Here is a 144179-nt window from a genome sequence, read left to right as displayed (position 1 = left end):
CTTTTGACCAATGAAACGCGAAATAATGTCCATGTTAGTGATATTTTGCTAAGTATCGCGTTTCACCGACGAGATATTGGAATAATTTTGTCTTCAAGGTAGTGTTCGGTGAAACGCGATTTCTTCACAGACATTTGCCTTGGACACTTGAATTTTTGCGTTTCACCGGTCAACTTAAAAAATTTCTCATTTTTTGATTTTTTTTGTCTTGGAAAATCAATTTTGGGGCCTCTTTCCATGGTTCCATCTTGTTTTATTGGATATTGGTTCTATTCTGCTTTTTTTTCAAGGATAAATATTTTCCTGGTCAAGATGACAAAGAGGAAGGTATCTCTGGAAGGAATGGATGAGGAGGAGATAATTGAGACATCTGATGATAGGCTCTTTGATTTCTTACACACCACTGGAAATTCTTCCAAGTTTGGCTATATCAGGGAAATTTTCAATGTTTATTTTGATTTGAAGGAGTTATCGGAGGATCTTGAAGATAAACTTAAGGAGTACATATGTTTTTATGATAGACATGTGCAAGGTTTGGAAGTCAATGGATTTGTTCATTATAGTGATGTCATGGGAGCCACCAATACATCCAGGTCAACTTTGCTAGGCAAGTTCAACCTCATTGAAGAGGAATTCAGAAAGAAAGAAACGTGTTGCCCTTTCCACAGGTACCAACACCAATGCCTTCTGATCCACAAGGATGTTGGATTTATTGTGTATCTTCAGTACATGGAAAATTCTTCTCCAGATATAGACCAACAGAGAAAGCTAGAGGATATTGCAAGTATGGATAAGGAGGTCGAAGAGAAGGAGGAGATGTTCCAAGAAGATGTTGAGAATCAACTTGTCCAAGGTTTTGATGTAGGTTTATTCAAGAGTGACAATATCACAATGGTGGAAGAAAAGGAGATCGAGCCAAGTGCACAAGTTGATGAAGAAGGTCCTCTTGCCTGTGTTCCAACATTTCCCACTTATCTTATCAACAAGAAGAGATATGTGTTGCTAAATGATATTCAATATCTTTTTGATCTTAGAGAAGATTATTGCTTAGCAGTCCTTGCAAGTTGGGGCAAAAATGACATGAATTTTATAGGTTATGAACAAGAACCACTAGCAAGTCTTGATGTTGAGGGAGAGAATTTCCAAGATAGCTCTATAGCCTTACATACATGTATTAATCAGATCATAGAATACGAAAAGGGGGGGCTACCTATAGAAGAAGAGTTCTTGCAGGTCCAGAAGAAACTTCATATTGATGATGTAGGGTATGAAGAGATATTGAAGTCTCCATCAAATGAGAAGCCCAAGAGTTCAATAAATCTTTATGATGATAGTCTTCTTGAAGAAGATGAACACCCTAAGGTATGAAATATAATTCGAAGTTACCCATTGAGTTTATGTTAGACTTTATTATGCATTATAGATAAATATCATATATCTTGTACTGTTGTGGTTTGTTCTATAGATTGAGATTGAAGATTTGGACAACTTTATTGGAAGAGCCAAGGGCTCTAGGCCAATGAAGCTTGGAAAAAATCAAAGCCTTGGCCATTATATTGGAAACTTAAACAATCAAACAATTGTAATATATCATAGTAGATTGCCAAGCTCTCCAAGTCTACTAATGATGGCTTTGAGAGCTATCTCAAAGGTAATTGGATCTCAAGTTTTCAGCAGAGGTTTGGACAAGATCATTTTGGTGGAGAAGGAAGAAGCCATAAGAGTTTTTGGCTTCATGCCTGGATACAATGGATCTAGAGCTGGATATTTTGGAGTTCTTGGCTCCTATTTGCTCTCTTACGTAGGAGATAGTAAGAATTTGAAGCTTCTTCCAGGCTATCGGAAACAAGAGTTTTTGAAATACAGAGGTCTTATTGAGTGGGATGAAACAAAAGATTCCTCTAGAGGCCCTGTCGAGCTACCTGAAACCAAGGACTCCTCTGAAGGCCCTGTTGAGGTGCCTGAAACTAAGGACTCTTCTGCAACACAATCATACTAGAAGATGCCAAAGATTAAGGGTTTCTTGAAACCCATCTTTTCCCAACTCTTTGTTTGGTTTGTAACCATTCTGTAAATCTTTGCTTTGCGCAAGAATTTAAATATCTATCTTTTCTTCTTTGGGTAACAATTTGTATAGTCCTTGCTAAAGATGATGTATTGTTTGATGTGGTTGTATCTTTAAGCTTGAATTTATGCCAAATTTGTTGATAGAACCATTGAAAGACCTCTAATAAACTCTTGGCTTTGTGTCTTCCACCTCCATGTCTTGTGTGTCTGAAAAATTTTGTTCTTGCTTGATGATGTAAATTTTCCATACCTTGGGTTGACCAGATAGATAGAGATCCATATTGTTTAATAAAGTATGGAGCATGGTTGTATAGAATATGCTGCATAGTCAACAAATAAAGAAAGTTATTAAAAAACATTATATGAGTTTGACAATGAAGAAACAAACATATACAAACTTCTTACCATATAGTGAGTAAAGTGTTGATCACCCCAAGCTTCTGTCATCACCTTTTTGAAAAGGTTCAATTTTTTTTTAAAGTCTTTGAGATCATCATCATTCCATTCAGTCTTATTACAATAAAAAAACACTTTGTCTAGTGTTTCCCAAACTTTAGCTTTTCTATTTCGAGCTTGTCCATTATCAGTGTGATCCTTAACTGCATTATGTAGGGATTTCCACTGATTAAATTTAATAGTTGAGCCACCATTTCTCGAGTTTATCTTGCCAAGTCTCCCATGAAAGCCTATAAACCTTCTAGCCTTCACTCCACCAATAGATGGTTTTTTTGGGACACAATTACCATCCTTAGACTTTTGAAGATCTGGTTCAATAACAACATTGCCACCATGCAAACCAATTGTAGAGAGAACTTTCTCAACCTTTGTTATAGCATCTGTTCTAGTTGATAATGGCTTCAACTTCCATGCAAATCCTATATAGAGATGAATAAGCTTTTCAGTTATCCTGCAAAGTGCATGAAGTGTACAAATAGGGGCATTCGCTAAAGGAATGTCCAAGACTGGTTTAAACTGTGGATCCTTATTGTGCCTAGAGGGAGCTCTATTCCAATTGCTTGAGTTTAACTTTGCAGCTGGTGACATGCAGTATAAGCAAGGAGATCTCGAGTTAGCTCCCTTTGATACATTATACATACATTTGAGTGTCTTTAGGTCACTAGCCATGTGCCTGTAACGTGTCCCCTAGTATCATCCAGGACACGTCTTAGCAGTCCATCGGAAAGAATATCTAGAAAAGCTCCACCCGGCACTCCCATGGAATGTTACGGGTTTTGTGATCTAGTTCTTCACGCATCTGCCATGTAGCGGAAGTATCCTAGCCGTTCCCACTTAGGATCGATCGGAATTAGGGTTTTCCTAATGGGTCATTAGCTAACAGCAAACTAGCGTTAGACCTGAGCGAACTACTTTACGTAGAAAGGCCAGGTCTGAAGCGGATTCACGCTGCACTTGGTTCAAGGAGAATGGAAAACGAGGGGGATGCAAAGCTCAACCTCTCTGCCAAAAGGCATAGTCCCATTCCGTTCCCCTAAAACAGCGTAAATCGGGTAAGACGTAACTTTAGGTCATTGTTCTCGTTATTCGTTTTGATGATGATGATCATTCCGCTGTTCTTCGAGATTTTTGAAAAAAGTTCCCGGCTAATCGGGTCCACCCAACCATAGGACAGACCCATGGCCCATCCTCCGCACTTTCCTCGGTTTGTTTTAGTTATGTAATTATCTAACACATTAATTTGACATATAACAATTAGCTTCTTTAATTAACCCTGTTAAGCACTGGTTCCTTCACGTAATCTTATCACGTGACATAGAAAAACAACATCAAACAAGTTCTTTATTAACATATCATCATTTTTATCTTTGAAATACAAGGAGTTCCGCCCGTAGGCTGGTCCATAATTCGCCCAAAGGCTATCCAGTAATCTCCAGGGACCACTATGCCAAGCTTCTGCCCGTCAACTAGTATGTGGGCCTCGAGATCCAATTCCGAGTGACATTAGCCTCTTGTGCAGGACCCGGAAGGCGAGGGATTTATGGCCAGAGCCCCCCCTGGCACCCAAGCGTCCTCCTGCTCCAAGTAGAACTCAATGAAGAGACCTCTCGCGGCGGGTTCGGTCCACGTTCCCGGCGCGGTCAACAACCCCCTTGGTTAGGGTCAGGCAGGCAGTCAGGGGTAACTGAAACTGCCTCTCCCTTTAGGCCTTTAACCTGAAGCATAGGTACTCATTTAATTTGTAATTTATATTTCAAACAGAGCTCTAAAATCTCTAGCAAGCACAAACATTTCCGTTAATCAACCGAGTTGTTTGGCAAACTGCTAAGGAAGTGTTCTTTCCTTTTTGAGTGTATCAGTACTCGTTCCCAAGGTGTCTTGTAACTTGGCAATATCTCTTACATTCCGGTGTAGGGCATACCCAATTTGGTTAATCCCTAAAGTGCCTTAGATATGCTAGTTTCTAGTTTACAACTCTCTTTATTTAGAAGGATATCCAAAAATACGTCTTTTTGCAAGTCAGCTTGCGTGTCCTTGATGAGTGTTTTTACCATTTTTCCTTGTGAATCAATCACAAGACTAAATGATTTCATACATGTTGCGCAAGTCCTGCGATGGAATAATCTGTTTAGATTCTTTAAGCTGACATATGTCAGGCCTAGGGTTTCTTCTTTTAAGAACCTTAGGGACAAACCCTAGTTACTTATCTTTATGAATTTATTGTCCCTACGGTAAGGAAAGTAGTCAAGTGTTTAGGGTATGAATGTTTCTATGTTTAGATTGGTTCAATTATCTTTTGGAAGGTAATATTAATCGTCTTGTCACGGTTTTACTATCCTTGTGACAATTTACTCTCCCAATCAATACAGTTTAATTTGGCATATAGCCTAATGCCAAGGTGATACAAAGAGCGACAATACTCCTTGGGACAAAAAGGCCTAGCTGTGAAATTGGTGTATACACACTTTATTAGTTCCCAAGTCCTCAAATAGCAAGGGAAAAGTATTAATAGAGTGTCATCCAGCAATTCCCCATTGCATTTTCCTTCCAAATGAGTTCGTATATCTAATTTTTATACTTGTTAATTCCTTCCGTTTTCATTAAGGATGAACTCATGCCAAATAACAACAATTTCCTTGCTAAGATGTGCAACTAGCAAAGATAACTCCCTAGTAATTTGAGCATCAAAAGAAACCTTTCTTGAATTTAGCCATTTACCATGAATCGTTGCGAAAGGAATAAGACTAATGGTGCAAGATATAATTTCTACACTTTAGGAATATATTACTATAGTAAATGGTTAATCTTGCTTGTAATTTTATAATGCTTAATGCAATTTGAAGAAAGCTAAGTTGTATACATTGTCATTCATAAGCTAAACTCCTTCGTTACAAATAACTCGAATAGATATATCCTATCCTTAACAATTTTTCTTTGCATGATCGACTTAAAAGCGAATTAACGCCAAGAAGAAAAACCTGGCTTTGAGGTGAGATATCCACATGGATACCGGGGGATGACCCTCCCGCAGCTACACCTTGGACTTTCTTCGGCGGCATCGTAGTTCGAATGTGAGATAGCCTTTTCCTCTTTCTTGTGGAATTCCACCGTCTTCTCCTTCCTTCCCTTTCTTTTGTCTTTTTCCCACTCTTCCTCCTTCACTTCTTCTTTTCACTCCCTCTACTTTCCCTCCCTATCTTTTATCTCATGGCTATTTTCTCCTTACGGGATACCATCCGAGGCCATGATGATGGTTTGGATTTTTAGGTTCGGGGGAAAAATAATAATGGGGATACGGGGGATTAGGAGAAAAAAACTTAGGGAGTTGTGGGAAAATGAGAGTTATGAGGGGGGGGGGGGGTTTGAAGAATTGTTTAAAGGGTTATAAGGGGGTGAAAAATGTCTTAGGGGATTTAAAACTGGGGGTAGGTTTCCAAAGTCTAAGGGAGGGGCTTTAAGGGGAAAAAATCCTAGGTGGGGTTTAAAACCGGGGGGAACAAAAGGGGGTTTAAGGGGGAATTAAACCCGAGGGCGGGGGGAACAAAGGGGGTTTAGGGGGGAATTAAAACCAGAGGGGGGGGACAAAAAAAAAGGGGCCTAAGGGAAATTTAAAATATGGGGGAAGAAAGGCCCTTTTGGGGTAAAACTTTTTTTTTTGGGGGAAAAGGGGGCTTAAAGATCCCCCCCTTAGAAGCTTCCAAGAAGCTTCTTGGAAGCTTCTGAATGCACGTGGCGTGTGGAGGACGACAGAATCCCTGACGGCTCTTTGTGGACTGGTTGACGATGGCAGCGGCGGTCTCAGGATGTAGGCGGCAGCAGCCTTCCGTCCTCCACCCTCAGCTCGGTGTTATGGCGGCACTCTCCTCACGGCAGGGTTGTCTCCTTCGGCCTCTTCTCTCACGGCTCAGCCTCCATTTCTGGCCTTAGTTCAAGGACTCCTTGACTAAGCATTACAATTTGTTGGTTATCAAGTATATGATTAGGATTGGGTACATATTTTTTCAATAGGCTGATATGGAATACATTGTGAACCTTTAGGTTCTCAGGGAGTTGCAATCTATAAGCATTGGGTCCTAGGCATTTGAGGATTTTATATGGCCCACAATACCTTGGACTTAGCTTCTTGCATTCTCCTAGGGATAGAGAACTCTTTTTAGGGTGTACCTGAATGAAGACCATGTCTCCTTCTTCGAAGACTCTATCTTGACGTTTCAAATTTGGTATGCCTTTTGCCTATCCTTGGCCGCTTGTATGTCTTGTCTTATTGATCTAATTTGATCATCCATGTCCTCCAACATTTGTCTTGAAGCTTCAACTCTTAGAGTTGGATCAGAAAAGTTTAGGGGACTTCGACAATCATGACCATACAATGCCTGAAAAGGAGTCATTTGAATGCTCTGCTGGTAAGAAGCATTGTAAGCAAATTCAACCAAAGGCAAGTATTGAATCCACCTCTTAGGCTCTCGACAACAGTATGCCCTAAGCATATCCTCGATGACTTGATTTACTCGCTCTGTTTGGCCATCTGTTTGGGGATGATAGCGGTGCTAAAACAGAGTTGAGTCCCAATAGCTTCAAAGATAGCTCTCCAGAAGTGTGATGTGAAGAGAGAATCTTGATCACTAATGATTCTTCTCGGTAACCCATGTAGCTTGAATATCTCCTTGATAAAAAATCTTACAATGTCAGAGGCTTTATAGTTTGTATTTACTGGAATCATATGTGCAACCTTGGTAAGCATGTCAACCACAACCATAATGGAATTGTATCCTCCTTGGACTTGGGGTAAGCCCACAACAAAATCCATACTGATGAATTCCCATTTCATTTGGGGAATGTGAAGCGGTTGCAGTTTCCCTGGTATCATGACATGTTCAGCCTTGATACGTTGGCAAGACAAACACTCAGTGACATACTTGAGAACATCACCTTTAAGCCTCTCCCAATGATAGCTCTTTCTAACTGCATTAAAAGTTTTAGCATAGCCAGGATGTCCTGCGAAAGGAGAATCATGAGCTTCCCATAATATCTTCTGTTTAAGTGACTGGCTTGCTGGTATACACAGACTTGTTCTATAGTAGACAAGTCCATTATCAATGGAAAATTCCTGATACTTAGCTTGCAACTTCTGATTCTGTTCCTTGGTAGATATTTCCTTTATCATTGTTTGGTAGGCCAAATCATGGCATGCTTCCTCTCTAGCTAGTTCAAGTATAGGGTTGTTTGGCATAGATACCTTTGTAGCCAGAGATCTGGCCGTTGATGGATTCTGCAAGATTAGGGAATTTAGGAATGCCTTGCAACGACTGAGTGCATCGGCAACTACATTCTCTTTCCCTGGTCGGTACTGGATTTCAAAATCATATTCCTCCAATACTTCAATCCACCGACTTTGCCTCATTTTGAGCTCGTTCTGGGTAAAAATCCATTTGAGACTCTTATGATCGGTTACTAGAGTAAACTTGTTATCCAACAGGTAGTGTCTCCAAAGCTTTAGAGCATGGATGACAGCTAGTAATTCCAGATCATGCGTGGCATAATTCTTTTCATGACTCTTCAATTTCCTTGAAGAGTATGCTACTGGATGACCTTCCTGCATAAGTACACATCCCAAGGCAAGAATGCTAGCATCAATTACTACCTCGAACTCCTTATTGAGGTCAGGAAGTTTTAGAATAGGTGCTAATACCAAACTTTGCTTCAGTTTGTCGAAGCTATTTTGTTCGGAAGTTGACCATGTAATGGAAGTCTGCTTCTTTAGTAGATCTGTAAGGGGTGCTGCAATCAAAGCATAGTTTTTGATAAAGACCCTATACCATCCTGTCAATCCAAGAAAGCTACGTATTTCTTTGACGGATACTGGTATTGGCCATTGAAGCACATCTCTGACTTTGGCTGGTGGGTCTACTGATATTCCCTCTGATGATACTATGAATCCCAGATATTCAATCTGACGCTTGAAGAATGCACACTTCTTCATTTTTGCATACAGCTTATGAGACCTCATTGTCTCAAGGACAATCCGAAGTTGAGGTTCATGATCTTCTTCTTGTTTGGAATAGACTAAAGTGTCATCAAAGAAGACAAGCACGAAATCATCAAGATATGGTCTAAAAATATCCTACATTAACCTATTGAAGGTGGTAGTGCATTAGTAATCCCGAATGACATAACTAGGAACTCAAAGTGCCCATATCTTGTATTGAAGGCCGTCTTTGGAATATCTTCTTCCTTGATCCTTATCTGATAATAAACTGACCTGAGATCAATCTTGGAGAAGATCTTTGCACCTTGAAGACGATCGAGAAGCTCATCAATTCTAGGAATAGGATACTTGTTCTTGACTGTTGATTGATTCAACCCTCGGTAATCAATACATAGTCGAAGTGTCCCATCTTTCTTTTTCTGGAATAGTACTGGAGCTCCCCACGGTGAGTTGCTAGGCCGGATGTAACCCTGATCCAACAGTTGCTTGAGCTGTTCCTTCAACTCAATTGCTTCTGGTATGGACATTCTATAAGGTCTCTTTACAATTGGTGCAGCTCCAGGTACTAGCCTAATCTCATGATCTACTTCTCTTGGAGGGAAGTTTAATCAATTCCTCATGGAATACGTCAGCGTATTCCTTTAGCCAAGAAGGTCCTTCATGAGACTCTTGCTTTTGATCTAACTTGTTGAGTTTGATCAGGTAAACGGGTAATCCTTTTGTGACTCCTTTTATGATCCGAGATACTTTGGCCAATTGGATTCTTGGCACTCCTGCCTCACCTTGAGTTGTGACAAATTCCCTTTTAGAGTTTCGAAAGGAAACTTGACCCTTTCCACAATGAATGTGGGCGTCATTAGGCTTAAGCCAATCCATCCCGATTAGACACTCATGGATACCTAAATTCATGACTCTGAATTTGACTGAGTTTTTTTTCCTCCCAGAAAGAATTCCACCTTAGCAGTTTGCATGGTACAAGTTACCTCACGACCGTTTGCCAATTCCACAAGCAGGGTAGGTGCTTCTACTGTGGCTATTCCTAATCTTTTTGCACATGCTGGTGAGATAAAGGAATGTGTACTGCCACAATCAATCAAGGTTTTGAAACCTTTACCTTGATAGTCTGACGGTGTCTGAATCACCGAAAACTGGCGATTCGGCCCTTTCTTGTGTAAAGCGGCATGAACTGTCGCTCTTTCGAATTCAGCTTCCATGGTTGGATCTTCCTCATCTTCTTCTTCGCATCTTTGCCTATTGGCAATGCAGGCAGTTCTTCCTCTTCCACGGGTAACGACTCCTTGACCGCAGCCTGCACCTTGGAAAGGCGTTTGACGATGTCCTCCGCTGAGCTTGGGGCATTGCCTCTTGAAGTGACCGGGTTCGTTGCAGTGGAAAGAACAGAGGTTTCGGCCATTACTTTGAGTAGGAACAAAGTTGTTGACGTTATTTGTCCTTGCTTTCTTCCTTTGTCCCTGATTGTGACCTTGAACTCTCTTCACTTGAGGTGTGAATGTTCCTCTGTTCGGGTCACTATAGGACCAAGTTTTATTACCCCTTGGTCTAGCTTGCACCTCCTGAATTATAGGTGCCGCTCGAATGAGTGTATCTTGAAGATCTGATGGACGCATAGATTCGAGACGGGTATTTACGGGTGGATTTAAGCCCGCACAAAATTTGGACACCTACTGTGTTGTGTCCATCTGTAGCGCATACTTTAAGAGTGAGACAAATTTAGAGTAGCATACGTCAAGGGTGAGTCCTAGCTGTTTTAGCTTGTAGAACTCATTCATTTTCTGTGTACGATATGCAGGTGGCAAATATCTCCCCTGCACGGCTTTCTTTAACTTCTCCCAGGTAACGGATCCCTCTGAAGTCACTTGATCCTTGCACCATTGTTTCCACCAAAGTCTGGCTTCGCCGGTGAGTTTTAACTTGGCAAGCATGGCCTGATTGGTAGGTGCAGTACCAACTGCTTCAAAGTAATCCTCCATAGATTCAATCCAAATTTCAGCATCATATTGGACAAATCTGCCTCTCCCGTCAAACTCGGGTGGCTTTATCTGCTTGAGGAGGAACTTCTTCTCCTGGGTCACAGTAGTACTTGATGTAGGGGGCGAATTTGGAACCTGTACCTGGGATTGTGCCTGGATAAAAGTTTTCTTAACGTTATTATATGATAATTGGCGTTAGCTTATCTTTAGTTCAGCTATCTCGTAAATAATGAAGCTACTTAACTTTTTAACAACTCTGATGCACAGCCAGATATTGATAAAAGAAGTCTTTATTTATATTTACATGGGCGTAGCCTTATACAACGTATCATGTGATGATAATCCAATCATTACATTCAGTTTGGGGAGAACAACGTTGTATTGCATTTGTCTACAGGAACTGTGTAATAGTAGGGTTTTGGGTCATGGATCTTTAGGAATCGATAATTCATTGGAAGTTCAGGATACCCTTTTCGTTGGAATCCATACTTCTCATGGCGGCCCAACACTTTAATCCTGTCGGCTGGGATTACACGGGTTGCTTCCTCATATACATATGAGTTCATTTCAACCCTCCGACCTTGAATATGTAAAGTCGAATTTACGTGAGCTTCCACAAAAATGAACAGCTTCACGACTTTCAAGTCTTCCAACCACTTGATCCTCTTTAGGTTGGTCTGTAGATAAGCAAACCGGTGGGCAGCTATGTAGTAGATTCCTGAAGACCCCGTCCATCTTCGTTCTATGTATAAAGGTGATGGATTATAAATCTGCTCCAGGATGTTCATCATCCCAATTCTTTGTCTATAAAGCGGAGAATGCATTGCAGTCATAAACATGACCCAAAACACCAAAAACTTGTTCCACGCTTCATAGTTCTGCAAGACAGCATTGAAGATGAGAAGATGTTTGGACAGCAACAATTTCTTTACTTCATTTTTTTGAGATCTCATAAAAACAATTCCGTTGTTGGTCGGCTCTAATACCAACTTGTAACGAGTCCCCTAGTATCATCCAGGACATGTCTTAGCAGTCCATTGGAAAGGATATCTAGAAAAGCTCAGACCGGCACTCCCATGGAATGTTACGGGTTTTGTGATCTAGTTCTTCACGCATCTGCCATGTAGCGGAAGTATCCTAGCCGTTCCCACTTAGGATCGATCGGAATTAGGGTTTTCCTAATGGGTCATTAGCTAACAGCAAACTAGCGTCAGACCTGAGCGAACTACTTTACGCAGAAAGGCCAGGTCTGAAGCGGATTCACGCTGCACTTGGTTCAAGGAGAATGGAAAACGAGGGGGATGAAAAGCTCAACCTCTCTGCCAAAAGGCATAGTCCCATTCCGTTCCCCTAAAACAGCGTAAATCGGGTAAGACGTAACTTTAGGTCATTGTTCTCGTTATTCGTTTTGATGATGATGATCATTCCGCTGTTCTTCGAGATTTTTGAAAAAAGTTCCCGGCTAACCGGGTCCACCCAATCGTAGGACGGACCCATGGCCTATCCTCCGCACTTTCCTCGGTTTGTTTTAGTTATGTAATTATCTAACACATTAATTTGACATATAACAATTAGCTTCTTTAATTAACCCTATTAAGCACTGGTTCCTTCATGTAATCTTATCACGTGACCTAGAAAAACAACATCAAACAAGTTCTTTATTAACATATCATCATTTTTATCTTTGAAATACAAGGAGTTCCGCCCTTAGGCTTGTCCATAATCTGCCCGAAGGCTATCCAGTAATCTCTAGGGACCACTATTCCAAGCCCGTCAACTAGTATGCGGGTCTCGAGATCCAATCCCAAGTCACGTTAGCCTCTTGTGCAGGACCCGGAAGGTGAGGGATTTACGGCCAGAGCCCCCTAGCACCCAAGTGTCCTCCTGCTCCAAGTAGAACTCAACGGAGAGACCTCTCGCGGCGGGTTCGGTCCACGTTCCCGGCGCGGTCAACAACCCCCTTGGTTAGGGTCAGGTAGGCACTCGGGGGTAACTGAAACTGCCTCTCCCTTCAGGCCTTTAACCTGAAGTATAGGTACTCATTTAATTTGTAATTTATATTTCAAACAGAGCTCTAAAATCTCTAGCAAGCACAAACATTTCCGTTAATCAACCGAGTTGTTTGGCAAACTGCTAAGGAAGTGTTCTTTCCTTTTTGAGTATATCAGCACTCGTTCCCAAGGTGTCTTGTAACTTGGCAAGATCTCTTAAATTCCGGTGTAGGGCATACCCAATTTGGTTAATCCCTAAAGTGCCTTAGATATGCTAGTTTCTGGTTTACTTCTCTCTTTATTTAGAAGGATATCCAAAAATACGTCTTTTTGCAAGTTAACTTGCGTGTCCTTGATGAGGGTTTTTACCCTTTTTCCTTGTGAATCAATCACAAGACTAAATGATTTCATACATGTTGCGCAAGTCCTGCGATGGAATAATCTGTTTAGATTCTTTAAGCTGACGTATGTCAGGTCTAGGGTTTCTTCTTTTAAGAACCTTAGGGACAAACCCTAGTTTCTTATCTTTATGAATTTATTGTCCCTACGATAAGGAAAGTAGTCAAGTGTTTAGGGTATGAATGTTTCTATGTTTAGATTGGTTCAATTATCTTTTGGAAGGTAATATTAATCGTCTTGTCACGGTTTTACTATCCTTGTGACAATTTACTCTCCCAATCAATACAGTTTAATTTGTCATATAGTCTAATGCCAAGGTGATACAAAGAGCGACAATACTCCTTGGGACAAAAAGGCCTAGCTGTGGAATTGGTGTATACACACTTTATTAGTTCCCAAGTCCTCAAATAGCAAGGGAAAAGTATTAATAGAGTGTCATCCAGCAATTCCCCATTACATTTTCCTTCCAAATGAGTTCGTATATCTAATTTTTATACTTGTTAATTCCTTCCGTTTTCATTAAGGATGAACTCATGCCAAATAACAACAATTTCCTTGCTAAGATGTGCAACTAGCAAAGATAACTCCCTAGTAATTTGAGCATCGAAAGAAACCTTTCTTGAATTTAGCCATTTACCATGAATCGCTGCGAAATGAATAAGACTAATGGTGCAATATATAATTTCTACACCTTAGGAATATATTACTATAGTAAATGGTTAATCTTGCTTGTAATTTTATAATGCTTGATGCAATTTGAAGAAAGCTAAGTTGTATACATTGTCATTCATAAGCTAAACTCCTTCCTTACAAATAACTCGAACAAATATATCCTATCCTTAACAATTTTTCTTTGCATGATCGACTTAAAAGCGAATTAACGCCAAGAAGAAAAACCTGGCTTTGAGGTGAGATATCCACATGGATACCGGGGGATGACCCTCCCGCAGCTACACCTTGGACTTTCTTCGGTGGCATCGTAGTTCGAATGTGAGATAGCCTTTTCCTCTTTCTTGTGGAATTCCACCGTCTTCTCCTTCCTTCCCTTTCTTTTGTCTTTTTCCCACTCTTCCTCCTTCACTTCTTCTTTTCACTCCCTCTACTTTCCCTCCCTATCTTTTATCTCATGGCTATTTTCCCCTTATGGGATACCATTCGAGGCCATGATGATGGTTTGGATTTTTAGGTTCGGGGGAAAAATAATAATGGGGATACGGGGGATTAGGAAAAAAAAACTTAGGGAGTTGTGGGAAAATGAGAGTTATGAGGGGGGGGTTGAAGAATTGTTTAAAGGGTTATAAGGGGGTGAAAAATGTCTTAGGGGATTTAAAACCGGGGGTAGGTTTCCAAAGTCTAAGGGAGGGGCTTTAAGGGGAAAAAATCCTAGGGGGGGTTTAAAACCGGGGGGAACAAAAGGGGGTTTAAGGGGGAATTAAACCCGGGGGGGGGGGGGGGGAACAAAGGGGGTTTAGAGGGGAATTAAAACCAGGGGGGAGAAAAAAAAGGGGCCTAAGGGAAATTTAAAATATGGGGGAAGAAAGGCCCTTTTGGGGTAAAACTTTTTTTTGTGGGGGAAAAGGGGGCTTAAAGATCCCCCCCTTAGAAGCTTCCAAGAAGCTTCTGAATGCACATGGCATGTGGAGGACGACAGAATCCTTGACGACTTTTTGTGGACTTTTTGACGATGGCAGCGGCGGTCTCAGGATGTAGGCGGCAGCAGCCTTCCGTCCTCCTCCCTCAACTCGGTGTTATGGGGGCACTCTTCTCACGGTAGGGTTTTCTCCTTCGACCTCTTCTCTCACGGCTCAGCCTCCATTTCTCTAGCGGCCTCCCCCTTGTTTAAATAGTGGAGGGGAGGGGGATCTTTCCTCCCGGCGTGTCATCACGCATGGTCCCCCTCCCTCCCTAAGGCTCCACCAAGGAGCTTAATAGCTCCTTCTATTCCCCTCCCCCTCCAGCTCGTCAGTCGGCTGGAGGGATAAGGGGGGAATTAAAAAATTTCCATAAATCCAATTTATTTTTTTAACGCGGAATATTACAGTGCCACTCAATCTTGTAGTTCCCAAATCCTTCAACAAATAGCTCTTCTCCTGCTTGTTGCCTTTGAATAACATTAGGTATTGATATTTGATGAAAAACCCAATATAGTATATCAAAATTCTCAGTATCTACCTCAAATGCTCCTAGCCACCAAATGTTATATTCAGATTGAACACTAAATGATGTTGAGTGATTGCAATGACCTGACGAAAGTGCTCTATTCATCAAGGTGATAGAGATTCTCTCCAATTTTTTACATTTCGGAATCTCACTTTCATCAAGTTTAATCACAAATCTAGCCACTCCCTGTGCCTCTGCTCTACTGACAAGTCATAAAATTTGATCATTAAGCATTGTAGGGTGGGCAAGTCAAGGAAAATATTGTTAAATTCATTGAATATAACCTCCTTTTTCTTGCCCTTGAAGCTAGCCTTGATATGAAAAGGCTCACCTAGAATCTCCATCACTTTGTTATTAACTCTCTGTTTGATAGTCCTAACCACAAATGGTTTCGGAAGTATGCAATTGTGTACCTGTCCTTGCTTCATATTTGATTGTAAAAGCTGGAAAAGTTGCATATAAGCATCTTGACTGATACCAATACTATCCAGTGTCTTCTGTACTAACTCAGAATCCAAAGAATGATCCTTTACAAATGACTCCAAGCATTGTTTCTTTGCCTTTTTAAATTTCTTCTTCTCCAAAATATCCTTTGAAACTACTGAAGGAAGAATATGATAATAAAACTGAGCTGCTTTTAAAGAATCTCTTTCACTTGCATTTGGTTGTCGAAGAGATCTAAGCAAAATTAACATCACAAATCAATGGAAGTAGTTTAAATAAAGCCATATTTAAGATTTTTCAAGTGAAAAAAATATACCTTGCTGCTTGGATTCTTTTACCACAGCCTCCTCCTCCTCGTTTGAGATTCTCAATATTTTTAAGAGCTCTTTGTCAATTTCGAAGGCCTAATAAAGTTTGCTTTTGTTGATAAGCTTTGATACGCTTTTCCAATGAATGAATTTTTTGTTGAAAATCCTCTAGCTTCTGCAACAACTCCATATTGTGTTTCATCAAAAGATGATTCTCTAGTCCAAGGATATCCTTTTCTGCAATAAGATTAAGTGTATAACCTAAAAATCCATTGTAGTCATCACCAATAAACCTCATTAATGACGAGCTATTATAGAAAGGATGAGTGCTATTTTTGTTAGGATCTTTGGGATATAGCTTTCCATCTAGCCAAAGATCAATATTCTTCTTTCCTTCAAACCTCAGTATATGTTTCATAGACTCTGTAACCGTGATAGATTTTGTTCTCTTTCTTATTGGTTCATACTCACTGTCCAACTCAATATGAAGATGATAGAGAGGTCTTTTATGAGAGCTACAGAGATCATTAGATGATTGATCCATAGCTGAGTTACAGAGATCATTGGGTGATTGATCCATAGCTAAGGATATAATTAGAAGCAAGAACGAAAACAAAGGAGAGACTAATAAGGAGGAGAAAAAAAGAAGAGAGAAACGATGGAGAAATGATGGAGGGAGGCAATCGAGTATCCACCAAAATTCAAATTGAATATTACTTTTCACTTTAATGAGGAGAGGTAAGATCTTCATTATGACAACCTTGCCAACTTTATGGCGACCTAGATTTCTAGGTTTGATGTGACCACGAGAATATCACGACAATGACTTATTAACGAATTTTGATATTTTAACTTATCAAAATATAAACCTTTTAAAATTTCTATAAAATGATTTTATTTCGTAAATTGTTTTCTCTCTCTAGGATCTCTTACAGGGCATTTTCGAGACCTCAAAACTCCCCTAATGACCACGTCCCCTTCCTGAACTTGAGTAAAATGCTTGGACCTATTCACCATTTCTTTCAGTCAAATCACCCTGCATATTGATCTCTTCAGTAATCATGAGAGAGATCAGTTCATCAAAATCTGGAAATGGCTTCTGTACATATACTGAAGTAACAAATGATTTCCATGCCTTCTCATTGTTAAGGCCACTTAGAGTGGATGAAACCAAATCATCATCATCCACCATTGCATCAATTGTTGCTAAAGCATCTGCAATGCTCCTCACCTTCAATACATACTCATTGACAGACATTTTCCCTTTCTTCAAGGCATTCAACTCTTGTTGAATCTTTCGTGCCTTTGTATTCACTAAAAACATGCTCTTGAAAATTGTCCAAGCTGCATGTGAAGTTTCTGCATTCCTGATATGCCCCAACATCGTATTATCAATGATTGCAGATAACCAGTACATCACCTTTTTGTCTTTCGCATTCCATTCTTTCCATGCTTTTAATTCATTTGTAGTCGAAGGGATACCCCGCTCTGGCTCCTTTTCTTCACCTGAAACAAACTCATAAAGGCCCTTTCCAATGAGGAAGTTTGTCACACGGAACTTCCATGAAGGGTAGTTTTTCTTGTCGAGCTTCTCAATAATGAGATTTCCATTGTTCTCTACCATTATCACAAACAAGGATACAACATAGCAAGCTAGTCTTCTTCAATCTTTCACAACACGTGCACATCACTACACCAAGCAACCTTTTTCACTGATTGCTCAATAGTACATGTAATCTACAACCTGTTTGCATATAAATCTTATGTTTGCTTCCTCTAAACACCTCAAAAATTACAGATTCACAATCTGTAACTTGTGTACCCACTTTTAGTCAATATAGCTGAAATCACATTGTACCCTGAAATTGTTGTCCGCAACCTTGGGGCTCTAAAACGGGGCATGAAACGGCCTCAGATGTCCAAAACAACTATGGGAAAGCCCTGAAGGGCATATCTACAAAATACAGAGTGCTCTGCTCGCACACCAAATCTCACAGCAATCTGAGATTTTTGCTCGACCCCGCTTTCAATGCCTCCACAAGCACTATCCAAGAGAGAGAGTGGAAGAATGGGAGATCTTACCCGTTGCTTTCTTGCTCGAACCTTGCTTCTTCTCCTTCACTTCAGCCTTCAAAATCATCCTCTCTCAGTGGTTCAGCTCTGATACCATGTCAAGAATCGCGTGGTGGGGGGCTTTTCCTGGGTTACTGTGCCAAACACACACTGTATACACAAGAGGAAGCTCACTCAAGAACACAAGAAGAGGGATGGAGGCCAAAACGTTTTCTTGCTTGTTTTTTCTTCTTCTTCCACACACTATACAATGTACACAAAGTATAGATAAGATACAACATAAAGGAAAGTGGCATTCTAAGTCAAATACTGCATAATCGACTGGCGTTATATCTTGCCAGCTGTAGGTAAATGTAACAAACTAAATATAATAAGTGATAAGTCAATGGCCATGTGAGTATCATAATGACAAAATAATGTGCTAAGTGTAGACGTGTAGACTCATCTAGCCAGACGGTCCATCATCAATGTCCGCACATGTTGAGCTTGCCATCCCAACAAAAGCCTCTCTAGGGCTACTCAAACTATCTATAACGAACTCACAAGACTCATCAGAGTCAACAACACCAAGAACAAAATCACAACAAGAGTCAGAACCCAAAGCCTCAATACTTTCTTGATCAACAAACTCACAATCAAACTCACAACAAATCTCAAAAAACTCATCAGGGAACAAAATTGAACCCTCAACTTCATCTTGAAAACTTACAAATTCTAAGCCCTCTCGCTCTTGTTCTTTTAAAAAACTCAAAAAATTATCCTCTATTCTCTTTTCATCTTTCAAGCAATCAAATCCATCTATACTATCACCAAGGCAAACAAACTCACTCTCTAAATTGTCCTTATTCTCTTCAACATTGCCATGGCTATTAGAACTTTCATCACACCTTCCCTTATCAGAAATATCAAAATTTTATTGACTCTCATACTCTTCCACACAACATGAAAACTCTTGGTTCTTAAAACAATTTGGGCTCTCTTTTTCTTTCTTATGACTCGGATCCATCTCTAGCTCATCTCTATAGTCCTCAAGCTCCAATGTAATATCAGTCGATCCCTCCTCTTTAGTTAAATCACTAATTAATGGACTAGAAGTATCCATGGTCAGTGGGTATGAATTCACACTCCTATATTCTTCATTCCAATAAGTCAAACAAGTATTTTTCTCCTCAACCACCCTAGGGAATTTCTCCTCACAGACTTAAGTTGATTTCTCACAAGTCAACTCATCTCTCCCAAACAGAGAATATAGTATACCTCTCTCATGATAGGCAGAACTAACTCTCTTCTCCTGAAAAACTTTTCCCTCAACTCGCCTTGAACTCAACCTTTCCATTGGTTCATCAAACCCTAACTCTTTTTTTCTTTTGGTCTTCCCTTGTTGATATTGAGCTATCTTCACTACTTCCTTAAAAGTCTTAGGGTTCTTAACTTTTAATTTCAGTCTCCAATCTTCTAATTTCGATCCATTTATATAATACATTATCTTCAACATAACTAGGACCATCTCACCTCCTGACAATGTCAAACTCCATCGATTCCACAATATTTCAAAATCCCTAGCAAAATCCTCAACACATTGATCATATTTTTAACACAAGTTTCTATTTTTGCCCAAATCTCACATTGAATTTCTCTTTTTTTTAGCCTAGATAAAAAAGCATTTTTAATGTTCTCATAGTCCAAATTTTGTCTCTTAAATTTTAAGCTTCTCTCAAAGTCAAGCATCCAATTTGGTGCTTCTCTCTGCAATTGATACCTAAGAATTTGGAGTTTATCCTTAGGGTTGGTCACTCTTCCTATCAGACAACACAACTCTATTTTTTCTAAAAATCTATCGGGATCTTTTGTACGATTACCATGGAACTCAGAAAAATCATTAGCCATTTTCAACAATCACAAGAAATCAAAACTAGGTCACATACAAGTAAAACAAGAGGACGTCGAAAAAGAGATGTTACGCGAGCGGTGGTTGGGAGTAAGCCTCACTCACAACCCGATAACGAGACGTTAAGGTGTGTTGGTTGGGGTAATTGACTTTGTTAAATGCAAAACACAACACAAAAAAATTAAAAAATTTGACAGAACACCACAAGCTACACACGAAACAAACACCAAACAATGCCTCTTGTAGCTCAAAATAACTTAAATCCCAAATGCAGCTGGAGTATCACACAAGCTCAACACAACGTTCAAAAAACAATCCTTGAAGATAAATCGAGCAACATGAAAAATCTCGTACCTTGATAATCTTTGGCCGACACTCGGTGCTTCAACTTTCTAGTTCTTCGACTTCACAAGTTAGGACAACAAGAGTTTGCTCTTGCATGTGACCCTCCTCTAACCTCTCTCAGAAGATACAATTGGACTTGCGCGGGAAGGCCCTTTGCTTATCTCTTCCTCATCCTTACATAGTTCTCTAAAGTTCTCTCATGTACATTAGGCTTTTTGCTTTCAGCTATTGGCTTGCCCTATGCTCATTTGCAACTTGTTTGGATCATAACTTCCTCATATGAACCTTGAATATAGTCATCCGGGTACTCAAAATGATCGAAATGAAACTGGTCGAGAAGCTCTCATGAGTAGAATTGTCAAAATCCATAAAAAATAGAAAAAAGGTATCGATTCTTGTAAATCACATTATTTTTCTCCATCTTTTATCTTGGACAACTTATTCCCCTCCTTGGCATATTGTTCTTGTAACTGCACACACTTTCAGCACACATGTCCTCTTTATCTTCAAGAAATACTCGCTGATGATATAAAACTGAGGACCTTTTCGTTTGATCCTTGAGTCTTCAAAATAAACATTCTTTGGATATGAACCTGTTTTTTATGGAGTGTGCCCTAGTAGGAATATGGTTTTTTGAAAGGAGCTCTGTGCCTCATCGTTCATGATTTGGAACAATATGCAATGTTGGATCATGATAAGCAACCAATCAATCGATGCTCACATAAAAATTATGTATGCACTTGAAGAAGTGTGCCTAGCCTATCTACATGTGCTTGTGCATCATGCATAATGTGAACAAAGTTCCTTGTTAAGAATTAATCCTTAGCCTCACCTCTCAAATCTTAGCAATAAAATATGACATGCTCCACTCCACCCATTCAAAATCTCACAATCACTCAGGAAATGATGGTCCTCAAGATATTGACCAAATAAGAACAATGCATCTCACAATTGGCGACATCCTTCATGAGCCTCTAACTCATCCAACCACCTTACACACTCAACCAAAGCTTCCTAATGTTGTGATGAATATCCCAAATATTGTGCATGCAAGAACTGTGCATGCTCAATGATAGGTGCTCTCTCAAGTCCGTTGCAACTAAAATTTACTGCATGTAGCTGTAGCGGGCCTCATGCCATGCTAGTGCTCGACGATGGTGCAAAACGTGCTTCATCCTAACCCATGGCATGGAAGTATTTGAGAAAATCAGGAGACCACCCGTGAGGGCAGTGTATCAAGCAAGTGTAATGTGAAGTACTCGGGAACCCATAATCCCTGTGATGTGCAAGAGTCTCAGTAGGAATACAAATCTTGTTCAGCTATGTTCCAAAACTTCTACCAAACTTCAGCTTCAACTTGTCCAAAAAAATACGAAGCTTGACCAAGGCTATCAAGTTTCACACTCAACAAACCAAAACCAAATGACAAAAACAAACCCTAAGCTAAACAAATACAATAAACCCAATTACGAAATGACAAAAAAATTGTCACGCAAACAACTAAGCTAAGAGAAATCAAACCTAACTACAATTTGATTAGGGGTTTTAAGTTTTTAGAAAAATGCTTGACATAATTAGCCCTCCCCCTATTCTAGAAACATTCATGTGTAGCAATTTCTTATAAAATAATGCAACATTTATGAGCCAATCAAAAATCCAATCAAATGATCTATCCACAATCTTCTCAACAAACACAAATGGTACATTTCTCTCAAACAACTCCTTTATAGTTAGACAAAACTCATACATGAAGTTTTCATCAAAATGAAAAAAAAAATTCGATCAAAATCCTTTGAGACAATCCTCTCCATCTAAGGAAAATACATTATCCTCCAAAATCTTCAAATCCCAACCATAATCCAACATCTCAAATCCCTCAAATTCCTACCACACTAAAAAATGTTCTAATCCCACCCATCCTCCCTAGGAAAATCCATGTTACTTCTAGAGTCTCCAAATGAAGTTTTGACCCTTTCTTTGTTGCCAAATTCAAATTTATCTATTGATTTATCTATGCAATCATGAACAACTCCCAAAGATACTATGCAGGGATCTCCCAACTCAATCTCGAATTCAAACACAACATCAAAAGGAGTCCACTCCAGACTCACAACACCACAAGAACCAACAACATCAACACATGGGGTCACTCTTGGACACCAAGCCACATCACTCAACTCATCAACAATACAAGACTCCATCGGGTCTTTCAGATGCAAAGACTGGCAAACACCTTCCATTGTATCCTTACAAGTAACCTCACAAGAAACTTAAGAAACTTCCACATCTACATCATCACAAAAACATCTTCAAAATCCAACAACTTTGGGTCAATAACCTCAACCAAAAACCCCTTGATTACCAAATCCCCAATTACCCCCTCACAAACCCCTTTCAAGTCTATTTCCTTGGTTTTAAACCTCTCCTCCCTCAAATTCTCAATACTTTTCAAAGCCTTACTCAAATTCTCTCTCACATCCTCATCAATGTTACTCTCAAGGTCCTCAGAAACCCAATCTGAATCATTATAAACAACATCCAAATCTTTAGGAGAACTCAAAGAAACCATAAGACTATCAAATGAAGTTTTCTCTTTGACATTGTTGCCTAAACTAGCCAAACAATCATCCACATAACTATCAAGAAGCATGAGGTTAGGTCTACTAAAAACAACATCACAAACAAAAGCCTCTCTAGGGCTACTTAAACTATCTATAACCAACTCACAAGACTCATCACAGTCAACAACACCAACAACAAAATCACAATAAGATTCAGAACCCAAAACCTCAATACTTTCTTGATCAACAAACTCACAATCAAACTCATAAAAAATCTCAACAAACTCATCAGGAAACAAAATCTAACCCTCAACTTCATCTTGAAAACTTACAGTTTCTAAGCCTTCCCCCTCTTGGTCTTCTAACAAACTAAAAAAATTATCCTCTATTCTCTCTTCATCTTTCAAGCAATCAAAACCATCTATACTCTCACCAAGGCAAACAAACTCACTCTCTAAATTGACTTTACTCTCTTCAACATTGCCATGGCTATTAGAACTTTCATCACACCTTCCCTTATCAAAAATATGAAAACTTTCTTGAGTCTCATCCTCTTCCACAGAACATGAAAACTCTTGGTTCTTAAAAAATTCTGGGCTCTCTTTTTCTTTCTTATGACTCAGATCCATCTCTAACTCATCTCTATAGTCCTCAAGCTCCAAAGTAATATCAATCGACCCCTCCTCTTTAGTTAAATCACTAATCACTCGACTAGAAGTATCCGTGGTCAATGGGTATGAGTTCCCACTCCTAGATTCTTCAATCCAATAAGTCAAACAAGTAATTTTCTCCTCAACCACCCTAGGGAATTTCTCCTCACAGACTTCAATTGATTTCTTAGAAGTCAAATCATCTCTCCTAAACAGAGAATATAGTATACCTCTCTCATGATAGGCATAACTAACTCTCTTCTCCTCAAATACTTTTCTCTCAACTCTCCTTTAACTCAACCTTTCACTTGGTTCATCAAACCCTAACTCTTTTTTTCTTTTGGTCTTCCTCCCTTGATATTGAGATATCTTAACCGCTTCTTTAAAACTCTTAGGGTTCTTAACCTCTAATTTCAGTCTCCTAGCTTCTAATTTCAATTAATATACATAATACATTATCTTCAACATAACTAGGGCTATCTCACCTCCTGACAATGTGAAACTCCATCGATTCCACAATCTTTCAAAATCCCTAGCAAAATCCTCAACACACTGATCCTCTTTTTGAACACAAGTTTCTATTTTTACCCAAATCTCATATTGACTTTCTCTTTTTTTTAAAACCTAGATTAAAAATGCATTTTTAATGGTCTCATAGTCCAAATTTTATCTCTTAAATTTCAGGCTTCTCTCAAAGTCAAGCAACCAATTTTGTGATTCTCCCTATAATTAATACCTAAGAATTTGGAATTTATCCTCGGTGTTGGTCACTCTTCCTATCAAACAACACAACTCTATTTTTTCTAAAAATGTATCTCGATCTTCTATACGATTACCATGGAACTCAGAAAAATCATTAGCCATTTTCAACAATCACAAGAAATCAAAACTAGGTCACATACAAGTTAAACAACCAAGACAAAGTTAATTTTGGTACTCCTCAGAGCAGGGGCACCAAAAAAGAGATGTTACGCGAGCGGTGATTGAGAGGAAGCCTCACTCACAACCTGATAAAAATACATTAAGGTGTGCTGGTTGAGGTAATTGAGTATGTTGAATGCAGAACACAACACAAAAAAATTAAAAAGTTTGACAGAACACAAGCCACACACGAAACAAACACCAAACAATGCCTCTTGTAGTTCAAAACAAAAACCCAAATGTGGGTAGAGCATCACACAAGCCCAACACAACGTTCAAAAAACAATCCTTGAAGATAAATCTAGCAACATGAAAAATCTCGTACCTTGATAACGTTTGGCTAACACTCAGTCCTTCAACTTCCAAGTTCCCCGACTTCACAAGTTAGGACAATAAGAGTTTGCTCTTGCATGTGACCCTCCTCTCACCTCTCTCACAAGATACAATTGGACTTGAGGGGGAAGGCCCTTTGCTTATCTCTTCCTCATCCTTATATAGTTTTTTAAAGTTCTCTCATGTACATTAGGCTTTTTGCTTTCAGCGATTGGCTTCTGCTTTTCACTATTTTCATTTTTTCTGCCCTATGCTCATTTCCAACTTGTTTGGATCATAACTTCCTCATATGAACCTTGAATATAGTTATCCGGGTACTCAAAACGATCTGAATGCATCTGGTCAAGAAGCTCTCATGAGTAGAATTGTCAAAATCCATAAAAAATGGACAAAAGTATGGTTTTTTGTAGATCACATCATTTTTCTACATCTTTTATCTTGGACGACTTATTCCCTTGGCCTATTGTTCTTGTAATTGCACACACTTTCAGCACACATGTCCTCTTTTTCTTCAAGAAATACTCGTATATGTAAAACTTACGACATTTTCCTTTGATCCTTGAGTCTTCAAAATAAACATTCTTTGGATATGAACCTGTTTTTTATGGAGTGTGCCCTAGGAGGAATATGGTTTTTTGAAAGGAACTCCGTGCCTAATTATTCATGATTTGGAAAAATATGCAATGTTGGATCACGATATGCAACCAATCAATCGATGCTCATACAAAAAATATGTATGCACTTGAAGAACTGTGCCTAGGCTATCTACATGTGCTTGTGTGTCATGCATAATGCAAACAAAGTTCCTTGTTAAGAATTAATCCTTAGCCTCACCTCTCAACTCTGAGAAAGAAAATATGACATGCTCCACTCCACCCATCTAAAATCTCACAATCACTCAGGAAATGATGGTCCTCAAGATATTGACAAGATAAGAACAACCCATCTCACAATTTAGGGCGTCCTTCACGACCCTCTAACTCATCCAAGCACCTTATACACTCAACCAGAAATTCTTCACTTTGTGATGAATATCCCAAATATCGTGCGTGCAAGAAATGTGTGTGTTTAATGACAAGTGCTCTCTCAAGTGCGCTTCAACTAAAATTTACTGCATGTAGCTACAATGGTCCTCATGCCATGCTAGTGCTCGATGATGGTGCAAAATGTGATTCATCCTAACCCATGGTATGGAAGTATTTGAGAAAATTAGGAGACCACCCGTGAGGACAGTGTATCAAGCAAGTGTAATGTGAAGTACTCGCGAACCCATAATCCCTGTGATGTGCAAGAGTTTCAGTAGGAATACAAACCTTGTTCCACTATATTCCAAATCTTCTAGAAAACTCCAGCTTCAAGTTTTCCAAAAAATTACCAAGCTTGACCAAGGCTATCAAGTTTCACACTCAACAAACCAAAACCAAATGATAGAAACAAACCCTCAGCTAAACAAATACAATAAATCCAATTATGAAATGAAAAAAAAAATGTCACGCAAACAACTAAGCTAAGAGAAATCAAACCTAACTACAATTTGGTTAGGGGTTTTAAGTTTTTAGAAAAACGTTTGACATATTTAGCCCTCCCCCTAGTTTGCAAACATTCATGTGTAGCAGTTTCTTATAAATTAATGCAACATTTATGAGCCAATCAAAAATCCAATCCAACGATCTATCCACAATCTTTTCAACACAAATGGCACATTTCTCGCAAACAACTCCTTTACAGGTAGACAAAACTTGTCCATGAAATTTTCATCAAAATCACTCAAATTTTTTGATCGAAATCCTTCGAGACAATCCTCACCATTTAAGGAAAATACATCATCCTCCAAAATCTTAAAATCCCAACCATAATCCAACATCTTCAAATCCCTCAAATCCCCACCACACTCAAGAATGTTTAAATCCCACCCATCCTCCCTAGGAAAGACCATGTTACTTCTAAAGTCTCTAAATGAAGTTTTGAATTTTTCTTTGTTGCCAAATTCAAATTCATCTACTAATTTATCTATGCAATCATGAACAATTTTCTCCCAAAGATACTATGCAGGGATCTCCCAACTCAATCTCCAAATCAAACACAACATCAAAAGTAGTCCACTCCGGACTCACAACACCACAAGAACCAACAATATCAAGACATGGGGTCACTCCACGACACCCAGACACATAACCCAACTTATCAACAATACAAGACTCCATCGAGTCCTTCACATGCAAAGAGTGGCAAACATCTTCCATTGTATCCTTACAAGCAACCTCACAAGAAACTAAAGAAACTTCCATATCTACATCATCACAAAAACATATTCAAAATGCAGCAACTTCGGGTCAATAACCTTAACCAAAGACTCCTCAACTACCAAATCCTCGATTACCTCCTCACAAACCCCTTCCAAGTCTATTTCCTTGGTTTTAAACCTCTCCTCCCTCAAATTCTCAATTCTTTTCTAAGCCTTACTCAAATTCGCTCTCACATCCTCATCAATGTCACCCTCAGGCTCCTCAAAACCCCAATCTGAATCATTACAAACAACATCAAAACTTTTAGGAGAACTCAAGGAAATCATAAGACTATCCAATGAAGTTTTCTCTTTGATATTGTTGTCTAAACCAACCAAACAATCATCCACATAACAAGAAGCATGAGGTTAGGTCTACTCAAAACAACATCAGAAAACATCACAAACAAAATCTTGTCCATCTATTCTCTCTTCATCCTCTATTCTCAAGCAATCAAATCCATCTATATTATCACCAAGGCAAACAAACTCACTCTCTAAATTGTCTTTACTCTCTTCAACATTGCCATGACTATTAGAACTTTCATCACACCTTCCCTCATCAGAAATATGAAAACTTTCTTGATTCTAATCCTCTTCCACAGAACATGAAAACTCTTGGTTCTTAGAACAATCTAGGCTCTCTTTTTCTTCCTTATGACTCAGATCCATCTCTAACTCATCTCTATAGTCCGCAAGCTCCAAATTAATATCAATCGATCCCTCCTTTTGAGTTAAATCACTAAGCACTAGACTAGAAGTATCCGTGGTGAATGGGTATGAATTCACACTCCTAGATTCTTCACTCTAATAAGTCAAACAAGTATTTTTCTCCTCAACCACCCTAGGGAATTTCTCCTCATAGACTTCAATTGATTTCTCAGAAGAGTCGACTCATCTCTCTAAATAGAGAATATAGTATACCTCTCTCATGATAGGCATAACTAACTCTCTTCTCCTCAAAAAGTTTTCTCTCAGCTCACCTTGAACTCAACCTTTCTCTTGGTTCCTCAAACCCTAACTCTTTTTTTCTTTTGGTCTTCCTCTGTTGATATCAAGCTATCTTCACCGCTTCCTTAAAAGTCTTAGGGTTCTTAACCTCTAATTTTAGTCTCCAATTTTCTCATTTCAATCCATTTTTATAATACATTATCTTCAACATAACTAGGGCCATCTCACCTCCTGACAATGTCAAACTCCATCGATTCAACAATCTTTCAAAATCCCTAGCAAAATCCTCAACACACTGATCATCTTTTTGAACACAAGTTTCTATTTTTTCCCAAATCTCATATTGACTTTCTCTTTTTTTTTTAGCCTAGATAAAAAAGCATTTTTAATGGTCTCATAGTCCAAATTTTGTCTCTTAAATTTCAAGCTTCTCTCAAAGTTAAGCAACCATTTTCGTGCTTCTCCATGCAATTGATACATAAGAATTTGGAGTTTATCTTCAGGATTGGTCACTCTCCCTATCAAACAACACAACTTTATTTTTTCTAAAAATGTTTTGGGATATTTTGTACGATTACCATGGAAGTCAAAAAAATCATCAGTCATTTTCAACAATCACAAGAAATCAAAACTAGGTCACATACAAGTAAAACAACCAAGTCAAAGTTAATTTTGGCACTCCTCAGTGAGGGCACCAAAAAAGATATGTTACACGAGTGGTGATTGAGAGCAAGCCTCACTCACAACCCAATAACGAGACGTTAAGGTGTGCCGGTTGGGGAAATTGACTATGTTGAAAGTAGAACACAACACAAGAAAATTAAAAAATTCAACAGAACACCACAAGCCAGACATGAAACAAACACCAAACAATGGCTCTTGTAGCACAAAACAACTTAGTACCCAAATGCGGATAGAGCATCACACAATCCCAACACGACGTTCAAAAAACAATCCTTGAAGTTAAATCTAGCAACATGAAAAATCTCATACCTTGATAACCTTTGGCCGACACTTGGCACTTCAACTTCCAAGTTCTCCGACTTCACAAGTTAGGACAACAAGAGTTTGCTCTTGCATGTGATCCTCCTCTCACCTCTCTCACAAGATACAATTAGACTTGAGGGGGAAGGCCCTTTGCTTATCTCTTCCTCATCCTTATATAGTTTTCTGAAGTTCTCTCATGTACATTAGGCATTTTGCTTTGAGTTTTTGGCTTCTACTTTTTTTTCACTATTTTCATTTTTTCTGCCCTATGCTTGTTGCAACTTGTTTGGATCAAAACTTTGTCAAATGAACCTTGAATATAGTCATCCGGGTACTCAAAAGGATCAGAATACATCTAGTCAACAAGTTCCACAAGTAGAATTGTGAAAATCCATCAAAAATGAAAAAAATATTGATTTTCATAAATCACATAATTTTTGTTCATCTTTTATCTTGGACAACTTATTCCCTTCCTTGGCCTATTGTTCTTTTAATTGCACACACTGCAACTCACATGTCATTTTTTTCTTCAAGAAATACTCACTCACGATGTAAAACTTACGACCTTTTCCTTTGATCCTTAAGTCTTCAAAATAAACATTCTTTGGATATGAACTTGTTTTTTATGGAGTGTGCCCTAGTGGGAATATGGTTTTTTGAAATGAACTCCATGCCTAATCATTGATGATTTGAAAAAATATGCAATGTTAGATCATGATATGCAACCAATCAATCGATGCTCACACGAAAATTATGTATGCACTTAAAGAAGCGTGCCTAGCCTATCTACATGTTCTTGTGCATCATGCATAATGCAAACAAAAGTTCCTTGTTAAGAATTAATCCTTAGCCTCACCTCTCAACTCTCAGTAAGAAAATATGACATGCTACGCTCCACCCTCATTTCTCACAATTGGGGGCGTCCTTCACGACCCTCTAACTCACCCAACCACCTTGGTACACACTCAACCAAAGATTCCTAACTTTGTGATGAATATCCCAAATATCGTGTGTTCAAGAAATGTGCGTGCTCAATGACAGGTGCTCTCTCAAGTGCATTGCAACTAAAATTTACTGCATGTAGCTGCAGCGGGCCTCATGCCGTGCTAGTGCTCGATGATGGTGCAAAACGTGCTTCATCCCAATTCATGGCATGGAAGTATTTGAGAAAATCAAGAGATGACCCCTGAGTGCAGTGTATCAAATAAGTGTAAGGTGAAGTGCTCGTGAACCCATAATCCATGTGCTATGCAAGAGTCTTAGTAGGAATACAAACCTTGTTCCACTATGTTCGACAGCTTCTAGCAAACTCTAGCTTGAACTTATCCAAAGAAATACCAAGCTCGACCAAGACTATCAAGTTTCACACTCAACAAACCAAAATCAAATGACAGAAATAAACCCTAAGCTAAACAAACACAAGAAATCCAATTACGAAATGACAAAACAAATTGTCATGCAAACAATTAAGCTAAGAGAAATCAAACCTAACTACAATTTGACTAGGGGTTTTCAGTTTTCAAAAAAACACTTGATAACGGCAGTGTGGTGCATATTGGCAGTGGCATGACGCAGTCGGGTCATGACGATAGGCTGGTGGTGGCATGACACAGTCGGGTCATGACGATAGATTGCGATGTGGTGACGATGTTAAGCATTTTTTTGAAACTGAAAACCCCTAGTCAAATTGTACTTAGGTTTGATTTTTGCTAGCTTAGTTGTTTGTGTGACAGTTTGTTTTCTTGTTTCGTAGTTGGATTTCATGTGTTTGTTTAAGCCTAGGATTTGCTTCTATCATTTTTTTTGAATTGTTGAGTGTGGAACTTGATAGCCTTGGTCGAGCTTGGTTTTTTTTTGAACAAGATGAAGCTTGTGTTTGTCAATAGCTACCAAACATTTTGGACAAGTTATGTTTTCTTGTCAAGACTTTTGCACATCACAAGGGATAATGGATTCACGAGCACTTCACGTTGCACTTGTTGATGCACTGCACTCGGGGGTCATCTCCTATTCTTATCAAATACTTCCATGCCATGGGTTGGGATTATGCACATTTTGCACCATCATTGAGCACTAGCACGACATGAGGTCCGCTGCAACTATATGCAGTAAATTTTAGATGCACACGCACGTGAGAGAGCACCTGTCATTGAGCACACACATTTCTTGCACGCACTATTTGGGATGTTCATCACAAAGTTAGGAACTTCTGGTTGAGAGTGTAAGGTGGTTGGGTGAGTTAGAGGGTCGTGAAGGACGCCATCAATTGTGAGAAGGGTTGTTCATATTTGGTCAACATCTTTAGGACCACCATTTTCTAGACTGATTGTGAGATTTTGGATGGGTGGAGTGGAGTATATCATATCTTTTGAATGAGAGTTGAGAGGTGAGGATAATGAATTTTAAACTAATAAGGAATTCTATTTGCATTTTGCATGACGCACGATCACATCTAGATAAGCTAGGTACGATTCTTCAATGCATACATTATTTTGTGTGTAGCATGGATTGATTGATTGCATATCATAGATCAATTCCAAGAATGGTTTCGCTCCTAGCATTCTGAAGGATGAAAATACAAAAATTCCAAGAATGGTTTCGCTCCTAGCATTCTGAAGGATGCCAAGTTCATGGTCAGCACTGAGAGAAAAAGCCAACAACTGATGAAAATCTGGATAATGTCCTCTAAACCAAGTTTCAAAGCTTGTGACAAGAGAAGAATGTGTTGATTTTTTCACCAAAGAGTCACTCATCTGCATGAGGTAGCAGTCCAGCTGGCCCAAAATAATTTTTGAAGAGACTAGCCGACAGTGAGACTTTCAGCACAAAGCTACTCAGTTGGCTTGAAACCAACCTATCAGCTCAAGATGTTGGACACTCCTTGATTGAGAAGCCTTTTCAACTAGATGAACTATGGCAGATTGACTTTGCACTAGAGGTTGCGCAGTTTCAGCAGTTGCTTAGAATACCCTCTATCTAGTCATCTGCATTTGTGGAAGCTGAAATGTGTCTTGTAGTTGAGGATTTTCTACATGCAAGTGCTCAAGGCTTGTGGGAAACTTTCTAGAGTGTCGATGAACCCTCCCCAATTTTTGCTACTAATTCACATGGCTTTAGCTCAAAGAATGCATATGGAGAAAAACACTCCTCATGTGCCGCTCTTGTAGGAAAGAGTAATAGTGGTGCTTTTGCTTTGTGGGAGCACATATCAGAGTTTGTCTTGCTGAAAACTGAGCTTAAAAGCTCATCCTAGCCAAATGGGCTTGTTCTTGTACCTGCACTGGTGGGACAAGCTGTGTTTTATGGCTTGCATATGTTACTTTCTCACAAAATGGCTCAATTGAAATCTGCCATATGCAGGGATTCAGATACTGCATATATTTTATTAGTGGATTCTGAGTGTGGGGCAGTAGTGAGAATGAAGGGTGATATTAGTCAAATTGATACACATACCACCAAAGTCTACGAGAATGCAGCAGCATGGGTTCAGGACCATACAAAAATTGCAGTTTCTACTGTTGAGCAAGTTTGGAACAGGTTTGGAAATGCAAATTGGGCTGACCTTGGTGCTCTCCAGTTATTCATGGCTACATTTCATAGTATGGAACAATGTAGAGGCACATCCAAAAAGAGGGATTCTCCTCTCAGTTTGAGGAGACAATGAGTAGTGCCTTTCAATGCGTGCTCTGCATACCAGAGGCCACAGGAGGATTTGCTATATCAGGCCGTGGAAGGATTTGCTAGAGTATTCCAGCAGAAACAATTTTAGGCTCCCCTTGCAGGCAAGAAAGCATTTTGGCAAGGTGCTTTCAGGACGTGGCATGGCTATAGGGTCCTGACGGAGGAGCAGGAGGAGGTGGCAGTGATGAAGAATTTAAACTGGACGGCAATCATTATGAATTGGAAGATCCTATGCTAGTTACTCCAGAGGAGAGAAATTTCTTAAAATTGCAGGGCACATACATTCGTCATTTAGGGTTAAGGTCTGCGTTGGTAGACATGGGGAAGAGGAAGCTTGCTCAGATTTTGGATTTAGAGCATGAGAAAGAAGACGAAGATGCAGAAGGCGAAAAAGGGAGTAAAGAAAAGGGTCCCGACGGAGGAACGAGTGCAGGTGCTCGGTATGAAGGAGCAAGCGAGACTGGACAGCAAAGAATAGGAGGTTGTGATGAAGTTGAAAATGGCAAGAAACTCAGGAGAATGAAGGAGAGCAGTTGTGGTGACAAGGAAGCTGACAAAACGAGGCAGAAAGAAGAAGAACGAGATGACACAACAGTCGAAGAACGTGCTGAAAACAAAGATAACAGTGCTAAAGACAAAGGACAACAGAAGGCAAAGAACAGTGAAGTGACAACGAAGACAAAGGAATGGAAAAGCAGACCCTTCAGCAAACGCATAGAGAAAAAAGCCTTAAAGGCTTTAAAGTTTCTTAAGCTTTAATATCTTAAACATTAAAAATACTAAATTGCCTTAAAGGCATAAAAAGACTAAGGCTTTTTGGGAAAGCAAAAGCATGTCCAATGTAAGGGAGGATGTAAAAACTATAAAAGGAGAGAAGAGTGGAGAGTTAGGGGCCCCCTTCCCTTGTATCTTCTTGTCATCTTGTGAGAGATGTGAGAGGAGGGTCACATGTGAGAGAATGATTTTGGATGTGCTATTGTCGAAGTGGAAGAAGTTAGACTTTGTGGTGTCAAGCCTCGGATCAAGGCTATTATGGCATGAGAATATAGTTTTCTTGGTTTTGTTGTCAAAATTTTGTTACTTTCATTGTGAGTTGTCTTGTGATTCGTGGTGTGTTATTAAATATTTTAAATTTTCCACATTGTGCTATGCATTCGACAAAGTCGATTACCCTAACCGGCACTCCTTAACATCTCGTTATCAGGTTGTGAGTGAGGCTTGCTCTCGATCACTGCTCGCGTAACAACGACAATTGACTGGGTGGCAACCTCGCCAGGTAAGTTTTTTTTTTACACACAAACGCACATCTAAACACAGACTAACTAAAACACACACACACACACACACACACACACACACACCCCATGCACACACACAAATGCAACTAAGATGCATTCTCTTCCACATGCAACTACACTCTTGGGCATAACTATGTGACCCCTATATATTTGTTGTATCTACAAGGGTGGTACCTATCGAAGTAGCACCTATAGGAGTGCCACCCGTAGATGACTAAGAAAACTCTAGTGTCATAGGAGTGGAAGTTTTAGGGAGGGTTTGATGTGTGGGAGAGGTGTAGTGTTATCGTCAATGTGTGTGTGTGTGTATGGGTGTGTTAATAGGTGAGGTGTATAATGAAGTGTGTGTAGAGGTTTCTGTGTGTGTTGAATTGTGTACATGTGTGTGTTTTGTATGTGTTAATGTGGGGTGAAGATGTGCGAATATTATTACATCAAATATTTTGGTTTTTCTAGCTGTTATATATGCCGATCATAGTTTCTTTGTTTGGGATACTCATAACTTTTCAAAGGTCAGGACCTCTGTTCCAACATTGTTCAGGCCTATGCTTCTTAGAAGTTGTTAAGCTCTGTATTGAGTGGAAGATTAAGAAGATATATGATTCTCTTGATTATAGAGATTGAAAGCGTGCCCCTCATGTTCTATGCTTGTTCTACGTGCTCCCAAATTGAGAAGATATGGGAAAGGAATTCCTACTTGGAAGACATTTCAAGCACATAACCAAATGGAAAGTGGACTATGTAATACACCAAATACAAAGAGGGGGTTCCTAGGGAGATTTTCAAGCGAATTTTTTTTTCCTTTTTTGAAATGAATTTTCATCTTTCTAAAGCTTAATATCAAAACACATAATTTCCCTTAGGAATGAAAGAAAAAATTCCCTTTGATTAAGCAACCAGATAAATATACACCCCTCTCTTTTGATTATATGCAGTATCTGAATCCCTGCGGATAGCAGACTTCAATTGAGCCATTTTGCAACAAAGTAACATATGCAAGCCATAAAACACAGCTTGTCCCACTAGTGCAGGTACAAGAACAAGCCCATTTGGCTGGGATGAGCTTTTAAGCTCGGTTTTCAGCAAGACAAACTCTGATATGTGCTCCCACAAAGCAAAAGCACCACTATTACTCTTTCCTACAAGAGCGGCACAATGAGGCCCCTTCACCTTCCTTGAGGAGTGTTTTTCTCCATATGCATTCTTTGAGCCAAAGCCATGTGAATTAGTAACAAAAATTGGGGAGGGTTCATCTACACTCTAGAAAGTTTCCCACAAGCCTTGAGCACTTGCATGTAAAAAATCCTCAACTGCAAGACACATTTCAGCTTCCACAAATGCAGATGACTAGATAGAGGGCATTCTAAGCAACTGTCGAAACTACACAACCTCCAGTGCAAAGTCAAACTACCGTAGTTCATCTAGCTGAAAAGGCTTATCAATCAAGGAGTGTCCAACATCTTGAGCTGACAGGTTGGTTTCAAGCCAACTAAGTAGCTTTGTGCTGAAAGTCTCACTGTCGGCTAGTCTCTTCAAAAATTCTTTTGGGCCAGCTGGACTGCTACTTGATGCAGATGAGCGACTCTTTGGTGAAAAATCAACACATTCTTCTCTTGTCACAAGCTCTAAAACCTAGTTTAGAGGACATTATCCAGATTTTCATCAGTTGCTGGCTTTTTCTCTCAAAGCTGACCATGAACTTGGCATCCTTCAAAATTCTAGGAGTGAAACCATTCTTGGAATTTTTGTATTTTCATGCAATGTGCCGTAGCAGGAATATGATTTGAAAAGGAACTTTGTGCACAACCATACATGATTTAAGAAAACATGCAATTGATCTATGATATGCAGTCAATCAATCCATGCTACACACAAAATAATGTATGCATTGAAGAATCATAACTAGCCTATCTAGATGTGATCATGCATCATGCAAAATGCAAATAGAATTCCTTATTAATTTAAAATTCCTTATCCTCACCTCTCAACTCTCATTAAAAAGATATGATATACTCCGCTCCACCCATCCAAAATCTCACAATCACTCTAGAAAATGGTGGTCCTCAAGATGTTGACCAAATATGAACAACCCTTCTCACAATTGATGGTGTCCTTCACGACCCTCTAACTCACCCAACCACCTTACACTCTCAACCAGAAGTTCCTAACTTTGTGATGAACATCCCAAATGGTGCGTGCAAGAAATGTGCATGCTCAATGACAGGTGCTCTCTCATGTGTGCATGCATCTAAAATTTACTGCATATAGTTGCAGTGGACCTCATGCCATGTTAGTGCTCAATGATGGTGCAAAATGTGCATAATCCCAACCCATGGCATGGAAGTATTTGATAAGAATAGGAGATGACCCCCGAGTGCCGTGCATCAACAAGTGCAGCGTGAAGTGCTCATGAATCCATTATCCCTTATGATGTCCAAAAGTCTTGACAAGAAAACATACCTCGTCCAAAATGTTTGGTAGCTATTGACAAACACAAGCTTCATCATGTTCAAAAAAATACCAAGCTCGACCAAGGCTATCAAGTTCCACACTCAACAATTCAAACAAAATGACAGAAGCAAATCCTAGGCTTAAACAAATACATGAAATCCAACTATGAAACAACAAAACAAACTGTCACACAAACAACTAAGCTAGCAAAAATCAAACCTAACTACAATTTGACTAGGGGTTTTCAGTTTCAAAAAAACGCTTGACATATTTAGCCCTCCCCCTAGTCTGCAAACATTCATGTGCAGCTGTTGCTTTCATAAAACAATGCAACATCTATAATCCATTCAGTTTCCTCATTCTTTTGTTGAAATTGTCGTTCTGACCACTCCTCTATTTGTATTGTCATTAATCTTGATATGTATTTCTTTAATCTATATCCATTTATCCTTTGCTTATGTGCCTTCTCATCCAAATTTTCTAATGCATAAGTTCCATTTTTAAAAACTTCAAAAACCCTGAATGGTCCTTCCTACTTTGTTTGAAATTTCTTTTGAAAAGTATGATCCAATTTACTATTGTATCTCAAAACTAAATCCCCTTTTTTTATATTTTATTAATCTCTTATAAAAAAATTTCTTGACTTTTCTCATATTGATCACACACTTCCTGTCTATTTAATTGTGCTTCTTGTAATTGTATCAACCTTTCTATGAAATAAATTTTTTCCTCTCCTTCAGTCAACTTTTCAATCATCCTTAAAGCCGGTATTTCTACCTCTATAGGTAATAAGGCTTCCTTTCCATAAACCAGTTTAAAGGGAGAATAGCCTGTACTTTCTTTTCTTGCTAATTGATAAGCCCACAAAGCACTTGGCAATTCAATATCCCATGTTTGTGGACGATCCATTGTCATTTTAGACAGCATTCTTATTAACTCCCTGAGGATAGTATGGTGAAGCAAATCTTTTTGTTATTTTCATTTTCTCACAAAGAAACACTTGACAAATTGCTAATTGGGCTGCATTGTGAGCTTCCTGATTTTCTTCCTTGGAGATATGTTTCAAACTCTAGGCTTCAAACAGTTTTAAATCTCTTCGAATTCTATTATACAACCTCTTCAATTTGGGATTTTTGATCTACCAAACTCCGAGTATTTGCTTTACTAATAGTAAAGCATCACCTCTAATTCTCAACCTTCGAATTCCCATTCATCAACAAAGCATAATGGTTGCTTGTAAGGTTGCATACTCAGCTTCATTATTATTTGTTGCCTCAAGTTTAACTGTTTCTTTTTTTATTAACTTTCCTTGAGGATCATAAACCACTATTCCTCCTGAAGATGCTTAGTGTGCCTTACGATATGATCCATCAAAATACATCAAGAATGAGTTTCCTATTTTTGGTTTTTCTTCTTCTTTTTCTCCAAATTTTCCTTTAAGTAAAAAAGAGCTTCCTCTATAGGTTAAAAGGTCTGCTATTGTAGCCCTAGTTGAATCCTCAACCTGGAATTTATATTGAAATTCTTCTAGTTCAACAGTCCATTTCATAACTCTTCTTGATAAGTTTGAGTTATTCACCAACTGTGGTAATAGTGTATAGCTTGTTAAAATAGTAAAGGATTTTGATAGTAGATATCTCCTTTCTGTATATGTTTTTTCTATTTGCAACTTCACTCGACTTGCGAAATAGATAGGTCTCATATATCTAGAATTCCTTCCTTGTTGCATTAGAATTGCTCCAATACCATCTTCCCCAACTGAAGGATTCACAAAAAACTCATTTTCCCAATCAGGTGCTTGAACTAATGATGCATGACTTACAGTTTCCTTTACCTGTTGAAACACTTCTTTAGCCTCTTTAGTCCACTCTAAAGGATCCTTCTTGGCTACGATCTGTAACGGATAGAGTAACTGAGATGCCAAAAGAATGAATCTTGATAGATATCTTACCTTATGAATGAATGTCATAAGTTCTTTGGTATCTATAGGTGATACTAAGGTTACTAGGGCTTCTACTTTTTCAGGATCAGGTTCTATTCCATTTTCTGAAACTACATGACTAAGAAGTTTCACTTTTGGTTGAGCTATTTTACATTTTTTTTTTGATTTAGTTGACAACTGTAACTATCCAATCTTTCAAATACTTTTCCAAGTTTTTCACAATGTTCTAATCTTGTACTATGAACAAAAATATCATCAATGAAGTCTCTAACAAACTTTCCTAGGTAAGGGGCTAATACTCTATTTATCCTCCCTTACCAGGCTGGTCCATTACTAAGTCCAAAAGGTAAAACTCTATAGCAAAAACAACCCCATGGTGTTATGAAAGTCGTTTTCTTTTGATCTTTTGGAGCAATGGGTAATTGAAAATATCCAGAATATCCATCACAAACACTACACCTTTCAAAACCTGCAACTGAATCTAAGATTTCTTCTACGAATGGAAGAGGATAATGATCCCTTTTTGTGATAGCATTTAGAGGCTTATAATTAACACAAATTCTCCAACCTCCCGTTTTCTTTGATGCTATAACTATTGTGCTTACCCATTCTAAATCTTCTACAGGATAAATAAACTCGGCCTGCAACAATTTATCTGCTTCTTTCAAAACTGATATTTGTTCTTAAGTTAGGGGTTTTAACTTTTGACATACTGGCTTGGCATCTTCTTTCAGTTCTATTTTTAGCCCTTCCCCTTTCATTCCTCTGATTTCTAAGTATGAGGTTGCAAAAAGGTTGGGATATTTATTTATAAGTGAATGATATTGTTTTCTTTCTCCATCTGTCAAATCTTGACTTAACATTTTTTCCAGAAACTCTGTTTTTTTTGTTGAAACTTGTGGTAATTCCATTAATTTTTCTATTTCCTCTAATTTTCCTTCTTCATCATCTTTAAAAAACCCATCTTTTTTATTTCCTTTGGTTTTAACATTTATGTTTTGGACTTTTTTTGAATATTCTTCTTTTGAAGTTGATTCTTCATCTTTTAACAGGAACAAGAGTCCTTTTTCTTTAGAAGGAAGATTTAAATTAGGACTTTTTTTGTTTTTTGACACCCTTGTAACTATTGATGGTTCTATATGAGTTATTGACCTCATTCTGTTTTCTAGAGATATTTCCTTCTTCTTTTTATTTATTTTTTCAATTATTATAGATGAAATTTCTGGATCTGAATCACTTTCTGAATTTCCCTCCTCAGTTTCATCTTCTTCTTCCATACTATCACTTTCCTCTTCTTCTTCCTCGCTAGTATCCTCATTCACTAATTCCTTTCTCGAGGCCATATCAAACTTCTTTGCTACTCCTCTACGGTCATAAATTGTTAAAGTTCCTTTCCCCCAATCTTGTATTGCTCCTGCTTTCCTAAGCTAGGGTCTACCCAGAATAAGTGGAAATGCTCCTAACCCTGCTGGCATTACATGACAAGTAATTTTCATAGCAACTCCATAAACCTTGATTTCAAGATTTTGAATTATTCCTATGCATTTCACTTTAGCATGATTTGCAAGCCTTATTCGAAAACCAAATCCTGCCACTATTCGAAGTCCAAACTGCTCTACACATGCTTGGGTAATCACACTGACTTGTGCTCCTCCATCTATGTGTGCCTCTCCTATATTTTGGTTTTTGTACCAAGCATCTACTACATGACAAATATCTGGTAACTTCTCTACACTTAAAACTCTTACAGTACCTTTTTTTCTTTCTCTCCCTTTCGGATTTTAATTTCTTCCATTTTCCTCTCATCCTAGGGCACAACTCCATCAACTAAGCAAAAGATATATCAGCTTTCCTACCCATCATATCTTTCTTTAGATCATAGTCACTTTCTCCTTCTCCCAAAGGAATATCAGTAGCATGATAATGTTTTCTAGGTGCTCTCGATCTATTTTCTTCTTTTCTCCCTTTCTTCTCTCCTCTCTTTGTTTTTCTCCCTCTTTCCTTACCAGCCTTACTAGTTTCATGTTCATCTCTCTCAACATCTCTTCTTCTTTTAATTGCAGGCATAACATCAACACTTTCATTTTCTTCATTTTTTTGATTTTCTAAAAGAATACAATTTATGGCACTTTTTCCTTTCTCTTTTTCATTTAACTTATATTCTTGAGAAGTAGAATCATTTTTTATTTCTATCCCAAAATCATTTTGTCTGTTAGGCAAATTTTGAGGTAAAGGATACATATCCCCCCTTGCCCTAAGTGGATATGGACAGTTTGTACTTATATGACCTATCTCTCCACATGAATAACAAGTTACCATTGGTCTACGAAAATATCCTCTACCATGTCCTCCTCTTCCCCCTCTCAAATTTTCTTGATTTGGTTGTCCTATTAGTCCTCCGTTACCTCTTCCTAAGGATTGACCTCTCAACGCTCCTAGCCTCATGTTTTACATTTGTCCAGATAATTGATCTTCAACTTCTGGTGCTAGTTGAGTATTTTGTCTAGCTAAAACTTGATAATTCTGTTCATCCCTTTGCCAAGTTTGATCTCTATTATGTATAGGTGTTCTAAATGACTCTCTTTTTTTAATTTTCTCAAATTTTCTCTCTTTTTCTATAGCAATCATTATAGCTTCATCAAAAGTACTAGGTTCTTTGATTTCCAAATTTTGTCCTCACCTCTCCTTGTAATTTTTCAATGAAATTTTTAATTTTTAACATTTTCGGGGCTCTCTCTCCTGGGCCTAAAGATACATTCCAACGATCCCAAAGTCTAGCGTACTCTATGGCAAAAAATTCTATGGTCTGGTCTTCTCTCTTTTGGCATGTTTCTATTTTTCTCCAAAGGTCATGGGAAGTCTCAGTTTTTTTAAAACGGTCAAGAAATGCCTGTTTAGTTGCTTCATATTCCATAGGAACAGGAGGATTTCTTAGTCTAAGGGTCTTTTCATAATCTTCAAACCAATTATGACCTTCATCTAACAATTGAAATTTCAGAATTTGGAGTTTTAGTGTTGAGTCATTTATTCGCTGGATAATACATCCAAGCTCTAGTTTCTCTAGGAATCGCTGAGGATCCTCTCCTTTTTTACAATAAAATTAAGGAAAAGAACTAGCCATTAAAAAAATGATTAAAAACAAACAATCAATCCACAAATCACGAACAAAGTCAAAATTTTGGCACTCCTCAGCAGGGGCACCAAAAAAGAGATGTTATGCAAGCGGTGATCGAGAGCAAGCCTTACTCACAACCCGATAATGAGATGTTAAGGAGTGCCGGTTAGGGTAATCGACTTTGTCGAATGCACAGCACAATGTGGAAAATTTAAAATATTTAATAACACACCACGAATCACAAGACAACTCACAATGAAAGTAACAAAATTTTGACAACAAAACCAAGAAAACTATATTCTCATACCTTAATAGCCTTGATCCGAGGCTTGACACCAGAAAGTCTAATTTCATCCACTTTGACAATAGAACGTCCAAAAGTATTCTCTCACATGCGACCCTCCTCTCACATCTCTCACAAGATGGCAAGAAGATATAAGGGAGGGGGCCCCTAACTCTCCACTCTACTCTCCTTTTATAGTTTTTTACATCCTCCCTTACATTGGACATGCTTTTGCTTTCCCAAAAAAGCCTTAGGCTTTTTATGCCTTTAAGGCAATTTAATATTTTCAACGTTTAAGATATTAAAGCTTAAGAAACTTTAAAGCCTTTAAGGCTTTTTTCTCTATGTGTTTGCTGAACAGTCTACTTTTCCATTCCTTTGTCTTCGTTGTCACTTCACTATTCTTTGCCTTCCGTTGTCCTTTGTCTTCAGCACTGTTATCTTTGTTTTCAGCACGTTCTTTGACTGTTATGTCATCTTGTTCTTCTTCTTTCTGCCTTGTTTTGTCAGCTTCCTCGTCACCACAACTGCTCTCTTTCATTCGCCTGAGTTTCTTGCCGTTTTCAACATCATCGCGGCCTCTTGTTCTTTGCCGTCCAATCTCGCCTACTCCTTCAAACCGAGCACGTGCACTCGCTCCTCCGTCGGGACCCTTTTCTTTACTCCCTTTTTTGCCTTCTGCATCTTCGTCTTCTTTCTCGTGCTCTAAATCTGAAATCTGAGCAAGCTTCCTCTTCCCCATGTCTACCAACACAGACCTTAACCCTAAATGACGAATGCATGTGCCCTGCAATTTTAAGAAATTTCTCTCCTCTAGAGTAACTAGCATAGGATCTTCCAATTCATAATGATTGCCGTCCAATTTAAATTCTTCATCACTGCCACCTCCTCCTGCTCCTCCATCAGGACCCTATAGCCATGCCATGTCCTGAAAGCACCTTGCCAAAATGCTTTCTTGCCTGCAAGGGGAGCCTAAAATTGTTTCTGCGGGAATACTCTAGCAAATTTTTCCACGGCCTGACACAGCAAATCCTCCCGTGGCCTCTGGTATGCAGAGCACGCATTGAAAGGCACTACTCATCGTCTCCTCAAACTGAGAGGAGAATCCCTCTTTTTGGATGTGCCTCTACATTGTTCCATACTATGAAATGTAGCCAGGAATAACTGGAGAGCACCAAGGTCAGCCCAATTTGCATTTCCAAACCTGTTCCAGACTTGCTCAACAGTAGAAACTGCAATTTTTGTATGGTCCTGAACCCATGCTGCTGCATTCTCGTAGACTTTGGTGGTATGTGTATCAATTTGACTAATATCACCCTTCATTCTCACTACTGCCCCACACTCAGAATCCACTAATAAAATATATGCAGTATCTGAATCCCTGCAGATGGCAAATTTCAATCTCTCGTCCTCTGAATCCAAAATCTGAGCAAGCTTCCTCTCCCCCACGTCTACCAACGTAGACCTTAACCCTAAATGACGAATGTATGTGTGCCTTGCAATTTCAAGAAATTCCTCTCCTCTGGAGTAACTAGCACAGGATCTTCCAATTCATAATGATTTCCATCCAGTTCAAATTACTGATAATAGGACTTGTCAAGATTTCCTCTTCCTATTCTCTTAATGACATCTCTGACGGGCTTAGCTTCTGGAGCAGACTCTTCATCGCTGCCACCTCCTCCTGCTCCTTCATTGGGACCCTGTAGCCATGCCACGTCCTGAAAGCACCTTGCCGGAATGCTTTCTTGCCTGCAAGGGGAGCCTAAAATTGTTTGTGCTGGAATACTCTAGCAAATCCTTCCACGGCTTGACACAACAAATCCTCCCGTGGCCTCTGGTATGCATGGCATGCATTGAAAGGCACTACTCATCGTCTGCTCGAACTGAGAGGAGAATCCCTTGCTACAATTGTGTGTTGTGCTCTGTAGCCAGTTCTGCTATGGACTTATTGGATGTGCCTCTACATTGTTCCATACTATGAAATGTAGCCAGGAATAACTGGAGAGCACGAAGTTCAGCCCAATTTGCATTTCCAAACCTGTTCCAGACTTGCTCAACAGTAGAAACTGCAATTTTTGTATGGTCCTGAACCCATGCTGCTGCATTCTCGTAGACTTTGGTGGTATGTGTATCAATTTGACTAATATCACCCTTCATTCTCACTACTGCCCCACACTCAGAATCCACTAATAAAATATATGCAGTATCTGAATCCCTGCAGATGGCAGATTTCAATCTCTCGTCCTCTGAATCCAAAATCTGAGCAAGCTTCCTCTCCCCCACGTCTACCAACGTAGACCTTAACCCTAAATGACGAATGTATGTGCGCCTTGCAATTTCAAGAAATTCCTCTCCTCTGGAGTAACTAGCACAGGATCTTCCAATTCATAATGATTTCCATCCAGTTCAAATTACTGATAATAGGACTTGTCAAGATTTCCTCTTCCTATTCTCTTAATGACATCTCTGACGGGCTTAGCTTCTGGAGCAGACTCTTCATCACTGCCACCTCCTCCTGCTCCTTCGTTGGGACCCTGTAGCCATGCCACGTCCTGAAAGCACCTTGCCGGAATGCTTTCTTGCCTGCAAGGGGAGCCTAAAATTGTTTGTGCTGGAATACTCTAGCAAATCCTTCCACGACTTGACACAACAAATCCTCCCGTGGCCTCTGGTATGCATGGCATGCATTGAAAGGCACTACTCATCGTCTGCTCGAACTGAGAGGAGAATCCCTTGCTACAATTGTGTGTTGTGCTCTGTAGCCAGTTCTGCTATGGACTTATTGGATGTGCCTCTACATTGTTCCATACTATGAAATGTAGCCAGGAATAACTGGAGAGCACGAAGTTCAGCCCAATTTGCATTTCCAAACCTGTTCCAGACTTGCTCAACAGTAGAAACTGCAATTTTTGTATGGTCCTGAACCCATGCTGCTGAATTCTCGTAGACTTTGGTGGTATGTGTATCAATTTGACTAATATCACCCTTCATTCTCACTACTGCCCCACACTCAGAATCCACTAATAAAATATATGCAGTATCTGAATCCCTGCAGATGGCAGATTTCAATCTCTCGTCCTCTGAATCCAAAATCTGAGCAAGCTTCCTCTCCCCCACGTCTACCAACGTAGACCTTAACCCTAAATGACGAATGTATGTGCGCCTTGCAATTTCAAGAAATTCCTCTCCTCTGGAGTAACTAGCACAGGATCTTCCAATTCATAATGATTTCCATCCAGTTCAAATTACTGATAATAGGACTTGTCAAGATTTCCTCTTCCTATTCTCTTAATGACATCTCTGACGGGCTTAGCTTCTGGAGCAGACTCTTCATCACTGCCACCTCCTCCTGCTCCTTCGTTGGGACCCTGTAGCCATGCCACGTCCTGAAAGCACCTTGCCGGAATGCTTTCTTGCCTGCAAGGGGAGCCTAAAATTGTTTGTGCTGGAATACTCTAGCAAATCCTTCCACGGCTTGACACAACAAATCCTCCCGTGGCCTCTGGTATGCATGGCATGCATTGAAAGGCACTACTCATCGTCTGCTCGAACTGAGAGGAGAATCCCTTGCTACAATTGTGTGTTGTGCTCTGTAGCCAGTTCTGCTATGGACTTATTGGATGTGCCTCTACATTGTTCCATACTATGAAATGTATCCAGGAATAACTGGAGAGCACGAAGTTCAGCCCAATTTGCATTTCCAAACCTGTTCCAGACTTGCTCAACAGTAGAAACTGCAATTTTTGTATGGTCCTGAACCCATGCTGCTGAATTCTCGTAGACTTTGGTGGTATGTGTATCAATTTGACTAATATCACCCTTCATTCTCACTACTGCCCCACACTCAGAATCCACTAATAAAATATATGCAGTATCTGAATCCCTGCAGATGGCAGATTTCAATCTCTCGTCCTCTGAATCCAAAATCTGAGCAAGCTTCCTCTCCCCCACGTCTACCAACGTAGACCTTAACCCTAAATGACGAATGTATGTGCGCCTTGCAATTTCAAGAAATTCCTCTCCTCTGGAGTAACTAGCACAGGATCTTCCAATTCATAATGATTTCCATCCAGTTCAAATTACTGATAATAGGACTTGTCAAGATTTCCTCTTCCTATTCTCTTAATGACATCTCTGATGGGATTAGCTTCTAGAGCAGACTCTTCATCGCTGCCACCTCCTCCTGCTCCTTCGTTGGGACCCTGTAGCCATGCCACGTCCTGAAAGCACCTTGCCGGAATGCTTTCTTGCCTGCAAGGGGAGCCTAAAATTGTTTGTGCTGGAATACTCTAGCAAATCCTTCCACGGCTTGACACAGCAAATCCTCCCGTGGCCTCTGGTATGCATGGCATGCATTGAAAGGCACTACTCATCGTCTGCTCGAACTGAGAGGAGAATCCCTTGCTACAATTGTGTGTTGTGCTCTGTAGCCAGTTCTGCTATGGACTTATTGGATGTGCCTCTACATTGTTCCATACTATGAAATGTAGCCAGGAATAACTGGAGAGCACGAAGTTCAGCCCAATTTGCATTTCCAAACCTGTTCCAGACTTGCTCAACAGTAGAAACTGCAATTTTTGTATGGTCCTGAACCCATGCTGCTGCATTCTCGTAGACTTTGGTGGTATGTGTATCAATTTGACTAATATCACCCTTCATTCTCACTACTGCCCCACACTCAGAATCCACTAATAAAATATATGCAGTATCTGAATCCCTGCAGATGGCAGATTTCAATCTCTCGTCCTCTGAATCCAAAATCTGAGCAAGCTTCCTCTCCCCCACGTCTACCAATGTAGACCTTAACCCTAAATGACGAATGTATGTGCGCCTTGCAATTTCAAGAAATTCCTCTCCTCTAGAGTAACTAGCACAGGATCTTCCAATTCATAATGATTTCCATCCAGTTCAAATTACTGATAATAGGACTTGTCAAGATTTCCTCTTCCTATTCTCTTAATGACATCTCTGACGGGCTTAGCTTCTGGAGCAGACTCTTCATCGCTGCCACCTCCTCCTGCTCCTTCGTTGGGACCCTGTAGCCATGCCACGTCCTGAAAGCACCTTGCCGGAATGCTTTCTTGCCTGCAAGGGGAGCCTAAAATTGTTTGTGCTGGAATAATCTAGCAAATCCTTCCACGGCTTGACACAGCAAATCCTCCCGTGGCCTCTGGTATGCATGGCATGCATTGAAAGGCACTACTCATCGTTTGCTCGAACTGAGAGGAGAATCCCTTGCTACAATTGTGTGTTGTGCTCTGTAGCCAGTTCTGCTATGGACTTATTGGATGTGCCTCTACATTGTTCCATACTATGAAATGTAGCCAGGAATAACTGGAGAGCACCAAGTTCAGCCTAATTTGCATTTCCAAACCTGTTCAAGACTTGCTCAACAGTAGAAACTGCAATTTGTGCATGGTCCTGAACCCATGTTGCTGCACTCTCGTAGACTTTGGTGGTATGTTTATCAATTTGACTAATATCACCCTTCATTCTCACTACTGTCCCACACTCAAAATCCACTAATAGAACTACTTAAAGGAGCTTATTGTCTTCATAGTTTATCTCATTGTTGAGAGAAGGTTAGTGAAAGTGAGAGTAAAAGAAGTAAGAGAAAAAAAGGAGAGGTGAGATCATTTATATGATGAGGAGATAGCAACCATTCGTGCATTGACACTCTACTTACGAATCTCTTCTTCGTATCACATTTTCTCAACTACCATTGACCAACATAAGCACATTGACATAGTAGAACTTTCTTCCACCCAAAAAGCCAAAAATATAACCATTGATATTGTTCATGTTTACTATTTTCTCTATAAAAATAAGTCCCTCCCATGTCTATCAGGGGATCTCGGCCTAGCTTATCATCAATGTGAAGAGGAAGGATAGTAAGCATTTCCTGAATGCAACGGTCTGAGATCTCCATAGGATTCAGAAGCTTGTCATTCAAGAGTTGCAAGTGGCATAAGCTGTCAAAATCTCTAGGCATGCTTCTTCAAACATTTCAATAAGAAATTCTTTGGCAATCTCCTAAAGTGTGAGAATTATGGAGATAGTCCATTGCATGTCTATGGTCCAATGATCACATATTTTTCAAACCAATCTTTGGAAGGGGATACATGGTCTTGTAGGCTCCATTTACCTCTTATCTTACGTAGCTCGCTAAGAACCATGCATAAGATTAAACAAGTGTGTTTGTTAGTATGAGATCATATTAACTCGATCTCACTTTGAACATCATGATTCTAGATGTTGTAATTTGAACCTTCATCAATGAGAGCATCAAGTCGAACTCTTGCTTGGTAGTTATTTTGACCCTCGCATATGTTGGAGATATTAGCTTTTCATTTTCTATGATAGTGTTTGTGGCTTTGACATTTTGGATGTTAGGCATTGTAGAACTAGCTCCTTACAAGGGGCTTATTCATTTATAATTTTAAAAATTAACTAAAATTTAAAATTAAATCTATGATATATCATTAGTACTTGTGGTAGTAATAAGATTTTCTAAATTTCTTCAAAAATCAATAATAAACCTTAATAATTTAACAACTTAATAAATTAAAATATTAATAAATTTAAATAATTTGAGAAAATTAATGAATATTTAGAAATAATTAAAATAAATTAAAATTTTGATAATAATCTAATTTTTTAAAAGATAAATCATTATAATTAAAATTCTAAAGCAAATCCAAATAAAATAATAATGATAAATTATGAATTTATTTTATTTTTAAAAATTCTAATTAAATCATAATAGATAGAAAATAAATAAATTTGAGCTTCTACAAGTATATATGAATATATAAGAATACGAAAACTCAATGGTATTCGTGCGAATCACGTGCTATTTTCCTAAGAAAGTCGGCCAAATCCAATCTAAGGCCCCTGAGAACATTCTTCAACCATCTTACCTCAACATTAGTAAGGTTGTATTCCTCAAAATTTTCCAAAATCTTTCCAATGATGACTATCACTGCCCCAAAGACATTGCCACATAGTAAATCCTCTTAAGTGCAGCATGAAGGTTGTCTTGGGATCATGTTCCATTAGGGCTTCCAGGGAATCAAAGGTATGGGGATTTAACTAGGGTTTTATAATTAATGAGAAGTCCTCCCTTCTCGGGTTGGTAGACATCCACTTAGCATTGGCTACAATCTGCTGCCACAACATAGCTAGAGCCTTGTATAGGCAAGGATTTTGACTTTGGTGAGATTGCACCAAAGATGGTATTTCCAATCAATACCAGTCTAGAGAACACCATTGATCGGGAAATTCACAATCCAATGTTGTAGAAAGACAATCTCTAAGCTTTGTTAAATTCAATCCAAGGTGCACCATCTATTTCATTAGTTGTTATGAACTCCTAGCCAATCTATGGGGTGGGCTTGCTGCCTTTCTAAGACCAAAGGAACATTCTAAATATATTCTCAACCATTATCCATGAGTTCCTAACCAAAAGCAAATAAAAAAATATCATATAATGTGCCAACTCAAAAATCCCTTCATGACTGTGAGTTTCCCAGCATCATAGGTTAGCGAGAAACAAGATAACGTGCCATAAAACCACATAGGATACATGGGCCAAAAGTAAGCGGCTCCCAAAAAGTGATAAAATGCAATTGGGCACCTTTAGCTTGTAGCCTGACTTCTTTTAGAGGACTGTGTCCAATGTGTCTTCCTTTTCTTGTGAGGACTAGTAACTTTTCACGACTTTAAAATGTTTAATCTCTCTGCCACAAAAAGTGCTTTGCTTCTCATCCTCTATTGTTGCACCAAATGGCCACACCAAGAAACCCACCCACATGGTCCAACTTACCCAACCATGACATACTGTAGATATGACCTAGATCCTACATTTGTTGAGATATCGAGCTCCACTCGTGATACGCCAGGGTGACCATTTTGTATTTATGTCACCGACTTGTCAGTTGCAGATGCGGTTGGTACACCGCCCATGAATAATAGCTACATGATAGCTATCCTTATCTACTCTAGTTCGTGGCTCAGTTAGTATGCCACCTTAGTTAGTTGAGTTTGGTTTGAGACCCATATATAGGGTTCTTCTATTTCTTTGTACTTGAGTTCTTTTGGCTTACACAACTAAGAAGAGGAAAATTGTTTTCAGCCTCCACCCTTATGTGTATTCCCCCATTGTGCAACCAAGAAAGCTTCAAGTGAGACTCCTTCCTTCTCTCCCACAATCTTGACATGGTATCAGAGCCTTGTTCGTGGTAAGGAGCTCAAGAAAGCAAGCCAAGCTCGCGGTGTTCTGGTAAGAGGAGCAGTGTTGCTTTCATTTTCTGTTTTGGGAGCAGATCTCTGCAGCAGGTAGCACAGTCGGAAAGTGCAGGAGTGCATTGTCTCAGGTTGAGATGCCCTTCGCGGTGAAGCAAGAGGGCAGTATATGCTGCGAGACTGGGCTTTAGCCCTTGGCGACCTTGTTTTTTTTTATTTGAGGCCATTTCGGGGCCTGTTTTAGAGGCGGAGGTTTTCTGCACGCACTCAGGAAAAGGCCCTGTTTTATGCTGTGCGACCACTGTTCTACAGGTCGGTGAATAGTTACCACAGAAATTGCATCGTATGCTTGTGTACAGAGACATTTGGAGTTACAGAATCATCATTGGTTTCTGTTTATGCAAAATCGTCACTAGGAAGTGACTATGTGGTCAAATACCACTTTCGCCAGTTTTGCAGATATTCCCTTGTGAGGGTGAAGCTGTGTTTTTTGCAGTGACAGAATTTTTTGCAGTGTTCTGTAATGGCGTCTGATTCTCTTTCACAAATTGTCACTGAAAAGTTTGACAAGAACAACTTCCAAGCATGGAAGTTTAGAATGACGAATTTCCTTATGCGAAAAGGATATTGGGAATTTGTTGCAGGAAATGAAGAAGAACCAGTTCTTCCTGATGTTCCCAATCAAGAGCAAATGCAAGCATTCAAAGCATGGCATGAGAGAGCTAGGAAAGTTATGTACTGGCTGTCTATCAGTATTTCAGACTCTATGATTTTCTGCATATTCAGGATGCAAGTACGCCAAAGGAGGCATGGGATACTTTGTAAAAAATGTATAGCACAAATACGCAAGCCAGGAAAATGCAGCTCAAGCAAGAGTTGCACAATGTGCAAAGAGAAAATATGAGCATCAATGACTACCACATGAAGATGAAGAAGATTGCAGATGCACTTGCTTCCATTGGGTCGCCAGTGGAAGATGATGATTTAGTTTCTGTGACCTTGAATGGTGTAGGAAAGGATTATGCACAGTTTCGAACATCCATTTCCGTCCGTGAAAGATTTCCTGATTTTGAGGAGTTGATTGCTCTTCTAATTTCTGAGGAGCAGAGAAATGGTGGTGCATCTTCTTCAGGAGAAACTTCAAAAGAAGCTGTCTTCTACTCAAATGCTAGAAGAGGTAGAGGCAGAGGTAGAGGAGGCTGATATGGAGGCCGTGGTAGAAATCAGAATATGCAGCAAACTCAAGAAAACCAGTCCTATGGAGGAGGACGTGGTAACTCTAGAGGCAGGGGGAGCCAAAGAGGTCGTGGTGGATGGCAAAGAGGCCAAAATGCAAACAGTAATGTTGAATGCTACTACTGTGGTAAAATGGGTCATATGGCTAAAGACTGCTATAAAAAGCAGAATGACATCATGAATGGAAAACTGCAACAAGGGAATTATGCATCTTCTAGTAGACAGGGTGATGACAGAAATGAGCACTTGTTTATGGTGCAGCACATGAACAATTTTGTGACAAGTGCATAAAAAAGCAATGATGTATGGTATGTTGACTCAGGTGCATCAAACCACATGACAGGTCATGCAGAATGGATGGAGGATGCAAGAAAAATGGAAAAACCGGGATTTGTGGAGACTGGTGATGATACTGCACATCCTATTGTGCAGATTGAAAAAATTCCTTTGTCTATGCAGGATGGGAAAAAGAAATACCTGTCCGATGTATTTCATGTCCCGAATATCACCAAGAATCTGGTTTCTGTTGGTCAAATGGTTGAGCAGGGCTTGCAGGTCAGATTTAATCCTCATGGATGCTTTGTTGAGGATATGAAAAATAAAGGTCGCTTGATAGCAAAAGGAAAGAAGAAGGGCAGAATGTTTACATTGGATGCAGACATGTTTGAATTGAGTGCAGCAATGTTTGCACATGGGACCGGTGTAGTTGCAGATATTGATATCTGGCATAAACGTATTGGTCATGTTAATGTACAGCGACTTAAATCAATGCAGGCCCAAAATATTGTTGCAGGTTTGCCTAAATTCAAGGTTGCAGAAATGCATAAGGTATGTGAAGCCTGTCAGTTTGGAAAACAGGCAAGGAAACCATTTCCTAGACATGTTCAAGAGAGTGAGAAGCCATTGGAATTAATCCACTCTGATGTGTGGACTACTAAAGCTGCATCTCTTGGAGGCTGTCATTATTTTGTCACTTTTATTGATGACTATAGCAGAAAAGTTTGGGTGTATTTTATGAAAAAGAAAAGTGAAGTTTTTGGGCATTTCAAAACCCTTAAAGCTATGGTTGAAAAAGAAACAGGCCTGCAAATAAAATGCCTAAGGTCAGATGGAGGGGGAGAGTACCTCTCAAATGAGTTTGCAAGGTTCCTGCAGGAGCATGGCATAAAGCAGCAATATTCATGCAATCATACCCCACAACAAAATGGAATTGCAGAAAGGAAAAATAGGCATATTGGAGAGGTATCTCGTGCCATGCTCAATGAAAAAGACTTGCAAGATTTTTATTGGGCTGAAGCAGTTGCTACAGCAGTCTACATAATGAACAGGACTCCCACTACAGCAATACATGGAATGACTCTAGAGGAGAGGTATACTGGTAGGAAATCAGATATTTCTCATTTGAAAATTTTTGGTTGCATTGCCTATGTACATGTGCCAGATGAGTTGAGAACAAGTTGGATCCAAAAGCTGAGAAGTACATCTTTATTGGTTACTCTCTGCAGCAAAAAGGGTATAGATGCTATAACCCTTCTACTCGTAAGTTTACAGTGAGCAGAGATGTTGTTTTTGATGAGATGAGTAGCTGGTATAAACCAGTAAATGTGTTTGATGATGTAGATGCACAAAATGGTAATGCTGCACAAAATTCACAGCAGCAGTCACAAAATATTAGTGGACCTGGAGCATCCTCTAGCAGTGGTTCACATTCTTCGCCATGGACAGGCAGATTGAGATCAGGAGAATCTTCTCAAAGGAATGCAGATAGTGGTATGCAGGTATCACCGAAAGGAAAAGAGAAGGTTGATCAGCCCATGTTTGATGTGAATGCAGGTCACTCTTATGTGGATAGTGAATCCAGTGGCTCAGAACAGAGCATTGATGATGAGTTGGGTATTCCTTCTATTGTTACACATGGAGTAAGGAAGACCAGGGATGTTTTGAGAGCACCTGGGAGTGAACCTACTTTGCGCAGGTCTACGAGAGCTAGGTATCCTATGGATAGGCTGAAATATGATGGATTTACAGCCATTCACTATGCATATATGGTCAAAGTGATACAGGAACCAGAACCCACTTCTTTTGAGCAAGCCATGGGAAAAGAAAAATGGGAGAAAGCCATGGATGAAGAAATGGATGCCTTGGAAGCAAATGCTACATGGGAATTGGTACCTTTGCCTAAAGGTAAAAATGCAATTGGCTGTAAGTGGGTTTATAAGGTGAAGCACAATGCAGATGGTTCTATGAACAGATACAAGGCAAGATTAGTAGTCAAGGGGTATGCACAAACATATGGCATTGACTATGAAGAAACATTCAGTCCAGTTGCAAGGATAGCAACCGTAAGAGCAGTCATTGCTATGGCTGCATCGAAGGGATGGTCTTTACATCAGATGGATGTAAAGTAAGAAGAGGTCTATATGGAGCAGCCACCAGGTTATGTGCATGCTGTTCATCCTGAGTTTGTTTGCAGGTTGAAGAAAGCCTTGTATGGCTTGAAGCAAGCACCTAGAGCATGATCTGACAAGATAGGACAATATCTTGTCACTATTGGCTTTCAGATTTCCAAGGCAGATTTCTCACTTTATGTGAGAAAAACAGAGAAATGTATTATGCTACTTGTCATTTATGTTGATGATTTGATTATGACAGGTGACAGTGATGAAGATATCATTCGTGTGAAAATGCTATTGAAGCAGAAGTTTGAGATGAAGGATTTGGGAGAGCTGCGTTATTTCTTGGGCATTGAGGTGATTAGATCACCAAGTGGGATACAGCTCTTGTAGAGGCAGTATGGATTGGACATGCTGTCCAAATATGGGATGACAGGCTGTAAGCCTATTTCAGTTCCTTTGGAGCAGAATGTGAAGCTAAGCACAGATGCAGGTGAGCTTCTAGAAGACCCTACTATGTATAGACGCATAGTAGGAAGTTTGATTTATATGACTATTACCAGGCCAGATTTGAGCTATGCTGTTGGATTGGTAAGTCAGTTTATGTAGGCTCCAAGGAAACCACATTTGGATACAGCTAGATGCATACTCAGGTATGTGAAGTCCACATTACAGTATGGACTATTTTATGAGACTGGGGTTCAGATACAGTTGCATGGATACACTGATGCTGATTGCGCTGGTAGTATTTCAGATAGACGATCTACCAGTGGATATGTGTTCTCTTTTGGGAGTGCTGAGTCACTTGGAGCAGCAAGAAACAACCTACAGTTGCCTTGTCGAGCACAGAGGCTGAGTACAGGGGTGCAGCAATGGCTGCATGTGAGGTAGCTTGGTTGCATAAGCTACTTTATGATATGCATCAGTCTACAAATGGGCCAGTTGTCATTTATTGTGACAACATGAGTAGTATACACTTGGCAAATAACCGAGTCTATCATGCTAGAACAAAGCACATTGAGGTGCATTATCACTATGTGTGAGAGAGGGTTTTACTAGGTCTTATTGATCTAGTTTATGTTAGCACAGAGGATCAGGTAGCTGACATATTCACGAAGGCATTGGGCGCAGAGAAGCTGCGTAAGTTCAGAGACCTGCTTGGTGTGCAGGAATTGGGGTTGAGCTCGAGGGGGAGTGTTGAGATATCGAGCTCCACTCGTGATACGCCAGGGTGACCGTTGTGTATTTATGTCACCGACTTGTCAGTTGCAGACGCGGTTGGTACACCGCCCATGAATAATAGCTACATGATAGCTATCCTTATCTACTCTAGTTCATGGCTCAGTTAGTATGCCACCTTAGTTAGTTGAGTTTGGTTTGAGACCCATATATAGGGTTCTTCTATTTCTTTGTACTTGAGTTCTTTTGGCTTACACAACTAAGAAGAGGAAAATTGTTTTCAGTCTCCACCCTTGTGTGTATTCCCCCATTGTGCAAGCAAGAAAGCTTCAAGTGAGACTCCTTCCTTCTCTCCCACAATCTTGACAACATTTACTTCATGTAATCATAAAACAATATATTCTTTTTTGAATTCAAATATTAGAACTCTACCTTAGCGGCAACCAAGTAACCAACCCCCCTTCCTTCCCCCATATATACCTCATCTATCCACATCATTTTGTGTTGCTTTTTTGCTCACCACTGGCAAATTCTCTTACATACCAACGTGCAAACTTAGTATCCAATTGGAAATTACTTCTGTATAATTAGCAATCCAACCCTATTCTCCCTTTCATGTCCTAATGCTACGTAAAAAGTTTGCTTCCCAATCAATCTTTTCTTACCATGTCTATTGTGTGTGAGTGCAAGGTATATATCTTTGCTAGAGATCAATTTGTCTCCCATATTTTTGCACCAATTTACTACTAAACAAGCAAGGGGATAGAATTTGTGCCATGTCTGTTGTGTGTGAGTGCAAGGCATGTGCCTATGCTAGACATCCATTTGTCTCCCTATTTTACACACCAATATACTACTAAACAATCAAGGGGATAGAATTTGTCAGTGTGGAGGAATCCATACAACATCTCTTGTTTTTTGCCTTGTTAAGAAGTATTTGAAAGCTACAATTCTACCCCCCCAAACCATCACCAATTTCCAAATTGTAGGCTACCCTTCCACCACCTAAAACTAGGCTCCCTAAGCTATCTGAAGCTAAAGGAGTTGAGGTTCCTAAACTTCCACCCTTAGGGCAGTTACTCATGAATATATGTGTGCATCACATGGGTTCAAAAAAAGGTATTTAAAAAACCATTTTTATATTTTTTAAACATACAAAAGGGTGCAATATAAAGGGGTTATTTACAGATTGAATAGAAAAGGGTTATGCTTTGTTCATGAAAAATTCACAAATAAGGTTATTTATAAATAGGCCTTGAATGCACGTGATGTAAAGGATATACATATAGTACCTTCCTCGAGCTTCAAACCTTGGGACAACAAGTAAAGAACAAAGTTCAATGTTGTGATTATGGATTTTCACTTGATTGAGGTATTGACTAGATGATGGAGACTTAAGACAAAATCTTTAACAACATTGACTCTACTTCTAACATTGTATTCTTGTTGTTATAGTTTACAGCCACTCTCCTTTCAGATTGTGTTTGTTAGCACTTTACAATTGTGCTTGTTAACACGTTTTGATCAATTGTGTTTGTCAATACATTCTTAATCTACTCCTTCTCCCATCACGCCTAGCAAGAGGACAAACTTGCAAAGGCGATGAAGGAAGGTTGTAAGCACACCTCAAAATCATTCAAATGTACCTTCTTCCAAAACTACTCATTTGCACTACAAGAGGGCACATTCTAAACAAGCTCATGTTCTATCTCAGTCTAATGAAGGGCCTTCTTTGGCTCAATAGGTACAATCAAACCACAGGCCTTCTTTGCCTCCACCCAACCCTTTGCCCATCCAACCAAGCATCGGTCTTAATGTAGTGCCAAGAAGGGACCAAGGCCAAAATGGATTGAAGATGATTTGATAATGGCAATTGCATCTCATGAAGAAGGTATGCCAATCAAAGAATGTAGTAGAAAATTTGGAATGAGCTTAACATCATTGGCAAATTCGATTGATGGCAAAACAAAGAAAAGATGGAAGGCCCACCTACCATCCTACTTGCTAAATAAGAAAAGGCCCTTATTGATTGGGCCTTTGGTATGAAAGTTGATGTTCATGGGGTGTCCATAAATTGCTTAAAGTTGAAAGTAGCAGAGATAGTGCAATCCCACCCCAACCCTTTCATTGATGGGATCCCGGGGAAAAGATGGTGGGATTGTTTTCATCATTGACATCAAGAGCTCACAATTCGTGTATGTGAGAGTCTTGATAGGTCCCTAGACATTAGTGTATGGCTAGAAGTGGTAAAAACCTTCCTTGGTAACTTGGCCATTTTGTACAATCAATATAACTACCCTCCTCAACATATTTGGAATGTTGATGAGATTGGAGTGCAAGGAAGCAAGAATAGAGGTATGTGTGTCTCTACTAGGAAAGGATCAAAAAATGTATATGACATGATGCTCGATAATAGGGAATGATTGACTATCATGTGTTGTGTAAATGCTGCTAGATATGCTTTGCCCGGGTACTACATCTTCAAATGCAAGAAAGCTACACAAAATTATTTATTGGAGTGCAAAGAAGGGGTTGTAATATCTATGCAAAACAAAGCATGGATGATGGGGAAATTGTATGCAAGGCATGTTTGGAGCATTTCCAACAAGTTGTCCCAACCACCCCACCCTCTCCTTCATCTCAACGTTTGCTCACTGTGGATGGACATGGCGATCACATGAGGCTTGAAGTTGTGCAAAAAGTGAAAGATGTTGGCATAGATATTGTCACTCTTTTGGCTCACATATCTCACAAGCTTCAATATTTAGATGTTTTGGTTTTTCAAATCTCTTATCCTATCTTGCGGCTCTATCGGCTCATTTAGAGTTATCTGATAGATATCCTCTGTAGTGGACTCCTCTTTAGATTCATCACTGGATGATGTCTCACTACCAAATGGATCATCTGTTGTCTCTAATTCAATAGAAGATAAAGGAGCTCTCTCACTTTGAAGAGACTCAGGATAAGCATCGACTATTACTCGATTAGCACCTCGACCTAGCACTACTCGACCGGCGGGTATATCGACTTGATAGTCTGTTCGTAAGATCCAAGGCCTACCTAGCAAAACCCGATAGCTAGGACGTCCTGCAAATCTTATCACCCTAAAGTCCAAGAAACATTCTACACTTGCAACTGTAACATGGACTCTAGTAACGCAACCTTCTGGTTGTCTTAGACTATCATCAGCCATTCTCTGAAGGGTGGAGCTATCTTTCTGGATACCTAGACCCAACCTCTCCATCAATTCTGAACTCATGATATTGACAAAGAATCCAGTGTGTACAATGGCATGTTCCACTAATATTCCATCCACACAAGCTAGAACCCTAGGACAGTTCTTTTTAGCATGGTCAAACCAATCTTCCCCTACTCGTGCTATGCCCAAGGGTTCTACAATATACCCAATACGTAGGATCTTCTTAAATTCCTTACGTACTCCTGGAGATAATTTGATCAATTGCAAGAGGTTCACATCTGGTTTAACTTCACAAAGAGAACTCGCTAAATCAAAGTCATGATAAGTAGCCAAAGCTCTCTTTTCTCGCCAAACCATCCTCTCTTTTGGTCTTTGGACCGGTTTGGTGCTTCTTTCTTAGCTCTTGCCTTCTTTCTTAGCACTTCCTCATCCTTTTTAGGGTCACCTTTCTTGTCAACCGGTCTTAGCGGTCCCCCTTCCATGCTAGAATTCTGGACTTGCGTCCCCTTATCCCCTTGTTTAGGGTTTACCTCGACCGGTTTAACATTATCTTTGTCAACCTCTTTAGCCTTTTGGCCTCTTGTCACAGCTCTTAAGTTAGAGGTCTCAGCATCATTGACTCATACAGCCTCAATAAGGCTGACTCCGTTGCCTTGTGGAAACTCTTCTATATTTGTTTTTCCCCTCTGCAATATTTGCCTAGGTGCATCATTCTGCTGCAAGTTATTTCCTTGCGCTCTATGATTCACTGGGCCCGGTTGTTTACTCCCTTGTTGGAGAGAGCTAATCTTGCTCCAACAGGTAGCAGCTAGATGGCCCGACTTCCCACAAATGTCACATTTTACATTTGGACAATTTCTGGGAAAGTGCTGTCCACCACACCATTTACAACTGAATCTAGAGGGTCCACCCTCTTCAGAGCGTCGACTCCCTATCAAATTTTGTTGCTTCTTCAAGAAATTAACGTCGACAGATATTTGTCGATATTGTTTGGAGATCATATCGGTATAATGCTTCATCATGTCCTTGACTTTGCCAAGGACATTAGATGCACTCAACTCGTAGCCTCGATCGTCAACTCGTCGTTCCATTGACCTAACAATCTGATTTGGCATTGGCTATTGACCCACAGGAACAACATTCGAATTTGAAACTTGGCCTCTAGCATTAGATGGAGCCAACTGACTTGCTATGGGCATAGTTACACTGGGAGGAGCCGGTAATAAAGGTACATTCGAGACCACACTCCCTCTCCCATTAGGGTTAGTCATGGGCATCCCTTGACTTCCATTCGTCAATGATGGATTGCCACTAGGTGCTAAACCCCCATTAACATTCATTCGAGAGGAGTAGGCCGTTTGTAATCATGCTTCTACTCTCTCTGCCCACGTAATAGCGGTGTCTATATCTGCTAAGGCCACACTGCTCAATTGTACTTGGATGTTAAAGTCCAACCCATGCAAAAAGTATTGCAATTGGGCAGCTAGTGAAATGGGAATGTAAGTTTGCAACTTACAGAATACTTCCTTCAACTTCTTAGCATATACTTTCACGTTCTCATGAGGATCTTGACGTGTTATATTCAAGACCTGCAACCAATATTGACCACCTCTTTTAGGGGGCATATTTCACTCGAAAAGATGCATAGAATTGATCAATGGTGGTTATGGTTTTAGAATCTATGTTGTGATACTATACCACAGCCCTTTCTTTTAACGTCATATTGAAGAACACCATGAGATGTCCCTCGTCCTGGATGCGATAATTGAACATCAATCTCTGAAATTCACAAATGTGAAATTCTGCATCCTCTTCCGCTAACCCATTAAAAATGGGCAAGGGAACTCCTAAAGCTGGTAAATTCGGCGTCCTTGCAAGAATCGCAATAGGCTGTACCATGGTGACAAGCGGATTAGCAGTAGGGGCTTGAAGTAACGGATTCACACCCCCACTTGAAGTGGGTAAACTTGGTGGAGGAGAAGAAGAACTTATGCTTCCTCTTGCCCTGAATGGAATAGGTGGAGCAATCAAATGACTAAGACCACCACTTCATATATGTACTGGACTACTCCTTTGAGGAGAATAACGGCTTACGATCTCTAACTGCCGTCTAGCCCTCTCAGCGCGTTCGGCTTTTTGAATTTCGGCTTGATGATCCTTGTCAGAGGACATAAACCAACTTTCTTTTGGTCCCTAGAAACCCTAAATCCGAAAAATACCACTTATAAGTGGCTCCCGGCAGACGCACCACTGATGGGACCTAAAACAGGCCAGCACTGGCTCATGCACTAGCCGAACCTCTATCATGCGCTCAACAACTCCACGGCCTCGCGGCCAGGAGCGTTGATGACACATACATCATGCATTGCCTTCCTAAACATCTTGCGTTTATATCACGTCTTGTAGTCCAACTCTAACCCAATTAACACTCCTCAGAGGGAGTCCCAGCACATTGCCAGATGGCACGAAGTACAAACATAGGAGGTCATCCCACGGCTGATTGCCGCTACCTCACTACGACTCTCCTACATCTTGGGGATTGGCCCCTCGATGCGTCGCTAAACATTTATAACACAATACACACATATTTCCACTCAAGGTACCAATTGATCATATCGAGGAATGCACCATACCTCACTTTACTTTCCCCTAGACCCCACGCCTAGCCTACAGCTTGGAACAACCTTACTCACTCAACGTTGGTCATGATCTAGAGAATACAGGTGCTATGTATCCATGAGGTATTATCTGATACCTTTTATCATTTTATGCTTCATACAAATTGTGAATGTCCATGTGCTCAAACAAAGAAAAATCAGCATTGTGCTTAGTGCAAAAGAATTCTTTCAATGAATTTGACTATCGCTCGTATGCGACGTTGCATGAACCTAACACCGAGAAACCCTCGTGCTACTAGGTTCTTAATCTTTAATTATCGACCAACCTAAGTGGTATGCATAGATGAAAACAATCAGCCTTTTCTTTCTCTCAGCACTTTAACACCACTCTCATTCTCTTTACCCCCTCGCCGTTTAGATTGTGCATTATTGATCGGTTTAGGGTTCATTTCCATGTTTTTTGTTGTATGAAAAGCAATAAAAACTCACCGAAACATAAAGGTAGGGCTGAACTGAGGCTAAACCTCATACTTCAGACCCCCCATACATCCACAAACATGAATCTTATTTTTCCTTAATTTTCGGCACTCAAAATCAATTTTTCCCTTATTTTTACCCATTTTTTCTATTTTTTTGTATTTTTTGCAATATTAAATAACTAAAAATACAAAATGAGTTGTGGGCTGTGGCCCTTAGGTTCATTTGCAGCAAAAACACAAATTTAGTTGGTTGTCTTATTATTTTCCATTTATACACCAAAAACACCCAATTTCCCCCTATTTTGTGTGTTTTATGGGTTTTACACCATTAATTTCAGTCACAACACTTATGATTTTCTGATTTTCTGAGCATAAACTAATCAAACTCATAGTAAACAACAACATAATGCATAATCATCCCATGGAAACAAATATTCATGAAGCAAATTGCATAAAACATCAATTTCCTTTGTAAAAATAAGATTGCTGTTCTTTACGGGTTGCGGGTTTTTATTTGCCATGTCTCGGGACTGATTTCTAGTAGCCATTAATGCTCATGACAGTCCGGAATCAGCAATCTTCATTCCTCTTGAATCACGGAGCAATCCGGTCTTCATTGGACAAGCATCCGTCTTCCATTCTTCTTCTTCTTCACCACATGAATCTACCCTTAGAAGAGAGAGAGAGAGGAGAGAGAAAGACTAAAATCAGAGATCTTCATAGAGACCACCATTTGATGGGCGAGAGGCGGCGATAGAGTCAGCAAGGAGAAGGTAGACAAGGGCAATGATCATTTGTATGGGTTGCATTGATGCTGGATATTGAGGATCCACCCATGGAGCGCAATTTTCGGATGCCTCCTGTCGCCTTCTCTCCACGTTTCCTTCATCCCAAAAAATGCCATGCTTTTGTGTGTCATAAAATGCCCCAAGACCCCCAAGGGTCACTTACCGTTTGGCCCAAAGCTTGGCCACCTCTTCGTATCTTGACCGGTTTCTTGGCCATTTCTTAGCCATTTCCCCATCTGGACTCCGAATTGAGCTCTGAAAAATCCTGGGCATCCAGCTCGACATCCTGCATTGGCCGATAACTCTTGTCAACCTGCACAATAGTCTGAAAAATTATGAAAAATCAACAAGTGTCACTCGGGCGCCTTTAAAGCACTTTGACGCTTAAAATCGTCCTAGATCGAGCCGCCGCCTTTGACTTCTCGGCATCAAAATTTTGCTCTTATATTATTTTAGGTATGCCTTGGCGACATCAGCATAATCCTGATATAGATTATTCAACGCATTCAATTAATATTCATTTTCAAAGAAAACATATTACATTGTCTGGTATGCATGCATCTAATGCTTTTCCACTGCTTTCTCATACTTAATCTAAACGTGCATTACGCAAAAGTAGTAAATCTTATCTAATTTGGGTGAATGAACTGCAAGCTAAAGAAAAACATATGCACCCTAGGTATAAAGAATTTCTTGCACAATTTAAAGACTGTTTTGCTGAAGATCTACTACCTGGCTTACCCCCTTCACGTCCTGAAGACCACAAAATAGATTTAATTCCTGGTACACAACCACCTTATAAAGCACCATATAGGCATAACCAAATAGAGCAAAAAGAAATTCAAAATCAAGTTGAGGAATTACTAAATAGAGGATTGATTAGACCTAGTAGTTCTCCATTTGGTGCACCTGTTTTGTTGGTAAAGAAGAATAATAATACTTATCATACGTGCATTGATTATCATGCCCTAAATAAGATTACTGCAAAGAATAGATATCCAATTCCTAGAGTCGATGATCTTATGGATAAACTACAAGGTTCTATCATATTTAGTAAAATAGATCTTAAATCAGGTTATCATCAGGTGAGATTAGATAAGTCTGACATATTCAAGACTGCATTTATAACACAATTTGGTCATCATGAATTTTTAGTGATGCCTTTTGGATTGACTAATGCACCTACTACATTTAGTAGAATGATGAATCGTATATTTTTGAAATATCAACATTGTGTTATTGTATTCTTTGATGATATCTTGGTATTTAGTAAAAATGAGAAAGAACATTATGAACATCTGTCCTTGGTTTTCAAGTTGTTGAAAGATAATCAATTGTATGCTAATCCGGAAAAGAGTGAGTTCTTTCAAACAAAAATTGAATATTTAGGTCATATTGTATCATCAGATGGTATTAAAGTTGACCCTAAGAAGATAGAAGCAATATTGAAGTGGCCTATACCTAAAAACCTGCATGAGTTACATTCTTTTCTAGGTCTTGCTAGTTTTTACACGAAATTTGTGCGAAATTTTTCATTACTTGCTTTGCCTTTGACTAAACTTTTAAAGAAAGGTATTGTTTATCATTGGTCTGATAATCAACAGAAATCCTTTGATTTATTGAAACATGCATTAACCCATGCTCCTGTATTACAACTACCTGATTTTAATAGACCATTCTTTTTAGTAGTTACTGATGCTAGCAGATCTGGAATAGGAGCCATACTTATGCAAGATAATCATCCCATAGACTATTCTAGTTGTAAACTGAAACCCTCCAAACTTAAATATTCCACATATGATAAAGAATTATTAGCTGTGGTACCAGCTTTAAGACAATGGAAACATTATTTAATGGGTTCTGAGTTTATGATTAAGACTGATCAACAAAGTATTTGACATTTACTTAGTCAACCTCAAATATCTGACCGACATATCAAATGGGCAGCTTTTATTCAGAGTTTTCATCCCATTATTCAATATCAACCAGGTAAAGAAAATGTAGTGGCCGATGCATTAAGTAGAATATCCACCATTCATAATATCTCTGTTATATCATATGATTCCCTAACTCCTATGAAAGATACTTATCATCAGGACATTACTTTTCATGCTGATTGTAATAAATTAGTTGGAAATAACTAGATTCTTATTGATTCACTATCTTATAATGATGGATTCATGTTTTATGAAAAGAGATAATGTGTTACAGTTCCATTCAGTTCTTTTGTTTTGAATGAGATTCATTGTCCTCCATATCAAGGTCATAGAGGTATCATATCTACTTTGCGTACATTGACTGAAGATTTTTATTGGCCACATATGGATACTGATGTATCTAACTTTGTTTCTGAATGTTTGATTTGTCAAAGAGTTAAGAGACATCATGGTAAACAGTATGGATTACTTATGCCTTTATCTATTCCATCAAGACCATGGGAACATATTTCTATGGATTTTATTACTGGTTTACCTAATACTAAAGCTAACCATGACATGATTTGGACTGTAGTAGAGAGGTTTAGTAAACAAGCATATTTCATTCCATGTAAGAAAACTTTAACAGCATCTCAGGCAGCACAATTATTTTTGAAAACTGTTTTCACTAATCATGGATTACCAAAAGTTATTATTTCTAATTGTGATTCTAGATTTTGTAACAACTTTTGGATTACTTTGTTTGCTAACCTAGGAACAAAGATTGATTTCTCATTTGCATTTCATCCTGAAACTAATGGACAAACATAAGCCACTAACAGTACTATTTTAGATCTTTTACGTGCTTATACTATTTCTAAACCACAGACATGGGACATACATTTGCATTTACTACAGTTTGCATATAACAATACACCACACACATCTACAAAGAAAGCACCATTTGAAGTGATTTATGGTTATAGATTGTCTACACCTGTTGCATCTTTATCAAATAGAATTCAAAGTGCTGATGACATTGCTAATATGCATGCTACTATTTTTTATGAGGTTAAAGACATGATTGCCAAAGCCCAGCAATCATATACCAAACAAGCCAATAAGAAAAGACAGGCCATGAATTTCAAAATTGATGACTATGTTTGGTTGAGAATAGAAAAACATAGATTACAAAGTGTAGATAAACACCTAGTTGTGAAATTAGCACCTAGATTCTATGGACCATTTAAGATCATTCACAAAATCAATGACAATGCATTCAAGTTAGAATTACCACATCACTGGAAAATTCACAACACATTTCACATTAGTTTATAAGGACCCTTTAGAGGCCAATTACCTGTACACCCTGTTTATGAAAACCCACCTTTGTTAGATGAAGAGACTGAAATACTTGAACATGAAGCTATCCTAGATACTGATTTTATGACCACTAGAACTGGCCGAAGATATTCTAGATATTTAGTCAAGTTTAAAAACCATCCTGTAGAGGAAGCCCAATGGATGCATGCTAGAGACTTAAATGCTTTCCCCACTCTGTTAGCTCCATATTGAGCTAATAGCAATTGAGGACAATTGCTATCCCACCCCGAGGGTATGATGCCAGGAGGCATATTTCACGGTGGATTCCTGAGGTTTTACGGTGGATTCCATAAACTTTGTTGACCGGGGCTCATACACAAAGTGGATTCTTTGTGCGAGAAGTTGATGGGGACGCCTATCCTTTTCGGGCATTTCATTAATTTAGTGTGTACATGGGTGATTCCATAGCGGGTGATTCCGCAAAATACATATTAAATTAATAAACGTTTATGAGTTTAGAGTGCACACTCATGATAAATTAAGGTTAGGATTGATTTCTAACCAATTGATTTATTTATGTAGCTAAAGACTGCTAGGTATTCACTTTTGTCAGTTTAATTGTATTATTTTACTAACGATTGTGAATGCTTCACTTGATGTGTAGAGATAGCAGCAGTGGCGGAGGAAAGCATTGGAGGATAGCGTGTATTTGAGTTATCACTTATATTTTTTTGGGCGCATACCTTAGGCATGGCGCCTATATTTTGTCTCGCCTATTTATTGAGGCATTGTATATTTATTTATTATTTTGTATGTGCATGGGTGCACGATTATGAGATTTGTATTTGGACATTGTATTGGGTACGCCTGACTCTTTGGGCACCCGCCCATTAGCTTTATTTCTATTTTGTGCTAAAGCAAACTCAAAAGCCAAAAGCGTGCTATTTTGTAATTTGGGCTATTATTTGAGCTTGAAGATGATTAATACATAAAATACATGCTTTGTGGAGCGCTCACACAAGGCATGGGGGAGATTGCACCCAATTGGTCTCTTGTTCATGTCGTGCATGCTTTTTACCTTGAGTTTTGTGCAAAAAATAGAGTTCTTTTGTTCTTGGGGACCTTCCGGCATTCATTACGCAAGCATATAGCATCCGATCTGCGCACCATAATCATGAATATACAATCCTATACTCTCTCCTCAACAAAATGGTATTATTGAACGTAAAAACAAGACTATCCTCAATGCCATGCAATGTATGCTCATTCATTTTGGCTTATCTCGATGTTTATGGTCCGAAGTAGTCTTAACAATAGTATTTGTGCAAAATCTTCCTACGATCCTACTCCCTGTGGTAAAATACCAATCACTACTTGGATAGGTGAAACTTCTTCCATTTCATATTTTCAAACTTTTGGATGTATTACATATATTTATGTGCCCAAAGAGACTCGCAAAAACTTGATCCTCCTGGTTTGAAAGTTATTTTCATTGGATATTCAAATTTTTCTAAGGGATACAAGTTTTATGATCCATCCTCCAAGAAGGTAATCATAAGTTGTGATGCTATTTTCAATGATCAACTTATGGGCATCGCATGATCTCTAGTGCATCCTCTTAAGACCATGTGTTGATCATGTGTTGCCCATAACTTTTTTGAATCGATTATATCTAGCTTTTGCAATCAATAGATTCTTTATTTTCAAAGAATCATTATGTATAATTTTTGGGTGTATGCTACATTGGTAAATGAATCATGCAATAATATTTAGTGTATATAGCTAGAAGGGTGGTAGGGATGCATGCCCTACCACCTAATCCCCCCCCTCTGTATCCTTTGCTATTTGCATCGAAAATTTACTCTCTAAAACCATCACTATATGTATCACTAATTCTAAGTAGCGGCGTAAATAACGATGCAAATAGTGATGACAATGGAAAATTTTTCCATTAATAATTTGATCACTTTGAACATCAGTATTTGATCTATGTATTGTAGTGAATATGATTTATAAGGAGGCTTACATCAAGGATGTTTAGGATAAGATAAGCAAAGTCCACAAGAATAGCTTGACATTGATGTTCTTGTCTATGGAGAGCCCAAGAAAATTGACATGGTGGAAGCTTTGGAAGATAGTTATACAAGCATTTGCTTTCATGTTGGCACATCATTGCATTTGTGATTTCAAAGCCTAAGCATTATGACCTGGTGGAATAGTTTGGAGGGTAGTTATACAAGCATTTGCTTATGGCCATGTAAAATCTCACGAATTTGATTATGTAAATCCTCAATTTGTAGCTTATTGTAACTTCCAATGGCTTAACACATCATAATAAAAGGGCTAATAGCACCGCCAGGATTCAATTTTGACCATAGCACAAAACCCCTTGAAAGTGTCTCCTTTCTCAATGTCATCTCATGAATTGTTGGCATGGGCATGTGATGAAGTGTGCATTGTTGGCTCAATGTGTCCTCTATGGCTGTTCTTCTTTTGGTTTTTTCTTTTGCTTGCATTATTTACAAAGTTGTGACTTAACAAAAAGTTTAGCATGTAGTTGTTAGATATTGTTGACTATGTATTGTAAATTTATTACCCTCAAGGTCATGTATCTAAACGGACTTTGACTTAATTGAGATTGATGTAGCCCCCTCTTTACCATTGTCACTTCTTTGTCCAAGCTTATGACTCTTTTATTTTCCACCACACATCACATTTTGACTTGTAAATGATACCAAAGAACCACAATCTATACATTCCCTTGCTTTTCTAAAACTACCTTTGGCAATTTTTGTCTCTAACATATTACTACACACTAGCTGTGTACCTCTTGTTTGAATATCCAATGTGTTTCCCTCTATTGGAAAACACTAAAATTACTATTATTATTAAAGAAAAACCACCTCACATTTTATTTTAACAAAATTTTGGTTTTGCAAACATCCACCTCTTCCAAAGTCCTTCTTTATACTATGCACTACGTGTGCATTGGAAGCCACATCTATGTCAGTTGGCTTCACTGTGTCCTATGGCATGATGTGTTGACCTGCCTTTAATTTGGAACCTTCAATAAAGAAGAAGCGCATTTGTTAATGGACAACCACAACACCACAAGTCCACACAATAGGGGACATTCCATGGATTCAAGCTCACTACCCCAAAGCTTAATCTCTTGCTTGGATATATCACTCAAACGGTACTCCAACCACCATGGGCACTCCCAAGTGTTGGTCCTTAATTTATTATTGTCTTAGAAAACATGTAACTATCACTATGAAGGTCAGTCCACTCCTCTAAGATGTCAAGAATCATGTGGTGGGGGGACTTTCTTGAGCTATTGTGCCAAACATACACCATACACACAAGAGGAAGCTTGCTCAAGAACACAAGAAGAGAGATGGAGGCCAAAACATTTTCTTGTTGATTTTCTCTTCTTCTTTCACACACAATATACTATACATAAAGCATAGATAAGATACAAATACTGAATTAGAGTATGTGCAGTAAATCTTACTTGTGATCAATAAGCGCACTAGTGCATGGATGCATGTAATCAAAAAATCGATTGATCCAAGGAGATTCTTGAACAATAGACCATCTATCATCAGTCGAGTTCTAAGTAGTGGAGGTATTGTTTTTTAAGATTGTAGTAGATGTGGATAGGCCTGCATCAATCAATGGGAGTGGACCACTATATAGCTAGATGCATCAGTGGAAAATCTAATATTTTGGCACCATAGGATTTGAAATACTATAGGTTAGGGAAGATTAAGTATATGTATTTATTATGGATGTGAATTTTGTACTCCAAAATCCATTGAAGTCATCATGAGAGTGTGATATTGCAAAGGTTTCCAATCCATGTGCAATGAAACTATAGGATCATAGTCATTAGGGTCAATGCTTTATGGGAAGAAAGTAATGAAGGAAACTAGATTCTATCTCATGACTAAATATGTATCATCTTAATGCTTGAAGCATTTAAGTGACTTGAATAGGACTATCTTTAGGGGCTTGGATTTGACCACTCCTAAACTACATTATGTTTGGATGAAGTGGAGGATTATGCAATTTCTTAATTTAGTTTTTATCACTCCTAAGCCATGAAAGTGCTTGGATGCAATGGAGGGCTAATATCTAGGATTTTCTCATAAGAAAGTTTTGATTTAGATTGAGAGATTTAGTCGAGGATTTTAATCCAAGTTTTTGTTCTTGCAGTGCAACATAATCAAAACTTTTCTTCTCATTCAGCTAACTCTACCACTCTTCCTCCTCTTTTCTAAGTCATTTCATTGAGAGGCTATGCTTTTTTTTGCCTGCACGTGCAATCCTTCTAACACTAGTAGCGAACTTGACATGAAAGCTGTGATAGGATGGGAGATTGTAGAAATCGTGAAGCTTATAGATTTTTATCAAGGACATTTCCATGCAGTAGATGTAACTATTAAAAGATTATGCACAAATAGCTAAGCATAAAGATTTAGGTATGGATTGAGGATTTCAACAATTCAAATATGTATGGAGGCAATACAAATGTATTAAATGCATCAACTAACACATACATGGGAAAAGGAAACTACTGAACAAGAAGCTGAGGAGATAGAGAATTTGGTCATGAAAGCACTTCAGATGATTGTGGAGGAAGTGGGTCTATCTAATGAGTAGGATATATCTTACTATCTCAAAGTTTTTAATAAAAGAATACAACAATTTTGTTTCCCAAAGGATTATAGGATTTGATATTTTCAATGCAATATTGAGAGCAGGATCAAGATACAAGTTCAAGAAATTTGATGAATGTATGGAACAATGTGGGATGAATACAAGCATGTTATTAAATATTGGGAAGGCATTAAGTGTGTTCATAAAGCTAATTTTTTGTATGTGGAATCATACTTTTTTTAATTGGATTTTCTTAGCTTACATTATTAGATGCGAAAGTAATAGAGGAGAATGCTAATGTGGACATAGAGCTAGAGAGTATTGATGTTGTAGAGATTATGCCTAATGATGGTTCTTTTCTATTTGACATGTAGTTTGGTGCTACATATGCAAAACTATTGATTATAAATGCTAATGTAGAAGTAGTGCATGAGCGCTATGAATATGTAGAGGTTTTGATTGAGGATGCCACTATGTTTTTCGATATGCATATTGATGTTTAGGACATAGACACATTGATTGATGCAGTTCTATTCGAGGTTGTTATGTATATTGTGGTTGATAATGTGGATCAACTAGGTATTGATGTTATTGGAAATATGTATATTGAGGATTTTGTGATGGAGTGTATTGATGTTATTATGCAAGAGAGGAATGATGCTATGATACTTAATGATGAAAAATAAATATATGCTTTGGGAGAGTACTCACATGCGCAGATTGTCACTCAAACCATGCAAGGAAAAAAAGATGCATTTGTAAGTCATGTTCTAGCACTACATAAATATATATATGTCATGGAGAGTGTTTCTTTACGGTTTCTTTTGTTTGGGACCAAATGCTTTAAATTGGAGGAGGAAAGGGTTTATGTAGGCAAAGATGTTGGATAAAAGATGTTCCAACTAGATTTTGTTTTGTCATTTGATTTTGGAGGACCTATCTAGTTTGTGGATTTGGTTGTGGAGGGTTATTTGAAAGAGAAATATCATAAACCATCGGTGGCTTATGATCCAAGTTGGAGAGATTGGGATTGCTATGCATTTTTGAGGCTACTCATAATTTATGTTTATGGTCCGCATAGGAGGATGATGATGCACATGCCCATTCGGGCAAAGATCATATGGGTCTTTGATCCATGTGGCTATATAGTAGTGTAGCACATTAGGGGGATGTGTAGGTTAAGAGGGGGTGGATGTTGTGTTATTGTGTACACACTCATGCAAAACCATGGAAGGTGGATCCAAATCTTGCAAGGTGAGTTAAAGAATTGGTTTCTTTGAGGATTAGCATACCTATCTCCTACAACTTTCCATTCTCGTTTCAGGCAAGGGTTGAAGAAACTTGGACCCTGCCAGAAGTTTGATGAGTCTAAAGGGACATATTTATGTATACTTCTTTTTGCCACCACAATTACAATGTGCTAAAATAAATAGGGTACGTAAAGAAAATATAAGCCTTTTGAAGATAGGGCTAAAGTTAGCCTTAGAGAAGGCTAATTATGAGACAAAGGGACCATTGGACTACCAAAGTTTTATGTCATGGTAAAGATGGCTGATGTCCTCCGCATGAGAAGAGATGTTGCTTTGAAGAAGAATCAATCTTCTCTCCATCTCAAGAGATAAGCCACCATGTGCTTCAAAGGAGGGGCATATCAAGCTACTGCAACAACAAAAATATCTTACTTGTGACAGATAATTGCACTAGTGTATGGATGCACGTAATTAGCAAATCGATTAATTTTAGCATAGTCTCCATCAACAATAGACTATCTATTAGTTGAGTTCTACAAAGTGGAGGTATTGTTCTTAAGAGTGCAATCAACATGGGCTTGCATGCATCAATTGATGGGGGTGGACCAATGTATGCCTAGATGCAACAATGGAAAATTTGATGTTGTGGCACCACAAGATTTGGAATACAGTAAGTCAAGGAAGATTAAGTACACGTGTTTATTATGGACATGAATGTTGTAGTCCAAAACCCCCATATTTATGAAGACCATGAGCTTTCATAAAGATGACTTCTTTTGATATCCACTTCCCATCAAACTTTCCTTCCTCATCGAGATAGATGAGATTAGCCAAACTCAACGGCTCCACCCTCTTCCAAAGCTTTAGGATATTGAATCACTCACCCTTATGACTATGATCATGTATTTCCAATGCAGGTCAATAATAAACACATGTACTTAATCTTCCTCGTCTTTCCTAATTCACTTCATAGTGACCGTGCATCTTTCTGGCCTACATGTTGATTCCAAGAGGAATATTTCACGGTGGATTTCGTGCCATGGTGGATTTTGTGAGGTTTTATAGTAGATTCCATAAACTTTGATTCCTGGCATATTTCACGGTGGATTTCGTGCCACGGTGGATTTCGTGAGGTTTTATGGTGGATTCCGTATACTTTTATTACCGGGGCTCATACACAAAATGGATTCTTTGTGTGAGAAGTCGATGGGGATGCCTATCCTTTTCGGGCATTTCGTTAATTTAGTGTGTACATGGGTGATTCCATAGCGGGTGATTCCGCAAAATACATATTAAATTAATAAACGTTTATGAGTTTAGAGTGCGCACTCATGATAAATTAAGGTTAGGATTGATTTCTAACCAGTTGATTTATTTATGTAGCTGAAGACTGCTAGGTATTCACTTTTGTCGGTTTAATTGTATTATTTTACTAAAGATTGTGAATGCTTCAGTTGATGTGTAGAGATAGCAGCAATGGCGGTGGAAAGCATTAGAGGATAGCGTGTATTCGAGTTATCACCTATATTTTGATGGGTGCATATCTTAGGCATGGCGCCTATATTTTGTTGCGCCTATTTATTAAGGCGTTGGATATTTATTTATTATTTTTGTATGCGCATGGGCGCACGATTATGATGTTTGTATTTGGACATTGTATTGGGTATGCCTGACTTCTTGGGCACCCGCCCATTAGCTTTATTTCTATTTGGCACTAAAGCAAACTCAAAAGGCAAAAGCGTGCTATTTTGTAATTTGGGCTATTATTTGAGCTTGAAGATGATTAATACATAAAATACATGCTTTATGGAGCGCTCACACAAGGCATGGGGGGAGATTGCACCCAATTGGTTTCTTATTCATGTCATGCATGCTTTCTACCTTGAGTTTTGTGCAAAAAGTAGAGTTCTTTTGTTCTTGGGGACCTTCCGACACTCACTACGCGCGCTTACAGTATCCAATTTGTGCACCAGTGGTATCAGAGTGAAGCTGAGATCGAGAGCTTCCAATCATTACCCATCTTGCGCAAAGGCAGAGCTCCTAGAACAATCAAGCTCTACAGTGAGTTTCATCGCGAACGATCGATACGGGTGGATTCCTAGCGGTCAAGAACCTCTGTCTGCAGTCTCTGATCACGAAGGAACGGCCTGAGGAAGCAGAGGACCACTCCTACATCTCCTTCATCAAGTCGTTTTTCCAAAGTCAACAACAGATATGCTTCCATATCTAAAACTTCATAAGCTTAAGTTAAAGCTTAGAACTAGGCTCAATCGTAAAATCGGCGGCAACAACAGCCCTTCAGCGTGATTTTCGGCGGCCAAAAATGCCCCCCTCAAAAAAATCGTCATCAGTTGTTGCAGACTTAATAAGCTTAAGTCATTCAAGTTCTATCAAGGCTCAATCACACAAGTTCTGCAAATCTACAACTTCTGCAAGTTCACCAAGTCTACAGAGATCAAAATCGACTTACCTCAATTACTCCCATAAGGACTGTTCCTGCGCAGAAGCACAGAACTACAAAAGTGTTCCCTGGAAGACTCTGTTCACATATGCAGACTTGCTGAACCAGTTTAGCACACGCAGAAGATCATACGCAGTTTCTAAGAAGACTACAAATCCCGCAACCGCAAAAGACAAAGACCGTGAAAGCCAAACAAAAAACTATAAGCCTTGTATACCCAACTTTGAGCTACGCTCATCCCGCTAATTGGATTTTGAGAGTGTGAGGTCTTTTGGATTTTTACAGGATAACAGAACAAAATATGGATGATTTAATGGCTGAAGGCGATCTTCCTGAACCTATGATGGAACAAAAATTGGATTTAATTATGATGCAGCTTGATGAAGAACGAAGAGCCCAACAAGCTTTGCAAGTTCAATTGGCCAATTTGCAATGATCTACCACCAACAAAGATGTACCACAACCCGAAGATCTTATCCAACGTACTATCGATGTGACACTCGAACCTCAATCCATCCGCAAAGAAACAAAGATAAGTAAAAGAAATTTCAAATTTCGTACTTTCAATGGAACTCGAGATGGAAAGACTGTACTTGCATTTATCAGTCAGTTTGATGATTACTTTCATGAAGAGACATACGCTGAAAAAGACAAAATTAAATGTGTCACTAATCATTTAGTCGATCGAGCATCTCTTTGGTGGACCGTGGTTCGTAAGAGCATTGATTGTCCCACTACCTGGGAGAGTTTCAAAAAGAAGTTTCTGCAGAATTTCCTTCCTCCTCAATTCCATGAAAAAGCCATAAAGCAATGGGATCTTCTTCAGCAAAGAGATCGTAAGCCTATTTCTCAGTACACTGAACGTTTTTGGAATGCACTACTCCAACTCAGAATGCTTGAAGACGTACCTAAAGCGACTCACAAGCGCAAGTTTATGTCTGGATTACTTGGACATTACTACGCTGAAGTCAATATGTTCAAGCCTGCAACCCTTGAAGATGCAATTTCTTTGGCTCATGACACTGAAGACAAGACTCGAGGAAGAGACAAGCGTCCACAACAATTTCAAGTAAATGGTAACTATGGTTCCAAGCAATTCAATTCAAATTTTAGAAGATTCAATCAAAGTCGTTTTCCTTCATCATCTTTCCGTAAGTCTTGGACAAAACCACCTGCTTTGCCATCAAATACCAATCAAAACCCTAAGCCATTCTCACAGCCAAATCCTATTATGACTAGACTTCCTACCATTGCAAACAATGTATCTAAAGCCAAACCTATAGTTTGTTACAAATGCCATCAACCCGGACATCTAGCAGCCAATTGCCAATCGAAGATGCCACTTGTCCATATCAACTATCTTGGAGCAATGGAAGAAGAAGAATGTGAGGAAATGCCTGACTTTATGGAAGATGAAGACGACATTGCTACTCCCTCAAATACTTTACCAAGTATACCAACTCCACATTCTTTGTTGACAATGAAATGTTTAGTGCATGGAAAAGAAAAGATTATTTTACATGATGATGGTAGTACACATGATTTTATTTCTGTAAAGAGTGAAAGAATTGAAATTACAAACTGTTTCTACACATTATCGCATTAAAGCAGCATTCTTAGGCACAAGATATAATGGAACACAAGAGGTGCATGACTTAGAAATTAAAATTGGTGAATACACTGAACGTAGAAATTTCCTAGTTGTACCTTTACAGTCTAGTGATATTATCCTAGGTATGCCTTGGCGTCATCAGCATAATCCTGATATAGATTATTCCACGCATTCAATTAAAATTCATTTTCAAAGAAAACAAATTACATTGCATGGTATGCACGCATCTAATAATTTTCCACTGCTTAATCATACTCAAGCTAAACGTGCATTATGTAAAAGTAGCAAATCTTATTTAATTTGGGTGAATGAACTTCAAGCTAAAGAAAAACATATGCATCCTAGGCATAAACAATTCCTTGCACAATTTAAAGATTGTTTTGCTGAGGATTTACCACCTAGACTACCTCCTTCACGTCCTGAAGATCACAAAATAGATTTAATTCCTGGTACACAACCACCATGTAAAGCACCATATAGGCATAACCAGATTGAACAGAAAGAAATTCAAAATCAAGTAGAGGAATTATTAAACAGAGGATTAATTAGACCTAGTAGTTTTCCATTTGGTGCACCTTTTTTATTGGTAAAGAATAAGAATAATACTTATCGCATGTGCATTGATTATCGTGCCTTGAATAAAATTACTGTAAAGAATAGATTTTTTAATTCCTAGGGTAGATGATCTTATGGTTAAACTACAAGGTTCTGCCATATTCAGTAAGATAGATCTTAAATATGGTTATCATCAAGTGAGATTAGATAAATCTGATATATTCAAAACTGCATTTAGAACACAATTTGGACATTATGAATTTTTAGTGATGCCTTTTGGATTGACTAATGCACCTGCTATATTTAGTCGAATGATGAATCGCATATTTTTGAAATATCAGCATAGTGTCATAGTATTCTTTGATGATATATTTGTTGAGATATCGAGCTCCACTCGTGATACACCAGGGTGACCGTTGTGTATTTATGTCACCGACTTGTCAGTTGTAGACACGGTTGGTACACCGCCCATGAATAATAGCTACATGATAGCTATCCTTATCTACTCTAGTTCGTGGCTCAGTTAGTATGCCACCTTAGTTAGTTGAGTTTGGTTTGAGACCCATATAGAGGGTTCTTCTATTTCTTTGTACTAGAGTTCTTTTGGCTTACACAACTAAGAAGAGGAAAACTGTTTTCAGCCTCCACCCTTGTGTGTCTTCCCCCATTGTGCAAGCAAGAAAGCTTCAAGCGAGACTCCTTCCTTCTCTCCCACAATCTTGACATGGTATCAGAGCCTTGTTCGTGGTAAGGAGCTCAAGAAAGCAAGCCAAGCTCGCGGTGTTCTGGTAAGAGGAGCAGTGTTGCTTTCATCTTCTGTTTTGGGAGCAGATCTCTGCAAGTAGCACAGCCGGAAAGTGCAGGAGTGCATTCTCTCAGGTTGAGATGCCTTTCGCGGTGAAGCAAGAGGGCAGTATATGCTGCGGGAAAGGGCTTTAGCCCTTGACGACCTTGTTTTTTTGATTTGAGGCCATTTCGGGCCTGTTTTGGAGGCAGAAGTTTTCTGCACGCACATAGGAAAAGGCCCAGTTTTATGCTGTGCCACTGTTCTACAGGTCGGTGAAAAGTTACTGTAGAAATTGCATCGTATGCTTGTGCGCAGAGACATTGGGAGTTACAGAATCATCCCTGTTGCCTGTTGATGCAAAATCGTCACTAGGAAGTGACTGTGTGGTCAAATACCACTTTCGCCAGTTTTGCAGATATTTCCTTGTGAGGCTGAAGCTGTGTTCTTTGCAGTGACATAATTTTTTGCAGTGTTCTGTAATGGCGTCTGATTCTCTTTCACAGATTGTCACTGAAAAGCTTGACAAGAACAACTTCCAAGCATGGAAGTTTAGAATGACAAATTTCCTTATGGGAAAAGGATATTGGGAATTTGTTGCAGGAAATGAAGAAGAACCAGTTCTTCCTGATGTTCCCAATCAACAACAAATGCAGGCATTCAAAGCATGGCATGAGAGAGCCAAGAAAGTTATGTATTGGCTATCTATCAGTATTTCAGACTCGATGATTGTGCATATTCAGGATGCAAGTACGCCAAAGGAGGCATGGGATACTTTGTCAAAAATGTATAGCACAAATACGCAAGCCAGGAAAATGCAGCTCAAGCAAGAGTTGCATAATGTGCAAAGAGAAAATATGAGCATCAACGACTACCACATGAAGGTGAAGAAGATTGCAGATGCACTTGCTTCCATTGGGTCACCAGTGGAAGATGATGATTTAGTTTCTGTGACCTTGAATGGTCTAGGAAAGGATTATGCACAGTTTCGGACATGCATTTCAGTTCATGAAAGATTTCCTGATTTTGAGGAGCTGATTGCTCTTCTAATTTCTGAGGAGCAAAGAAATGGTGGTGCATCTTCTTCAGGAGGAACTTCAAAAGAAGCTGTCTTCTACTCAAATGCTGGAAGAGGTAGAGGCAGAGGTAGAGGAGGCCGATATGGAGGCCGTGGTAGAAATCAGAATATGTAGCAAACTCAAGAAAACCAGTCCTATGGAGGAGGACGTGGTAACTCTAGAGGCAGGGGGAGCCAAAGAGGTCGTGGTGGATGGCAAAGAGGCCAAAATGCAAACAGTAATGTTGAATGCTACTATTGTGGTAAAATGGGTCATATAGCTAAAGACTGCTATAAAAAGCAGAATGACATCGTGAATGGAAAACTGCAACAAGGAAATTATGCATCCTCTAGTAGACAGGGTGATGACAGAAATGAGCATCTGTTTATGGTGCAGCACATGAACAATTCTGTGACAAATGCAGAAGAAAGCAATGATGTATGGTATGTTGACTCAGGTGCATCAAACCACATGACAGGTCATGCAGAATGAATGGAGGATGCAAGGAAAATGGAAAAACCAGGATTTGTGGAGACTGGTGATGATACTGCACATCCTATTGTGCAGATTGGAAAAATTCCCTTGTCTATGCAGGATGGGAAAAAGAAATACATATCCGATGTATTTCATGTCCCGAATATCACCAAGAATCTCGTTTCTGTTGGTCAAATGGTTGAACAGGGCTTGTAGGTCAGATTTAATCCTCATGGATGCTTTGTTGAGGATATGAAAAATAAAGGTTGCTTGATAGCAAAAGGAAAGAAGAAGGGCAGAATGTTTACATTGGATGCAGACATGTCTGAATTGAGTGCAGCAATGTTTGCACATGGGACCGGTGTAGTTGCAGATATTGATATCTGGCATAAACGCATTGGTCATGTTAATGTACAGCGACTTAAATCAATGCAGGCCCAAAATATTGTTGTAGGATTGCCCAAATTCAAGGTTGTAGAAATGCATAAGGTATGTGAAGCCTGTCAGCTTGGAAAGCAGGCAAGGAAACCATTTCCTAGACATGTTCAAGAGAGTGAGAAGCCATTGGAATTAATCCACTCTGATGTGTGGACAACTAAAGCTGCATCTCTTGGAGGCTATCATTATTTTGTCAGTTTTATTGATGACTATAGCAAAAAAGTTTGGATGTATTTTATGAAAAAGAAAAGTGAAGTTTTTGGGCATTTCAAAACTCTTAAAGCGATGGTTGAAAAAGAAATAGGCCTGCAGATAAAATGCCTAAGGTCAGATGGAGGGGGAGAGTACCTCTCAAATGAGTTTGCAAGGTTCCTGCAGGAGCATGGCATAAAGCAGCAATATTCATGCAGTCATACCCCACAACAAAATGGAATTGCAGAAAGGAAAAACAGGCATATTGGAGAGGTATCTCGTGCCATGCTCAATGAAAAAGACTTGCCAGATTTTTATTGGGCTGAAGCAGTTGCTACAGCAGTCTACATAATGAACATGACTCCCACTGCAGCAATACATGGAATGACTCCAGAGGAGAGGTATACTGGTAGGAAACCAGATATTTCTCATTTGAAAATTTTTGGTTGCATTGCCTATGTACATGTGCCAGATGAGTTGAGATCCAAGTTGGATCCAAAAGCTAAGAAGTGCATCTTTATTGGTTACTCTCTGCAGCAAAAAGGGTATAGATGCTATAACCCTTCTACTCGTAAGTTTACAGTGAGCAGAGATGTTGTTTTTGATGAGATGAGTAGCTGGTATAAACCAGTAAATGTGATTGATGATGTAGATGCACAAAATGGTAATGCTGCACAGAATTCACAGCAGCAGTCACAAAATATTAGTGGACCTGGAGCGTCCTCTAGCAGTGGTTCACATTCTTCGCCATGGACAGGCAGATTGAGATCAGGAGAATCTTCTCAAAGCAATGCAAATAGTGGTATGCAGGTATCACGAAAAGGAAAAGAGAAGGTTGATCAGCCCATGTTTGATGTGAATGCATGTCACTCTTATGTGGATGGTGAATCTAGTGGCTCAGAACAGAGCATTGATGATGAGTTGGGTATTCCTTCTATTGTTACACCTGGAGTAAGGAAGACCAGGGATGTTTTGAGAGCACCTGGGAGTGAACCTATTTTACGTAGGTCTACGAGAGCTAGGTATCCTGTGGATAGGCTGAAATATGATGGATTTACAGCCATTCACTATGCATATATGGTTAGAGTGATACAGGAACCAGAACCCACTTCTTTTGAGGAAGCCATGGGAAAAGAAAAATGGGAGAAAGCCATGGATGAAGAAATGGATGCCTTGGAAGCAAATGCTACATGGGAATTGGTACCTTTGCCTAAAGGTAAAAATGCAATTGGCTGTAAGTGGGTTTATAAGGTGAAGCACAATGTAGATGGTTCTGTGAACAGATACAAGGCAAGATTAGTAGTCAAGGGATATGCACAAACATATGGCATTGACTATGAAGAAACATTCAGTCCAGTTGCAAGGATGGCAACTGTAAGAGCAGTCATTGCTATGGCTGCATCAAATGGATGGTCTTTACATCAGATGGATATAAAGAATGCCTTCTTGCATGGTGATTTGCAAGAAGAGGTCTATATGGAGCAGCCACCAGGTTATGTGCATGCTGTTCATCCTGAGTTTGTTTGCAGGTTGAAGAAAGCCTTGTATGGCTTGAAGCAAGCACCTAGAGCATGGTCTGACAAGATAGGACAGTATCTTGTCACTATTGGCTTTCAGATTTCCAAGGCAGATTTCTCACTTTATGTGAGAAAAACAGAGAAAGGTATTATGCTACTTGTCATTTATGTTGATGATTTGATTGTGACAGGTGACAGTGATGAAGATATCCTTCATGTGAAAATGCTATTGAAGCAGAAGTTTGAGATGAAGGATTTGGGAGAGTTGCGTTATTTCTTGGGCATTGAGGTGATTAGATCACCAAGTGGGATACAGCTCTTGTAGAGGCAGTATGGATTGGACATGCTGTCCAAATATGGGATGACAGGCTGTAAGCCTATTTCAGTTCCTTTGGAGCAGAATGTGAAGCTGAGCACAAATGCAGGTGAGCTTCTAGAAGACCCTACTATGTACAGACGCATAGTAGGAAGTTTGATTTATATGACTATTACCAGGCCAGATTTGAGCTATGCTGTTGGATTGGTAAGTCAGTTTATGTAGGCTCCAAGGAAACCACATTTGGATGCGGCTAGACGCATACTCAGGTATGTGAAGTCCACATTGCAGTATGGACTATTTTATGAGACTGGGGTTCAAATACAGTTGCATGGATACACTGATGCTGATTGGGCTGGTAGTATTTGTGATAGACGATCTACCAGTGGATATGTGTTCTCTTTTGGGAGTGCTGCAGTCACTTGGAGCAGCAAGAAACAGCCTACAGTTGCCTTGTCGAGCACAGAGGCTGAGTACAGGGGTGCAACAATGGCTGCATGTGAGGTAGCTTGGTTGCATAAGCTACTTTATGATATGCATCAGCCTACAGATGGACCAGTTGTCATTTATTGTGACAACATGAGTAGTATACACTTGGCAAATAACCCAGTCTATCATGCTAGAACAAAGCACATTGAGGTGCATTATCACTATGTGCGAGAGAGGGTTTTACTAGGTCTTATTGATCTAGTTTATGTCAGCACAGAGGATCAGGTAGCTGACATATTCACGAAGGCATTGGGCGCAGAGACGCTGCGCAAGTTCAGAGACCTGCTTGGTGTACAGGAATTGGGATTGAGCTCGAGGGGGAGTGTTGAGATATCGAGCTCCACTCGTGATACGCCAGGGTGACCGTTGTGTATTTATGTCACGGACTTGTCAGTTGTAGACGCGTTTGGTACACCGCCCATGAATAATAGCTACATGATAGCTATCCTTATCTACTCTAGTTCGTGGCTCAGTTAGTATGCCACCTTAGTTAGTTGAGTTTGGTTTGAGACCCATATAGAGGGTTCTTCTATTTATTTGTACTAGAGTTCTTTTGGCTTACACAACTAAGAAGAGGAAAACTGTTTTCAGCCTCCACCCTTGTGTGTCTTCCCCCATTGTGCAAGCAAGAAAGCTTCAAGCGAGACTCCTTCCTTCTCTCCCACAATCTTGACAATATTGGTATTCAGTAAAAATGAGAAAGAGCATTATGAACATCTGTCTTTGGTTTTGAAGTTGTTGAAAGATAATCAATTGTATGCTAATCCAGAAAAGAGTGAGTTCTTTCAAACAGAAATTTAATATCTAGGTCATATTGTGTCATCAGAAGGTATTAAGGTTGACCCTAAGAAGATAGAAGCAATATTGAATTGGCCCATGCCCAAAAATGCGTATGAGTTACGTTCTTTTCTAGGTCTTGCTAGTTTTTATAGGAAGTTTGTGCGAAATTTTTCATTACTTGCCTTGCCTTTGACTAAACTTTTAAAGAAAGGTATTGTTTATCATTGGTCTGATAATCAACAAAAATCTTTTGATTTATTGAAACATGCATTAACCCATGCTCTTGTATTACAACTACCTGATTTCAATAGACCATTCTCTTTAGTAGTTACTGATGCTAGCGGATCTAGAATAGGAGCTGTACTTATGCAAGATAATCATCCCATAGCCTATTCTAGCTGTAAATTGAAACCATCTGAACTTAAATATTCTACTGATGATAAGGAATGTTAGCTGTTGTACAAGCCTTACGTCAATGGAAACATTACTTAATGGTTTTGAGTTTATGATTAAGACTAACCAACAAAGTATTAGACATCTCCTTAGTCAACTCCAAATCTCTGACCGACATATCAAATGGGCAGCTTTCATTCAGAGTTTTTATCCCCTTATCCAATACCAACCAGGAAAAGAGAATGTAGTAGCTGATACTTTAAGTAGAAGACCGACCATTCATAATATTTATGTCATATCCTTTGATTCTCTTATCCCTATGAAAGATACTTATCATCACGATATTACTTTTTAAGCTGATTGGAATAAATTAGTAGAAAATAACTGGATTCCTATTGATTCACTCTCTTACAATGATGGATTCATGTTTTATGAAAAGAGATTATGTGTTACAGTTCCATTTAGATCTTTTGTTTTGAATGAGATTCATTGTCCTCCATATCAAGGTCATAGAGGTATTATATCTACTTTGCGTACATTGACTGAAGATTTTTATTGGCCACATATGGACACTGATGTATCTAACTTTATTTCTGAATGTTTAGTTTGTCAAAGAGTTAAGAGACATCATGGTAAATAGTATGGTTTACTAATGCCTTTATCTATTCCATCAAAACCATGGGAACAGATTTCTATGGATTTTATTACTGGTTTACCTAACACTAAAGCTAACCATGATATGATTTGGACTGTTGTAGACAGGTTTAGTAAACAAGCATATTTCATTCCATGCAAGAAAACTTTAACAACAGCTCAATTGTTTTTGAAAAATGTTTTTACTAATCATGGTTTACCAAAAGTTATTATTTATGATCATGATTCTAGATTCTGTAATAATTTTTGGATTACTTTGTTTGCTAACTTAGGAACAAAGATTGATTTTTCATCTTCATTTCATCTTGAAACAAATGGTCAAACAGAAGCTATTAACAGTACTATTTTAGATATTTTACGTGCTTACACTATTTCAAAACCACATACATGGGATACACATCTACATTTACTTCACTTTGCATATAACAATACTCCACACAAACTACAAAGAAAGCACCATTTGAAGTGATTTATGGTTATAGATTGTCTGCACATGTTGCATCTTTATCAAATAAGATTCAGAGTGCTAATGATATTGCTAACATGCACGCTACTATTTTTTGATGAAGTTAAAGATATGATTGCCAAAGTCCAGCAATCAATCATATACAAAGCAAGCCAATAAGAAAAGACAGGCCATGAATTTCAAAGTTGATGATTATGTTTGGTTAAGAATAGAGAAACGTAGATTACAAAGTGTAGATAAACACCCAGTTGTGAAATTAGCACCTAGATTCTATGGACCATTTAAAATCATTCACAAAATCAATGACAATGCATTTAAGTTAGAACTACTACCACATTGGAAAATTCACAACACCTTTCATATTAGTTTATTACAATCCTTTAGAGGCCAATTACCTGTACACCCTCTTTATGAAAACCCACCTTTGTTAGATGAAGAGATGGAAATCCTTGAACCTGAAGCTATTATAGATACTAACTTTATGACCACTAGAACTGGCCATAGATAATATGCTTTCCCCAGTCTGTTAGCTCCACATTGAGCTAATAGCAATTGAGGACAATTGCTATCCCACCTCAGGGGTATGATGCCAGGAGGCATATTTCACGGTGGATTCCGTGAGGTTTTATGATGGATTCCGTAAACTTTGATTACCAGGGCTCATACACAAAGTGGATTCTTTATGCGAGAAGTCGATGGGGACGCCTATCCTTTTCGGGCATTTCATTAATTTAGTGTGTACATGGGTGATTCCATAGCGGGTGATTTTGTAAAATACATATTAAATTAATAAATGTTTATGAGTTTCGAGTGTGCACTCGTGATAAATTTGTTAAGATATCGAGCTCCACTCGTGATATGCCAGGGTGACCGTTGTGCATTTATGTTGCAGATGCGGTTGGTACACCGCCCATGAATAATAGCTAGATGACAACTATCCTTATCTACTCTAGTTCGTGGCTCAGTTAGTATGCCACCTTAGTTAGTTGTCTTTGGTTTGAGACCCATATATAAGGTTCTTCTATTTCTTTGTAAGAGACTTCTTTTTGGCTTACACAACTAAGAAGAGGAAAACTGTTTTCAACCTCCACCTTTGTGTGTATTCCCCCATTGTGCAAGCAAGAAAGCTACAAGTGAGACTCCTTCCTTCTCTCCCACAATCTTGACATGGTATTAGAGTCTTGTTCGTGGTAAGGAGCTCAAGAAAGCAAGCCAAGCTCGCGGTGTTCTGGTAAGAGGAGCAGTGTTGCTTTCATTTTCTGTTTTGGGAGCAGATCTCTGCAGGTAGCACAGCCAGAAATTGCAAGAGTGCATTGTCTCAGGTTGAGACGTCCTTCGCGACCCTGTTTTTTTTAATTGAGGCCATTTCGGGGCCTATTTTGGAGGTGGAAGTTTTCTGAACGCACTCAGGAAAAGGCCCAATTTTATACTGTGCGACCACTGTTCTACAGGTCGGTGAAAAGTTACCACAGAAATTGCATCGTATGCTTGTGTGCAGAGACATTGGGAGTTACAAAATCATCCTTGGTTCCTGTTTATACAAAATCGCCACTAGGAAGTGACTACGTGGTCAAATACCACTTTTGCCAGTTTTCCAGATTTGCCCTTGTGAGGGTGAAGCTGTGTTTTCTGCAGTGACAGAATTTTTTTGCAGTGTTCTGTAATAGCGTCTGATTCTCTTTCACAGATTGTCACTAAAAAGCTTGACAAGAACAACTTCCAAGCATGGAAGTTTAGAATGACGAATTTCCTTATGGGAAAAGGATATTGGGAATTGGTTGCAGGAAATGAAGAAGAATTAGTTCTTTCTGATGTTCCCAATCAACAGCAAATGTAGGCATTTAAAGCATGGCATGAGAGAGAAAGGAAAGTTATGTATTGGCTGTCTATCAGCATTTCAGACTCTATGATTGTGCATATTCAGGATGCAAGTACGCCAAAGGAGGCATGGGATACTTTGTCAAAAATGTATAGCACAAATACGCAAGCTAGGAAAATGTAGCTCAAGCAAGAGTTGCACAATGTGCAAAGAGAAAGTATGAGCATCAATGACTACCACATGAAGGTGAAGAAGATTGCAGATACACTTGCTTCCATTGGGTCGCCAGTGGAAGATGATGATTTAGTTTCTGTGACCTTGAATGGTCTAGGAAAGGATTATGGGAGTGAACCTACTTTGTGTAGGTCTACCACAGCTAGGTATCCTGTGGATAGGCTGAAATATGATGGATTTACAGCCATTCACTATGCATATATGGTCAAAGTGATACAGGAACCAGAACCCACTTCTTTTGAGCAAGCCATGGAAAAAGAAAAATGGGAGAAAGCCATGGATGAAGAAATGGATGCCTTGGAAGCAAATGCTACATGGGAGTTGGTATCCTTGCCTAAAGGTAAAAATGCAATTGGCTGTAAGTGGGTTTATAAGGTGAAGCACAATGCAGATGGTTCTGTGAACAGATACAAGGCAAGATTAGTAGTCAAGGGGTATGCACAAACATATGGCATTGATTATGAAGAAACATTCAGTCCAGTTGCAAGGATGGCAACAGGAAGAGCAGTAATTGCTATGGCTGCATCAAAGGAATGGTCTTTACATCAGATGGATGTAAAGAATGCCTTCTTGCATGGTGATTTGCAAGAAGAGGTATATATGGAGCAACCACTAGGTTATGTGCATGCTGTTCATCCTGAGTTTGTTTGCAGGTTGAAGAAAGAATTGTATGGCTTGAAGCAAGCACCTAGAGCATGGTCTGACAAGATAGGACAGTATCTTGTCACTATTGGCTTTCAGATCTCCAAGGCAGATTTCTCACTTTATGTGAGAAAAACAGAGAAAGGTATTATGCTACTTGTCATTTATGTTGATGATTTGATTATGACAGGTGACAGTGATGAAGATATCCTTCATGTGAAAATGCTATTGAAGCAAAAGTTTGAGATGAAGGATTTGGGAGAGCTACGTTATTTCTTGGGCATTGAGGTGATTAGATCACCAAGTGGGATACAGCTCTTGCAGAGGCAGTATGGATTGGACATGCTGTCCAAACATGGGATGACAGGCTGTAAGCCTATTTCAGTTCCTTTGGAGCAAAATGTGAAGCTGAGCTCAGATGCAGGTGAGCTTCTGGAAGACGCTAGTGTTTCCTCAAGAGCATTAGCAATTGCATGCACTGAGTTCAACATAAAAGTTGAATTTTTTTCTATTAGAATATGGTCTTTAAATCATGGCATATTGTAGTAAGGTGAGAGGTCGTGCAACATGAATGTGCATGAGGTGTTAGTGGGTTTCATGAATGTAGAGGAGGATGCAACAATCCAAGATCCTCTTGATTGTAGTCAAGTGTCTAGCACCCCCATGATTGAGGAATTGGAGGGAGGTGCTGCTGAGCTCCTTTCAAGCATGGCTACAACTAGCCATGAACATTGAATACAACTCTTGATCCTACCTCAAGTATAGCATCCAATCTACTTGAGTTTCTATGAGTGCTAAGGGAGGGTGTCACTATCAATCAAGTCAATGGGGAGGCTTTTGTAGACTACTCCCACTCATTTATGCTCACATCTCACCAATATATCAAATCTATGAAGGCCATGAATGCCAAGAATTTGGAGTTAGAGAGGCAAAAGGAGGAAAGAAGAATTGAGGGCAACAAAACAAGCAAGCAAAGATGGTTGCTGCAAAAGCTAGGAGAACATAATGAGAAAATGAAAAGCAAGAAAGGGAAGAAAGGAAGCGGTGGGAGGCACAACTCACAGAGTCAAAAAGGCACACGAGGGTGGTGTTGTGGGAAGGGCCAATCATGGAGACTGTATGCTTACAACCTCTACATGTTCCTACAGAGGCTACTCAATTAAAGAGGGCAGCATGGCTCCATGCAATGAGGCAAAAAAGGCAAGGAGAAATGCCCAAATAGCATGCCTACCAATTGTGTTTTGATCGAGGGTGTTAGTCCATTTCCCAAGCAACATGGTTTTGTGTACTAGTTGCATCATACAAATAGTTAGGAATACCAATTTTGTTACATGGTATTGATGCAAGATTAGCCAATTGTTATGCTAACTCAATAGTAATTTGTTCACTTCCAATCTACCACATAAGGCTATTAACTACCTACTTGTGCATGAATGTCCTTGGTCAAAATCTGTGGTCTAGATCTATTCAAGAAAATATGGAAATTTTCATGCACAGTTGAGCATATTTTAACATTAAGTACATAGATTTGATCATACAAATTCCAATTGCAAGTACAACTTGAGTATTTAGAGGATTAGTACATAGTGGTAAGCCTAAAAATTGATATTGAAATCTAATCTTGTGCTATATTTCCCTAGTCTACCCATCACAAGCCTGAGAAGATTTGCATTAGTGAGTCCATTCCAATACTCTTAAGTAAAATAATAGAACTATGAAGGTTGCACTTTGTTGAGAATCAGCAATCACACTCAAACAGCCTCTTTGTATGGAGTCTCAGGGTCAAGGACATGCAGGGTGACTTATCCCATATGCACAATGGTGCCTACTGCAGTTTCCTACTTTCCTATAAAGCATTGTACTTGCTTCCTTTCTTAATGCAATGATAGTACTCTTTTCATTTCAGTAGAGTGTCAATGTCATTGTCCACATACACAAGATTGTGTTTATGAGTCCAAGTCTCAATCTTGGAACCTAATTCACTTGTGTAACAAACAGTGTCCATTCCATCATGAGTCTACACTTCTCCTTCCATCCTCCATAGCTTCCAGTTATGTCATGCTCTAGATCCCGCATTTCTAACATGGTATCAGAGCCCAGTTGGGCATGGCATTGCTTCTCCAGCCTCTCTTGATTCTTCTGAACCTCCATCCAGCTCAGTGTCAGTGTATGACTTCTTTTCTCAACTCTACTCTCACTGAAGCTTCCATGGCAGCCATAGCCAGCAGCACCCTGTCAGATTGAACTGCTTATATCTCACTCCACAGGTCAAATCTCTTGGAGCTTCCTTCTGGAAAAGTATTCCCCAACTCATAAAGCTTCCCTGTATCACATCAATCTAGGACATTGGACCATCTGGAGCTCAGCATTGTGAAAATCCCCAATCTCTGTTCTGTGTCTGCCATAGCCAGACAGGACCTACCTTGCTTGGAGCTTTCATAACTCTTCAACCAGGCCATTTCAGCCCACGATTTCTTCTGGAGAGTTGTTCCTCTGCTCAAAGCGTTTCATCTTGGCATAACAATCAATGACATTGATGCTCCCTGGCTCCAGCATTGCAGAAATTCGACCACGCTGTCCAGATCTGCGCCGAATCTGTTCGCGGCACCTGCGCGCCTCATACTGACCACGATCTGCACAATCTCCATGGGGCTTTGGTAGCCCATGACATAAGCTTCCTAGATATGTAAAAAGTTTTGAAAATGATGCACTGTAGCTCCTGCAATAAGCAAAAAACCAGGCCCCTGTCTCAGAAACCCTAATTCCACCATAGCCAAAAGCTTCAAAATCTTGACATTTTTCACTGTTTCTCTCACTGAAGTTATCAACAGTGATTTTAATCACTGAGCAATACTCTCTGAAGTTCGTTAAAGTACTGTCACTCAGATCTGAAGACATCAGCATCAAATCAAGAAGGGGAAGATCACTTGGAGAAAAAAGACTTTTGCAGATTTGGTATTCATTGACACTCAGTTAGTGCTTTTTAGCACTTGTGTCTCTCAATCAATTCTTCTGTTGCTCAAATCTAATAAAGTCTGAAGTTGATTTGCTACTGTTCCCGTAAATCTAACATGGGCAAAGACTCGCCAAATGCTCGATTCAAAGGAGTCGGATTCCACACTTGGCAAACCCGCATCAAGCTCATCCTGATGAAGAAGGGTCTCTGGGCCATCACAAATGGCAAAGAGAAGAAACCGCGGGACGCGGACCTTGCAACTACTTGGCAAAAGAATGATGACAGAGCCCACGCCATTATCAAATTGGAGCTAGACGACAGTTATATCCATCATGTGGATAACTGTGAGACCTCACAGGATACATGGAAAAGACTTGACACCCTGTTCGGTGCACAATCTAAATCATCAAAGTATGGTCTCCTAATTGAATTCTTCAGGCTTGAAATGAAGTCCAGCACATCACTTGCCACACATCTTAATTACATGGAAGGACTCCTAACCCAACTTGCAGGAATCAACATTAAAATGGATGAAGATGTTTGCATCGGTGTTCTACTTAAGAGCTTGCCTCCTGAATATAATAACGTATCAACAACTTTAATCAACATGCCAAATCCTGAACTTGTTGATATCCAGGCATCACTGTTAGAAGAAGAAAAGAAGCTAAAAACTAAAGAAGAACCAAGTACCTCTAGAGATGAGCATGCATTATATGTTGGCAACAGGTACAAAGGCAAGAAAGATCAGCTCTTTTGTGACTTCTGCAAAAGGACCCGACACACCGAGAAGTTCTGCCACGCAAGAAAGAGATCCCAAAAGGCCTATCTAGTCGCAGTCAAAGAAGAAGAAGAAAATGGAGCAAAGGAAGAAGAAGATGAAGATGAAGACCACCAGGATCGGAAGGACAAGACTCATCAGTCCTTGTACTCTCATAATTCTGATAGACTGTTTTAATAGCCTTGTATTTTCCTTGCCCTAATGTTTCCTGCCATAAGCTATGTAAACTCCTTATGTAACTTGGCATTACAGTCCCTGTACACTTTGTGAGGCCCCTGTTACAGCCTCTAGATGTCTACCATGTTTATGGTACCCACACTTAGCTTTTTCTGCGACAGCCTCTGGTGTTTTTGCCATGTCTGTGGTATACCCACACTTTGCAGGTGGCTCTCATTACAGCCTCTACACACTTTGTGCCTTTCCTAGTTGTGATTGAGGAGGGGTGTTGAGAATCAGCAATCACACTCAAACAGCCTCTTTGTATGGAGTCTCAGGGTCAAGGACATGCAGGGTGACTTATCCCATATGCACAATGGTGCCTACTGCAGTTTCCTACTTTCCTATAAAGCATTGTACTTGCTTCCTTTCTTAATGCAATGATAGTACTCTTTTCATTTCAGTAGAGTGTCAATGTCATTGTCCACATACACAAGATTGTGTTTATGAGTCCAAGTCTCAATCTTGGAACCTAATTCACTTGTGTAACAAACAGTGTCCATTCCATCATGAGTCTACACTTCTCCTTCCATCCTCCATAGCTTCCGGTTATGTCATGCTCTAGATCCCGCATTTCTAACACACTTGGAGCATGTTGCAGTGTCATTGTGGCTCCCTGGTCCCACGGTTCCGTAATGCAGAAACCCGTACAAGTAACATGGTCCATAGGCATGCAACACTGCATCACATCTTGAATAGAAAGTAGAAGCAAACTTGAAAGATATGCCAAGAAGATGCCATCACATCACAACATGTAGCCTTTTCATGTCATGTCACGTCATAGGCCATCACACCTTGATATCCCTCCTGCTTCACAGCTCACTCATAACATGCGTAATGCATTTTTCTAACTCGTACTTGGGTAACTTGGCACTTGGAGTTTTCGGATCATGCCATAGAAGAGTTTCAGGCACACAAGGATCCACTTTCAACCATCTTGGACCATGGAGCCATGGGGGTGACACGGGTCATTCCCACCTCTCCTCATGAGTCTCAACTCCAAGAGCCATGTTGATTTGAACTCAGAGCATGGGGCTAAATTGCCTCAACCAAATAGAGAACCTTGCTCAATAAGAGGAAAAAAATGATGGTTGCTTCATGTGGCACGGCCACCATGGAGGAGGGGGGAGACATGGGGTTGCCCAAGCCTCACACTCCCTTCCCTCATACCTACCCCTCCTTGACCAAATTTGAGTCCACTCAAATTGAGTTGGTTTCCTATGAAAAAGATCGATGTTAATCACGGGTAGTATGAGGATTCATCAACCATATGCATGCCTTTGGCACAGATTGCTCTAGAGCAGAGGCAGTGATTTCTTTGGGCCATTTGTAATACGGTCTGACACCCTTGTAAGACTCCCCAATTTCCTTGCACGGGGAAGAGCTTGCCTTGATGGCCAGATCTCAACCCACTGGCAGCATGTCTAACCTTGATCCGAAGACCATGATTCAAAGACCAAAGATGGGTCAATTACCCTGATATGCTTCTCTCCTCATTCAGATAGTTAAGACACTCCCATCTACTCCAGCTTCCACATCAAAGACACAATTGCCCCTTTCATCCTTGAGTTGTTTTCTGAATTTGAATTGAAGTCATCTCCCCCCATCATTTCCTAGGCAAGTAGACTTGATGGCGCTTTGACTAGGGCCTAAGTCGTGTCCCATTGTACACCCCACATCATACCTAAGAAGGGTTGCTTTTCCCCCAACAACCTTAGGCAAACTACCTATGCATCAGATGCACAGATGGCCCTAAGCCTCTTACAATGAGACTAGTCACCCTAGTGCAGAGACTTCATGGGAATGAGAAATCAATGCTATTACCTCATGGATGGATTTGTTGTGGGAGAACTCCTATAGAAGCCTCCAAGGTAGACCACAATTGTTCTCCATCACATTGCAATCTGCCTTGGTTGGTTCATGCAGTCACTCTGTCCCTTGCTCATACTTCGGGGCCGAGACCAACTACCCTTGCTTCATGAAGGGCTCCATGTAGGAAATTCATCCACTCATACGTGGCTCGATTCTCCCACACAAGTGTGTTCACCCTTGTTCTTCAAGGAGACAAGTTTGACATATGCTTTCGGGTCCATGTGTATTGGTCACACACTCCATTCTCATCTCCGTCATGCCACAAATCTTTCTGCTCCACATTGGGTCCAATACCCCACTGCCTCACATCCAGACTTGTACATGTTGCACCCTCCTTGCTTCCACCTTGGGTCTGAGACACCTTGGCTTCCACAAAGTCGAGTTGATTCCTAGGCCTGGTTTCTTTAAGCTTGCCTCAGGTACACGAGAATCCACTCTTCTAGCCTTCTCATAGGCCTTCATCAATCCACTTCTCTTCGCTTCTTTCCACTTCCCTTGACCATTTGTTTATTCTCATGGCTTCATGAGTCTTCCCACATGTCTCAATACACCCAACCTTGGTGTCCCATTCTTTATCCTTGGATCTAAATTTTTCCCGATTCTTTGTATCACTCGTTGTTGTGACAGACCATGAGACCTAGTTTCTTTACCTTTGTGGGCGCACTACGAGTCTTGGTCATCCACCCTTCTCGTCACTTGGCCCATCTTTATGCTTGTGGCTCTTGGATTTTCCACCCTTCTCAACCCCATCCACCTGGTTTCTTTATCCTCGCCCTAGTTCCACAAGTCTTCAACCTCCATCAACCTAGTCCCTCACCCTCTCTCAGCTTCACCGCAATGGCCATGGCAGGTGTGCAATATCTTTATGCTTGCCCTAGGTCCACAAGTTTATCAAAGCCATCCGCTTGGTCCCTCGCCCTCTCTCGACTTCAGTGCAATGGCATGGCAACTGCCCGGTTTCTTTATACTTGCCCAAGGTTCACGAGTCTTTAACCTCCATCCACCCAGCCCCTCACCCTCTCTTAGCTTCATCGTGCGGTGGCCATGGCAGGTTGCTTGACATCTTTATACTTGTCCTAGGTCTGTAAGTCTACACACCATTTTGTATACTCTTGGCATTAGGAGCTCTTCACTCTTTTGGCCCTCATTGGCCTTTGCACATAAGATGGCCATTCCTTTAGGCCCGTGGATCATGAGTGTCATGCACCACATCTCTCTCTCCACACTTCTCTTCACGTACTTGGCCATTCCTTTATACTCTCGGCTCAAGGAGTCTCACAGCATCACAAGTCTTCTTCGACTCATCTCGCCTCCTTAACTCCTTCATCAACAACATCTTAGAAAAAACTATGGGGCCATAGCCCACATCCATCGTTTCACAATCTTTCCACTCCATCTTGCCTCTACTTCAACTTCTTCTTCTCCTCAACATAAAGGTCATTCTTGTTCGAATCTATCTCTTCAACACAAGCTTGATTCCTTTATACTCCCTAGGTTAGGAGTTGCAAGACCATAGCCCCCATCGACTCCTCCTCGCATGACTTCAGCACCGCAAGTTCACTCAAGCAGTCATCAATAGTGGCCCCATAACTCCATGCATGTCTTTTCTCTTCAAATTCAACTAATATACCCATGGCTCTTCCATACACCACTCTGTTTCACCTCTTCACTCATTCTTCAGCTCACAACATGATTTGCATTTTGCATCCTCCAACTAGTGGTCTCACCATGTACCTGCTATCTTTATACTCTTGCCACATTTGGGAGTATTTTGGTATCGAACACAAATTTATAGACTAGAAATTCACCCTCATGCACTCATATGCTCCATTAGATTCACCCTGCAATCTCAACCATGTGTGTGTTCTTTATACTCCTGCCATGTCTGGAGTCTTCAAAGATTTGATCTTTACTCATCCTCTTGACCCGAATTCTTTATACTCATGCCAGACCCAGTAGTCTTCAAAGAGACACTTGAGCCCACATGCTTCATCTTCACCTCACAAAGATTTGTCTCAAGAGACCACCCCCCTTGAGGACAAAGGAGAAAAAGGACTTTCTCCACTGATGTGCACAAGCGTGTTAATCTTGATTTGCCACCATCAACTCTTTGTGGTGTCATAATATGGCCCTCATGGACCTAAGAGATCCATTTTTAGCACAGATGAGCATTCCACTTCACTGCACGTAGATAGGCATAGATGCAGGTTCAAACTATTTGACCACAACATTCTCTTCACATTTCTTCACAAAGTTGAGGGTGGTGGCATGCAGCCCTGACCTTGCTTCATTCTACATAAGAGCTCACTTTTTCAACACATACACTTGAATAGGCTCGACATCACGTCCTAACTTGCTAGACACTTTGTGCTTGAAAACTCGGTCAATGTGCCTTCTTCTTGGCATATCTTTCAAGTTGGCTTCTAGTATGTATTCAAGATGTGACACGATGTTGTGTGCCCGTGGACCATGTTACTTATGTGGGTTTCTATGCTCCAGCCCCATGGGGCCAGGGAGCCACCGTGACATTGTATGCACCCTTCACATCGTGTTGTGTCACAAGAGGCCGTCATGCCTTGATATCCCTCCCACGTCGTGGCTCGCTCACAACATGCGTAACGCGTTTGTCTAACTCACACTTGGGTAACTTGGCACTTGGAGTCCTTGGATTGTTCCAAGAAGAGTTTCGGGCTCACAAGGATCCACTTTCAACCATCTTCAACCATGGTGTCACGAGGGTGACACGTGTCATTCCCACCTCTCCTCATGAGTCTCAATTCCAAGAGTCATGTTGACTTGAACTCGGAGTAGGGGGCCCAACTGCCTCGACCAAAAATAGAACCCTGCATGTCGAGAGGCAAAAAATGATGGTTGGTCCATGTGGCACGGCCACCATGGAGGAGGGGGGCAGACATGGGATTAACAAAGCCTCACACTCTCTTTCCTCATATGCAGTGAGTGCACCAACCTATGGGCATAGTGCACAAGGAGGAAGCTTAGGGATTGGCTATTGTCTCGTTTGGCTAATGCTTCCCAATTTGTACATAATAGATTGGCTACCAAGAAAAGCATGTCCTTGTGATAATCTATAAAAAGATTGATACATGAAACCAACTACTAACATCAATGCAACCTATTTTCAAGCAATGAGTGCAATCCATATTGTCCATGAGCTATATAGCAATGGAACTTGGACTTAAAGAGATGACCTTCCTAATGGATGGCCTCTTTGTGTCTACAAGATTTCCACATAGAGTAGCAATGCCTAATATCCTTCACATACCCTTTTGTGGAGTCGAGACATTTCAACTTAGGAATTACTACTTCCTCCATGCACTACTTGGTGCAAGATACCTGCATGTTTTGATTCGTTAGATATACCTACATTTATATTATACCTTAGGATTTTTTCCATTGGAGAGAAGGATATTTGATGCTTTGACATCCCTATGGATGATTGGAGGCTTTCATATTGTATGCAGATAGTGCAAGGCCTTTGTAATGCCCAAAGCAATGCACTCTCATGCTCTCCAAGACAACACATGCTTATTTTTACCTGTAGGAAAAAGAATTTAGTCAAGATCATTCAAAGTTTTGAGGGTTCAATACAAGAAAGAAAGGCAACAACTATACCACGAAAGAAATGCAACCTCTCTTGGGCATCTTCTAAGCTTCCAAAATTTGAAAGTACAGTAGTTTCAACAATGATATCCAACTCCAATCTTCTAGTTTGAATGCAATGGTGTAGCCATTGGCCATGCTGAAGCAAGCAATATGTAATCTCATTAGGCACAATCTATTCTCCTTGTATTTGGTTAAATAGATCAAATGCTATGTTTCCCTATCCATACTTGGAGTACATTGCAATCATAACACTCCAAGTTACAATATTCCTATCAATAATGCAGCATGGTTAGCACAGATAACTAGATTATTGACAAATGTGAGCTTATTTGGAAGTATGCCTTCCTACTACATTCATTTATAAAACTCAAGGGCCTCCTTTCCCTGCCAAAAAATAATGTTATGAGCTATAATTCTACTAAAAACTACAACTTTTCTATGTGTAAACCATACTTACATAGAATCCAAAGATATTATTGATGATAGCAAAATTTTAGCATTTCATGAATCTTCTCTTGCTTTTGTGCATGTAAACCATACTCATAAAAACTCCAAAGATAGAGAGGAGAGAGAGGGGGAAAGAGAGAAAGAAGGAAAAGAGCGAAGAGGCAGGGAGGGAGTCCCTATTGCTACTCACCATGGATGATACCCCCAAGATCTACACCCTCATAGAGGTCTCTAAGCATAGCAACTCTAAGATTATCTAGCACAAGGAGAGTATGCTTCATTTCTCTAGCCCCTTTCCCCCTCTTCTCTTCATGCCCTATGTTTTCATAACCATAATCTGATACATCACTACCCATAAATCATGGTATATTATTGGTGATACCAGTCCATAAAATGCCAAAATCATGGTTTACTCTCTTTGTTGTAGCGTCCAATTGTAGAGTTTTGAGGTTTCCTCTCCTCCTACTTCATTTATGGATAGTCCTTGTGAAAAATAGACAATAGGAGAGACAAATGAAGAACCCATGAGCACATACATAAAAGCAATGGAGACTTGAGAACACAAAGAGATAGGACTAAAATCTCCTTCTTCTTCCACACAAAGAGCTAAGTCTATAACACGATAAAAGACTAATATGAAAGTATCACAATGTATGTACACACGGTTACTAAGTGTGAACCCATTGAGAAAGAAGAGGTAGCACAATAAATGTTCCATAATCAAGGATGATTGGACTATGTGAGTGTAGTCCATCATGTAGAATGACTAGTGTATCCTCATGTGCTATCCACTTGCATCCTCAAATCACCAAGTAGATTGTGTAACTAAGCTACCTCACATGTTGCAATTACAATACCGTTGTACTTTGCCTCTATCCTAGATAAGGCAACCGTCAATTGTTTCTTGCCGCTCCAAGTAATAGCAACACTCCCAAAGGAAAACATAAAATGACTCTAGTAGATATCTTATCTGAAATACTACCAATCCAATTTGCATTTGTGTAACCATACAAGTCTAATGGTACACTTGCACCATAGAATAAGGCATAGTTCAATGTGAAATTAACATAGAGCAATGTGTGTTGCACAACATCCAAATGTGGCTTCTATGGAAGCTACATGAACCAACTCTCCAAACCAACTATGTAGTTAAGGTTTGATAAATAGAAAAGGCTAACCAAAATCTTCCGATACATATTTACATCCTCAAACAAGTCACACATGTGCATTAAGCTTAATATTAATATCCAAAGGTATAGAAATAGGCTTGCAATTAGCTATACCATACTTATTCAACATATCCAACACATACTGTCTCTATGACAACCATATACCCTCTAGATTCTTGACTATCTCTATGCCAAGAAATAGTGCAACTCTCCCAAATCCTTCATCTCAAATTCAACCTTAAAGAGACCCTTCATATAATCAATATATATCTCACTATCACCCATAATGATCAAATCATCCACATATATAGTAATGACCACAATACCTATATCACTCTCACATACATAGAATGACTTATCAGATGTACTTTGCAAAATCTAATGTTGATATGGTATTCTACAACACTATCATACCATGCACTGGGTGCTTGATTCAACCCATATAAGGCCTTACAAAGTATGCATATATAGTTTGAATGACTCCCATCTACATAACCAAGTGGCTTCTCCACATAAACTTCCTCTTGCAACTCCCTATGCAAGAATGCATTTTTTATATCCATTTTTTGCATGGTCTAACCTTTTGATGTAGCCACTACTAACTATGATAGCCCTTAGAATGGCCATTTTAGCCACTAGAGCAAAAGTCTCCTCATAATCAATACCATAAGTCTATGCATATCCTTTGGCAACAACTCATGTCTTATACCACTCAATAGATCAATCATATTAGCCTGCCTAGTTTAGTCATGTCAATCAATCATCTCTTGGTTGTGAGCTCTTCTCATAGTCTAACAGAGACATGGGAGCTCTAATAGTTTAGTGTGCATTTCTTTCATTTTATATACATTTCATGTGCATTTCCCCAGTCTGTTAGGAGGTTTCCACCTTTGGTCAATGTTAGACTACTCCACGACTGATGGTTATTTTTTTCATTATTGTTTCCATCGTCGACTGTAGTAGGATTGTATTAAATGTCACGATTGTGGGAGAGAATGAAGGAGTCTCACTTGAAGCTTTCTTGCTTGCACAATGGGGGAATACACACAAGGGTGGAGGCTGAAAATAGGTTTCCTCTTCTTAGTTGTGTAAGCCAAAAGAACTCTAATACAAAGAAATAGAAGAACCCTATATATGGGTCTCAAACCAAACTCAACTAACTAAGGTGGCATACCAACTGAGCCACGAACTAGAGTAGATAAGGATAGCTGTCATCTAGCTATTATTCATGAGTGGTGTACCAACCGCATCTGCAACTGACACGTCGGTGACATAAATGCACAACGGTCACCCTGGCGTATCACAAGTGGAGCTCGATATCTCAACATTAAATGCAGGTTATCTTCAACACACTAAACTGTCTCACTCTCTCACTTCTTTTGCAAGTTATCTTCAACACACTCCTCTTCGACACTCTCCGTCATTGGTGTAGCCTTCATCATCTAAGCTTGATCTAGTGCCTCACTCATGCTTAAGGTTGCATGCAAAGACTGATAAGTCCTCATCATTGTATTCAACATTCCTCTTTAGTCCAGTGAAATATGTCTTCCTTCATCTTCTATTCCCTCCCCTCTCTCTCTATGCTCGTGTTTCTCCTGTTGCACACTCACATAGTATCAAAGCCTAACCAAGAGCACTGAGGTGAGATCCTTATCAAAGGAGATCCTTTGCAATTGTAGCATTTAGTGGAGAATTTGTCAAAATTTTTATGCCAAAATTTACATTTTGCCGAAAACAAAGTCATACAGGAGAAGACAACAGTCCTACAAGAGGAGGCAACATCATTCAAGAGGTGGGGATACCATCTGGTAAGGTGGCCGCCACAACTTCTTCTCTCTCTTCCTCAAGTGACAATCTTTGTGTGCAATTGGCACATTCCATTACCTATCTTGTGTTGGAGCTTTTAGGGTCATTGTAGATTTGGAAAATGTCTTATTAGTTTCAAGACATTGATGACTTATACAAGGAGCTTATCTCACAACACTCATTTGAGAGAAGACGTGGTTATTGGGAGCTTCATTATTATCAATGATGGGAGGATTCTCCTCAAACCCATCCTTCTTTTGCTCATCTATCACAGTGGGCCCTATCTGAAGTGAAGGCTGCACATCTGAATTGAATATGCCTTCCTTGATACCATCTATTTAGGTGCATGTCCTCTTCTTTTATACTCAAAGAAGACAAATTTGATGGTTCCAACTATTCCTTGTGGTCCTTCAAGAGGTGGAGTGTATACTCAACACATTTGATCTTTGGGAGCTCATTTCTTCCCCTATTCCTTGTCCCTAGAAGGATCTAGTTGATGGGCTTTATATGGATCATGCTGCCTTATGGGATTGGCTCAATTCTTGAGCTAGATCTTTTCTCTTTGAGTTTGCAGGACTTTGTTCTTCTACATGTTTGTAGGTTGAAGACTGCCGTAGAAGTGTGGAGCAAGCTTGTGTCTTTGTATCAATACAAGATGTTTGCCCACAAGATCTCCATAGAGAAGAAGTTGTAGATGCTTAGTCTTGATGACTCTCCTTCTATGAAGAAGCACATCACAAAAATGGAGGATATGAGAGGTGAGCTTGCCTCTCTCAAATGAAAGATCTCTTCTAAGAATATGGCTATGATTCTTTTGACTCAGCTTTCCTCTCCCCAGTTTGATGTCTTCTACACCATCCTTATCTAGTGCGCAGATCAGTCGCTGTATGCTCATGTAGTGAATCCCGGAAGGTCCCCAAGAACAATGAACTCTACTTTTTGCACAAGTTACAAGGTAAAAAGCATGAACGACAAGAGCAAGAGACCAATTGGGTGCAATCTCCCCCCATGCCTTGTGTGAGTGCTTCACAAAGCATGTATTTTATGTATATTCCATCTTCATGCTATCCCACTCCGGGGGTATGATGCCAGGAGGCATATTTCACAGTGGATTCCGTGAGGTTTTACGGTGGATTCCGTAAACTTTGATGACCGGGGCTCATATAGAAAGTGGATTCTTTGTGCGAGAAGTTGATGGGGACGCCTGTCCTTTTCGGGCGTTTCATTAATTTAGTGTATACATGGGTGATTCCATAGCGGGTGATCCCGCAAAATGCATATTAAATTAATAAACGTTTATGAGTTTAGAGTGCGCACTCGTAATAAATTAAGGTTAGGATTTATTTCTAACCAGTTGATTTATTTATGTAGCTGAAGACTACTAGGTATTCACTTTTGTCGGTTTAATTGTATTATTTTACTAACGATTGTGAATGCTTCAGTTGATGTGAAGAGATAGCAGCAGTGGCGGAGGAAAGCATTGGAGTCTAGCAAGTATTCGATCTATGGATTATATTTTGATAGGCGCCACGCCTATATTTTGTCATGTCTATTGAGGCATCGATTATTTATTATTATTTTGTATGCGCCTATGCGCATGGATATGTTATTTCTATTTGGACATTGTATTGGGCGTGCTAGACTCTTTGGGCACCGTCCATTAGCTTTATTTCTATTTGTTGTAAAAGCAAACTCAAAAGCTAAAAGCTTGATATATTTTTGTAAATTGGGCTATTATTGAGCATGAAGATGAAATATACATAAAATACATGCTTTTTGAAGCGCTCACACAAGGCATGGGGGGAGATTGAACACAATTGGTCTCTTGCTCTTGTCGTTCATGCTTTTTACCTTGTAACTTATGCAAAAAGTAGAGTTCATTGTTCTTGGGGACCTTCCGGGATTCACTACATGAGCATACATCGACCGATCTGCGCACCAGCAAGAGACCAATTGGGTGCAATCTCCCCCCATGCCTTGTGTGAGCGCTTCACAAAGCATGTATTTTATGTATATTCCATCTTCATGCTCAATAATAGCCTAATTTACAAAAAATATATCAAGCTTTTAGCTTTTGAGTTTGCTTTTACAAAAATAGGAATAAAGCTAATGGACGGTGCCCAAAGAGTCTGGCACGCCCAATACAATGTCCAAATAGAAATAACATATCCGTGCGCATAGGCGCATACAAAATAATAATAAATAATCGATGCCTCAATAGACATGACAAAATATAGGCGTGGCGCCTATCAAAATATAATCCATAGTTCGAATACTCACTAGACTCCAATGCTTTCCTCCACCACTGCTGCTATCTCTACACATCAACTGAAGCATTCACAATCATTAGTAAAATAATTAAACCGAAAAAAGTGAATACCTAGCAGTCTTCAGCTACATAAATAAATCAACTGGTTAGAAATAAATCCTAACCTTAATTTATTACGAGTGCGCACTCTAAACTCATAAACGTTTATTAATTTAATATGCATTTTGCGGAATCACCCGCTATGGAATCACCCATGTACACACTAAATTAATGAAACGCTCGAAAAGAACATGCGTCTCCCCATCAACTTCTCGCACAAAGAATCCACTTTCTGTACGAGCCTCGGTCATCAAAGTTTACGGAATCCACCGTGAAATATGCCTCCTGGCATCATTATCACCTCAAAGATCCACAAGAGACTTTTATGGGAGGACCTTTCACTACTTATCTTGGAGCATGATAAGCAACTCAGAGAGGTGGCAACCAGTGGTTCTAGCTCCACCAAGGCATTTACAGTGGGTATAGGAGGTAAGATAAAGAAGAAGCGGAAGGAGAAGGCCAAGGAGAAGCTCGTCATGTTCACGAAGGAAATTTGGTATGGCAGCCTCTATACTATGCCAAATTCCCTTCTGTCACAAAGTGAATGAGGTAAGGGCACCACCTAGTCACGGAAGAGCGGACTAGGATGCTATGCAAGAGGGAGAGGAGCTTGTGAGGGAGAAGAGAGGAAAACATAGAGAGAGAGAGAGAGAGAGAGAGAGAGAGAGAGAGAGAGAGAGAGAGAGAGAGAACTACAAAAAAATAGATGAATTAATAAAACTTAAGAGGGCACAAGATATGGAGAACCCTCAAGACATAACCAATATACACAATATGTACACGAATAGCATGGGCTTATTACACTGTAGAGCATGCACAAGCTATAGTAAGGGAATGAACTGCATGAGCTCATGAGAGAGAATGGGGAAGGCTCAATAGGGCTGAAGAAGGCCTCTTGGCTCTCTCTTGCAAATTACAAAGGAGAAGGCCTCTTTATATAGGACTTGAGGGTGTTTAGGAAGGAGGTTAAGATAGAATAGGAATTAACACCACCAAAGCTGTATTAAGGCGGTTCCACCAATGTGGAAGCTCCATCTAGATGTTTTGTTGACTAATTTTGTACTTAATCAAGTTCCATCATAGGTGATTTGTCTACATTCTCCCCCCCATAGCTTGAGTCCAAGAGCTCTTCTATAAAAAAATATAGAGAATCTTCATAAAATAAGATCGTATCTAGCAATAATGGAGAGAGAGAAGTGAGAATTCATACATTACTACTACAATTAAGGAATATTTGAGGGTGATTTAAGAGGAGAATTCTAATGGTTTATTAGCTTGAGAAAGAGGAGAATAGAGGGGGAAGGGTTGGGAGTCTAATGAATGATGTTTTATGAAAGTGTTAAGTGTGGGGAAGAAAGTATGGGTGTGTATAAAATTGGGAGGTGGTCTCCACCGCAGTTGGAAAAAGTTGGCGTCTACCATTTTGGCAATATCTCCCACCTCATAGCTCCAAAAAAGTATAAAAAAATACCAGCCCAAACTTCAGCTCATGCGCTACAACTTTTATGTTGAAAAGTTTTTTTGGATTGGAGTGGAAGTATTTTTAAAAAATCTTACAAAATCATGTGCCTGATTTTTCTTTGACTAATGCTTCCAAGAAGGGTCCCATTTGTTTGAATTATCATAAGGCTCCAAATCCATGATATTATGAGCCTCACATGCCCTTTGGATGGCTCCAAATCCATTTCATGTCTTTTCTTTTCACATTACACATTTTCCCTTTACCTTCCTCCATTGATCTTTACTCTTCACCCCCCCTTGGTAAACTGATCCATGAAATATTTCCATCCAATGATTTCTTGGATTTTCCAAGAGGTTGTTCCTACCGTCTTCTTTATTTCAAACCTCCAAATGTACAAAAAATTAAAAAAGTGTGAGACAAATATTTTTTTGTGATTTTCTCAGATCATATAGTCCCCCCCCCCCAACCTCGCTAGAGGTATTTATGCCTCTAGACACTCTTTGGTATCTTGAGCTGACCCCACCCTAATGTGATAGGGTTTTAAGCACCATCCATTTACCCTGATCTTGTGCACTATTGCCTCAATGTCTTGAAGTTTGTAGGAGCCATTGTTGAATTCTTTTGTGACCCAAAACAGTCCCTTCGACCAGTAGAGAAACTTGCCATTCTTTCTTTTATCAAAGCAATTGTCATATCAAAGCACTAAAGATCCCTCCTTGATGTTTTTATATGTTAGCTTCTTGTTGAACTTTACTCTACGCTTCTCAGCTTCCCGGGAGTAGTGGTTTGTAATGTCTCCTTTCCCCCCCGTAACCCCCATGCTCCTCCGGGCCTCCTCCATAGAAACAATCTCCCCTCCCCTTAATTTTTTTAAAATTTTTTAAATGTCTCCCTCTCTCTCTCCCCCTACCGTGTGCATGGTGGGGAGAGAGAGAGAGAGAGAGAGAGAGAGAGAGAGAGAGAGAGAGAGAGAGAGAGAGAGAGAGAGAGAGAGAGAGAGAGAGAGAGAGAGACGTGTGGGAGCTGGGGGGCATGCAGCCCACAAGTGGCAGCAGACAGCTGCGCCCCCTATAAAACCTCCCCCTCCTCCCTCGCACAAAGGCAACAGCCCCCCTCTGACTGACACTGGGGCTTCTCCACTGCAGTGCAGCAGTACCCCCTCCCCCAGCATCATGGTAGTAGCGGGCTCCCTGGGGGCCTTCGTCAGAGCACCCTTCACCCCCCCAATTACAAAACACTGCGGGATTCTCCTTGGGCCCCCAAACAAGCTGCTTTTTCCCCCCTGGTTGCTTCTTGCCATGGGGAGAAAGGAAAGAAGGAGAGGCTAAGAAGGAGAGGGTGAGGGAAGAGAAAGAAGAAGGGAGAGAGAGAGAAGAGGAGGAAGAGGCAGAGAGAAGGAGGAGGTGAGAAGAAGAAGGAGCGGGAGAGAGAAGGGAAGAGGGAGAGAGAAGGAGAAGGTGAGAAGAAGGAGTGGATGAGAGAAGGAAAGAAGAGGGAGAGAAGGAGAAGCAGAGAGGGAAAGAAGGAGTGGGAGAGAGAAGTAGAGGGAGAGAAGTAGGAGAAGAGAAGGAGGAGAAGGAGAGGAGAAGAAGGAGTGGTAGAAAAAAAGGGAAGTAGTGGGGAAAAAGAAAGGAGGCCCCTTTGAGTTCTATGGTCTTTGTTTTTCCTTGTTTGGATGTGGGTTTCTACATCTTGATGATTTCTTTCTAAGATTTATAGCTTGGGTACAGGCATCCTTATTTTAATCTCCCATACACTCTCAATTTGATTTGTCTTTCTTCAGTTGTTGTTAGTAATGTAATCGTCCCCCTTTTTCCTATATTGAGTTTGATATGGTTTGTTGACTTTCTCATATCATTTAACATGTGAAATTTTGATGTTTCTTGTTTTCTTGTCAGGTATAGTCAAAGTTTGCTCTTCACTCTCATGTTTCTTTTTTAGCTCTTGGCTAAGTGTATTTTCTTACCGAATTAGTAATGCATGCACTCCTTTTTCCAAGAATTTGAGATAAGTGTATATGCAATTTCATGTTCATGTTGTCTAGCCAGTGTATTCAGTTATGATTCATATAACTCATGTGCTTCTCATACTCAGTCGGCTTTGGATTTTTCCATCAATAACGTTAATGTCATGTGACTTTCCTTATGCTAATGATGTTTAATTCAGTTGTTTGCTTTCTAAAACCTTGTGGTGCTTTTATTAGCTTGTTTTCTTTAATCACCCTTCTCACCCTTTCTTCGTGGGTTTTCTCTTGCTAATGATAATGTAGGTTCTCTTTTCCCTCTAGTCTTGCCTCTCTACAAAAGCTATGTTGTTATGAAAATTTTCCTAGGTCATCTATATCTGTGTTTGGGGTGGACATGTTCATTGTTTCTTCTTGTGCAACAAGGGTCTTGACAAGGAAAATGAGATTAGGGGAATGGCTACTCCTGATGAAGACACCTTGTGTGCCTAGGGTTTGTCTTGGTCGAAATGTTGGGTTAGGTCGTCCCTTGGTCTTCTTGATGCATATTAGCTTTTGACAAAATAGTTTCTCTACGACTCAAGCAATGGCTAAAAGTTCACTTCTCGTTTGGTTTGATTTTTTTGTGCACTTGATCTCTCACTTGTCCTATTCCTTTTAGGTTCTAGCAACATTTCTTCCTAATGCAACTACTAATGCCTAGAGTGCAATCAAGTCTTCAACTTTCCTTAGTGTGCTATCATGCAAATTATTGGCACATAGACAATCCCACTTTCAATGCAATATGTAATAGGTCATATCACAACGACTATACATAAAGGTTCGTTCCAAATAGTTTAGGCCTCCCTATTTTTCACTTACTCTCACTTCTCTTGCCTTGTCTTCTACTTGGCTTAGTCTAAGGTTGGTGGGAAACTAGCCTAAAGAGATTCAACTTTGTTTTCGAGGATAGAATCACTTAGATTATGTGGGTGGCTTGTAGCATGTGTTGGGAACTTGAATAGGTATATTTGACTAAAAGGCACATGCTCTACTAAGACAACTCATAGCATAAGTGTCTTATCCTTCGCAATGTATTTGTGAGCAATGGGGGTTCTGGCTAAAGCACCTAAGGTTCATATACAATATCTTGATTCCCAATAGAATCCAAATCAACCAATCTTGTGGAGGATGGAAGGACATGTGTGGGATTGAATGGAAAGCCTAGAATTAAAAGTATGATGGAATCATAAACCAAGAGCACTTGACTAAGATGTCCACTTCCTACCTTGCTCAACTCTGATTCCCTATGTGGTCTTATATATGGCATGGCTATGCTCTTTGGGCGTAGTGTCCTTGTGATGAATCCACAATAGGGCTCCTCTTTTCTTGATTGCCATAGGCTTTGTGGTGGTACTCTATGAATAGTCACTCATATGGATCCACTTAGATAGCATAATGGCACTCAGAAGGTTCCTTGATAGTCTATTTGAGTGGGCATAGAGGCCTAACTTGGTTGCTCCAAAAGTGACTTGGTGGATTGATCACTTGAGGGAAAACAGGCTCGAACAATTAATGGTGCTTCAACACTTAGATGGAGATGATACTCCCACTTAGACTTGCATGTGTAGGGCTTGAATGTATTGCCTCAGACTCCTTTCTTTCTCACTTGGATGACTCGAGTGGTTTGTCTTCACACTTGGATTGCTTTGTCTCACACTTGGATGACTCGAGTTGCACTCTTCCTTCCCGCTTGGATTGCTTGCTCACACTTGAATCACTCAAGTGGAGTTTTCTTTCTTGCTTGAATGACTCAAATGGTGCACTTGGACTTGAATAGTCCACTTAGATGGCTTCATTGAGAATTGGATGGCTCACTTGGACTTGAATGATCCACTCGGACTTGGATGGCTTCATTAAGGCTCAGACAACTTCACTTGAACAATCCACTTGGACTTAGATGACTTCACTTTGATGGCTTCACTCGGATGTTCCAGTCAGACTTGAATGGCTTTACTCATACTCAGATGGCTTCATTGGGATGGTCCACTCAAACTTGGATGACTTTACTAGGATGGCTTCACTTGGACTTGGATGATCCACTCGCAGTGTCGTGCCACTATGCAGACATAGTGTGAAACTTTGGAGTGCATCATCATTCGAATTCCTTATTGATATAGAGAGTTAGTGTCATCTAACTAATTAATGCTAGTGTCTATGGCATGGATGGTCCAAAAATACTAGATTTTTGGACAATTTTAGCTTATTTTTTATATTTTGGATATTATTTATTGTAAATATCCTAAAAAGCTAGGGAAACTTCTAGATTAGGGTGGCATGCAAAAAGCAAGTTGCTTTTTCAACTAGTTTTGGATTTTTCATTTTAAAAAAAGATGGGTGAAATTGCACGCATTGTGATCGCAGTTGACAAGCAGTAAACAACACTTTGAACTGGAAGAAGGAGTTAACTAGGAGATTTTAGAATAGTTGTCTTGAAGTTCTACCCCGCTTTCGGAGCCAACGGAGTCATCAGATTCGGGTTCTGAGTAGTAGAGAAGAAGCTATTATTTTGATCCACGTTTTTGGTCTATGAGAGAGCTCTAGGAGATCTAATGCTTGGAGATTGCTTTTGAGTAGTGCTAGACAAGGGATTTCAGGTTTTATCAATACATATTGATTTGATTCATTGTGCTTTGTCTTTATCATGTTTACCTCTTGTCTATTCTTTTTCTTCTCTTCCATTTCCTATCTCTACTTCCTCCTATCTTTGATCCCCGATGGATACGACCTTTCGACAAAAACCCCTCCAACAGTGGTCCACTAGGATAGCTTCAATTAGACTCGAACGCTCAACTCAGAATCAGATAGTCCACTCAAATGGCTTCAATCAAACTTGGATAGTACACTCGAACTTGGATGCCATTACTCGAATGGTCCACTACACATATGTATGTATACACACACATACACATACACACACACACACACACACACATGCCGATTCTATACTATCCAGTGAACCATCCCTAGAGACCAAAATTTTAGATTTTTTAATATTTTTTTAAAACAAATCTAAGGTTTACTTCAAAGGTTACAATAACTCTCTAGTCTACTTTAAATCAAAATTCTTAACCAAATTTCTTCAAGTTTCTTTCACTTTATCCGTGCGACTCTAGCTCACACTCATTTCGAGTTTCTGCTCCTAATTTGTTTCAAAGTTCATGCTCTTATTCCATTTCAAAGTAGTACTCCTATTCTAATATATGAATAAGACAATATTTGCCTTCACAGACGATTCTGCCATGTTTCAATAACGGAACCAAAATATCAAAGCTTTCGCAAGCTCAATTTTCAGACTTGATGGAACACTTATTATTTCAAGTGCTTCATCTAATTTGGCAAGGATACCTCTCACATAGCCTATGCATCCTCCAAACTCATTGATCTATCCCTCCTTCTCCCAAACCATACGAAAGCAAGAATAAAGGAATCGATAAGGGTGAGATGAACTCAGCACCTTACCTTCTCCTCAACACGACAAAGTAAAAGCTCGATGGTGGTTCCATGATCTATGTGATGGTATTTGACCCACAACCTCTACTCCATAGCTCCTGATCCGATGTGCAAGTACTCGATCTGTGAGAGGAAATGTGAAGAAGAAGAAAGACAACCCGATCCCTTCTTAATTCATCTCTCACGCAAGAAGAATAATAATAAAAGAGCATGCACAAGGAAGGAGCTTCATCTTTCAAGTCCCTCACTCTTCCTTACTCTCAAGATGGAGCACAAGTAGATAAAATAGAAGCAAGAAGAAGAAGCATACTCTCAAGTTTGCATACCACAAGAATGAGCTTATTTGTACACTTTTTGATTTTTATATATGAGGTTTTGGGTTTGGGCTTCCACTTAAGTTGAACGCTCATCTCTTCTATTTGCCTCTTGGTCGGTCTTTCCTGATTTATGTATACAGATTCAATTACACTCACCGTCATCATGAAAGTGAATGAAAGCTAGTGCCTGTACTCTTGCCGAGAGCTACATATATTTTTACCCAGCACAAAATATTACAACTTGCATGGGCATTACATCTAACTTTTAAAATAATAATACAATTAATTGTATGATTGCAAGCTTTGACCGAAAATTATATGCCTTATGGCTTTTGCTTGATTTGCACTTCTCTTTACTTTTTTCACATTTGCATGTCTTTGCCAATTCACTTTGCTCTCCAGCTATCTTTCGTCCTACAATTAACAACCACAATAAACTAATTGTAGGTTATTAATTCATCCTTAACTTACTCATGAGTAAATAAAAATGACAATGTAAATGGAGTGATTACTTCAACAGTGTATCAAAAGTTTTGAACATTTATGTAAATATGCAAAATCCTTTCAAACCCTTGAGACCACGGCGCCCAACAAGCAAGCAACCCCTAAGGACCTCAAATCGAGTGCACCTACCGATGGCTATGAGCTCGTAGATCAACCGCCTACGTTACTTTGAGAAGAGAAATATTTCTCCCAAATTGAAGATATGTTCATGGAATGTCCGTGGTCTTTCAAGCGACATGAGGAAACAGGTGTGTTGTGGGCTCTTTGCTTGTCCACAACCCCATGTTATTTCTCTTCAAGAAATCAAGCTTGATGCAGAGGCCTGCAACGCATTTCATGTGAAGTGCTACACTATGTTCTCTGATACAAGCACAAGAGGTACGGATGGGGTTGTGCGATTGACCAAAGATCTGCTGCAGCCTTCCTTTTCATTCCAAGCGGGCGATGGTAGATGACAGTAATCGAAAAATTCCTTCCCCCCCTCTCTACGAAGAGGAGAAAAAAGCCGATGACGTCGAGTGAAGAGGAAGAAGTAGATAACGACAGCAAGGAAGAAGGTGATGGAGGTGGAGTCGACAAAGATCGCAACGATGGAGGAGAGGACAGCGTCGATCATATCGATAGGGGAGGAGCACAAGTGTGTTACCTCACTCCCCCTCCAATCCCTGATTCCTCCTCCCCCAATTGAAACCCCCTCTCCCCTATATAAACCCCCCCATCACCGAACGGGAGATATGAACCCTTAGGGGAGGCCATCTTATTCCCCCCCCCTCCCCCTTGCGGTCGGCCCGTAGGAGATCGAGAGAAAGAGAGAGAGAGAGAGAGAGAGAGGAGGAGAAGAAGAAGAAGAGGGAAAAAGAGATACAGAATGATTATTTCCCTTTCTCTCTTTGTAGAGGTGGTCACACGCATCTCTTTTTCCCTCGTATCCGTGAACCTATACTCGTCTCTTTTTCCCTCGTATCCATGAACCTATACTCGTCTCGTGGGATTATCCCCAACTCACAAACCCAACTCTCTCTCCAATCGGCTCTACTAATCAAGCACAAGGTGTAGGAGTCTTGTGCGACTCACAAAGATTGAGGATGGTCCCCAAGCGAAAAATGACGCGCGTGTATGGAAATCCCACAATGAGCAATGAAGCCCCAGGCAAGGACATCACTGCCCATTCAACTGCGGTGCCAGTCGTAAGTAACGTATTTCCAGATTTGTAAATGCTTACTTTGATTCCCACATGAGATGCATTAGACCTATGTTATACCATACGGGAATAGGACATTTAAAAAGGATAAACTGCATTGCAAGTGTTCAAAGGATTGCCGGCAAGTAACTTGGCCTAGAAAAGAATCGTTATCGAGCTCTAGTCCTTTGTCCAAGCTCTCGTTAATAGCTTATATTTGATAGATTGGGAGTCTTGATGTTGTGCGTAGTTAACACAAACGGCGATCATAAGGGCTAAAACTGAGATGCCTTGCCATCCATCTATTAACCCTTAGACGAACAAGGTGGAGAATCCAAAAAATCTAAATCAGAAGACAAGGCCAAGGCAAAAGTGAAACAGAAGACGAAGGTACACCAAGAAAAATATAGAAACACAAGAAATGTAAAAAAGTACTAAATCAAGGAGAAATGCGCTCGAGAAAAAGCGCAAGTCAATGCTTTTGTAAAAAAGCACAAGGCGCACCATGATTTATTTTAAGAGTGTCGGGCTCTCACCCGTGCAATTTGTAAAGGTAGATGGGTGGTAGGAAGGAAGCTAGGAAGATAGGAGGACAATGGGAAAAAGGGCCTAGGCTACGGTCGGCCATGTAAAAAAGGGGATAAGGGGATGACCGCCCAAAAGGGATTTAGGGTTTTGTATATAACGTTGAAAAGTGAATAAGAAGCTCATTTTTGTGTGTGGCCAAAAGTAGCTCTCTTCTTCTTCTTCTTCTTCTTCTTCTTCTTGCTTGCTTACTTGCTTGAGCTTATGGTTGAGAGAGGGACTGCGAGGGAGTGAGTGTGTGAGGGTAAGGGACCATGGTGGAGAAACTCTCCATCTTCTTCTCTTCTCTTCTCTTCTCTTGCTCGTGGCAATGGAGCTTGGAGCGTGGAGCTTGCTTGAAGCTTACATGTGGATCATGGAGCTACTGAAGTGCTTGAGAGAGGAGGCAACTCGATCAAGCATCGAGGTAAGCTCACTACACCCGTAGAGATGGATAGCGCGTCGGCTATGTGAAAGGTAGCCATTAGTGCTCGGCTTGGAACGCTTGAAACAATAAGCGGTTCATGGGTCTCGTCGGTTGATTGCCTCTACACCGTCCAATAGCTACGATGTTATCAATCATATTCAAGGACTGGAATAGATATAAACAACTCTAGGTCTCAAAGGCAAATGAAGAGCTCAAGAGTTAGGAAACCCTAAGTCAAAGGAAAGACCGATGCTTTTATACTAAAAAAGGGTCGGTTATTGATTAAAGTAAGGGATTATTAGAACTCATGTCTTGAGCAATGTTAAAACTTTGACATATATCCTAGCCGAATGGAGGAAGTGTTAAGTAATTTTTGCGTGGAATTGCTTAGATCCTAGGGGGGAGAGTAAACACACGATGGAAGGTTATCACGACTATTCTCGCAATGTTTGGAAAAGGATACCAGTGTTTTGTTGATTGATTAAATAACGTCCTAAATGCTTTTGCATTAAACTGATTGTGGGATATGAATTTGATGATTACTCCAACTACTTTTGTTTGATGGTAAATGCATGGTAGGGGTCTGTAATGACAAGTTGCCATGGAAATGAAGGAATGTTCTTCTTGGAAGATGATATTAGGCTGATTGCCTTGATTGTGCTTGGCTTTTAATTGGATTAATTAAGGAATGATATTTTGTGTGGGTGGATCACCTCCAAGGTCACGCCTGAGAGGGCACTACTCGATTCACGGGCTGAAGGTCGAGTGGTGCAAAAGGCCAACCACGGAAAGTGTGTCTCACTCCTAGGTCGCTTGGGGTCAGTGGAGCTGTGGACACCCCTTGCCGAGTCCGAAACGAGCTATAGATTACTGTGAGCCCAACGTTTAGGGCGTTAAAAGATCCTATCCTAGATATTAGATAGAAATTATGGTGCCATGTGATTTGGACCGAGTACTTTTGTTGGACAAAAGGGATACGTAATTCTCCTATATAGGTAGGCGACAAAGATTAACTTGAAGATAAGTTAATGAACTTGTTTGTCAAAAGGACTGCTTACTCTGTTTTCGTGACTGTGATTTAAATTTCGCGAACGAACCTCATTCCCTTAAAATGCCTAATTAAGGAAGCTGGTTTTGAAAGGCACACATAAATGTGATAGGACCTAATTAGAAAACTAAAGCTATCAAGGGAAGTGGGTGGGCAGAACTCTCGATGGGTCCATTCTACAACAGGGTTGTCCCAAAGAACTGGGAGGCTTCTCACAAGGTTTTACCGTCGTTTAGCCTTTAGAAATGGTTAAGTTAGAACTTGATTCATGCCATTTTAGGGGATCGGAATGGGATTACGCCCTATGGCAGAGAGGATGAGCAGTGCATTCCTCTCATTTCCCATTCTCTTTGAACCAAGTGCAGCATGGGTCTACTTCATCTTGGGTATCTCTACGTAAAGTAGGATGTCCAGGACCCAACGCTAGAATGTTTTCAGGAGATCTTGACCTCGAGAAACCCAAATTTCAGGTCCATCCTATTGGGTTCAGCCACGAACGTTCTGTTGCAAGGCGGACTCGGGAAACCCTAGGCGACAAACCTTGGAACATTCAATGGAAGTGCCAGGCAGCGATGCTTAGATTCATTTCTTGATGGACGGCTAAAAACATGCTTGGATAGCCGATAGGCGGGCACGTTTACATGGTGGACAATCTATTCTGGTTGTTACTGTTTATGCCTATAATACATCATCCATCAGGGCTAAGCAATGAGACTATTTGAAAGATCAAATAGCTTGTTATGCTTCATTGTCAATGGGGGAGTGGAACATATTTCCTAGGTTCAAAGACGGCTCACATGGTGGCAAGTGTATACTCACTTGTGAGCAGGATACCTAGGATGATTTGGTGCTCTTTGCTGATTTGAAGGATTATGCTCTCTCTCATTGCTTCCTCTGATAATGCATGCCCATACGCTTTGCATAATAGACACTCTGGTTTAACTTGAAGAGCAAGCAGGTTGGATCGTTGATGTCTCACACGGGGCGTAATGGATGGCAAGGAAGCTGATCTATCACACACTCACTCAGATTAGTGCTTTTGACCACACACCGATCTTGGTAGGTTTCAAAGTTGTGCTCATTGCTCAATCTAATTAAAAAAGCCCCACCCCAAAGCGTCTCCAAATATTCAATGGATGCCAGGCCTTCAACTAGAAGCGGTGTTCAGACGCTACCATTGCCTATGTTAAAGAACATGGAAGGCGGGTAGCTACTAAGAGGAGATCTTATACAATCTATGCTACTCAAGCCAGAGAGAATCTAACGAAATCCTTGCATACTAACCCAAATGACCATTATTTACAGAGATGCTTAATCGAAGATGAGGATTTTCCCAGTGCTCAGGAGTGTGAGCATATTCAAATGGCTCATATCCAACTTAAAGGCAATTAGGAGTGCCTAGGAGATAGTCCCAATGACTTCTTTAAAGCTCTAAAACTAAAGCAACAATGGGATATTATTGCCTACATTGAGGATTCCAATGTGACTCTGATGAAAATTTCTTCTTTAAAGCTCTCAAACTGAAGGAAAAAGGGAAACTATTGCATATACTAAGGATTCCAATGGGCTTTCTAACGAGAAATCCATAGCCACTGTCTTCAAGAACCATCTTGCTGCATTTGTGGGTGTAGAAATGCCTCCTATGGCAAATTATGATGCACAGCCCAAGATCTTGCTCTCTAGAATCATCCATGAGAAATAGTATGGTTTTGTATTTGGTAGGAAAATATAAGATGCAGTGTTAAACTTGATTTTTTTTGTAGATCATGCTCTATAAATTATAAAGTGTTGGCAAAAGCCTTAACTATGAGAGTCAAAGTCTTGCTCTCTAGAATCATTTCATGAGAAATAGTCTGGTTTTGTATTTGGCAGGAAAATGTAAGATGTGGTGTTAAACTTGATTTTTTTGGTAGATCATGCTCTTAGTTTATGGCGAGACTTCATCCCTGTGTACTTCTTGCCCTTGTTAATATGGAATTGAAAGTTCATCCTTGTCAATATGGAATTGGACAAAGCCCATGATCAAGTTAGCTAGTCCTTTGACATGGGTGTACTTGCTTCCCTTAGGTTTGGGCCCATCTTCACATCAATGGTTAGTATTTTGCTATGGAATGCTTCTACTATGATAAATATCAATGGCTCTTTGTCTAACCCTTTTGCATTGAAGTGGTGAATCTAACAAGGATTCCCACTTGCACAACTTTCGTTCACCCTAATAATAAATCCCTTACTATGGAAATTGGTCAAAAGATAATGGAAGGTGCTATTAAAGGCCTAATTGTACCTGATAGGAGTAGCATGTCAACTCAATTTTCTATTGAAGATAATGCAACAAATATTGCCTTTCTAAGAAGTAGTTAATGGACTCCTTATTGGAGATCTACAATGAATTTGTTGATTCTCAGCTTCAAAGATTAGTTAAGCTAGGTCAGAGCTAATTTATCTATTTTAGAAGGATCTAGAGCCCTTCCTTCTTGATTATGGACTCAAGTTTGTTATGCTGGGTGAAATTTTTTGGGGTATCAATTGTGGTTGGTTTTGGTGACAAGCAACATTTTAGGTTAAGAGGGCCAATAGATTGGCACCTAATCACGTGCCATGCAAATGGCCCTTAAATGGATCTTGTGGGCTCCTTTGGGTGCCTAATTTGCTTCATTTTGCCACTTGGGCTAGGTGGAGAAAAACTTCGGGGTTCATCCCAAATTTATAAAAACAAAAAAATACATTTTAAAGAAAAAACAATATGCACTTTTTGACCCCCTATTCTAGGGTAGTGGAGCCCATGTTGCTTGCCACCATGGCACTTATCCACTGGCATTCTTGTGCTAGTGGAGTCACACTTTTGGGCTAGACACATGGCAAACTTCTTGCTCCCTCTTGCCATTCTTATGTTAGTGGAGGGACACTTCTCCCTCCTGCACTTGTGCATCAAGTCTTGTGAAGAATCTCTTCAGTAAGAATATTGCCATCCCCACTATCATGATATTGTTCTTGAACTCCAGCTATAGCCTCACCATTATTGGTCATTCCTCCCTAGAGGAAATTGTGTAGGGATTCAAAGCAAGAAGGGCCTAAATTATGGGGTATAGCAAATAGAAGATATTCTTTAGGCAAATGTGTATTTTTCACTAACCATCCTTGCAAGTCTCACATGAGTACTCCATTGGAAGATTATACCAATGAAATGAGTGAAGCTACCATTGTGAATATGTTTCACATGTCCTCTTCTTGCAATGGTATGGATAGACAAACATGGTTGTTAAAGGTAAGTGTGCTTATCACCACATTGTAATTATCGGTCACGACCATGTCACACTAATAGCAATCATCTCATATAGATATACAGTGATTATAATGCTCATGAGGATGCATTACTTGTGTTTGCTGGTTTGTATTGTAGAAAAACGTTTGCATAAAATCTAATCATCTAGCTATTGAGATGTCAAGCTCTACAAGAGTTGCCATCTACTATGTTCCTTTTGGTGATATGGCAAGATATTATTCATTGGCATATTAGTTGGCCTGGCATGAGGACATGCCTGTGATTCTATAGTTGGACTATATTCATGTAGTCCATTCTTGATTGTAATACATTTATTGTGCCACTTTTTCTTTCCTTACGGGTTCATACTTGATGATTGCGGTACATACGTTGTGGTACTTTTATATTAGTCTTTTATCATGTTGTAGACTTAGCTTTGTGTGAAAGAAGAAGAAAAGAAGAAGGAGAAGAAAAAGAATAGTTCAGCCCTATCTCTTTGTGTTCTCAAATCTTTATTGCTTTTATGTCTATGTTCGTGGGTTCTTCACCTCTCTCCTCTCTTGTCTATTTTCATAGTATCAAAGCCGTCTCATGGCTCTGCAAAGCTTGATTGAAGGCTGAGGTGAAGACAATGTGGCACAAAATTAAATAAGCAAAGAAATGGATAAGAGGCTCTTCCATCTTTCTTGATTTGCCATGGATAATAGTTGTAGGAAACTCTTGAGTCTTGAAGGGCTACAGTGTTTGATTGTAGTGAAGAAGAGATATAGATGTTATAACCTTATTACACGTGAGTTGAGAGTTAGCACGGTTATTGTTTTTTATGAAATGAGTAGCTAATACAATAATGTGCAGAATGTAGTTGGGATGGATGGGCATGAGAGTATCGCTGTGCAGAAAATAGATCAATAGTCAAAGACATTGAGTGGACCACAAGAGTCTACTAGTCATGGTTTTATTGATAGACCTCGAAGTGATAGGTTGAGGCCACAGATTACTACACCAAATACATCACATATGTCAATAAAAGATAAAGAGAAAGTTGGAGACTCATCTATTATGACAAATGTACCATATTGTTTCTCTTATGTTGAGTTGATTTAGATGGCTTTGAGCAAAGCTTGGATGAGGAGTTTGGAATTCTATCTATTAAAATACCTAATGTGTGAAAGACACAAGATGATGCTAAATCACATGTTAGTGATCCAAGTCCATGCAGATCAAGTAGAGTAAGAAAGCCAACATAGTGATTAACATATGATAGCTATGCAGCTCATCACTATGCATACATGGCTAAGGTTGTGCAAGATGTGGAACCCACTCGTTTTGAGGATGTAAAGGAAAATGAGTATTGGGATTGTGTTATGGATGAAGAAATGACTGCACTTATAGATAATGACACATGGAAGTTGGTGTCTTTACGTGAAGGCAGGAAAGCTATTGTGGCTGCAAATGGGTTTGTGAGGTCAATTTGTGAGTGTGTGTGATGGAAGAAGAAACACAAGCATAGCGAGAGAGAGAGAGAGAGAGAGAGAGAGAGAGAGAGAGAGAGAGGAAAAAAAGATGAAGGAATAAATATATTGCATTGACTGAAGAGGAATGCCAAATACAAAAATGAGGATTGATTGGTCCCTACATGTAGCCTTGAGCGTTAGGGAGGGGCACCAGATTAGAGATGATGAAAGCAACACCAATGATAGAGAATTTTGGAGAGGAGTGTGGTGAAGATAACCTGCAAAAAAAGTGAGAGAGTGATCAATGAGGTGGCTATAAATAGCCAATACCCTCCAAATTTGGTGAACTACTGCAACAGGCCTTAAATTTGGTCAACTGCAATAAATGCCCAAAAATGATTGCATTTAATGCAATCCTTGACTACAATAAAAAATGAAAAATTGGGTTCTTTACTAGAGCAAGGGTACTCTAGTTATCCATGTGTAGCTCCATAGATCTTGCCTGAGGAGAGCCAATCTCCGCTATCATACAGCGGAGCCAAACTGCTTCCATTTCAGTAGAACAAAGGGCACAATACTCTGACTCTATAGAAGAAAGAGCCATAGTAGGCTGCTTCTCTTGCTACTCCAAGAGATAGCTCCTGATCCAAGGAAGCAATCATAACATGTAGTAGACTTTCTCAAATCCATATTGCCTACCTGATTAGTGTCACTCCATCCAAAAAGAGTAACCCCCTCTCCATACATGATCCTATAGGACCAAGTCCCCTGTAAATACCAAAGAATGTGCAAAGTCACTCTCTAGTGATCCTAGGTAGGAGTCTTCATAAAAAAAGACAACAAAACCATCACAAAAGAGTTGTTCGGCCAAGTATGAATAAGCCAGATCAAAGAGCCAACAAAGCACCTATAATGGGTAGCATCAATAAGGGGATCTCCTACTACCACAAGCTTGGACTTAGGGTCCATGAATTAATAAAGATGCTGACACTCAGTCAAATCAAACTCCAAAAGAAGATCACAGATGTACTTGTGCTAGAAAATAAAAATGTCATGTGCTATCTAATAGATTTTCAATCCAAGAAAGAAGTGAAAGATCCCAAGTTCCATCAAGTCAAATTCATGTCTCAAACGAGTTCGATCAACCTCCTATGGAGAGCTCCCAATGATGATAAGATCATCCACATACAAAATATACTAAACACAATTGTCACTCTCAATCTTGTAGTAAATGTGAGGATCATGTATCAATCGTCGATGGAAGCCACTTTGTAAGCAAAGTCAATCAATCCTTTGGTACCAACCCTTAGGAGCTTGATTTAGGCCATAAAAGGCCTTTTGCAACTTGTAGACATGGTTCTTCTTCTCTTGCACAAGAAAACCAAGATCTTGGGAAACATAAATCTCTTCCTTGAGGACGCCATTCAAGAAAGTGGACTTGACATCTGTCTGGTAAACATGCCAATGAGTATGGGCAACGATAGCCAAGATAGTCTGAATAGTAGACATCCAAGCCCTAGGTGCAAAAATCTCAAAATAGTCCAAGCCTACACACTATGCAAAACCCTTGTGGCAAACAAGCCTAGCTCTATGCTTGTCCAATGAACCATTTGCAAGATATTTGGTCTTAAAGACCCACTTCACACCAATCACCTTCCACTTCCAAGGATGTGGAACCAACTCCCAAGTGTGATTGCACTTGATAGAAGCAAACTCAACCTGCATAACCTGCCACCAAACATCTTATGCAAGAGACTTATCAATTGTAGTAGGCTCTCTATCTTGAAAGAATCTATGATATAAGAGCATAGTTCACACAAAGAGAACTATCCCACTAGGCCTATAAGGCAGCTAATCTATGTGGACCCGAAGGTGAAATGGTAATGTACTTCTATGTTCTTTGACCTAGCATGATAAACTAGATTGCTTGCCGAGAGCACACTGCTCATTTTATAACAATACAACTTGACTGATTTATCCACACAAATCGCCAAGTCATCCATCAACTTAACCAGCCAAGTAGCCTCACATACAGCCAATGCTATACCCCTGTATTCCACTTTTGTACTTGAGAGAGCCATTGTAGGTTTTTTTTACTACTCCAACTAACCATGTTTCTTCGAAGACCAAACGCATATCCACTAGTCGATCTCTTATCATACATACAACCTGTAAAATATTACACGGCGTAGTGAACAGAATCTGAGAAAGAGATAGAGAGTACACAACAGATAAGAGGAGAATCAGTAAATTCTTTAACTCCAAACAACTAATACAAAGATGGCTCTGTCCACCCCTGCGCTTCCACTGTGTGAAGCTTAGATGGCGATCTAGACAGAAGATAGGTGAAGAGCTTAAGGCTAGCTGGAATAATAACTCTGACTGGGTGAAAGATTAGTGTCGGATGGCTGCGAAGGGGTTTAGCTTTTATAGCCTGCGAAGGTCGTTCGGTCGGACCTACCATATGAGCCTCCACTAGTCGGTCAGGGAATATTCCAGGGAATATTCCCTTTACCATCGGGCCGCTTCCGCGGCCCCCGGACCCCACAATAGGGGCCCCTTTTAACTCCCTTACACCACAACTCGATGCAATGCGCCTCGAGTTGCTACAAGCTTAACCACTCCGTCTAACCCAAAGATTAGACCCACAATGGTCACCTTTTTGCCATCCGATCACATAGACCTCATCTGATATACAAGTCAGGACTCTACCAATGTCCGGGCTCACACTTGGCTTCTCCTCATAATGGGGGCCTTACAACTTTGAGCACCATGGATCATTGGTAGCACCTAATGAGGGTGGGGCATTGATCATATCTAACACCCCCCCTCAATGTCCACCCATAGGTGAACTATCTCCTCGGCCCAATGCCGAGTCTTTGAAGATGAACTTGAACAGATCCTTCGTAAGTGCTTTGGTGAAGATATCTGCTCCATTCTCCTCTGTTGGATAGTAGACCAATTCCACTATCCCATCCTCCATCAAATCACGCACATAGTGATACTGGATCTCTATATGTTTGGTGCGTGCATGAAACACTGGATTTTTGGCAATGGCGATGCAACTTTGATTGTCACATCTCAGCACAGTTGGTTCTTCATCCTGCACTCCCATATGCCATAGAATCCTTCTCAACCATACGGCCTCACATGCAGCAAAACAAGCTGCCTTGTACTCTGCTTCGGTAGAAGACAATGCCACTGTTGGTTGCTTCTTACTAATCCAAGAGAAAATTCCTGAACCCAAAGAGAAACAATAACCAGAAACTGACTTCCTGGAATCAATGTCTCCTACCCAATCTGAGTCACAGTTCCCCACAAGAGATGTTCCGAAACTGTATGTGATACCATAGTCAAGAGTTTTCTTCAAGTATCTGAGCACCCGCATCCCAGCCTTCCAATGACTCTCATGAGGTTTGTTTGAGAACCTGCTCAAAACACCAACAGCAAAACTGATATCTGGTCTGGTGTTACACAAGTAGATCAGACTGCCGACCAACCTCCTATACCTCCCAATGTCTGCTAGTGCTGGTGTTACACAAGTAGATCAGACTGCCGACCAACCTCCTATACCTCCCAATGTCTGCTAGTGCTGATGTATCCTTGACGGATAACTTTGCATTCACCTCCATAGGTGTAGCTATCTCCTTGCACTTGGTCATGCCAAATGCCTTCAAGATCTCCCATGCATACTTCTTCTGAGAGATGAAGATCTTTCCTGGCTCTTGCCAGACTTCAATCCCCAAACAATAGTGCAGCAAGCCCAAGTCTGCCATTTCAAACTCAGAACTCAAAGCCTTTCGAGTTTGGTTGATCATATCTTCATAGTCACCTGTAATAAGAAGGTCGTCCACATATAGGACAATCACTACAGACTTTTTACCATCCCTGTAAACATACAAGTTAGCATCTAAGGCACATCTTTTGAAGTTTAGGTTTAAAAAGAACCTATCTATCCGCTGGTACCATGCTCTGGGGGCTTGTTTTAGCCCATACAATGCCTTCTTCAGTTTACACACTTTGTTCTCAGAATGGGGGGCCTCAAACCTTGGTGGTTGAGCCACGTACACCTCCTCCTTGAGGTCACCATTTAAGAACGCTGACTTAACATTCATTTGGTACACTGGCCACTTCTTGTGGGCAGCCACTGCAAGTACCATGCGAATAGTGGTCATTCTGGCAGTTGGGGCAAATGACTCTTGAAAATCAAACCCTTCAACTTGTGAAAATCCTTGGGCAACCAGTCTAGCTTTGTACTTTTCTAAGGTACCATCAGCCTTGTACTTTACCTTCCAGATCCACTTGGTGCCAATAACCTTCCGCTTTGCTGGTCGATCCACTAGCTCCCAAGTGTCATTCTTCATTATGCTGTCATACTCCGCCTGCATAGCAGCCTTCCATGATGGATCTGCAAGTGCTTCTTCTAAGTCAGTTGGCTCCTTTACTTCTCTCATAATCTCAACCATCAAGGCCATATTGACTATGTGAGCAGAAGCCCTCCTTTGCTCCTCTGTTCTCTGAGACCTCCTTGGTCCGTCTGCCTTCTCCTCAACAGATGCAGGCATAGGATTATTGTGGTCATAGAGCTGCTTCACCCAGTGCGGCAATGGCTTTTCCGGTGGGGTGATGTCAGGTTGGTGAACTTTTTCCTCATCATCTGAAGATGATGCTTCCTCCTCCTTAAGGATAGGGATAGCTCTCGGGACAGGTTCATAGTGGACTACTTCTTCGCTTGATGATAAAGTGGAAGAACTTGCCTTCTCCTCCTCCACTGTATGCGGCTCCTCCTTGAACACCACATCACGGCTCGCGATGATCTTCTTTGCCTCTTGGTCATATAATTTGTAAGCCTTCTGCTCATCACTATAACCCAAAAGATACATTTTTTGCTTTTTGGTTGTAACTTGTTTCTCTTCTCATCTGGAACATGTGCATAACATTCACATCCAAAAATTCTGAAATGTGAGACAGATGGTTTCTTACCAATGTAAGCCTCATGAGGTGTTTTTCCCTTGAGAGCCTTTGTATAGCTCCGATTTAGAATGTAGACTGCAGTATTAACAGCTTCAGCCCAAAAATGGTTAGGCAATCCCTTGCCCTTTAGCATGCATCTTGCCATCTCCACAATGGTGCGATTCCTGCGTTCCACAACACCGTTCTGCTGAGGTGTGTGAGGCGTCGTCAATTGACGCTTGATCCCTTTGCTCTTGCAAAAACCTTCAAACTCCTTTGAGTTGAACTCACCACCACCATCTATTCTAAATTTCTTCACACTTTTCCCTGTTTCATTCTCAACAAGTATTAGCCATTCTTTAAACTTACCAAAAGCTTGAGCCTTATCATGAAGGAAGTACACCCACATCTTCCTACTGTAGTCATCGACAATCAATATAAAATAAGAAGATCCCCCCAAGGCCTGTGTAGGCATCTTACCACACAAGTCAGCATGCACCAACTCTAGAGGAGCCTGTGCTCTATTCTTGCTTTCTTGTGGAAATGCCTTTCTCTGTTGCTTGCCCATCATACAAGCTTCACATGGTTCCTTCAATTCAGTTATTGTAGGTAGGTGAGCAACCATACCTTGCTTTTGCATCTCCTTCAATACTGCAAATCCGATGTGTCCAAACCTTTCATGCCAAAGCTTACTTGTGCCCACTCCAGCGGTGGCTGTAAGAGCACTTAGCTCATACAGGTTGTTCCTTCTTTCTCCTTTGCCAACAATTGTGCCAGCACTATCAATAATTTCTGCACCTGTCTTCTTGAACCTCACTTCATGACCAAGATCAGTTATGGCAGCAACTGATAAGAGATTTCTCCTGATTTCGGGAACATACAACACATTTGAAAGCTTTTTGACTTCACCATTTGCAGCAACAAAAGAAATAGTACCTGTGCCCGCAGCAGGGCATTTAGCATCATTTCCAACCATCACAGTGATGGATTCTTGTAGAGGCTGCATAGAACTGTATAGACCTTTCTTGTTGGTCATGTGATGGGAGGCCCCACTATCCAATACCCATGAGTCAGTGGTAGATTCTTCTTGCGCTGAGGAAAACACTTCCTCAATGGTCGCCATGAATAATTCCAACTCTGCTTCAACCGTATTGGCTGTCTCTTTCCCTTTACTTTTAAGGGTACCATTCTTTTTATCTGCCTTCTTGACACGACAATCTGCAATTGCATGTCCTTTCTTCTTACAGTAGAAGCACTCTCCTTGAAACTTCTTCTTGCTGCCCATCTTCTTTTTGTCACCATCATTTTTGGTGGAGGAAACACCTTTGCCTTTTGCATTGGCAGAGAATGCAGCATCTCCATTGTTGCTTCCTTCTCGGGCTTTCAGCCTCAACTCCTCCTCCATTAATAATGCACAAAACTCCTCAAAAGTCAAAGCTTGAGATCTCACCTGAGTATTAAGGGCAGTTACTAGTCCATCAAACTTTTGTGGACAAATCCGAAGACACCTCCGAGCTAGCTCTTCACTAGTCTTTTGTATCCCAGCGCCAGCCATCTGGTCGTGCAGATTCTTAATCCGAGTGATGAATGCTTCAACCGTCTCTCCTTCAGCAAACTTCTCCGCTGCTAGTTGATTCTCCAAGTTTGAATCCTTGTTTGGTTTCGTGTTTCATACAGACTCCTTAGTACATTCCAAGCATCTGACGCTTTGGTTGTATGCTGAATCAGAGTCAAAACACTGTCAGAACAGCTTGTAACTAAGGCACACAATGCATCTGTATTCCTTCGTTTCCAAGCTCGTAGAAGATCTGCATTCGGAGGAATCATCACACTAGGATTTGATGGGTCGGGGGTAGGCTGTGGTTCTGTGTCAGTCCCCAGCACAGTCTCCAGAAGCTCATAATAATCAAGGATAGTTGTAATTTTGAACTTCCACAAGGTGTAGTTTGTACCATCTAACTTGCCTTCGCTGAAGGTGGTGGACGAATCCTCAGTGTTTGAATAGCCGGTACAGCAGCACCACCTCCTGCACCGCTTCCTGATGCGCCAGAACCGCTTCCCGGAGTTGACATAGTTTCTCTTTTCTGTTGAAGCCTTTGCCTCTTGCACGCTCTCCGATCTCTAGAGCCCCCTGGGCTCTGATACCATGTAAAATATTACACGGCACAGCGAACAGAATCTGAGAAAGAGATAGAGAGTATACAACAGATAAGAGGAGAATCAATAAATTCTTTAACTCCAAACAACTGATACAAAGATGGCTCTGTCCACCCGTGCGCTTCCACTGTGTGAAGCTTAGATAGCGATCTAGATAGAAGATAGGTGAAGAGCTTAAGGCTAGCTGGAATAACAACTCTTACTGGGTGAAAGATTAGTGTCGGATGGCTGTGAAGGGGTTTAGCTTTTATAGCCTGCGAAGGTCGTTAGGTCCGACCTACCATATGAGCCTCCACTAGTCGGCTAGGGAATATTCCCTTTACCATCGAGCCGGGGGCGCTACCCCCGGATCCCCACCAGGGGGGCCGCTGGCCCCCTTGGGACCCCCTAGCCAAGGGCCGCTTCCGCGGCCCCCGGACCCCACAATAGGGGCCCCTTTTAACTCCCTTACACCGCAACTCGATGCAATGCGCCTCAAGTTGCTACTAGCTTAATCACTCCATCTAACCCAAAGATTAGACCCACAATGGTCACCTTTTTGCCATCCGGTCACATAGACCTCATCTGATATACAAGTCAGGACTCTACCAATGTCCGGGCTCACACTTGGCTTCTCCTCATAATGGGGACCTTACAACTTTGAGCACCATGGATCATTGGTAGCACCTAATGAGGGTGGGGCATTGATCATATCTAACACAACCAACCCAATCTACATCACAATATTCTGTAAGATGAACAGGCTTACCATGGTCATAGATTAACCCACAAGACAATGTATACTTCATATATCTCAAAATCCTCCTCACGGCATGTAGGTGAGGTTTCCTTGGCTGCTTCATAAATTGGCTTATCAAACCAATTGCATAACTCAAGTCCGGCCTAGTGATACTAAGATAGATCATACTACCAACCATCTTTTTATACATAGTCATGTTCTCTATCACATTTCCTGTATCAATAGCTAGCTTCACAATCTGCTCCAATGGTGAGTCCATGGGTTTGCATTCCAGTATGCCATATTTCTCAAACATATTCTATGTATACTATTTTTGTATCATCCATATCCCATGAGGTATACGCATTAACTTAAATGCCTAAGAAAAATTTTGGCTCTCCCAAGTCTCTAATATAAAATTTGCAACATAGCTTTTATGTCATCAATGCCTTGTATGTCATCACCTGTGATCACTAGAAAATCTACATAGAGCACCAAAATCACATATCTTGTTTTTGTTTTCCTAGTAAATAGGCTATGATCAGCTTTGCCTAGCTGAAATCCAAGTGTTTGCAAGTAGAAAGTAGTGCTAGCATTCCAGGCTCGTGGGGCTTACTTTAAGCCATACAATGATTTCTTCAATATGCATACATACGACAGATAGTCGGGATGCACGTAGCCCTCTAGCTAATCCATATAAACCTCTTCTTCCAAATCACCATTTAAGAAGGCATTTTCAAACATCCATTTGATAAAGATTCCATCCTTTGGATGTAGCCAATGCTATAATAGTCATACAATTGCAATCTTAGTAACCAAACTAAAGGTTTCCTCGTAATCTAGCCCATACTACTGGGCATATCCTTTCACTACCAATCTAGCTTTGTACCTTTCTAGTGATCTATCAGACTTACATTTTACTTTATAGACCCACTTGCATCTAATAGGCACTTTGCCCTCAAGCAACTCAACCAAATCCTATGTTCTATTTTTCACCAAACCCTCATATTCATCATCCATAGCCTTGCACTAGTTTCCAGCCTTAAGTGCTTCTGCAAAAGATGTAGGCTCTTTGCATTTTAGCATTTCTATAATGTATGTATAATGTCTCACTAAGTATCCATTGTAGGTAAGCCTATCCACATGCTTCCTTTCTCTTTGCGATCTCTGCAGCAACAAAGGTGAACTAGATTCTGCTCTCTCATCATGAGACAATACATATCTTTGCTTAACTCTAGGTGTAACCATTGCAAATATGCCAAACTCACTATCAAGAATCTCACTAAAGTCATATCCTAAAGTCAATGGGCATGTAACAACATCAAAAACCTTCCATTTCCATGTATATCTTCCCCTCACTGATGTATCCATGTCAGTGGATGGAGACCCACGACTATGTAGCCTACCTGTCCAAGGACTTACACTACCAAATGTGTCCTAAATAGGTTCACGGATAGAAGAAGTGCCTCGTTGTCCATTTTCAGCATACATGCCTTGTGAAGTGTGATCATATACTACAATGTGCTTAGTACCATATCAAGATGCTCACTCATCAAATATGACATCACAGCTGAGCAATATCTCTTGTGTAGTCGAAAGAATACACTTATATGCCTTTCTTTCCTATGAGTATCCAATGAAAACACACTTCATTGCTTTAGGGTCAAGTTTCGTCCATTTGTCATCAGGAACATGAACATAGCAATATTTCCAAATACTTTCAAATGTCATATGTGTCAGGCTTGTAGCCATATAGCTCCTCATAAGGTATCTTTTCATGTATTCTTGCAATAGGTGTTCTATTCATAGTATAAATAGCCATAAGTGCTCCTTCAATCCAACACAACAAAGGCATATCCTTCTCATTTAACGTAGCCCTATCTGCATCCATAATTACGCTGTTCTTTCTTTCAGCAACTCCATTCTGCTATGGAGTATAGCTATAAGTCAATTGCTTCATGATCCCATGCTTTGCTAAGTATCTGTCAAACTCTTTTGAGACATACTCTCCACCACCGTCCAATCATAAGCATGAGAAATAATAGTTAAGCTCTTTTTTAGCTTGTGCTTTAAAATCCATAAAGCTATCCAACACCTCATCTTGATGCTTTAAGATGTATATCCATGTGTACCTGCTATAGTCATCCACAAATGTCACATAGTATATCGAGGCCCACCAAGTGATGGATTATGCATAGGTCCCCATACGTCTAAGTGTACAAGCTATAAAGGCGTGCTACTACTCCATGTATTCTTGGAAAATGGAAACTTGCCTGGTTTTCCAAATTGACGTGCTGAGCATACATGTCCCAAATCAGCATACTTAAACCTTGGTAGCCCTATAATAAGCTCCTTATGCTGCATATTTTTCAGCTTTTGGACATTTATATATCCAATCCATTTATGCCATATATGAATATCTCGGATACTTGCCCCATCATGAGTAAACATGGCAACATTCAACTCAGGTTTGTTTGCATCTAGTGTAAGCATCCTCCCATGTCTTTGGCCTTTAGCAACCAATCTACATTCTCTACTATACTCCTCTATGAAGTAGCCATCTCTATTAAATTGTATCTGCAGGTTTTGCGCAACCATCTAACCTATAGATAATAGATTCTTGGTGATTGATGGTACATGAAATACATCATGCGTGCTTTTTCCTACCATCATACATAATGAAAGGAACAATCCATGTGTGTGATATGTCATGTTAAGAATAATATCTACTACATACATAGCCATTAGCACATGATTTCAGCTTAGCAAACCACACTCCATGTGGTGTCATGTGGCTTGAGACACCAGAATCTATATACCATATATCACCAGAATTTCCTTACTACTTGCCCTTGTTGCGTACATGAGTCATAGTAAAGAGTCTCTCACCAGTCTTAGGCTCTACATGACTAGAAGATGCATAATCACCTTGATGTCTACCCTTCTGATTAGCCTACTTCTTCCAACACTATTTTGCAATGTGGCCATGATTTCCATAGTAATGGCAATCTTTATCCTTGTTTGCATTTTCATGACTAGATTGAGTATGCCAAGATCCTCTATCCCTGGAGTGAGATCTCCCCCTTGCACAAGAGTATCCACCACCTCTACCAGCAAATCCTTGCTAACCTTGTCCATGATGAGATGCATGTTGTTGAGTTTCCTTGCCATAGATAGAATCTCTACCACAATAACCATGGTCTGTGTGATTAGAGTAAAAAGTTGCATCTTTGCTTTTAGAGCTACTCAAGCTCGTAACCAAACCCAATTTAACTTCTTCATGGATAAACAAGGATACGAGTTCATTAAAGTTAGACATTTTAGTCCTGGCTGAAATTGACATATCAAAGGACTTATATTCCTACCCTAAACCATTCAGGGTCACAATCACCAAATCCGCATCATCTACCTCAGTCCTAATGGATGCTAGCTGATCCGCAATAGTCTTTATTTTAGTCACATAGTCATGGTGAATGGACTGTCCTTCCTATCCATTGTGTTAAACTTTTGCTTCAGTTGTATTTTTCTGGCACTAATGATAGTACCATAATATCTCATCAAAATATTCCATGCATCCTTCGGTGAGCTGTAATTTATTATTTGCATAACCATAGCATCAGAAATACATAGGGATAGCCAATGCAATATCCTATGAGCTCTCTCAATCTATGCTCAATGTGCCCTAAGTTGGTCAAGAGTTGCATTCGTGTTGGGGAGTTTAGGCTCAGCCTCCATACCTGTAACCAAGTCCTAGTAACCCTTGCCAATGAGAAAATTCTCCATCTTGAACTTCTACATAGCATAGTTATTGTTTTCTAATTTGTCACCACTATTTGAGTTATATTATCAGTCCTTTTAGCATTTTCCATCTCTGCAACTCTATGTATTCAATTCTGAAGTGTCTAACTCCTTGCAAGACCAAGTAAACTATGTATGATAGTTTCAGCCCAGAAATCTTTTATAGTAAATCTTTGCAATAATCAGTGTATTTCAATTCACAGACATGTCAAAAACATCCCCAAACATGTAGCAAAACATCTAAACACGATGGCATATTCATGTAGACTTCATCTCTTGCATATCTTATATGCAACCAAGCTATGTAATAGTAGATAGACAAGCACTTTGTAATGACCAGTACTCAATCCCCTATGCAAACTTAGGTATTCTCAGCCCAAAGCATACTCAAGACATCATAGACATGTCCCATTATATCAGGGATTCAATACATGATGAGCAAGCGTAATGCACCATATGCAAGTGGTAGTGCCAAATATTCTTCCCAAAGGTTGTTTATAGTCAGTCCACTATTATCACCAATAATGTTTTAGTCTAGATCAGAGCATTTAATGCTCATTTACATCCACTAAACATCTTACATTCATGGACCAATATCCAAGTATTTATAGGTACCAAATAGGTATCAGGATGCTCCAAAACTTCAAGTGTAAGCTCTCATATATTCAATGAAAAATTTCAGCCTACAATTTTAGATCTGTAAAGCACTCAAGAACTAAACTCTCAACCCTTTTTAATCATGCCAAATGCACAAAATCTAAGGCATATACATTGCCAAACATATCATGTACTTGTTTCTGGCCAACACAAGCATTTCAAGGTTGAATACTTCCCACAATTCTAGGCAAGTACACACACAATTATAGCCTATTTACAATGGTTTCCAAGTTCAAATGGGGGATGCTCCTACTATGATTAGTCCTACCAATAATGCTTTCTTTGATTAGCTCCTTACTGAGCTACATAACCTTCATCATATCAACCCTTCAAGCTGTCTAGTTACCCATTCTGGAGCATGCACAAATTTTCATAATCACGCTGACTTTAGGCTAATTCAAACAAGCTCTGTGGTGGCAAGTATTTTAAAGTGACCAATGGCTGAGATAATGGGTTGCACCTCAAACTCAATGATGCCCATGACAATGGATGTTTAATCAAGACAAGCAATGGCTTTGTGTTTATGTCTTGATGTTGTCCACTTATGTCCGTCCAAAACATGCACAATCTGATTTGCCCACATTGTTTGGTTTTGTTGTTGTTCTTCCACTAAATGCTCACAAGAGAGCTCATTCAAGTAGCAAAGAACCCTCTTGAAAAGCCTCAACATGCTGTAGGCACCTCGTGCACAAGATACATACTAATGAAGAAAGCTATGGTTGCCACCATTGCTGTAGGACATTTCAAGACAACTCTCTTTTCTCTTGTAGACCACTTTAGATCTCTTCATTCTAGCTCTTGACTTCAGGCTCTAGCTCTTGCAATGCGATACCAAGCTCCCAAGCTTTTCAGGTGCCTCACGAAGTCATGGGGGTTCATGGCTCCGATATCATGTTAGAAAGATGAGAGAGAGATAGGGGCAACAAAGAGTAGACAACTCTCAAATGTTTTTCTTCTTCATTATTCATCACACTTACCTTAACTAAGTAACTCAAAGTACAATATACTACAACCTTAGTCAAGTAGTGTAAAGAGAAATAGTGTAACTATACCTGCTAAGTCTGATCAACTTTATTACACACATGCCATCCAACTAATCTATTGCTAGATAGAGTCAGCATGTAGTAGGTGTAGACTGAGCTTGCATATCTAAATAGATGGAAGAAGATTGTTTATTTGGTATTAAAGGAATGGTCCCTATTCCAGGAAAACTAGAACCATAGAGTTATTACCAATGGTGACGATGCCCAATCTAGATCACAAATCGTGATGCCAATCTTGTCAATAAATCATATGAGAAGAAGCGCCATCACTATCCACGAGCCAAGGATTCTCTTGGGAAGAAGAAGTAAGAGTGTATCCTCCACGACAAGTATATGCATAAAGAAGTAAGAGCCTATCCTTCGAATCCTTCTCCTTTGGCTTCAAATGGGGGAAATTCTACCAACTCTTCTCCTTGAGATGAGTGCCCTTCCCACAGTGTGGGTACTTGGGCTTCTTCTCCTTTGAATCCTTATTGTCCTCTTCCTTCTTCTCCTTGGCCTTCTCCTTCTCCTTCTGCTTCTTCTTCTTCTTGCCTCCTATACCCACTTAAATGCCTTGGTGGAGCTAGAACCACTAGTTGCCACCTCTCTGAGTTTCTCATCATGCTCCAAGACAAGTAGTGAAAGCTTCTCCCATAAAAGTCTCTTGTGGATCTTTGAGGTGATAAGGATGGTGTAGAATACATCAAATTGGGGAGAGGGAATGAGTCAAAAGAATCACAGCCATATTCTCAGAAGAGATCTTTCATTTGAGAGAGGCAAGCTCACCTCTCATATCCTCCATTTTAGTGATGTTCTCCTTCATAGAAGGAGAGTCGTCAAGACTAAGCATCTACAGCTTCTTCTCACAAGGGAGATCTTGTGGGCAAAGAACTTTTATTGATACAAAGACACAAGCTTGCTCCACACTTCTACGGCAGTCTTCAACCTACAAACATGTAGAAGAACAAAGTCCTGCAAACTCAAAGAGAAAAGATCTAGCTCAAGAGTTGAGCCAATCCCATAAGGCAACATGATCCATATAAAGCCCATTAGCTAGATCCTTATGGGGACAAGGAATAGGGGAAGAAACAAGCTCCCAAAGATCAAAGGTGTCCAGTATACACTCCACCTCTTGAAGGACTGCAAGGAATAGTTGGAACCATCCAATTTGTCTTCTTTGAGTATAGAAGGGAGAACATGCACCTAAATAGAGGGCATCAAGGAAGGCATCTTCAATTCATATGTGCGGCCTTCACTTTAGATAGGGCCCACTGTGATAGATGAGCAGAAGAAGGATGGGTTTGAGGAGACTCCTCCCATCATTGATAATCATGAAGCTCCCAATAACCACATCTTGTCTCAAACGAGTGATGTGAGATAAGCTCCTTGTCTAAGTCATCAAAGCCTTGAAACAAATAAGACATCTTCCAAATCTACAATCACCCTAAAAGCTCCAACACAAGATAGGTAATGAAATGTGCCAATTGCACACAAAGATTTTCACTTGAGGAAGAGAGAGAAGAAGTTGTGGCGACCACCTTACCAAATGATGTCCCCACCTCTTGAATGATGTTGCCTCCTCTTGTAGGACTATTGCTCCTCCTGTATGACTTTGTTTGTGGCAAAATGTAAATTTTGGCATAAAAATTTTGACAACTTCTCCACTAAATGCTATGATTGCAGCAAGTACAAGGCTTTAAAAATAGTGTTTGATGGTTTGGGATCCTCCTTTGCAAAGGATCTCACCTCCGTGCTCTTGGTTAGGCTTTCATACCATGTGAGAGTGTGCAACAGAAGGAGAAATACGAGCATAGAGAGAGAGAGAGAAAGAGGAGAGAGAGAGCCTCTTGTAGGACTATCACCTCCTCCTATACAACTGTGTTTGAAGTAAAACGTAAATTTTGGCACCAAAAATTTGATGCCTTCTCTATTGAATGCTGCGATTGCAGCAAATGCAAGGGTTGAAAAATAGTGTTTGATGGTTTGGGATCCTCCTCTACAAAGGATCTCACCTCAGTGCTCTTGGTTAGGCTTTGATACTATGTGAGTATGCAAGAGGAGAAACACGAGCATAGAGAGAGATGGGGGGGAATAGAAGATGAAGGAAGAAATATTTCACTAAGTGAAGAGGAATGTTGAATACAATGATGAGGACTTATCAGTCTTTGCATGCAACCTTAAGCATGAGTGAGGCACTAGATCAAGCTTAGATGATGAAGGTAGCACCAATGATGAAGAGTGTCGAAGAGGAGTGTGTTGAAGATAACTTGTAGAAGAAGTAAGAGAGTGAGACAGTTTAGTGTGTTGAAGATAACCTGCATTTAATAGAATCCTACTATAGTCAACAATGGAAAAAATAATGAAAAAATAACCATAAGTTGTGGAGTAGTCTAACATTGACCAAAGGTGGAAACCTCCTAACAGACTAGGGAAATGCACAAGAAATGTGCATAAAATGAAAGAAATGCACACTAAGCTATCAGAGCTCCCATGTCTCTGTTAGACTATGACAAGAGCTCACAACAAAGAGATGATTGATTGACATGACTAAACTAGGCAGGCTAATATGATTGATCTATTGAGTGGTATAAGACATGACTGGTTGCCAAAGGGTATGCATAGACTTATGGTATTGATTATGAGGAGACTTTTGCTCTAGTGGCTAAAATGGCCATTCTAAGGGCTATCATAGTTAGTAGTGGCTACACAAAAGGTTAGACCATGCAAAAAATGGATATAAAAAATACATTCTTGCATAGGGAGTTGCAAGAGGAAGTTTATGTGGAGAAGCCACTTAGTTATGTAGATGGGAGTCATTCAAATTATATATGCATAGGTAATGAAACAAATAAGACATCTTCCAAATCTACAATCACCCTAAAAGCTCCAACACAAGATAGGTAATGAAATGTGCCAATTGCACACAAAGATTTTCACTTGAGGAAGAGAGAGAAGAAGTTGTGGCGGCCACCTTACCAAATGATGTCCCCACCTCTTAAATGATGTTGCCTCCTCTTGTAGGACTATTGCCTCCTCCTGTATGACTTTGTTTGCAGAAAAATGTAAATTTTGGCATAGATACATACTTCGTAAGGCCTTATATGGGCTGAATCAAGCACCCAGTGCATGGTATGTTAGTGTTGTAGAATACCATATCAACATTAGATTTTGCAAAGTACATGCTGATAAGTCATTCTATGTATGTGAGAGTGATGTAGGTATTGTGGTCATTACTATATATGTGGATGATTTTATCATTGTGGGTGATAGTGAGATATATATTGATTATATGAAGGGTCTCCTTAAGATTGAATTTGAGATGAAGGATTTGGGAGAGTTGCACTATTTCTTGGCATAGAGATAGTCAAGACTCTAGAGGGTATATGGTTGTCATAGAGACAGTATGTGTTGGATATGTTGAAGAAGTATGGTATAGCTAATTGCAAGCCTATTTCTATACCTTTGGATATTAATATTAAGCTTAGTGCACATGTGGTTGACTTGTTTGAGGATGGAAGATTTTGGTTAGCCAAAATTTCTATTTATCAAACCTTAACTACACACTTGGTTTTGAGAGTTGGTTCATGTAGCTTCCATAGAAGCCACATTTGGATGTTGTGTGACACACATTGCGCTATGTTAAGTTCACATTGGACTATGCCTTATTATATGGTGCAAGTGTACCATTATACTTTTATGGTTACACAAATGCAAATTGGACTGGTAGTATTTCAGATAAGATATCTACTAGTCATTTTATGTTTTCCTTTGGGAGTGTTGCTATTACTTGGAGCAGCAAGAAACAGTTGACAATTGCCTTATCTAGGATAGAGGCAAAGTACAAAGGTGTTGTAATTGCAACATGTGAGGTAGCTTAGTTACACAATATACTTGGTGATTTGAGGATGCAAGTGGATAACACATGAGGATAAACTAGTCATTCTACAGGATGGACTGCACTCACATAGTCAAACCATCCTTGATTATGGAACATTTATTGTGCTACCTCTTCTTTCTTAATGGGTTCACACTTAGTAACCATGTGTACATACATTGTGGTACTTTCATATTAGTCTTTTATCATGTTACAGACTTAGCTCTTTGTGTGGAAGAAGAAGAAGATTTTAGCCCTATCTCTTTGTGTTCTCAAGTCTCCATTGCTTTTATGTATGTGCTCATGGGTTCTTCATCTGTCTCCCCTCTTGTCTATTTTTCACAAGGACTACCCATAAATGAAGCAGGAGGAGGACACCTCAAAACTCTACGATTGGATGCTACAACAGGGAGAGTAAACCATGATTTTGGCATTTTATGGACTGGTATCACGAATAATATACCATGGTTTATGGGTAGTGATGTATCAAATTATGGTTATGACAACATAGGGCATGAAGAGAAGAGGGGGAAAGGGGCATGAAGAGAAGAGGGGGAAAGGGGCTAGAGAAATGAATCATACTCTCCTTGTGCTAGATAACCCTAGAGTTGCTATGCTTAGAGATCTCTATGAGGGTGTAGATCTTGGGGGCATCAGCCATGGTGACCAGCAATAGGGACTCCCTCCCTACCTCTTCGCCCTTTTCCTTCTTCCTCTCTTTCCCCCTCTCTCTCCTCTCTATCTTTGGAGTTTTTATGAGTATGGTTTACATGCACACAAAAGTAAGAGAAGATTCATGAAATGCTCAAATTTGCTATCATCAATAATATCTTTGTATTCTATGTAAGTATGGTTTACACATAGAAAATTTGGAGTAGTTTTTAGCAGAATTATAGCTCATAACATCATTTCTGGCAGGGAAAGGAGGCCCTTGAGTTTTATAAATGAATGTAGTAGGAAGGCATACTTATAAATAAGGTCACATTTGTCAATAATCTAGTTATCTGTGCTGACCATGTTGCATTATTGACAAGAATGTTGTCACTTGGAGTGTTATGATTGCAATGTACTCCAAGTATGGATAGGGAAACATAGCATTTGATCTATTTAACCAAATGCAAGGAGAATAGATTGTGCCTAATGAGATTACATATGTAGGAATTATTGTTGCTTGTCAGTAATGCCTCAGCATGGCCAATGACTACACCATTGCATTCAAACTAGAAGATTGGAGTTGGATATCATCGTTGAAACTACTGTACTTTCAAATTTTGGAAGCTTAGAAGATGCCCAAGCGAGGTTTCATTTCTTTCGTGGTATAGTTGTTGCCTTTCTTTCTTGTATTGAATCCTCAAAACTTTGAATGATCTTGACTAAGTTCTTTTTCCTACAGGTAAAAATAAGCATGTGTTGTCTTGGAGAGCACGAGAGTGCATCGCTTTGGGCATTACAAAGGCCTTGCACTATCTGCATACAATATGAAAGCCTCCAATCATCCATAGGGATGTCAAAGCATCAAATATCCTTCTCTCCAATGGCAAAATCCTAAGGTATAATATAAATGTAGGTATAGCTAACTAATCAAAACATGCAGGCATCTTGCACCAAGTAGTGCATGGAGGAAGTAGTAAATCCTAAGTTGAAATGTCTCTACTCCACAAAAGGGTATGTGAAGGATGTTAGGCATTGCTACTGTATGTGGACATCTTGTAGACACAATGAGGCCATTCATTAGGAAGGTCATCTCTTTAAGTCCAATTTCCATTGCTATGTAGCTCATGGGCAATATGGATTGCACTCATTGCTTGAAAAGAGGGTGCATTGATGTTAGTAGTTGGTTTCATGTATCAATCTTTTTATAGATTATCACAAGGACATGCTTTTCTTGGTAGGTAATCTATTATATATAGATTGGGAAGCATTAGTCAAACGAGACAATATCCAATCCCTAAGCTTCCTCCTTGTGCGCTATGCTCATAGGTTGGTGGACTCATTGCATGTGAGGAAAGGGAGTGTGAGGCTTGGTTAACCCCATGTCTCCCCCCCTCCTCCATGGTGGCGGTGCCACATGGAGCAACCATCATTTTTTGCCTCTCGACATGCAAGGTTCTATTTTTGGTCGAGGCAACTGGGCCCCCTACTCTGAGTTCAAGTCAACATGACTCTTGGAGTTGAGACTCATGAGGAGAGGTGGGAATGAAACGTGTCACCCTCATGGCACCGTGGTCGAAGATGGTTGAAAGTGGATCCTTGTGGGCCCGAAACTCTTCCTTGGAACGATCCAAAGACTCCAAGTGCCAAGTTACCCAAGTATGAGTTAGACAAATGCCTTACACATGTTGTGAGTGAGCCATGACATGGGAGGGATATCAAGGCATGACGGCCTCTTGTGACGCCACATGATGTGAAGGGTGCATACAATGTCATGGTGGCTCCCTGGCCCCATGGGGCTGTAGCGTAGAAACCCACACAAGTAATATGATCCATGGGCATGCAACATCGCATCACATCTTGAATACATAGTAGAAGCCAACTTGAAATATATGCCAGGAAGAAGGCAAGTTGACCGAGTTTTCAAGCACAAAGTGTCTAGCTAGTCAAGACGTGATGTCGAGCCTATTCAAGTGTATGTGTTGAAAAAGTGAGCTCTTATGTAGAATGAAGTAGGGTTGGGGCTGGTGCCACCACCCACAGCTTTGTGAAGAAATGTGAAGAGAATGTTGTGGTCAAATAGTTTGAACCTGCATCTATGCCTATCTACATGCAGTGAAGTGGAATGCTCGTCTATGCTAAAATGGATCTCTTAGGTCCATGAGGGCCATATTATGACACCACAAGGTGTGGCCAATGAGGGCCAAAAGAGTGAAGAGCTCCTAATGCCAAGAGTATACAAAATGGTATGTAGACTTACAGACCTAGGACAAGTATAAAGATGTCAAGCAACCTGCCATGCCCACCCCATGATGAAGCTAAGATAGGGCGAGGGGCTGGGTGGATGGAGGTCAAAGACTTGTGAACATGAGGCAAGTATAAAGAAACTGAGCAGTTGCCATGCCATTGTAGTGAAGTTGAGAGAGGGCAAAGAACTAGGTCTCATGGTCTGTCATAGCAGCGAGTGATACAAAGAATTAGGAAAAATCTAGATCCAAGGATGAAGAATGGGACACCAAGGCGGGGGTGTATTGAGACATGTGGGAAGACTCATGAAGCCATGAGAATAAACAAATGGCCAAGGGAAGTGGAAAGAAGGGAAGAGAAGTGGACTAATGAAGGCCTATGAGAAGGCCAGAAGAGTGGATGCTCATGTACCTGAGGCAAGCTTAAAGAAACCGGGCCTAGGACTCAACTTGACTTTGTGGAAGCCAAGGTGTCTCGGACCCAAGGTGGAAGCAAGGAGGGCGCAACATGTACACGTCTGGATGTGAGGAAATGGGGTATTGGACCCAATGTGGAGCAGAAATATTTGTGGAATGACGGAGATGAGAATGGAGTGTGTGACCAATACAGGGACCCGAAGGCATATGTCAGACTTGTCTCCTTGAAGAACAAGGGTGAAAACACTTGTGTGGGAGAATCAAGCCCCGTATGAGTGGATGAGAGCCCTTCATGAAGCAAGGGTAGTTGGTCTCGGCCTCGAAGTATGAGCAAGGGACAGAGTGACCCTAATCCACCCTTCTCAAGAGAGGATGATGACGACGCACCTTGCCAACAATCACGAGTCTTGCAACAACCCAAGTAGAACTCCAAAGGTTCTTATTATGTAACATTCCTAAAGGCATCCTCAGAAGATGAGTCCTTAGGCTAGGAAGTAACTAATTTCCAAACCAAATAAAAAACAACAATGATACTCTTTCAGCATCCCAAGGAGCAAGAAGTGTTGAGATGACAAGCTCAACACATGCGGACATTGATGATGGACCGCCTGGTTAGATGGGTCCACATGTTTACACTTAGCACGTCGGTGGTCATTATGACTCTCACATGGCCACTGACTCATTACTTATTATATTCAGGTTGTTACACCTACTTACAACAGGTGGCATAGTTATAGTGCTAGTCGACTAGTGTAGTCAGTTATGCATTGTTTGACTTAGTAGGCCACTTTCCTTTATCTTATATCTTATCTATACTCTGTGTACATTGTAAAGTGTGTGGAAGAAGAAGAAGAAACTAGAAAGACGAAGGTTTTGGCCTCCATCTCTCTTCTTGTCTCTTGAGTGAGCTTCTCCTTGTGCATTCTGTGTGTGTTCGCGGCACATCATCTTGAGCAATTCCCCCCACCAGGTGATTCTTGACATGGTATCAGAGCGGCGCCACTAAGAGAGGCTGATTTTGGAGGCTGAAGAGAAGAAGAAGAAGCAAGGTTCGAGCAAGCAAGCCACAGGTAAGAAGCTCTCCCATTCTTCCACTCTCTCTCTTAGATAGTGCATGTGGAGGCACCGGAAGCAGGGTCGAGCAAAAATCTCAGATTGCAGTGAGATTTGGTGTGCACGAAGAGTGTTGTGTATTCAGCAAAATAGGCCCTTCAGGGCTTTCCCGCAGTTATTTTGGGCATCTGAGGCCATTTCAAGCCCCGTTTTAGAGCCACAAGGTTGCAGACAGTAGTTTCAGGGTACACTGTGACTTCGACTGTATTGACCAAAAGCAGGTGCATAAGTTACAGATCTCAGATCTGTAAGTTCAAAGGTGTTTACAGCGAGTAAACACAAGTTTTATTTGCAAACTGGTTGCAGATTTCATGTATTGTTGAGCAGACAGTGAAAAAGGCTATCTGGTGTATTACTGTGCACTACAGGTCAAGGGTTGCAAAAGATTTGCTTGCTGTTGGTATTAATTTTGTGATAATGGCAGAGAACAGTGGAAGCCCCATCATTGAGAAGCTCGACAAGAACAACTACGCTTCATGAAAGTTCCGTGTCACGAACTTCCTTATTGGAAAAGGCCTCTACGAATTTGTTTCAGGTGAAGAAAAGGAGCCAGAGGTGAGTGATCCTCCAACTGTAAAAGAGACAAAGGCACGGAAGGAATGGAATGCAAAAGACAAGAAGGTCATGTATTGGTTGTCTGCAGTAATTAACAATAATATGCTGGGACACATTAGAAATGCAGAGAATTCATATGCAGCTTGGACCATACTTGAAAGTATGTTTTCTGTAAATACAAAGGCATGAAAGATTCAACTCAAGCTAGAGTTGAATACATTGAAGAAAGGGAAGATGTCTATCAATGAGTATGCACTGAAGGTAAGGAGCATTGCAAATGCCTTGGCAGCGATTGATGCAATGCCCGATGATGATGATTTGGTGTCATCTACCTTGGGTGGACTTAACAATGAAAAGGCTTGGAAGTCTTTTGCAACTTTTTTATATGTTAGAAAGCCATTTTTGGATTTCGATGAGTTAGTCTCCCTTATGATCACTAAAGAGATCAACATGCAGAGTGAGACATCTAAAAAAAGTGGTGAACATGTCCAAGCTTTCTACTTCAATTCAGGAAGGGGACGTGGCGGGTTCTCTTCAAGAGGCCGTGGTACAGGACGTGGTAGTGACAACCAGCAAAATAGATTGAATCAGCAATTTGGCGATATGCAGGTTTTAGGAAGTCGTGGTAACTTTAGAGGCAAGGGGATCTTTAGAGGAAGAGGTGAATGGCAGAACAAAGGTTCTAACAACTCTGGTATTGTGTGCCACTACTGTGGCAAAACATGTCATATCGCAGCCCGATGTTATGCTAAGAAAAATGATACCCGCAGTGGTAAGCTGCAGCAAGGAAACAATGCATCGTCTTCACGACATAATGAAGATACTAATAAACGTCTATTTGTTATGCAACATATGCTAAATGCTGTTACAGGAAAGGGAACACATGATGATGTTTGGTATGTTGATTCAGGTGCATCCAATCATATGACCAGCCATGCAGAATGGTTTGGAGAGATGCAGGATTTGCAAAATGTAGGTTATGTGCAGATGGGTGATGATTTATGCCACCCAATTTCACACATTCGAAAAGTTTCCTTGTCCTTGCATGATGGTAAGACAAAGAGTCTTTCAGATGTATTGCATGTGCCATCTATTACAAAGAACTTGGTGTCAGTCGGTCAAATGGTAAAGCAAGGGCTGCAAGTCAGATTTAATGCAAAGGGCTGCTTTGTAGAAGACTTCAATGACAAGTGCAGGTTGGTAGCAAAGGGAAGTAGAGTTGGACGTATGTTTACTCTAGATGCTGGAATTCCTACTATAAATGTTGCTATGTATGCTAAAGGAAAAGGTGTTGTAGTAGATGTTGAAATTTGGCACAAATGCATTGGACATGCAAATGTACAAAGGCTGAAATTAATGCAATCCAAAGGATTGGTTACAGGTTTGCCTACATTTAGAGTTGCAGAATTTCATAAGGTATGCGAAGCATGTCAGTTTGGTAAGCAGGCAAGACAACCCTTCTCACATGACAGAGATGTAAGAAGAAATATCCTTGATGTTATGCATACAGACATTTGGGGGCCTACACAAAATGTATCTCTTGGAGGGAGTTCATACTTTGTCACATTCATTGATGATTGTTCTAGAAAGCTGTAGGTATATTTTATGAAGGAAAAGAGTGAAGTGTTTGAGCACTTTAGAACTTTCAAGGGTGCAGTTGAAAGAGAAACAGGCTTGAAAGTAAAGTGCTTGAGGTCAGATGGAGGGGGAGAGTACCTCTCAAATGAGTTCAGTGATTTTCTAAGGTCTCATGGGATAAAGAGACAGTTCACATGCACGTATACCCCACAACAAAATGGGGTTGCAGAAAGGAAAAACAGGCATATTGTAGAAGTTGCATGCGCCTTGATGGCTGAAAAGAATATGCCTAAGCATTTTTGGTCTGAGGCTGTTCATACTGCTGTTTATATTATGAACAGAACTCCCATAGGTGTAGTTCATGGGATGACTCCTGAAGAATGTTTTACTAGCAAGAATCTTGATGTATCCCACTTTAAGATATTTGGCTGTGTTGCATACGTTCATGTGCCAGATGAGCTATGAAAGAAGCTTGATCCAAAGGTAGAAAAATGTGTTTTTATTGGATACTCTTTAGAGCAGAAAGGATGTCATCTTTGATGAAATGAGTAGTCGGTATGCATCAAGTGGTGATGCATTGGATGATGATGATGATCATGACACTTATGTGCAGGCTGAAAAGCAAGAATCACAGACTCTTAGTGGACCAGAGACATCATCTGGTAGTCCTTGGTCTGGGAGACTAAGGAGTAGCTCTACATCTTCAAGTGTATCTAGTAGCACTACAGGTAAACACAAAGGAAAGAATAAAGTGTCAGATGGCATTGATACAGGTCTTGATGGAGACTCCAGTGGCTTAGAGAGCTTGGATGATGAGCTTGGTATTCCTTTAGTGACGACTCTAGGTGTGCAGAGAGCATGCATCAATGCAAAGACTCCATTGAGTGATCTAGTGGTACGCAGGTCTAGCAGGGTGAGATACCCTGTTAAAAGATTTGGTTTTGAAGGTTATGCAGCTCACCATTATGCTTATATGGTGAAACTAGTTGAGGATGTTGAGCCTACTTATTTTGAGGATGCTGTTGGTCATACTCATTGGGATGCAACAATGGATGAGGAGATGGTTGCATTAGAGGCCAATAAGACTTGGGATCTAGTATCATTGCCAAAGGGCAAGAAATCTATTGGATGTAAGTGGGTTTATAAGATTAAGCACAATGCAGATGGTTCTATTAGTAGGTACAAAGCTAGGCTGGTTGCAAAAGGCTATGCCTAGACATATGGCATAGATTATAATGAAACCTTCAGCCCAGTTGCTAGGATGACAACTATCAGATGTGTGATTGATTTGGGAGCATCCAAAGGTTGAAGGTTGTAGCAAATGGATGTGAAGAATGCCTTTTTGCATGGTGATTTGCAGGAAGAAGTTTATATGGATTTAGAGCATCCCACGTATGTGTGTAGGTTGAAGAAGGAGCTCTATGGGCTCAAGCAAGCACGTAGAGCATGGTTTGACAAGATTTGAGAGTATCTTGTCAATATTGGATTTTATGTTTTCTGATGCTGATCACTCACTTTATGTGAGAAAGGGAGATGCAGGTTTGGTCATCATAGTCATCTATGTGGATGACTTGATTATTACAGGTGATAGTGATAGTGGGATTACTGAAGTCATGGACTTTTTGAAGAAGAAGTTTGAGATGAAGGATTTAGGTGAGCTAAGGTACTTCCTTGGCATTGAGGTGATCAGATGTGATGATGGCATATGGCTGTCCCAAAGACAGTATGGCTTGGATAGTTGTCCAAGTATGGTATGACAGCATGCAAACCACTTTCAGTTCCGTTGGAGCAAAATGTAAAGTTGAGTGCTAATATTGGAGATGAGATAGAAGACCCTACTATATTCAAGAGGATAGTGGGGAGTTTGATCTACATGACCATTACAAGGCCATACTTGAGCTATGTTGTTGGTCTTGTGAGTCAATTTATGCAAGTACCTAGAAAACCACATTTGGATGTAGTCATATTGAGATATGTGAAGTCCACATTACATTATGGACTTTTCTATGAGGCAGGTACAGATGTACAGGTGTTTGGATACACAGATGCAAATTGGGCTCGTAGTATGTCTGATAGAAGATCTAACAGCATATACATGTTCTCTCTTGGTAGTGCAGGAGTTGCTTGGAGTAGCAAAAAGCAATCTACAGTTGCTTTATCGAGTACAGAGGCTGAGTATAGAGGTGCACTGTTGCAGCATGTGAGGTAGTATAGCTACAAAAGTTAATGGCTGATTTGGATGTGCAGGTGGAAGGTCCAATTGTCATTTATTGTGACAACATGAGCAGTATACAGTTGGCTAGGAACCCTGTGTTCCATGCCAAGACAAAACATATTGAGGTACACTACCACTTTGTGAGAGAGAAGGTACTAGCAGGTGAGATTGACTTGGTGTATGTCAGCACACAGGATCAGATAGCTGACATCTTCATGAAGGCATTAGGTACAGAGAAGCTTCAAAAGTTTCGAAACTTACTTGGAGTTGCAGAGATGCAGTTGAGCTTGAGGGGGAGTGTTGAGATGACAAGCTCAACACATGCAGACATTGATGATGGACCGCCTGGTTAGATGGGTCCACACGTCTACACTTAGCACGTCAGTGGTCATTATGACTCTCACATGGCCACTGACTCATTACTTATTATATTCAGGTTGTTACACCTATTTACAGTAGCTAGTATAGTTATAGTGCTAGTCGACTAGTGTAGTTAGTTATGCATTGTTTGACTTAGTAGGCCACTTTTCTTTATGTTGTATCTTATCTATACTTTGTGTACATTGTAAAGTGTATGGAAGAAGAAGAAGAAACCATCAAGAAAACGTTTTGGCCTCCATCTCTCTTCTTGTCTCTTGAGTGAGCTTCTCCTTGTGCATTCTGTGTGTGTTCGGCGCATCATCTTGAGCAATTCCCCCCACCGTGCGATTCTTGACAAGAAGCACTATCATTGAAAGAGGAAATCAGTTCTAGTGGAGCATCAGAAGAGAAACTACTCCTTGAAGGAGTCGGATATCTACTTGGATCTCTACCCAGAGGCAGTCCGTGGGACCTTCATCCATAAAGTGGAAAGTAAAAAGAAATTAATGTTCATGGATGTTCATGGTACTGAAAATCACCTAAAGGTGGGTATCAATCTTCCAAAAAAATAATTTTCAATCTTGAATGACCTACTGAAAGAGAACTTGGAGATGTTTGCATGATCATACAAAGATTTGAATGGATATTGATCCTACAGTGTGTCAACATCACATCAACCTAGAGCCTGATGCCAAGCCGGTGAGGCAAAGATAGACGCATATGAATCCAAATTACTTTGCCCTAGTGAAGACCAAGTTACTAAATCTCCTTGAAGTAGAGTTTATCTACCTAGTGGCCAATAGTGAAGGGGTTTCACCCATCGTGGTAATACCCAAGAAGAATGGAAAGTTGCAAATATGTATGGACCAAGAAAAATGGAAAGCTTCAAAGTCTAAACTCCAAGACTAAGAAGGGTCACTTTCCTATTCCTTTCACAGACCAACTATTGGACACATTGATAGGCCATAAACTCTATTTCCTCTTGGATGGATTTAGTGGATACAATCAAGTCTAAATTGTAGAAGAAGATCAGTACAAAACAACCTTCATAATAGAATGGGGAACCTATGCTTATAGAGTGATGTCTTTTGAGCTTTGTAACACTCGTTTTACCTTCCAATGAGTAAATATGGTCGCATTCTAGAACCATCTATATGACTTTATTGAGGTATACCTAGATGACCTTTGTCTATAGCCTAATCCGTAAACATTGGGGA

This window comes from Lygodium microphyllum, chromosome 14 (genome assembly GCF_053477565.2).
Source record: "Lygodium microphyllum isolate KBCC chromosome 14, Lygodium_microphyllum_v1.1.10, whole genome shotgun sequence".
In the NCBI taxonomy this organism is placed as follows: domain Eukaryota; kingdom Viridiplantae; phylum Streptophyta; class Polypodiopsida; order Schizaeales; family Lygodiaceae; genus Lygodium; species Lygodium microphyllum.
Note: the sequence above shows the minus strand (reverse complement) of the source record.